Below are 136973 nucleotides of genomic sequence, written 5' to 3' on the forward strand. Positions count from 1 at the left end.
AGACGAGCCTTCCTGCGAGAAGACTCCTGATGCTCCTGTGATGAGATTTCACTAAGCTGATCTTTGAGGTATGGGGTCCCCTATTCAAGCCTAAGAGACCTTCTGTTAGACTAATAATAATATTAGCTTCTTAGTAAAGGGAAAGTGGTAGTATCCACTGTCATTATAACATGATCACCCCTTTTATATTCTATGGAATTGTAACTATGTTGATGGTTTTGATTTTAATCATTTGTCTGCTTGTATTAGCCAAAGTACTGCATATTAGGACACGTGGTCTATAAAAATAAACTCTTTTTATTTTCACCGTGTCTCTGTTGATTCTTGTTGTGGACTGATGTGAGAATAATATACGAACAGGTATTTCCGATTCCCACCATTCCTGAGTATGTACTGAGTCGCGTGTTCAGGGTTGTCTTTTCATTGGGACCTCCGAGCTAAATCTCGGATAACGAATGGGACACTTATGCTAGCCGGATACTGGGTTCTGGGTTCTGAGGTGAGTTTCTGGTACACCACAACTCACTGAGGTCCTGGGGTTCTACGCATAGTTCTGTGTATAAGCAGAATCCCTGCAACATGGCGCACCTAACGTTTGGTCTATGAGTTGAAACGCCTTAGTAGTGCTCGCGTTTGTCCACAACACCCTCATTCTTGTTTCCGGATAACAAGTCTGACGGATTTAAACCTACCTAGGTCTATTGATATAGGTTCTTTCAAGCTTGATAATTAAAAAGGTTATTGAACCCTTGTGCTACTGATAGTTTCACGTGTGTGTTGTCCTAATGTCGGTGGATATTGCGGCGCATAGCCGTGCAGCTCTGAAACGTCATTTGACGCAGTATGGGGTACCGGACACTGGTATGAACGTCATCTTTGTAGTGGGAGCCGATGCGGCTCATCCCTATGAGTTGTTCTACTCTTGGGTGACGATTCCAGCGGTGGGGGATGATGACACCTTTCATTCTTATACTGCCGCTGCAGTGCCGGCGAACTATACGCCGTATAGGACACAGGAGATACCAATATCTGCTTGGCAGCACCATATTTGGTTTAATGGCGCCCTTCCCCATGTGGTTATACCGCCGAGAATGGGCCCTTTATCAATTGCAGGGGCCACTTGGCCGGTACTAGCCGGATTTACGCCTCATCCCCGTTACCTCACGGTGACGGTGGCTGAGTTGCGTGTACTACACACTGCCCTCATTACGGTATATAGGGCGTTAGTGTAGTATGTGTCGCGCAATATGCAGGCGGGGGCACCTGCTGTTGCGGGACAGCCTACTGATCATCACGCGGTGGTCATTAGTCCTGTTATGGTTAATTCTGTTATGGGCAAGCGCCCCCAAACTAGGGATGATTTCCCCTTTTGGCTTGCTGAAAAATTTGACCAAATAGAAGCGGTTTACCCGAATACTACTCCTGTGGAGAAACACAGGATCCTCACCATTAGTTTGCCTAAGGACTTGGTCCCCCACATTGATGATTGTGCAAATTGGGGCAAGGTCTTTGCAGCGACGTACGCGCAGTGCTTTGGCACTCCGTCTATGTTGCAGCTGCCCTCCGTTATCAAAAGAGTTCAAGAGAACCATGGTGCGGAGTCTGCGATAGAGTTAGGGATGCGGCTCCTCGGGCAATTTGACCTGGTGGCTACCATGATAATTGGTAACCTGAAGGGTGATGCTTTGCATTTCCAGGTTCGTAATGAACTGAAACGAGTTCCTGAGGAGGACAAACCGCAGGAATTTGCGAAAATAATCGCAGAGGCATATCGGGATTTGGGTCGTAGCTCTTTAGGAGTTAAGCCTGTAATAAAGAATCCCGATCTAAAACAGCAGGGTAAGGCAGAAACGTCTGGTAAGGACGACCCGCCCTTTTTTCCTAAACAAAAATGGCAGGTTAAACAACAGGGAAAGCAGCAGCAACAGAAACAGGGCTCTCGGCCTGCCTCTCCCGTACAGTCAAGTAGCGAACTCACTTATGATCTGCGCGATCGTGCTGCTATAAAGTCTCCTGATAGATTTCAGGTTTCTGAACAGCGCTCTCCTCGTTCTTCACAGGAAACATCGGCTACACAGTCCGGTGGCGGAGGCGGTGGCAAAGGTCGGGGTGCTCCACAACAGCGTGACCAGCCCCGACAGACTGAGGGTAAAGGCAAGCAGGACGAATTTGCACGACAAAGACCCCCGTTTCAGAAGAAGAAAGTGGCGGCTCTGACGGCAAGGTATGCCTCAGATAGTGCGGACACAGCTTCGGAACCGGACATGGGCGCTGACGCTCCTGGACAGCGCAGCGGAAATTACCATAGTCCGTCAAGCTCTGCGTCCATTTCTGGCGGTGACAGCAACTGATATATCGGTTACTGTTGAAACAGCTGACACCAGAGTGGCTCCCCCTGACAGACTTTATGAAATAGTCTTATTAATTGAGGGTGACATACAACGTACAATAAAAGGGATTTTTTGGGATACCACCTATGATATCCTCCTAGCGGAGGCAGATTGGCCCCCAGCTTTCATTTTAGAGGCTACTAGAGGGGAGGAAGTAATCCTCCCGTCCTTTGCGCACACAGTGCCTAAGGACCAAGCTGAAGTGTATGCAGAGGAGTGGGCGCTTGCGCTTGCGCCGGCGGTGTATCGTACTCAGGTGGGATGGGACAGATTGTCCCCCTGCCATGAGATTCCATTGCGGTCTATGCCCCAGCCTCAACCTCAATATCCTATGCGTCGTGAAGCGAGACCCCACGTCGCGGCAATCCTTGAACAATTGGAATATCAGGGTGTTATTGAAACATGTGTGTCCCCTATGAATAACCCTTTATTCACTGTAACGAAGCCTGACGGCTCGTACCGTTTAGTTTTGGATTACCGGCACCTAAACTCCCACTGCCGGACCTGCGCGGTACAAAATACACATAGCTCGGCTTTGGTCGACAGTCTCGTGCGTAAGAGATTTAAAACGACACTTGACATTTCCAATGGCTTTTTTAGCCACAACCTGTCCACACTGAGTAGCCAGTGGACTGCGTTTACTTCAGGCGGAAAACAAAAACAGTTTACAAGATTAGCCATGGGTTACAAAAATAGCCCTGGCGTCTTTTCTGCTCGCGTGGTTTCTCTATTAGAAAGAATAGACCCCGAAGCATACTCCTATGTTGACGATATCTATCTTACGGATGATGAGCTGATGCCGCATCTGTCTCGGGTTGACAATATTATAGTGAGTTTTGCTGACTATGGCTACAAATTCAATTTTGCGAAGTCACACATCGCAGAATATACGGTGTTGTTTTTGGGCTACGAGCTCAACAATGAAGGTAAGGGGTTAGCCCCCCACTTTCTGGAAAAGTGTGCACGCTTAAGTGCTCCTACGACACTGAAGAAATTACAATCTCTGCTGGGTTTTCTGAATTTCGGCCGTACGTACATTCCTGATTATGCCCAGCGTATCAAGCCGCTTTACGCCTTGGTACAGCCTTCGTTTTCGAAATCTAGTTGGCAGCTAGAACACTCTGCTATTTTACAGTCTTTACAGGCTGACCTTCTTGCTTCACAATACTTGCTGACACGTGACAACCGCGCTAACCTGGTAATAAGAATAGTACCAGGCGCCGTGGGGTTCACGTATTTGACGTTTAATGAGGGCGACACAGTCCCCATTGCGTACAAATCCCACTTGTACACCTCTGCTGAATTACGTTTTTCCACGGTCGAAAAAGTTCTGACTGCTGTGCAGATGGCGATCCTCAAGGAACGCGCACTGTCGCATGGGAAACAGATTCTGGTTGTAACTCCATATCCTGCTTTAGAGGCAGTGACTAAAGCAAGTGTACCCAATTCTAAAGCTTTGCATCCACGGTGGATACAATGGGCTACAACGCTGACGTCGCCAGACGTCACTTACATCTTTGATGCCTCATTACAGACTCAAGAGTACTTGCAGTATGAATTCGTTCATCCGGCACCTCTGTCTTTGCGCCCGCTCGAAGAATACCATTGTGTCATATACACTGACGGGTCTGCGCAACCCGCAATTGGATCGAAGCACGCTTATTCTGCGGCTTGCGCAATTGTCGTAGGTACATTCGTAAATGGTGAATTCCAATCTGATGCAGTGCATACGCAGTCATTGGGTGATTGTACCGCGCAATTGGCGGAGCTCCGGGCTCTGGTGCTTGCACTGGAGTTTGCTGATCCCCGAGTCACTACTCTTATAGTGAGTGACTCCTTCTACTGTGTCCAGTCCTACAATGACAATTTACACTTCTGGTCTCAGAATGATTACCGCGACACTAAAGGTAGCACAATTAAGCATAAAATGCTTTGGGTTCGAGTGGCGGACTTTAAAGAACGTCTCCCTCTCGTAAGTGTTATTCACACTCTTGGTCACCAGCGGCTTGGTGTCCATGCTGTCGGCAACAGCTTAGCTGACGAGGCAGCGAAAACAGCAGTGGCTACATACTTAGTGGCAGCAGTTACAAGATCCAAAAGTAAGATTGATGATGACATCTTGGCAGCTATTGCTGCTACAGAGAAGGGAGGAGATTACCCGAAGGGTTTTCCCTCTCGGTATATTTATCATTTAAGTCCTGATAACGTCCCATTAGTGAGGATAAACGACGTTGGTGATAGAATAATTCCCAACGCGGACTGCAGACCAGCACTGATCTTGGCTGCGCACGAGGGGTTGGCGTCAGCCCACGCCGGTGTGTCAGCTACAATATCTCTGCTACAACAACGTTACTGGTGGTTTGGTTTATATAAACAAGCGCGCGCTTCTGTTATTGATTGTGACATTTGCCAACAGATTAAACCTTCTACTGTTGCGCGCCCACCACAGACACAGCTGTACATCTCTAATAAGCCATTTGGTTGTGTTTATTTAGACCACTGCGGTCCTTTTTCTTCTGATACTGCGTACAAGTACATCTTGGTTGCAGTGGATTCGTGCACACGTTTTCTATGGGTATGGCCACAAAGGAGTGCTGACTCGCGGACTGTCATCAGGGATTTGCGTGTCTTTGTGGGAACTTTTGCGTGTGGTACCTTCCATTCTGATCAGGGCCCTGCGTTCGCCTCTAAGGCTTACAAGGAGGCTATGAAAAATTTGGGGGTCCTAGTCAAATTTTCGTCTCCCTACCGACCTGAGGGTAATAGTGTGGTGGAGCGAATGAACCGTGACTTAAAGCAATCATTGACAGCACGTGTTTTAGGCACAGGCCGGAACTGGCTAGCCCATTTGTATAACGTCCAACGTGCACTAAATAATCTCCCTAGAAGGTCTCTGGGTGGGCGGACCCCGTACATGATGCTCTTCGGAATCAGAATGTTTGTTCCAGACCTTGATGGTCTAGACATTGCGGCGTCGACCGCACCCTTTGACGTAGATGATCACTGTGCTGTTTTGCAGACTCTACAAGAAGCCAGAGACTCTCTTTCGAAAGAACATTTGCCATCCACGTCTGAAGCTGAGGTTCAGATTCCGGTAGTCGGCTGGCTACCCCGAGTTGGTGATCTGGTCCGTGAGAAGGTGGAGAACAAGAAGGAGTTCGGCCCCTCTTATCGTGCACCAGTTCCAGTGCTTGGAGTGCAGGGTACAAGAACAGTCATTTTACCTCCACTTCCTGGTCGCAAAGAAAACAGGTACATCTCTATTGACAATGTCAAACTTCAGCGAGTGGCCGATACTTCTTAGTATGACTCCGGCAGTTTCATGCCAGACAATGCAAAGAAATTCAATGATGGTTCCTGCTTCTACCACCTTGTCTGATGTTGCAATCGAGATGCATTCAGTTACTGATCTCTTGCTGATACCACCGGCTGGTGGTTTGTCCGATGAGACTGAGTATGCTTATCCTACACGTGGACCTTCGCCTGTTTTACAATCTACAGCACTTGGCCAGTCCCGTTTTTCCTTTGACACTAACTCTTTGCCCTCAACTCCCCCATCAAACATTGCTGTTTTTGTGAGCTGGTTTAAGAAACATTTTTTGATAGCTCCTTGGACATACATCTGGTTGATGCTTTTTGGTATTTTTTTGTTTATGTCCATTGGATTTGTTGTAGTTTTCTTCCGTTTGGTGGATGGCCATTATCTCAAAGAGAGATCTACAATTAGACTTATCAATGGAACTTTGGCCCCCCACTCCTCATCCCACATCATGAAAAGGGACCAGACTTTTGTGAATATTACTGCCTGGCCCGTCATGGATGGAATCGCATGGGATGCAGTTAAATTTCAAATTCATGGGCCTACAGAGGTCATTAATGTGCCTAATGTATTTCGTGTTTCTATGGGTGATGTAGTTAAACAGAACATACGTTCTGATGATTGGGATGTACACGCCATTGAAGCACTGTTTTCAGATTTGCAATATTATGCCGCCTTTGATGCAGAGGATTTGTATGAAAATGCGGCTAATTATGCGGAACAGTATTGTTTTCAACATTATGGCAATCACTTCCTGCATAAATCGAATTCGTTTAGAAATTTTGTAAATTTTACTCAGTGGGAACATTGTCCCACCCCCTCGTTTGGCAGTTCACACACATTAGTTGATAAGTTTACTTATTTTACTGATTTCAGTGTTTCAGCCCCGGCATCCTTTTATTTTAAATTTAAGCCTGAGTCTGCCTCCAAGGTTAGACTGACACACACCAAATTGCTATATTCTAAGTCCTTTATGGATGAGTTGTCAATCAAAGGTTATGATCTATGGAAGGCTACTATTGATCTTAAGTCGGTTTGGGGTTCCAAACCGTGGCAGGTTCAGGGAACTGAAGCTTTACACCGTGCCTGTCTAGTACCAAATCATATGTTGTTTTTAAATGCAACCATCTTCCAAACCACCTGTTTCGGATTGGCCACTTCTAAAAAACTAAATTCGCCTTCTATGCCGGATCTGGGTGCTTACCCAAATTGGTATAATCACACAGATCTGTCCCTTCCTGCTTTGCAGTTATTGGTTTCCAATTCGTCTTTCAATATTTCGAAATTTAATAGTGAGGGATGGTTAATTTGGCAAAGCAGTTCTGATACCTGTCAACGTCGTTTTCTAGGACTGAAACCGGGGTATACTCAAGATCGCGTGGACCCCCGGTTTGAGTCGTCACATACAGTAACTACATACTCTGTGGGGAAATTATGTCAGTCCTGGCTGCGACATTCCACCTTGGCATCTGTCAAAGTTCATTTATCAAAGTTACATGACAAAATAGATTTGAATGATTTTGTTAAAGGTCCTGTGGGTGGCAGATCCAAGAGATGGGCGTATGCTATTTACAACGAAGTATGGAAACTGTCGCAAATTGAGGCAGCTTCAAGATTGAGAACTATTGATCAGGCTAATATGGAAAAAGTATTAGCAGTTATTGATAACAGCATTAACACTCTTTCTTCTCGCATTTATACATTAGATAATATTGTATCTTCAATTGTGGATATTGTGCAGGATGATATGTCTGTGTTGTATCATGGTCAAAACCAGTTGCGTTCTGTTATGCAGTTTGCATGGACATTACAAACATTGAAGGCAGGGAAGGTCCCTTGGGACTATCTGAATACAACATCGTTATTTCTTCCCTTTAACCTTACTGACAAACAGCAGTTCATGTCCATGAAGGATGCTACATATTCCTTGCTCCATATTGAGAAATTGAAGCCGTAACCTTTTTCTGTTGCGGAAGTCGATTCCGCTGTGTGGCTCTTACACGGATTGATAAGTCTACCGTTTGCGCTTTTTAAGTTTACCTCTTGTATGAAACACTATGCTCTGGGTAGATATGAACAGCTGGGCACCGCTTTCATACATGAAGTCTGGTCCCTCCCCTTTACGTATAGATGTACAAGGGACGGTACTGAGGTTTATCTGAAGGGTGAAGAATGTACAACGTCACCTGATCATTCTGTTGTGTGTAGGCACATTCAATTGCACGGTGCTTGTAATGTACACGCTCCGAACTTGGCCTGCGTCCTCAAAGGTATCCCGGTACCAGTGATTACGCCATCTTTCACGCTGCTGGCAAACGGTAGTTATTTAATTTTGAACAATGAAGCTTGCTGCGGGATGTTAGTAGGGATCCCGTATATAGTAACTGTAACACAGAGGGTTGTCTGCTGCAATAACGTCCTGTTTCCACCCCCGCATGGGAGGCTGGATGCTTCTATCTGGCCTTCAATTCCAACCTTGAAAGCAGAGTTCGACAAGATGAGCAGAATAAGAGCGCTATTGTCCCAAAAGGAGGTGCCATTGACTTCCTCCCGGGAAACATTTGTCCTTCACGTAGCAAATACGCGCACCGAGGTACAGGCGCTTTTGAATACTGACCTCCCCCTGCATTTTGGTGCTTTGATCCAAACAATTTTCAATGCCTCGTCCACGACTGGCCTGGCTCATTTTTTTAAACTTGTGGGATCGGGCCTCGTGACCTCTTTCCAAACTATTTTTGGTGTGATTCCGGCATTTTTTCATTCTATTTTCTCCAGCGTCTTTGGAGGTGTCCCGTTAATTCTGGCTCTAGTGGCAGGTGTGCTACTTTTACTTTTCATCTTGCGGAATGGCTGCTCTTTCTGTGCCACACGACAGCCTGTCCCGTCTGCAGCTTCTTCGTGACAGGATGCTTGATTACTATGGTGTCCTGCCGTTGGCGACTTTGAGCCTGGCATATGGATTATCCTTCCGGTATTCCTACTTCACCTGCGTGCAACCTGTCTTCCACTGCCTAGATTGTCCCTTTGAATGGCCTATGGATTTGTGTTTAACCAACATGGTGTCTCCGGACCCGGATTATGATCGACTGATGAGGCCCTTAGTGTCTCACGAGTCTGCCTGTTCTGGTGTTCGGATTATGGCCTGCGGTGCGGCACATGGTATCCTGGGTAATTGGGACATCGTGAGAGCGGCATATGACTTCTTGAATATGAGTTACTTGGAAGTACACGCTGGTTGCCCTCTGATGGTGCTAGAGGCTCCGCTGATAGAAGAACACGTATGTTCCTTTTCTTTACTTAACTGGATGGCTGAAACCTTCAGTGGCCGTGCCAATGATTTTCTGCTGGAGGCTGTGGCCACGTATGCTGCATATACTTTCATGGATTGAGTGAACTTTCGTCCTCTGTGTTTTCCTCACGTGTCTTGAACTGTCCCTGTACGTCTGCACTTCCGCCCGGTGAGGCGTTTTTTCCTTTTTTCACCCCCCACGACACGTTTGAGGTTTTTTGTTTTTTCTCCTTTTTTTTGGTTTTTTCTGTTCGAACTTTGCCTGAACTGACCAGTTTTTTTTTAAATTGGATACGCCTTGTTCTGCTCTGTCGCGCTTGAACTCTGCGTTCTCTCTTTTCTTGCATACTAAGTAGTGCTTCGATCAAGGGGGCATGTAGTAAGGACTCCCTTAATACGTACATACATTGTTAAGTTAGCATAACCACGTCAGAAGTTAGAAAGCCATCTTGCTGCTTTTGCACACGACACTGCGTTCACATGTTATTGCTTAAACTAACTGCTGACTCGAGTTTTGCCTCACACGAGAGCAATCTGTTGTTACCATCCCGAGCTCTGCGAAGCGACCTTGGTCTGCACACGATGTGACAAACAGTCTGAGTTGTTAGACAATGCATGTTTTCCACTCTAGGTTGATCGACCCACTATTTAGTCATAACACACGAGCAGCTGCACATACCTGAAAGTTGGTGCTTTTAATATCACGGACATCATGTTTATTATTCAGACCGAAGACGAGCCTTCCTGCGAGAAGACTCCTGATGCTCCTGTGATGTGATTTCACTAAGCTGATCTTTGAGGTATGGGGTCCCCTATTCAAGCCTAAGAGACCTTCTGTTAGACTAATAATAATATTAGCTTCTTAGTAAAGGGAAAGTGGTAGTATCCACTGTCATTATAACATGATCACCCCTTTTATATTCTATGGAATTGTAACTATGTTGATGGTTTTGATTTTAATCATTTGTCTGCTTGTATTAGCCAAAGTACTGCATATTAGGACACGTGGTCTATAAAAATAAACTCTTTTTATTTTCACCGTGTCTCTGTTGATTCTTGTTGTGGACTGATGTGAGAATAATATACGAACAGGTATTTCCGATTCCCACCATTCCTGAGTATGTACTGAGTCGCGTGTTCTGGGTTGTCTTTTCATTGGGACCTCCGAGCTAAATCTCGGATAACGAATGGGACACTTATGCTAGCCGGATACTGGGTTCTGGGTTCTGAGGTGAGTTTCTGGTACACCACAACTCACTGAGGTCCTGGGGTTCTACGCATAGTTCTGTGTATAAGCAGAATCCCTGCAACAGGGGGTAGTGTTTTAGGGTTTAGGGCAGTGCAGTAGTCTTTGGGTAGTGTCGGGGATTGTGCTGGGGTAGTGTTCTAGGGTTTATAGTAGTGCATTGGTGTTTGGGTAGTGTAGGGGGTCATGCAGGGGGTAGTGTTTTAGGGTTTAGGGCAGTGCAGTAGTGTTCAGGCAGTCTAGGTGGTTGTGCAGGGGGTGGTGTTTTAGGGTTCAGAGCAGTGCAGTGTTGTTCGGGCAGTGTAGTGTGTCGTGCAGCGGTGTGGTGTATTATGGTTTGGGGCAGTGCAGTGGTGTTTGTGTAGTGTAGGGGGTCATGCTGGTGGTATTGTTTTAGGGTTTAGGATAGTGCAGTGGTGTTTGTGTAGTGTAGGGGGTCAGGCTTGGGATAGATTTAGGGTTTAGGGTAGTGCAGTGGAGTTTGTGTAATATAGAGGGTCGTGCTGGGGGTAGTGTTTTAGGGTTTAGGGCAGTGCAGTGGCATTTAGGAAGTGTAGGGAGTCATGCTGGGGGTAGTGTTTTAGGGTTTAGGGTATTGCAGTGGTGTTTGGATAGTGTAGGGGGTCATGCTGGGGTAGTGTTTTAGGGTTTATGTTAGTGCCGTGGTATTTGGGTAGTGTAGGGGGTAGTGTTTTAGGGTTTAGGGTAGTGCAGTGGTCTTTGGGTAGTGTAGGGGGTTGTGCAGGGGGGGTGTTTTAGGGTTTAGGGCAGTGCAGTGGTGTTCGGGCAGTGTAGTGGGTCATGCAGGGTATGGTGTTTTAGGGATTGAGGCAGTGCAGTGGTGTTTGTTTAGTGTAGGGGGTCATGCTGGTGGTAGTGTTTTAGGGTTTAGGGTAGTGCAGTGGTGTTTGTGTAGTGTAGGAGGTCGTGTGTGGGGTAGATTTGGGGTTTAGGGTAGTGCAGTGGAGTTTGTGTAGTATAGAGGGTCGTGCCGGGGGGAGTGTTTTGGAGTTTAGGGCAGTGCAGTGGTGTTTGGGTAGTGTAGGGGGTCGTGCTGGGGATAGTGTTTTAGGGCTTAGGGTATTGCAGTGGTGTTTGGGTAGTGTAGGGGGTCATGCTGGGGTAGTGTTTTAGGGTTTAGGTTAGTGCCGTGGTATTTGGGTAGTATAGGAAGTTGTGCTGTGGGTAGTGTTTTAGGGTTTAGGGTAGTAAAGTGGTGTTTGGGTAGTGTAGGGGGTTGTGCAGGGGGTAGTGTTTTAGGGTTTAGGGTAGTGCAGTGGTGTTTGTGTAGTGTAGGGGGTAGTGTTTTAGGGTTTAGGGTAGTGCGGTGGTGTTTGTGTAGTGTAGGATGTTGTGCTGGGGGTAGTGTTTTAGGGTAGTGCAGCAGTGTTTGTGTAGTGTAGGGGGTCGTGGTTTAGGGTTTAGGGTAGTGCAGTGGTCTTTGGGTAGTGTAGGGGGTCATGTGGGGGTAGTATTTTAGGGTTTAGGGTAGTGCAGTGGTCTTTGGGTAGTGTAGGGGTTCGTGCTTGGGTAGTATTTTAGGGTTTATGGTAGTGCAGTGGTGTTTGGATAGTATAGGGGTCGTGCTCGGGGTAGTGTTTTAGGGTTTAGGGTAGTGCAGTGGTGTTTGGGTAGTGTAGGGGGTCGTGCGGGTGGTAGTGTTTTAGGGTTTAGGGTAGTGCAGTGGTGTTTGTGTAGTGTGGGGGTCATGCTGGGGTAGTGTTTTAGGGTTTAGGGTAGTGCAGTGGTGTTTGGGTAGTGTAGGGGTTCATGCTGGGGTAGTGTTTTAGGCTTTAGGGCAATGCAGTGGTGTTCGGGTATCGTATGGGGTCCTGCAGGTGGTGGTGTTTTAGGGTTTAGGGCAGTGCAGTGGTATTTGGTTAGTGTGGCGGGTGCTGCTTTAGGGTTTATGGCAGAGCAGTGGTGTTTGGGCAGTGTAGGGGGTCTTGGTGGGGTGGTGTTTTAGGGTTTAGGGCAGAGCAGTGGTGTTCGGGCAATGTGGGGGATCGTGCTGGGTGTGGTGTTTTAGGGTTTAGGGCAGAGCAGTGGTGTTTGGGCAGTGTTGGGGGTCATGCAGGGGGTGGTGTTTTAGGGTTTTGGGTAGTGCAGTGGTGTTCGGGCAGTGTAGTGGGTTGTGCAGGGGGGTGTTTTAGGGTTTAGGGCAGTGCAGTGGTGTTCCGGCAGTGTAGGGAGTCGTGCAGGGGGTGGTGTTTTAGGGTTTAGTGCAGTGCAGCGGTGCTCGGGCAGTGTAGGGGGTCGTGCAGGGGGTGGTGTTTTAGGGTTTAGGGCACTGCAGTGGTGTTCGGGCAGTATAGGGGGTCGTGCAGGGAGTGGTGTTTTAGGGTTTAGGGCAGTGCAGTGGTGTTCGGACAGTGTAGGGGATCGTGCAGGGGTGGTGTATTAGGGTTTAGGGCAGGGCAGTGGTGTTCGGGCAGTGTAAGGGGTAGTGCAGGGTGGGGGTGTTTTAGGGTTTAGGGCACTGCAGTGGTGTTCGGGCAGTGTAGGTGGTCGTGCAGGGGGTGGTGTTTTATTGTTTAGGGCACTGTAGTGGTGTTCGGGCAGTGTGGGGGGTCGTGCAGGGGGTGGTAGTTTAGAGCAGTGCAGTGGTTTTTGGGTAGTGTAGGGGGTCGTGCAGGGGGTGGTGTTTTAGGGTTTAGGGCAGTGCAGTGGTGTTCAGGCTGTGTAGGGGGTCGTACAAGGGGTGGTGTTTTAAGGTTTAGGGCAGTGCAGTTGTGTTTGTGTAGTGTAGGGGGTCGTGCTAGTGGTAGTGTCTTAGGGTAGTGCAGTGGTGTTTGTGTAGTGCAGGGGGTCGTGCTTGGGTAGATTTAGGGTTTAGGGTAGTGCAGTGGTGTTTGTGTAGTGTAGGGGTTCATGCTAGGGGTAGTGTTTTAGGGTTTAAGGCAGTGCAGTGGTGTTTCTGTAGTGTAAGGTGTCGTGTTTTTGGGGATTAGGGTAGTGCAGTGGTCTTTGGGTAGTGTAGGGGGTCGTGTAGGGGTAGTGTTTCAGGGTTTAGGGTAGTGCAGTCATCTTTGGGGTGTGTAGGGGGTCGTGGTGGGGGTAGTGTTTTAGGGTTGATGGTAGTGCAGTGGTGTTTGGATAGTGTAGGGTGTTGTGCTGGGGGTAGTTTTTTAGGGTTTAGGGTAGTGCAGTGGTATGTGGGCAGTGTAGGGGGTCGTGCGGGGGGTAGTGTTTTAGGATTTAGGGTAGTGCAGTGGTGTTTGGTGTAGGGGGTCATGTTGCGGGTAGTGTTTTAGGGTTTAGGGTAGAACAGTGGTTTTTAGGTAGTGTAGGTGGTCGTGCTGGCAGTAGATTTAGGGTTTGGGGTAGTCCAGTAGTGTTCGGGTGTTGTAGGTGGTCTTGCTGGGGGTAGTGTTTTAGGGTACTGCAGTGGTGTTCGGGTAGTGTAGTGGGTCGTGCTGGGGGTAGTGTTTTAGGGTTTAGGGTAGTGCAGTGTTGTTTGTGTAGTGTAGGGGGTCGTGCTGGGGGTAGTGTTTTAGTGTTGAGGGCAGTGCAGTGGTGTTTGGGTAGTGTAGGGGGTTGTGCTGGGGGTAGTGTTTTGGGTTTAGGGTAGTTCAGTGGTGTTTGGGTAGTGTAGGGGGTCATGCTGGGGTAGTGTTTTCGGGTTTAGGGTAGTGCAGTGGTGTTTGTGTAGTGTAGGGGGTCATGCAGGGGGTAGTGAATTAGGGTTTAGGTAGTGCAGTAGTGTTTGTGTAGTTTAGGGTGTAGTGTTTTAGGGTTTAGGGTAGTGCAGCAGAGTTTGTGTACTGTAGGGGGTAGTGTTTTAGGGTTTAGGTTAGTGCAGCGGAGTTTGTGTACTGTAGGGGGTTGTGTTTTAGGGTTTAGGATAGTGCAGTGGTCTTTGGGTAGTGTGGGGGTCATGCTGGGGTAGTGTTTTAGTGTTTAGGGTAGTGCAGTGGTGTTTGGGTAGTGTAGGGGGTCGTGCTGGGTGTAGTGTTTTAGGGTTTTGGGTAGTGCAGTGGTGTTTGTGTAGTGTAGGGGGTCGTGCTGGGTATAGTGTTTTAGGGTTTAGGGTAGTGTAGTGGTGTTTGGGTAGTGTAGGGGGTCATGCGGGGGTTGTGTGTTAGGGTTTAGGGTAGTGTAGTGGTGTTTGGGTAGTGTAGGGGTTTTTTGTTCAGGGTAGTGTTTTAGGGTTTAGGGTAGTGCAGAGGTGTTTGGGTAGTATGTGGGTCATGTTGGGGTAGTGTTTTAGGGTTTAGGGTAGTGCAATGGTCTTTGGAGAGTATAGGGGTCATGCTGGGGGTAGTGGTTTAGGGTAGTGCAGTGGTGTATGTGTAGTGTAGGGGGTCGTATCTTAGGATTTTTGGTAGTGCAGTGGTCTTTGGGTAGTGTAGGGGGTCGTGGGGGGGTAGTGTTTTAGAGTTTAGGGTAGTACAGTGGTTTTGGGGTAGTGTAGGGGTCGTGCGGGGTAGTGTTTTAGAGTTTAGGGTAGTACAGTGGTGTTTGGGTAGTGTAGGGGGATGTGTTTTAGGGTTTAGGTTAGTGCAGCGGTGTTTATGTAGTGTAGGGGGTTGTGTTTTAGGGTTTAGGGTAGTGCAGTGGTCTTTAAGTAGTGTAGCGGGTCATGTGGGGGGTAGTGTTTTAGGGTTGAGGGTAGTGCAGTTGTCTTTGGGTATTGTAGGGGATCGTGCTGGGGTAGTGTTTTAGGGTTTAGGGTAGTGCAGTGGTATTTGGGCAGTGTAGGGGGTCGTGCGGGGGGTAGTGTTTTAGGATTTAGGGTAGTGCAGTGGTGTTTGGTGTAGGGGTCATGTTACGGGTAGTGTTTTAGGGTTTAGGGTAGAACAGTGGTGTTTAGGTAGTGTAGGGGGTCGTGCTGGCAGTAGATTTAGGGTTTGGGGTAGTCCAGTAGTGTTCGGGGTGTGTAGGTGGTCGTGCTGGGGGTAGTGTTTTAGGGTTGAGGGTAGTGCAGTTGTCTTTGGGTATTGTAGGGTGTTGGACCCGGCCTCATAACATGGCTTTACTGGTCCCCACACCACCTAACCTGGTGCCGGCAGCCCCAATCCCCCGGCCTCACCAAGCCTTTCCACCAAGAACACACGCACTCGACCCGGACATCCTCGTCCATGGCCTCTCTCCTTTCGGCCACCCCGGGCCCGCGTGCCCACTTCATGCACCAAGATGGCCGCCCGGCCCCAGCGTGACCCGGGCCTAGAGGCGCCACTCCGGCTGGAGGACATCACGCTTCCAGGGGTTGAGAGAGGGAGGAGCAGTTTCTATCGCACCTCTGAACTCCCCTGGGACGATGGGTTTCGATCGGCCCTCCGGCCTCCCTGAAGGCTGGCTCCACGCCTGCTGGGTGTCTGGGACTCCTCCCGACCCAGCTCTGAAAGGATCAAAAGACAATGGCAGGAAACCCCGACAAGCGACCCCCAGGTGACAAGACCCCTGCCCGCACAGACTCCGGACATCAAAGAGGGGTCGACCTATAACAAGGGGTGCTCTGGGACTGTCCGGCAGATTCGACGCTGGAACAACGAGAGCCTGCTGACGCGGTCGCGGCTCCTGGAACTTAGAACTACCTGAGCCCTGCTGAGTGACTCGCGGCTCCCTGAAGATCGTAAGACCTCCGAACTGCACCTGAGCCCTGCTGAGTGACTCGCGGCTCCCTGAAGATCGTAAGACCTCCGAACTGCACCTGAGCCCTGCTGAGTGACTCGCGGCTCCCTGAAGATCGTAAGACCTCCGAACTGTACTTGAGCCTGCTGAGTGACTCGCGGCCCCCTGAAGATCGTAAAACCTCCGAACTGGTACCTGAGCCCGCTGAGTGACTCGCGGCTTCCACAGACTCCACTGGTCCCGCCGGACCCCACGACAACTAGCCTACCCCCCAGCTCGAGGATTGTGAGCTGTGCGCCGGGTACATCCTTACCTTGAGCCTTTGTGCCAAAGACTGTCCCGCTACCCCCTATCCCTTCCGAGACTCATTGAGCCCGCGCTCTCCTTGTACATATTTGCAGTGCTAACCTGTTTGATAAAGATTGATTCCTAAGGACGCACGGTGTGGTGTTTCTGTGTCGTGTGGTGCCAGAAGTACGATCCTCGATCCGAGATTTCTCCTCCTGAGGAGTCTCCCGCCAGTGCCCGGCTACGATACTTTGAGGGTGGGTCTCAGGGTAGTCAGGACCCCCTTTCCGGGCTCCTCTGAGGTCGCCGTCTAACATTGGTGGCAAGCGACGGGATTCGGGCCCATCACCGAGAGATCGTACTGTGAACGACGGACGCACTACCAACAAAGATGGCAGAAGGAAACACCATGATCCCCGCAGAAATCAACGCCAACAGGGTGTTCCAGGTGGAACAACTAGAAGAATACACACACAAAGAACTAAAGCAATTCTGCAAAGAACTTAGAATCGCTACCACCGGTCTCAACACCAAGGAAGATTTGCAGAAAGCACTGAAAGCCTGGGTGGATACCGGGGCCTCCCGCCCGGAAGACACGGGGGAGCGCCCCGACGAGGCCGAACCCCCCCAAGGCGAAAGCAGCAGCAATCAGGTGCGAAGCATCGTACCAGACGGGGGCCTGTCCCCGGAGGAACTCGCGGACAGAGAGAGAAGCCGCAATCACGAACTCGAGCTAGCTAAACTCAAAATCGAAGGCGAATTAAAGTTAGCAGAGAAAAAGCTAGCAGTAGAGCAAATGCGCGTGCAAGGCGAGCTAGAAGAGAAGAAGCTCCAACGGGAACACGAAGGAAGGAAGCTCCAACTGGAGCACGAACGCAGCTTGAAGGAAATCGAACTCAAGGCCAGAAGTGAGGAAGGGAGGCCCCCGGGAAACCGGGAGGCGACCTCCCCAGCGGAACAGAAGGTCCACATCCCCAAGGATGTGGTCAAGGAATATTATAAAAACGATGACATTCAGCAATGGTTCAGGGCCTACGAGGTCGCCATGACCTCCCATCGGGTCCCGCAGAAGGACTGGGGGGCAGGGTTGTGGGGACGGTTTCTGAGCGAAGGAAGAGACACCCTGCTCGACCTACCCCTCTCTCTGCAGACCTCCTACAGCCACATGAAAGAGGCTCTACTCACAAGGTACGGTCTCACCCCCGAGATGTGCCGTCAGCGATTCCGGGACTGCAGGAAAATCCCGGGCACCACCTGGGTGGAATATGTAAACTTTTTTAGTCGGGCCTTCGATGGGTGGGTCAAGGGCAGCAAAGTCACCACCCTTGAGGAACTCACCGACCTCCTATTGTGGGAACACCTGGCTGCGAACTGCTTTGTGGAACTACGCCAGCATCTGCTTGACAGCAAACTCACCGATCCCAGGAAGCTGGCGGTGGAAGCAGACCGCTGGACCAACACCAGGGTCACCCGGGGCATGGTAGGAGAATACCCCCGAGCCAGTCAGGGGCCACCCCGCCAGAGAGGAGGGGGGAACCAGGGAGGCCAGAGAGAGTCCCAGCCTAGTCCCCCGAAGACCCAATCTCCACCATTCCCAGCGCCCCCCCCACCAGTAACCGGACCCCCCGGGAGACGGGGACACAGGGTAACCGTCACTTGTTTCCGTTGCCAGAAGCCCGGGCACTACGCCAATGACCCAGAGTGCCCCATGGCCACCCAAAACACCCCTGCAAGACAGATAGCCAACGTAGCTCTGGGGGAGGAGGTTGAGGAAACCGGGGAGTGGGAACCCGCAGCCATGGCCCTAGTATCCCTGGGAGATAGGGAGATGGTCCCTGGTAGCCTCCTGCCCTCCAACACGAAGAAATACGGGCAGCTCGTTAAGATTAATGGCCACCAAATAGAGGCCCTGCGGGACACCGGGGCCAGCATCACCGGTGTCCTCAGGCACTTAGTCCCCGAGGAGCAGATCCTCCCCAACGTCTTTTGCCCAGTCATTTCCGCCGATAATAGAGAGAGCATGTGTCAGGTAGCTCTGGTGCCGTTTGAGTGGGGTGGAGTGATAGGTAAACTGAGGGTTGCCGTAAGAACCTCCCAGCCGGTCGACTGCCTCCTAGGGAACGACCTGGAGAGTTCTCCCTGGAAGCACGTCGAACGCAAGGCCCACCTAGAGATGATGGGGCTCCCCGAGTGGGTGTGCGCCACCACCCGATCTATGTCAGCCCGACTCACCCCCCTGGGAGAAGTCGAAGACGCCCCGACCGAAGAAGTCAGAGCAGTAACCCCCGAGGGTCCTCCCGTCCCCCCATCGGAGGGGCCCGTCGCCAGCGACGAGCCCTCCCTGTCCGACACCGCCCCGGTCCCTGAGTTAGGCGATCTACCCGAGTTGGCCCAATGGCGCCACGAGGTTGGGCCCACCCGGGAGGAGTTTTGCCGGGAGCAAGCCACCTGTCCTTCCCTGGTCGGACTGCGGCGCCAGGCCGAGGGCCAAGCCGCAGGCGACCAAACTGGTACGCACCGAATTTATTGGGAGAATAGCATTTTGTATAGTGAGCAGAAGTCGGTGGAGCTGGGATCCGGACGGGTGCTGGTGGTACCCCTCCGCTTCCGAGACTTCCTCCTGGGCTTAGCCCACGACGTCCCCCTTGCCGGCCACCTGGGTCAAGACAAGACCTACAGCCGTCTCGTGACCCATTTTTACTGGCCTAAGATGAGAGCAGCCGTAGAAGCCCACTGCAAGTCCTGTCCCACGTGCCAAGCTAGCGGGAAGAGTGGGGGGAAGCGCAAGGCTCCCCTCCAACCCTTCCCGGTCGTCAGTACCCCCTTTGAACGAGTCGGGATCGACATCGTGGGGCCCCTGGACCCCCCCACCTCCCAAGGTCACCGTTTTATCCTGGTCCTGGTGGATCACGCCACCCGATACCCTGAGGCGATCCCCCTACGCACCGTCACGGCCCCCGTAGTGGGCCGGGCCCTGATGGGGATCTTTTCCCGGGTAGGGTTCCCCCGCGAGGTCGTGAGCGATCGCTGCACTAATTTTATCTCGAGGTACATGACGTCCCTGTGGCAACAATGTGGAGTGTCCTACAAATTCACTACCCCGTACCATCCCCAAGGGAACGGCCTAGTAGAGAGATTTAACCGGACTCTGAAAGGGATGATCACCGGCCTAGAAGAGCCCCTCCGGCGTAAGTGGGACGTCCTGCTCCCCTGCCTCTTGTTCGCTTACCGAGAGGTCCCCCAGAAGTCCCTAGGGTTCAGCCCGTTTGAGTTGCTCTATGGACACCCCGTCCGAGGTCCCCTCAGCTTGGTTAAGGAAGGGTGGGAGGCGACACCCCAGACCACCCCACGAGATGTGTTCCACTATGTTCTGACCCTCCGGAACCAGACCAGGAAGTTCCGAGCACTGGCCGAGGCCAACCTAGAGACAAGCCAAGAAGAGATGAAGCGCTGGTACGACCAGAATGCCACTCTGGTCGAGTTCCAGCCGGGCCAACAAGTATGGGTCATGGCTCCCGTGAAGCCAGGCGCCCTCCAGGACAGGTGGACCGGGCCCTACAAAGTGATTGAGCGGAAGAGTCCAGTCACATACTTGGTGGACGTCCAGTCGCCTCGGGATCCCCTCCGGGTCCTTCACGTGAACCGCCTCAAGCCTCACTTCGTGCGGACAGAACTAAGCCTCCTGCTGGCCACCGATGACGGGGCCGAAGATGAGTCCGATCCCCTCCCGGACCTCCTGTGTGTCAAGGAGCAGGATGGCTCCGTGGAGGGAGTGAGTCTCTCCCCAGCCCTCACTGCCCAGCAACAAGAGGACTGTCGCCAGCTACTAGGACAATTTGCCGACCTCTTCTCCCTGATCCCCCGAGTCACCGACTGGTGTGTCCATGACGTGGACACCGGGGACAGCCCGCCGGTGAGACACCGAGCCTACCGGGTCCCCGACCGGGTCCGGTCCTGCATTCAAGCTGAAGTCTCAAAGATGTTGACCATGGGAGTGATCGAGCCATCTGACAGTCCCTGGGCCAGCCCCGTGGTCCTGGTCCCGAAGGCAGCGGCCTCCGGTGTCGCCCCCGAGCTCCGGTTCTGTGTGGACTACCGGGGGCTCAATGACGTCACCCGAGCCGATGCCCACCCCATTCCACGAGCCGACGAGCTCATTGACCGACTCAGGGCAGCCCGGTTCCTCAGCACCTTCGACCTCACCTGCGGATACTGGCAGATTGCGCTCACCGAGGGGGCCAAGGAGCGGTCTGCCTTCTCCACCCCAGATGGGCATTACCGCTTCCGCGTAATGCCCTTCGGAATGATAAATGCCCGGCCACCTTCCAGCGACTGGTGAATAGAGTCCTGGCCGGGCTAGAACAGTTCAGCGCGGCCTATCTGGACGACATCGCCGTTTTCAGTTCCGGATGGAGTGAGCACCTCCAGCACCTCCGGAGGGTGCTAACCGCCCTGCGCCAGGCAGGCCTGACAGTAAAAGCCAGCAAGTGCCAAATTGGGCAAGGATCAGTAGTCTACCTGGGGCACCAGGTCGGGAGTGGCCAGGTCGCCCCTCTACAACCAAAGATCGACGCCATCGTGGCCTGGGAACCCCCCACCACCCAAACGGAGGTCCGAGCCTTTCTGGGCCTCACTGGCTACTACCGCAGATTCATCAAGGGGTATGGCAGCCTTGTCGGCCCCCTCACAGAACTCACATCCAAAAAACAGCCAAAAAAGGTTCAGTGGACAACCGCCTGCCAGGAGGCGTTCGATGCCCTAAAGAAGGCCATGTGCACAGCCCCCGTCCTCCAGGCTCCCGACTACTCCAAGGAGTTTGTAGTCCAGACTGATGCCTCCGAGCATGGCATTGGGGCCGTCCTGTCCCAGATGAATGACCAAGGCCTGGACCAGCCCGTCGCCTTCCTCAGTCGGCGGCTGTTGCCCAGAGAACAGCGATGGAGTACCATTGAGCGCGAAGCCTTTGCCGTGGTCTGGGCACTCAAGAAACTACGCCCTTACCTGTTCGGCACACATTTCAAAGTCCAAACCGATCATCGGCCCTTGCGATGGCTCATGCAGATGCGGGGAGAAAACCCCAAGCTACTGCGGTGGTCAATCTCCCTTCAGGGCATGGATTTCACCGTGGAACACCGCCCTGGGACGGACCACGCCAACGCCGATGGCCTCTCCCGGTTCTTCCGCCTCAGCGAAGGGAACCCCCCAAGATGATGGGCAGTTCTCTCCGGCTTTCAGCTGGGGGGGACGCGTGTTGGACCCGGCCTCATAACATGGCTTTACTGGTCCCCACACCACCTAACCTGGTGCCGGCAGCCCCAATCCCCCGGCCTCACCAAGCCTTTCCACCAAGAACACACGCACTCGACCCGGACATCCTCGTCCATGGCCTCTCTCCTTTCGGCCACCCCGGGCCCGCGTGCCCACTTCATGCACCAAGATGGCCGCCCGGCCCCAGCGTGACCCGGGCCTAGAGGCGCCACTCCGGCTGGAGGACATCACGCTTCCAGGGGTTGAGAGAGGGAGGAGCAGTTTCTATCGCACCTCTGAACTCCCCTGGGACGATGGGTTTCGATCGGCCCTCCGGCCTCCCTGAAGGCTGGCTCCACGCCTGCTGGGTGTCTGGGACTCCTCCCGACCCAGCTCTGAAAGGATCAAAAGACAATGGCAGGAAACCCTGACAAGCGACCCCCAGGTGACAAGACCCCTGCCCGCACAGACTCCGGACATCAAAGAGGGGTCGACCTATAACAAGGGGTGCTCTGGGACTGTCCGGCAGATTCGACGCTGGAACAACGAGAGCCTGCTGACGCGGTCGCGGCTCCTGGAACTTAGAACTACCTGAGCCCTGCTGAGTGACTCGCGGCTCCCTGAAGATCGTAAGACCTCCGAACTGCACCTGAGCCCTGCTGAGTGACTCGCGGCTCCCTGAAGATCGTAAGACCTCCGAACTGCACCTGAGCCCTGCTGAGTGACTCGCGGCTCCCTGAAGATCGTAAGACTTCCGAACTGTACTTGAGCCTGCTGAGTGACTCGCGGCCCCCTGAAGATCGTAAAACCTCCGAACTGGTACCTGAGCCCGCTGAGTGACTCGCGGCTTCCACAGACTCCACTGGTCCCTTCGGACCCCACGACAACTAGCCTACCCCCCAGCTCGAGGATTGTGAGCTGTGCGCCGGGTACATCCTTACCTTGAGCCTTTGTGCCAAAGACTGTCCCGCTACCCCCTATCCCTTCCGAGACTCATTGAGCCCGCGCTCTCCTTGTACATATTTGCAGTGCTAACCTGTTTGATAAAGATTGATTCCTAAGGACGCACGGTGTGGTGTTTCTGTGTCGTGTGGTGCCAGAAGTACGATCCTCGATCCGAGATTTCTCCTCCTGAGGAGTCTCCCGCCAGTGCCCGGCTACGATACTTTGAGGGTGGGTCTCAGGGTAGTCAGGACCCCCTTTCCGGGCTCCTCTGAGGTCGCCGTCTAACATAGGGGATCGTGCTGGGGTAGTGTTTTAGGGTTTATGGTAGTGCAGTTGTCTTTGGGTATTGTAGGGGATCGTGCTGGGGTAGTGTTTTATTGTTTAGGGTAGTGCAGTGGTGTTTGGGTAGTGTAGGGGGTCGTGCAGGGGGTGGTGTTTTAGGGATTAGGGCAGTGCAGTGGTGTTCGGGCAGTCTAGGTGTTTGTGCAGGGGGTGGTGTTTTAGGGTTCAGGGCAGTGGTGTTCGCGCAGTGTAGTGGGTCGTGCAGGGTGTGGTATTTTAGGGTTTGGGGCAGTGCAGTGGTGTTTGTGTAGTGTAGGGGGTTATGCTGGTGGTAGTGTTTCAGGGTTTAGGGTAGTTCAGTGGTGTTTGTGTAGTGTAGGGGTCGTGCTTGGGGTAGATTTAGGATTTAGGGTAGTGCAGTGGAGTTTGTGTAGTATAGAGGGTCATGGAGGGGGTAGTGTTTTAGGGTTTAGGGCAGTGCAATGGCATTTGGGTAGTGTAGGGGGTCGCGCTAGGGGTAGTGTTTTAGGGTTTAGGGTATTGCAGTGGTGTTTGGGTAGTGTAGGGGGACATGCTGGGGTAGTGTTTTAGGGTTTAGGTTAGTGATGTGGTATTTTGGTAGTGTAGGGGGTCGTGCTGGGGGTAGTGTTTTAGGGTTTAGGGTGGTACAGTGGTGTTTGGGTAGTGTAGGGGGTCGTGCAGGGGGTAGTGTTTTAGGGTTTAGGGTAGTGCAGTGGTGTGTGTGTAGTGTAGGGGGTAGTGTTTTACGGTTTAGTGTAGTGCAGTGGTGTTGGTGTAGTGTAGGGGGTTGTGCTGGGGCAGTGTTTTAGGGTAGTGCAGCGGTGTTTGTGTAGTGTAGAGGGTCGTGTTTTAGGGTTTAGGTTAGTGCAGTGGACTTTGGGTAGTGTAGGGGGTCATGTGGGGGTAGTGTTTTAGGGTTTAGGGTAGTGCAGTCATCTTTGGGGTGTGTAGGGGGTCGTGGTGGGGGTAGTGTTTTAGGGTGATGGTAGTGCAGTGGTGTTTGGGTAGTGTAGGGTGTTGTGCTGGGGGTAGTGTTTTTGGGTTTAGGGTAGTGCTGTTGTATTTGGGCAGTGTAGGGGGTTGTGCAGGGGTAGTGTTTTAGGATTTAGGGTAGTGCAGTGGTGTTTGGTGTAGGGGGTCATGTTGCGGGTAGTGTTTTAGGGTTTAGGGTAGAACAGTGGTGTTTAGGTAGTATAGGGGGTCGTGCTGGCAGTAGATTTAGGGTTTGGGGTAGTCCAGTAGTGTTCGGGTGGTGTAGGTGGTCGTGCTGGGGGTAGTGTTTTAGGGTCCTGCAGTGGTGTTCGGGTAGTGTAGTGGGTCGTGCTGGGGGTAGTGTTTTAGGGTTTAGGGTAGTGCAGTGGTGTTTGTGTAGTGTAGGGGGTCGTGCTGGGGTAGTGTTTTAGTGTTTAGGGCAGTGCAGTGGTGTTTGGGTAGTGTAGGGGGTCATGCTGGGGGTAGTGTTTTGGGTTTAGGGTAGTCCAGTGGTGTTTGGGTAGTGTAGGGGGTCGTGCTGGGGTAGTGTTTTCGGGTTTAGGGTAGTGCAGTGGTGTTTGTGTAGTGTAGGGGGTCGTGCAGGGGGTTGTGAATTAGGGTTTAGGTAGTGCAGTAGTGTTTGTGTAGTTTAGGGTGTAGTGTTTTAGGCTTTAGGGTAGTGCAGCAGAGTTTGTGTACTGTAGGGGGTAGTGTTTTAGGGTTTAGGGTAGTGCAGCGGAGTTTGGGTAGTGTGGGGGTCATGCTGGGGTAGTGTTTTAGTGTTTAGGGTAGTGCAGTGGTGTTTGGGTAGTGCAGTGGTGTTTGGGTAGTGTAGGGGGTCGTGCTGGGTGTAGTGTTTTAGGGTTTAGCGTAGTGCAGTGGTGTTTGTGTAGTGTAGGGGGTCGTGCTGGGTGTAGTGTTTTAGGGTTTAGGGTAGTGCAGTGGTGTTTGGGTAGTGTAGGGCGTCATGCGGGGGTTGTGTTTTAGGGTTTAGGGTAGTGCAGTAGTGTTTGGGTAGTGTAGGGGGTCATGCTGGGGGTACTGTTTTAGGGTTTAGGGTGGTACAGTGGTGTTTGGGTAGTGTAGGGGGTCGTGCAGGGGGTAGTGTTTTAGGGTTTAGGGTAGTGCAGTGGTGTTTGTGTAGTGTAGGGGGTAGTGTTTTACGGTTTAGTGTAGTGCAGTGGTGTTGGTGTAGTGTAGGGGGTTGTGCTGGGGTAGTGTTTTAGGGTAGTGCAGCGGTGTTTGTGTAGTGTAGAGGATCGTGTTTTAGGGTTTAGATTAGTGCAGTGGACTTTGGGTAGTGTAGGGGGTCATGTGGGGGTAGTGTTTTAGGGTTTAGGGTAGTGCAGTCATCTTTGGGGTGTGTAGGGGGTCGTGGTGGGGGTAGTGTTTTAGGGTGATGGTAGTGCAGTGGTGTTTGGGTAGTGTAGGGTGTTGTGCTGGGGGTAGTGTTTTTGGGTTTAGGGTAGTGCAGTGGTGTTTGGTGTAGGGGGTCATGTTGCGGGTTGTGTTTTAGGGTTTAGGGTAGAACAGTGGTGTTTAGGTAGTATAGGGGGTCGTGCTGGCAGTAGATTTAGGGTTTGGGGTAGTCCAGTAGTGTTCGGGTGGTGTAGGTGGTCGTGCTGGGGGTAGTGTTTTAGGGTACTGCAGTGGTGTTCGGGTAGTGTAGTGGGTCGTGCTGGGGGTAGTGTTTTAGGGTTTAGGGTAGTGCAGTGGTGTTTGTGTAGTGTAGGGGGTCGTGCTGGGGTAGTGTTTTAGTGTTTAGGGCAGTGCAGTGGTGTTTGGGTAGTGTAGGGGGTCATGCTGGGGGTAGTGTTTTGGGTTTAGGGTAGTCCAGTGGTGTTTGGGTAGTGTAGGGGGTCGTGCTGGGGTAGTGTTTTCGGGTTTAGGGTAGTGCAGTGGTGTTTGTGTAGTGTAGGGGGTCGTGCAGGGGGTTGTGAATTAGGGTTTAGGTAGTGCAGTAGTGTTTGTGTAGTTTAGGGTGTAGTGTTTTAGGCTTTAGGGTAGTGCAGCAGAGTTTGTGTACTGTAGGGGGTAGTGTTTTAGGGTTTAGGGTAGTGCAGCGGAGTTTGTGTACTGTAGGGGGTCGTGTTTTAGGGTTTAGGATAGTGCAGTGGTCTTTGGGTAGTGTGGGGGTCATGCTGGGGTAGTGTTTTAGTGTTTAGGGTAGTGCAGTGGTGTTTGGGTAGTGTAGGGGGTCTTGCTGGGTGTAGTGTTTTAGGGTTTAGCGTAGTGCAGTGGTGTTTGTGTAGTGTAGGGGGTCGTGCTGGGTGTAGTGTTTTAGGGTTTAGGGTAGTGCAGTGGTGTTTGGGTAGTGTAGGGCGTCATGCGGGGGTTGTGTTTTAGGGTTTAGGGTAGTGCAGTGGTGTTTGGGTAGTGTGTGGGTCATGCTGGGGGTAGTGGTTTAGGGTAGTGCCGTGGTGTTTGTGTAGTGTAGGGGGAAGTGTTTTAGGGTACTGCAGTGGTGTTTGTTTAGTGTAGGGGTCATGCTGGGAGCAGATTTCTAGGGTTTAGGGAAGTGCAGTGGTGTATGTGTAGTGTAGGGGGTCGTATCTTAGGGTTTTTGGTAGAGCAGTTGTCTTTGGGTAATGTAGGGGATCGTGCTGGGGTAGTGTTTTAGGGTTTAGGGTAGTGCAGTGGTGTTTGGGTAGTGTAGGGGTTTTTTGTTCGGGGTAGTGTTTTAGGGTTTAGGGTAGTGCAGAGGTGTTTGGGTAGTGTGTGGGTCATGTTGGGGTAGTGTTTTAGGGTTTAGGGTAGTGCAATGGTCTTTGGAGAGTATAGGGGGTCATGCTGGGGGTAGTGGTTTAGGGTAGTGCAGTGGTGTATGTGTAGTGTAGGGGGTCGTATCTTAGGATTTTTGGTAGTGCAGTGGTCTTTGGGTAGTGTAGGGGGTCGTGGGGGGTTAGTGTTTTAGAGTTTAGGGTAGTACAGTGGTTTTTGGGTAGTGTAGGGGTCGTGCGGGGTAGTGTTTTAGAGTTTAGGGTAGTGCAGTGGTCTTTGGGTAGTGTAGGGGGTCATGTGGGGGGTAGTGTTTTAGGGATTAGGGTAGTGCAGTGGTCTTTGGGTAGTGTAGGTGTTCGTGCTGGGGGTAGTGTTTTAGGGTTTATGGTAGTGCAGTGGTGTTTGGGTAGTGTAGGGAGTTATGCTGGGGGTAATGTTTTAGGGTTTAGGGTAGTGCAGTGGTGTTTGGGTAGTGTAGGGGTTCGTGCGGGTGGTAGTGGTTTAGGGTTTAGGGTAGTGCAGTGGTGTTTGTGTAGTGTGGGGATCATACTGGGGTAGTGTTTTAGGGTTTAGGGTAGTGCAGTGGTCTTTGGGTAGAGTAGGTGTTCGTGCTGAGGGTAGTGTTTTAGGGTTTATGGTAGTGCAGTGGTGTTTGGGTAGTGTAGAGGTCGTGCTGGGTGTAGTGTTTTAGGGTTTTGGGTAGTGCAGTGGTGTTTGTGTAGTGTAGGGGGTCATGCTGGGTATAGTGTTTTAGGGTTTAGGGTAGTGCAGTGGTGTTTGGGTAGTGTAGGGGGTCATGCGGGGGTTGTGTGTTAGGGTTTAGGGTAGTGCAGTGGTGTTTGGGTAGTGTAGGGGTTTTTTGTTCGGGGTAGTGTTTTAGGGTTTAGGGTAGTGCAGAGGTGTTTGGGTAGTGTGTGGGTCATGTTGGGGTAGTGTTTTAGGGTTTAGGGTAGTGCAATGGTCTTTGGAGAGTATAGGGGGTCATGCTGGGGGTAGTGGTTTAGGGTAGTGCAGTGGTGTATGTGTAGTGTAGGGGGTCGTATCTTAGGATTTTTGGTAGTGCAGTGGTCTTTGGGTAGTGTAGGGGGTCGTGGGGGGTAGTGTTTTAGAGTTTAGGGTAGTACAGGGTTTTTGGGTAGTGTAGGGGTCGTGCGGGGTAGTGTTTTAGAGTTTAGGGTAGTACAGTGGTGTTTGGGTAGTGTAGGGGGTCGTGTTTTAGGGTTTAGGTTAGTGCAGCGGTGTTTATGTAGTGTAGGGGGTTGTGTTTTAGGGTTTAGGGTAGTGCAGTGGTCTTTAACTAGTGTAGCGGGTCATGTGGGGGGTAGTGTATTAGGGTTGAGGGTAGTGCAGTTGTCTTTGGGTATTGTAGGGGATCGTGCTGGGGTAGTGTTTTAGGGTTTAGGGTAGTGCAGTGGTATTTGGGCAGTGTAGGGGGTCGTGCGGGGGTAGTGTTTTAGGATTTAGGGTAGTGCAGTGGTGTTTGGTGTAGGGGGTCATGTTACGGGTAGTGTTTTAGGGTTTAGGGTAGAACAGTGGTGTTTAGGTAGTGTAGGGGGTCGTGCTGGCAGTAGATTTAGGGTTTGGGGTAGTCCAGTAGTGTTCGGGTGGTGTAGGTGGTCGTGCTGGGGGTAGTGTTTTAGGGTTGAGGGTAGTGCAGTTGTCTTTGGGTATTGTAGGGGATCGTGCTGGGGTAGTGTTTTAGGGTTTATGGTAGTGCAGTTGTCTTTGGGTATTGTAGGGGATCGTGCTGGGGTAGTGTTTTATTGTTTAGGGTAGTGCAGTGGTGTTTGGGTAGTGTAGGGGGTCGTGCAGGGGGTGGTGTTTTAGGGATTAGGGCAGTGCAGTGGTGTTCGGGCAGTCTAGGTGTTTGTGCAGGGGGTGGTGTTTTAGGGTTCAGGGCAGTGGTGTTCGCGCAGTGTAGTGGGTCGTGCAGGGTGTGGTATTTTAGGGTTTGGGGCAGTGCAGTGGTGTTTGTGTAGTGTAGGGGGTTATGCTGGTGGAAGTGTTTCAGGGTTTAGGGTAGTTCAGTGGTGTTTGTGTAGTGTAGGGGTCGTGCTTGGGGTAGATTTAGGATTTAGGGTAGTGCAGTGGAGTTTGTGTAGTATAGAGGGTCATGGAGGGGGTAGTGTTTTAGGGTTTAGGGCAGTGCAATGGCATTTTGGTAGTGTAGGGGGTCGCGCTAGGGGTAGTGTTTTAGGGTTTAGGGTATTGCAGTGGTGTTTTGGTAGTGTAGGGGGACATGCTGGGGTAGTGTTTTAGGGTTTAGGTTAGTGATGTGGTATTTTGGTAGTGTAGGGGGTTGTGCTGGGGGTAGTGTTTTAGGGTTTAGGGTGGTACAGTGGTGTTTGGGTAGTGTAGGGGGTCGTGCAGGGGGTAGTGTTTTAGGGTTTAGGGTAGTGCAGTGGTGTTTGTGTAGTGTAGGGGGTAGTGTTTTACGGTTTAGTGTAGTGCAGTGGTGTTGGTGTAGTGTAGGGGGTTGTGCTGGGGTAGTGTTTTAGGGTAGTGCAGCGGTGTTTGTGTAGTGTAGAGGATCGTGTTTTAGGGTTTAGATTAGTGCAGTGGACTTTGGGTAGTGTAGGGGGTCATGTGGGGGTAGTGTTTTAGGGTTTAGGGTAGTGCAGTCATCTTTGGGGTGTGTAGGGGGTCGTGGTGGGGGTAGTGTTTTAGGGTGATGGTAGTGCAGTGGTGTTTGGGTAGTGTAGGGTGTTGTGCTGGGGGTAGTGTTTTTGGGTTTAGGGTAGTGCTGTTGTATTTGGGCAGTGTAGGGGGTCGTGCAGGGGTAGTGTTTTAGGATTTAGGGTAGTGCAGTGGTGTTTGGTGTAGGGGGTCATGTTGCGGGTAGTGTTTTAGGGTTTAGGGTAGAACAGTGGTGTTTAGGTAGTATAGGGGGTCGTGCTGGCAGTAGATTTAGGGTTTGGGGTAGGCCAGTAGTGTTCTGGTGGTGTAGGTGGTCGTGCTGGGGGTAGTGTTTTAGGGTACTGCAGTGGTGTTCGGGTAGTGTAGTGGGTCGTGCTGGGGGTAGTGTTTTAGGGTTTAGGGTAGTGCAGTGGTGTTTGTGTAGTGTAGGGGGTCGTGCTGGGGTAGTGTTTTAGTGTTTAGGGCAGTGCAGTGGTGTTTGGGTAGTGTAGGGGGTCATGCTGGGGGTAGTGTTTTGGGTTTAGGGTAGTCCAGTGGTGTTTGGGTAGTGTAGGGGGTCGTGCTGGGGTAGTGTTTTCGGGTTTAGGGTAGTGCAGTGGTGTTTGTGTAGTGTAGGGGGTCGTGCAGGGGGTTGTGAATTAGGGTTTAGGTAGTGCAGTAGTGTTTGTGTAGTTTAGGGTGTAGTGTTTTAGGCTTTAGGGTAGTGCAGCAGAGTTTGTGTACTGTAGGGGGTAGTGTTTTAGGGTTTAGGGTAGTGCAGCGGAGTTTGTGTACTGTAGGGGGTCGTGTTTTAGGGTTTAGGATAGTGCAGTGGTCTTTGGGTAGTGTGGGGGTCATGCTGGGGTAGTGTTTTAGTGTTTAGGGTAGTGCAGTGGTGTTTGGGTAGTGTAGGGGGTCGTGCTGGGTGTAGTGTTTTAGGATTTAGGGTAGTGCAGTGGTGTTTGTGTAGTGTAGGGGGTCGTGCTGGGTGTAGTGTTTTAGGGTTTAGGGTAGTGCAGTGGTGTTTGGGTAGTGTAGGACGTCATGCTGGGGTTGTGTTTTAGGGTTTAGGGTATTGCAGTGGTGTTTGGGTAGTGTAGGGGGTTGTTGTTCGGGGTAGTGTTTTAGGGTTTAGGGTAGTGCAGTGGTGTTTGGGTAGTGTGTGGGTCATGCTGGGGGTAGTGGTTTAGGGTAGTGCCGTGGTGTTTGTGTAGTATAGGGGGAAGTGTTTTAGGGTACTGCAGTGGTGTTTGTTTAGTGTAGGGGTCATGCTGGGAGCAGATTTCTAGGGTTTAGGGAAGTGCAGTGGTGTATGTGTAGTGTAGGGGGTCGTATCTTAGGGTTTTTGGTAGAGCAGTTGTCTTTGGGTAATGTAGGGGATCGTGCTGGGGTAGTGTTTTAGGGTTTATGGTAGTGAAGTTGTCTTTGGGTATTGTAGGGGATCGTGCTGGGGTAGTGTTTTAGGGTTTATGGTAGTGCAGTGGTGTTTGGGTAGTGTAGCGGGTCGTGCAGTGGGTGGTGTTTTAGGGATTAGGGCAGTGCAGTGGTGTTCGGGCAGTCTAGGTATTTGTGCAGGGGGTGGTGTTTTAGGGTTCAGGGCAGTCGTGTTCGTGCAGTGTAGTGGGTCGTGCAGGGTGTGGTATTTTAGGGTTTGGGCAGTGCAGTGGTGTTTGTGTAGTGTAGTGGGTCATGCTGGTGGTAGTGTTTTAGGGTTTAGGGTAGTTCAGTGGTGTTTGTGTAGTGTAGGGGTCGTGATTGGGGTAGATTTAGGATTTAGGGTAGTGCAGTGGAGTTTGTGTAGTATAGAGGGTCATGGAGGGGGTAGTGTTTTAGGGTTTAGGGCAGTGCAGTGGCATTTGGGTAGTGTAGGGGGTCGTGCTAGGGGTAGTGTTTTAGGGTTTAGGGTATTGCAGTGGTGTTTGGGTAGTGTAGGGGGACATGCAGGGGTAGTGTTTTAGGGTTTAGGTTAGTGCCGTGGTATTTGGGTAGTGTAGGGGGTCGTGCTGGGGGTAGTGTTTTAGGGTTTAGGGTGGTACAGTGGTGTTTGGGTAGTGTGGGGGGTCGTGCAGGGGGTAGTGTTTTAGGGTATAGGGTAGTGCAGTGGTGTTGGTGTAGTGTAGGGGGTTGTGCTGGGTAGTGTTTTAGGGTAGTGCAGCGGTGTTTGTGTAGTGTAGAGGGTCGTGTTTTTAGGGTTTAGGTTAGTGCCTTGGACTTTGGGTAGTGTAGGGGGTCATGTGGGGGGTTGTGTTTTAGGGTTTAGGGTATCGCAGTGGTGTTTGGGTAGTGTAGGGGGACATGCTGTGGTAGTGTTTTAGGGTTTAGGTTAGTGCCGTGGTATTTGGGTAGTGTAGGGGGTCGTGCTGGGGGTAGTGTTTTAGGGTTTAGGGTAGTACAGTGGTGTTTGGGTAGTGTAGGGGGTCGTGTTTTACGGTTTAGTGTAGTGCAGTGGTGTTGGTGTAGTGTAGGGGGTTGTGCTGGGGTAGTGTTTTAGGGTAGTGCAGCGGTGTTTGTGTAGTGTAGAGGGTCGTGGTTTAGGGTAGTGCAGTGGTCTTTGGGTAGTGTAGGGGTTCGTGCTGGGGGTAGTGTTTTAGGGTTTATGGTAGTGCAGTGGTGTTTGGGTAGTGTAGGGAGTTATGCTGGGGGTAATGTTTTAGGGTTTAGGGTAGTGCAGTGGTGTTTGGGTAGTGTAAGGGTTCGTGCGGGTGGTAGTGTTTTAGGGTTTAGGGTAGTGCAGTGGTGTTTGTGTAGTGTGGGGATCATACTGGGGTAGTGTTTTAGGGTTTAGGGTAGTGCAGTGGTCTTTGGATAGAGTAGGTGTTCGTGCTGAGGGTAGTGTTTTAGGGTTTATGGTAGTGCAGTGGTGTTTGGGTAGTGTAGGGGTCGTGCTGGGGTAGTGTTTTAGGGTTTAGGGCAGTGCAGTGGTGTTCGGTTAGTGTGGGGGTGGTGCTTTAGGGTTTAGGGCAGAGCAGTGGTGTTCGGGCAGTGTATGGCATTGTGCAGGGGGGGTGTTTTAGGGTTTAGGGCAGTGCAGTGGTGTTCGGGAAGTGTAGGGTGTTGTGCAGGGGGTGGTGTTTTAGGGTTTAGGGTAGTGCAGTGGTCTTTAAGTAGTGTAGGGGGTCGTGTGGGGGGTAGTGATATAGGGTTTAGGGTAGTTCAGTTGTCTTTGGGTATTGTAGGGGATCGTGCTGGGGTAGTGTTTTAGGGTTTATGGTAGTGCAGTGGTGTTTGTGTAGTGTAGGGGGGCGTGCAGGGGGCAGTGCTTTAGGGTTTAGGGCAGTGCAGTGGTGTTCGGGCAGTCTAGGTGGTTGTGCAGGGGGTGGTGTTTTAGGGTTCAGGGCAGTGCAGTGGTGTTCGGGCAGTGTAGTGGGTCGTGCAGGGTGTGGTGTTTTAGGTTTTGGGGCAGTGCAGTGGTGTTTGTGTAGTGTAGTGGGTCATGCGGGTGTTAGTCTTTTAGGGTTTAGGGTAGTGTAGTGGAGTTTGTGTAGTGTAGGGGGTCATGCTGTGGGTAGTGTTTTAGGGTTTAGGGTATTGCAGTGGTGTTTGGGTAGTGTAGGGGGTGATGCTGGGGTAGTGTTTTAGGGTTAGGTTAGTGGTGTTTGGGCAGTGTAGGGGGTCGTGCAGGGGGTGGTGGTTTAGAGCAGTGCAGTGGTTTTTGGGTAGTGTGGGGGTCATGCTGGGGTAGTGTTTTAGGGTTTATGTTAGTGCCGTGGTATTTGGGTAGTGTAGGGGGTAGTGTTTTAGGGTTTAGGGTAGTGCAGTGGTGTTTGTGTAGTGTAGGGGGTTGTGCTGGGGGTAGTGTTTTAGGGTAGTGCAGCAGCGTTTGTGTAGTGTAGGGGGTCATGTTTTAGGGATTAGGGTAGTGCAGTGGTCTTTGGGAAGTGTAGGTGTTCATGTGGGGGGTAGTGTTTTAGGGTTTAGGGTAGTGCAGTGGTCTTAGGGTAGTGTAGGGGTTTGTGCTGGGGGTAGTTATTTAGGGTTTAGGGCAGTGCAGTGGTGTTCAGCTAGTGTGGGGGGTGGTGCTTAAGGGTTTAGGGCAGAGCAGTGGTGTTTGGGCAGTGTAGGGGGTTGTGTTGGGGTTTTAAGGTTTAGGGCAGAGCAGTGGTGTTCGGGCAGTGTAGGGCGTCATGCAGGGGGTGGTGGTTTAGAGCAGTGCAGTGGTTTTTGGGTAGTGTAGGGGGTCGTGCAGGGGGTGGTGTTTTAGGGTTTATGGCAGTGCAGTGGTGTTCAGGCTGTGTAGGGGTCGTACAAGGGGTGGTATTATAAGGTTTAGGGCAGTGCAGTTGTGTTTGTGTAGTATAGGGGGTCGTGCTAGTGGTAGTGTCTTAGGGTAGTGCAGTGGTGTTTGTGTAGTGCAGGGGGTCGTGCTTGGGTAGATTTAGGGTTTAGGGTAGTGCAGTGGTGTTTGTGTAGTGTAGGGGGTCGTGCTGGGGGTAGTGTTTTAGGGTTTATGGAAGTGCAGTCGTCTTTGGGGTGTGTAGGGGGTCGTGGTGGGGGTAGTGTTTTAGGGTTTAGGGTAGTGCAGTGGTATTTGGGCAGTGTAGGGGGTCGTGCGAGGGTTAGTGTTTTAGGATTTAGGGTAGTGCAGTGGTTTTTGGTGTAGGGGGTCATGTTGCGGGTAGTGTTTTAGGGTTTAGGGTAGAACAGTGGTGTTTAGGTAGTGTAGGGGGTCGTGCTGGCAGTAGATTTAGGGTTTGGGGTAGTCCAGTAGTGTTCGGGTGGTGTAGGTGGTCGTGCTGGGGGTAGTGTTTTAGGGTACTGCAGTGGTGTGCGGGTAGGGTAGTGGGTCGTGCTGGGGGTAGTGTTTTAGTGTTTAGGGCAGTGCAGTGGTGTTTGGGTAGTGTAGGGGGTCGTGCTGGGGGTAGTGTTTTGGGTTTAGGGTAGTCCAGTGGTGTTTGGGTAGTGTAGGGGGTCGTGCTGGGGTACTGTTTTCGGGTTTAGGGTAGTGCAGTGGTGTTTGTGTAGTGTAGGGGGTCATGCAGGGGGTAATGAATTAGGGTTTAGGTAGTGCAGTAGTGTTTGTGTAGTTTAGGGTGTAGTGTTTTAGGGTAGTGCAGCGGAGTTTGTGTACTGTAGGGGGTCGTGTTTTAGGGTTTAGGAGAGTGCAGTGGTCTTTGGGTAGTGTGGGGGTCATGCTGGGGTAGTGTTTTAGTGTTTAGGGTAGTGCAGTGGTGTTTGGGTAGTGTAGGGGGTCATGCTGGGTGTAGTGTTTTAGGGTTTAGGGTAGTGCAGTAGTGTTTGTGTAGTGTAGGGGGTCGTGCTGGGGGTAGTGTTTTAGGGTTTATGGAAGTGCAGTGGTGTTTCTGTAGTGTAAGGGGTCGTGTTTTTGGGGATTAGGGTAGTGCAGTGGTCTTTGGGTAGTGTAGGGGGTCATGTGGGGGTAGTGTTTCAGGGTTTAGGGTAGTGCAGTCGTCTTTGGGGTGTGTAGGGGGTCGTGGTGGGGGTAGTGTTTTAGGGTTGATGGTAGTGCAGTGGTGTTTGGGTAGTGTAGGGTGTTGTGTTGGGGGTAGTGTTTTAGGGTTTAGGGTAGTGCAGTGGTATTTGGGCAGTGTAGGGGGTCGTGCGAGGGTTAGTGTTTTAGGATTTAGGGTAGTGCAGTGGTTTTTGGTGTAGGGGGTCATGTTGCGGGTAGTGTTTTAGGGTTTATGGTAGAACAGTGGTGTTTAGGTAGTGTAGGGCGTCGTGCTGGCAGTAGATTTAGGGTTTGGGGTAGTCCAGTAGTGTTCGGGTGGTGTAGTTGGTCGTGCTGGGGGTAGTGTTTTAGGGTACTGCAGTGGTGTGCGGGTAGGGTAGTGGGTCGTGCTGGGGGTAGTGTTTTAGGGTTTAGGGTAGTGCAGTGGTGTTTGTGTAGTGTTTGGGGTCGTGCTGAGGGTAGTGTTTTAGTGTTTAGGGCAGTGCAGTGGTGTTTGGGTAGTGTAGGGGGTCGTGCTGGGGTTAGTGTTTTGGGTTTAGGGTAGTCCAGTGGTGTTTGGGTAGTGTAGGGGGTCGTGCTGGGGTACTGTTTTCGGGTTTAGGGTAGTGCAGTGGTGTTTGTGTAGTGTAGGGGGTCATGCAGGGAGTAGTGAATTAGGGTTTAGGTAGTGCAGTAGTGTTTGTGTAGTTTAGGGTGTAGTGTTTTAGGGTAGTGCAGCGGAGTTTGTGTACTGTAGGGGGTCGTGTTTTAGGGTTTAAGAGAGTGCAGTGGTCTTTGGGTAGTGTGGGGGTCATGCTGGGGTAGTGTTTTAGTGTTTAGGGTAGTGCAGTGGTGTTTGGGTAGTGTAGGGGGTCATGCTGGGTGTAGTGTTTTAGGGTTTAGGGTAGTGCAGTAGTGTTTGTGTAGTGTAGGGGTCATGCTGGGGGTAGTGTTTTAGGGTTTAGGGTAGTGCAGTGGTGTTTGGGTAGTGTAGGGGGTCATGCGGGGTTGTGTTTGAGGGTTTAGGGTAGTGCAGTGGTGTTTGGGTAGTGTAGGGGGTTTTTGTTCGGGGTAGTGTTTTAGGGTTTCGGGTAGGGCAGTGGTGTTTGGGTAGTGTGTGGGTCATGTTGGGGTAGTGTTTTAGGGTTTAGTGTAGTGCAATGGTATTTGGAGATTATAGGGGTCATGCTGGGGGTAGTGGTTTAGGGTAGTGCATTGGTGTTTGTATAGTGTAGGGGGAAGTGTTTTAGGGTACTGCAGTGGTGTTTGTTTAGTGTAGGGGTCATGCTGGGAGCAGATTTCTAGGGTTTAGGGAAGTGCAGTGGTGTTTGTGTAGTGTAGGGGGTCGTATCTTAGGGTTTTTGGTAGTGCAGTGGTCTTTGGGTAGTGTAGGGGGTCGTGTGGGGGTAGTGTTTTAGAGTTTAGGGTAGTACAGTGGTTTTTGGGTAGTGTAGGGGTCGTGTGGGGCAGTGTTTTAGAGTTTAGGGTAGTACAGTGGTGTTTGGGTAGTGTAGGGGGTCGTGTTTTAGGGTTTAGGGTAGTGCAGTGGTCTTTAAGTAGTGTAGGCGGTCGTGTGGGGGGTAGTGATTTAGGGTTTAGGGTAGTTCAGTTGTCTTTGGGTATTGTAGGGGATCGTGCCGGGGTAGTGTTTTAGGGTTTATGGTAGTGCAGTGGTGTTTGGGTAGTTTAGGGGGTCGTGCAAGGGGTGGTGCTTTAGGGTTTAGGGCAGTGCAGTGGTGTTCGGGCAGTATAGGTGGTTGTGCAGGGGGTGGTGTTTTGGGGTTCAGGGCAGTGCAGTGGTGTTCAGGCAGTGTAGTGGGTTGTGCAGGGTGTGGTGTTTTAGGTTTTGGGGCAGTGCAGTGGTGTTTGTGTAGTCCAGTGGGTCATGCTGGTGGTAGTCTTTTAGGGTTTAGGGTAGTGCAGTGGAGTTTGGGTAGTGTAGGGGGTCATGCTGGGGGTAGTGTTTTAGGGTTTAGGGTATTGCAGTGGTGTTTGGGTAGTGTAGGGGGTGATGCTGGGGTAGTGTTTTATGGTTTAGGTTAGTGCCGTGGTATTTGGGTAGTGTAGGGGGTCGTGCTGGGGGTAGTGGTTTAGGGTAGTACAGTGGTGTTTGGGTAGTGTAGGGGGTCGTGCAGAGGGTAGTGTTTTAGGTAGTGCAGTGCTGTTTGTGTAGTGTAGGGGGTAGTGTTTTAGGGTTTAGGGTAGTGCAGTGGTGTTGGTGTAGTGTAGGGGGTTGTGTTGGGGGTAGTGTTTTAGGGTAGTGCAGCGGTGTTTGTGCAGTGTAGAGGGTCATGTTTTAGGGTTTAGGGTAGTGCAGTGTTTGTGTAGTGTAGGGGGTCATGCAGGGGGTAGTGAATTAGGGTTTAGGTAGTGCAGTAGTGTTTGTGTAGTTTAGGGTGTAGTGTTTTAGGGTAGTGCAGCAGAGTTTGTGTACTGTAGGGGGTCATGTTTTAGGGTTTAGGAGAGTGCAGTGGTCTTTGGGTAGTGTGGGGGTCATGCTGGGGTAGTGTTTTAGTGTTTAGGGTAGTGCAGTGGTGTTTGGGTAGTGTAGGGGGCATGCTGGGTGTAGTGTTTTAGGGTTTAGGGTAGTGCAGTAGTGTTTGTGTAGTGTAGGGGGTCGTGCTGGGGGTAGTGTTTTAGGGTTTATGGAAGTGCAGTGGTGTTTCTGTAGTGTAAGGGGTCGTGTTTTTGGGGATTAGGGTAGTGCAGTGGTCTTTGGGTAGTGTAGGGGGTCGTGTGGGGGTAGTGTTTCAGGGTTTAGGGTAGTGCAGTCGTCTTTGGGATGTGTAGGGGGTCGTGGTGGGGGTAGTGTTTTAGGGTTAATGGTAGTGCAGTGGTGTTTGGGTAGTGTAGGGTGTTGTTCTGGGGGTAGTGTTTTAGGGTTTAGGGTAGTGCAGTGGTATTTGGGCAGTGTAGGGGGTCGTGTGAGGGTTAGTGTTTTAGGATTTAGGGTAGTGCAGTGGTTTTTGGTGTAGGGGGTCATGTTGCGGGTAGTGTTTTAGGGTTTAGGGTAGTGCAGTAGTGTTTGTGTAGTGTAGGGGTCATGCTGGGGGTAGTGTTTTAGGGTTTAGGCTAGTGCAGTGGTGTTTGGGTAGTGTAGGGGGTCATGCGGGGGTTGTGTTTGAGGGTTTAGGGTAGTGCAGTGGTGTTTGGGTAGTGTAGGGGGTTTTTGTTCGGGGTAGTGTTTTAGGGTTTAGGGTAGTGCAGTGGTGTTTGGGTAGTGTGTGGGTCATGTTGGGGTAGTGTTTTAGGGTTTAGTGTAGTGCAATGGTATTTAGAGATTATAGGGGTCATGCTGGGGGTAGTGGTTTAGGGTAGTGCATTGGTGTTTGTGTAGTGTAGGGGGAAGTGTTTTAGGGTACTGCAGTGGTGTTTGTTTAGTGTAGGGGTCATGCTGGGAGCAGATTTCTAGGGTTTAGGGAAGTGCAGTGGTGTATGTGTAGTGTAGGGGGTCGTATCTTAGGGTTTTTGGTAGTGCAGTGTTCTTTGGATAGTGTAGGGGGTCATGTGGGGGGTAGTGTTTTAGGGTTTGGGGTAGTGCAGTGGTCTTTGGGTAGTGTAGGTGTTCGTGCTGGGGGTAGTGTTTTAGGGTTTATGGTAGTGCAGTGGTGTTTGGGTAGTGTAGGGGGTTGTGCTGGGGTAGTGTTTTAGGGTTTAGGGTAGTGCAGTGGTGTTTGGGTAGTGTAGGCGGTCGTGTGGGCAGTAGTGTTTTAGGGTTTAGGGCAGTGCAGTGGTGTTTGTGTAGTGTGAGGGTCATGCTGGGGTAGTGTTTTAGGGTTGAGGGTAGTGCAGTGGTCTTTGGGTATTGCAGGTGTTTGTGCTGGGGGTAGTGTTTTAGGGTTTATGGTAGTGCAGTGGTGTTTGGGTAGTGTATGGGGTCGTGCTGGTCATAATGTTTTAGGGTTTGGGCAGTGCAGTGGTGCTCGGTTAGTGTGGGGGGTGGTGCTTTAGGGTTTAGGGCAGAGCCGTGGTGTTCGGGCAATGTAGGGGATCGTGCTGGGGGTGGTGTTTTAGGGTTTAGGGCAGAGAAGTGGTTTTCGGGCAGTGTAGGGGGTCTTGCAGGGGGGGTTTTAGGGTTTAGGGCAGTGCAGCGGTGTTTGTGTACTGTAGGGGTTGTGTTTTAGGGTTTAGGGTAGTGCAGTGGTCTTTGGGTAGTGTGGGGGTCATGCTGGGGTAGTGTTTTAGTGTTTAGGGTAGTGCAGTGGTGTTTGGGTAGTGTACGGGTTCGTGCTGGGGATAGTGTTTTAGGGTTTAGGGTTTGTGCAGTGGTGTTTGGGTAGTGTAGGGCGTCGTGCTGGGGTTAGTGTTTTAGGGTTTAGGGCAGTGCAGTGGTCTTTGGGTAGTGTAGGGGGTCGTGCTGTGGGTAGTGTTTTAGGGTTTAGGGTAGTGCAGTGGTGTTTTGGTAGTGTAGGGGGTCATGCTGTGGGTAGTGTTTTAGGGTTTAGGGTAGTGCAGTGGTGTTAGGGTAGTGTAGGGGGTCATGCTGGGGAAAGTGTTGTAGGGTTTAGGGTAGTGCAGTGGTGTTTTTGTAGTGTAGGGGGTCGTGCTTTGGGTAGATTTAGGGTTTAGGGCAGTGCAGTGATGTTTGTGTAGTGTAGGGGGTCGTGCAGGGGTTAGTGATTTAGGGTTTATGGTAGTGCAGTGGTGTTGGGTAGTGTAAGGGGTCATGCGGGGGTAGTGTTTTAGGGTTTAGGGTAGTGCAGTGGTGTTTGGGTAGTGTGTGGGTCATGCTGGGGTAGTGTTTTAGGGTTTAGGGTAGTGCAGTGGTCTTTGGATAGTATAGGGGTCATGCAGCGGGTACTGTTTTAGGGTTTAGGGTAGTGCAGTGGTGTTTGTGTAGTGTAGTGGGAAGTGTTTTAGGGAACTGCAGTGGTGTTTGTGTAGTGTAGTGGTTGTGCTGGGAGCAGATTTCTAGGGTTTAGGGTAGTGCAGTGGTCTTTGGGTAGTGTAGGGGGTTGTGTGAGGGGTAGTGTTTTAGAGTTTAGGGTAGTGCAGTGGTTTTTGGGTAGTGTAGGGGGTCGTGTGGGGTAGTGTTTCAGAGTTTAGGGTAGTACAGTGGTGTTTGGGTAGTGTAGGGGTCGTGTTTTAGGGTTTAGGTTAGTGCAGCAGTGTTTATGTAGTGTAGGGGGTTGTGTTTTAGGGTTTAGGGTAGTGCAGTGGTCTTTAAGTAGTGTAGGGGGTCATGTGGGGGGTAGTGTTTTAGGGTTGAGGGTGGTGCAGTTGTCTTTGGGTATTGTAGGGGCTCGTGCTGGGCTATTGTTTTAGGGTTTATGGTAGTGCAGTGGTGTTTGGGTAGTGTAGGGGGCGTGCAGGGGGTGGTGCTTTAGGGTTTAGGGCAGTGCAGTGGTGTTCTGGCAGTGTATGGGGTTGTGCAGGGGCGTGTTTTAGGGTGTAGGGCAGTGCATTGGTGTTTGGGTAGTGTAGGGGGTCGTGCAGGGTGTGGTATATAGGGTTTAGGGCAGTGCAGTGGCATTTGGGTAGTGTAGGGGGTTGTGCTAGGGGTAGTGTTTTAGGGTCTAGGGTATTGCAGTGGTGTTTGGGTAGTGTAGGGGGACATGCTGGGGTAGTGTTTTAGGGTTTAGGTTAGTGCCGTGGTATTTGGGTAGTGTAGGGGGTCGTGCTGGGGGTAGTGTTTTAGGGTTTAGGGTAGTACAGCGGTGTTTGGGTAGTGTAGGTGGTCGTGCAGGGGGTAGTGTTTTAGGGTTTAGGGTAGTGCAGTGGTATTTGTGTAGTGTAGGGGGTAGTGTTTTACGGGTTAGTGTAGTTCAGTGGTGCTGGTGTAGTGTAGGGGGTTGTGCTGGGGTTATGTTTTAGGGTAGTGCAGCGGTGTTTGTGTAGTGTAGAGGGTCGTGTTTTTTTGGTTTAGGGTAGTGCAGTGGCCTTTGGGTAGTGTAGGGGGTCATGTGGGGGGTAGTGTTTTAGGGTTTAGGGTAGTGCAGAGGTCTTTGGGTAGTGTAGGTGTTTGTGCTGGGGGTAGTGTTTTAGGTTTATGGTAGTGCATTGGTGTTTGGGTAGTGTAGGGAGTTGTGCTGGGGGTAATGTTTTAGGGTTTAGGGTAGTGCAGTGGTGTTTGGGTAGTGTGGGGATCATACTGGGGTAGTGTTTTAGGGTTTAGGGTAGTGCAGTGGTCTTTGGGTAGAGTAGGTGTTCGTGCTGGGGGTAGTGTTTTAGGGTTTATGGTAGTGCAGTGGTGTTTGGGTAGTGTAGGGGGTCGTGCTGGGGTAGTGTTTTAGGGTTTAGGGCAGTGCAGTGGGGATCGGTTAGTGTGGGGGTGGTGCTTTAGTGTTTAGGGCAGTAGAGTGGTGTTCGGGAAGTATAGGGGGTTGTGCAGGGGGTGGTGTTTTAGGGTTTAGGGCAGTGCAGTGGTGCTCGGGCAGTGTAGGGGGTCGTGTAGGGGGGTGGTGTTTTAGGGTTTAGGGCAGTGCAGTGATGTTCGGGCAGTGCAGGGGGTCCTGCAGGGGGTGGTGTATAAGGGTTTAGGGCAGGGCAGTGGTGTTCAGGCAGTATAGGGGGTAGTGCAGGGTGGTGGTGTTTTAGGGTTTAGGGCACTGCAGTGGTGTTCGTGCAGTGTAGGGGGTCGTGCAGGGGTGGTGTTTTAGGGTTTAGTGCAGTGTACTTGTGTTTGTGTAGTGTAGGGGGTCGTGCTAATGGTAGTGTCTAAGGGTAGTGTAGTGGTGTTTGTGTAGTGCAGGGGGTTGTGCTTGGGGTAGATTTAGGGTTTAGGGTAGTGCAGTGGTGTTTGTGTAGTGTAGGGGTCATGCTGGGGGTAGTGTTTTAGGGTTTAGGGCAGTGCAGTGGTGTTTGGGTAGTATAGGGGGTTATGCTGGGGTAGTGTTTTAGGGTTTAGGGTAGTGCAGTGGTGTTTGGGTATTGTAGGGGTCATGCTGGGGTAGTGTTTTAGGGTTTAGGGTAGTGCATTGGTGTTTGGGTAGTGTAGGGGGTCGTGCAGGGTGTGGTATATAGGGTTTAGGGCAGTGCAGTGGCATTTGGGTAGTGTAGGGGGTTGTGCTAGGGGTAGTGTTTTAGGGTCTAGGGTATTGCAGTGGTGTTTGGGTAGTGTAGGGGGACATGCTGGGGTAGTGTTTTAGGGTTTAGGTTAGTGCCGTGGTATTTGGGTAGTGTAGGGGGTCGTGCTGGGGGTAGTGTTTTAGGGTTTAGGGTAGTACAGCGGTGTTTGGGTAGTGTAGGGGGTCGTGCAGGGGGTAGTGTTTTAGGGTTTAGGGTAGTGCAGTGGTATTTGTGTAGTGTAGGGGGTAGTGTTTTACGGGTTAGTGTAGTTCAGTGGTGCTGGTGTAGTGTAGGGGGTTGTGCTGGGGTTATGTTTTAGGGTAGTGCAGCGGTGTTTGTGTAGTGTAGAGGGTCGTGTTTTTTTGGTTTAGGGTAGTGCAGTGGCCTTTGGGTAGTGTAGGGGGTCATGTGGGGGGTAGTGTTTTAGGGTTTAGGGTAGTGCAGAGGTCTTTGGGTAGTGTAGGTGTTCGTGCTGGGGGTAGTGTTTTAGGTTTATGGTAGTGCAGTGGTGTTTGGGTAGTGTAGGGAGTTGTGCTGGGGGTAATGTTTTAGGGTTTAGGGTAGTGCAGTGGTGTTTGGGTAGTGTGGGGATCATACTGGGGTAGTGTTTTAGGGTTTAGGGTAGTGCAGTGGTCTTTGGGTAGAGTAGGTGTTCGTGCTGGGGGTAGTGTTTTAGGGTTTATGGTAGTGCAGTGGTGTTTGGGTAGTGTAGGGGGTCGTGCTGGGGTAGTGTTTTAGGGTTTAGGGCAGTGCAGTGGGGATCGGTTAGTGTGGGGGTGGTGCTTTAGTGTTTAGGGCAGTAGAGTGGTGTTCGGGAAGTATAGGGGGTTGTGCAGGGGGTGGTGTTTTAGGGTTTAGGGCAGTGCAGTGGTGCTCGGGCAGTGTAGGGGGTCGTGTAGGGGGGTGGTGTTTTAGGGTTTAGGGCAGTGCAGTGGTGTTCGGGCAGTGCAGGGGGTCCTGCAGGGGGTGGTGTATAAGGGTTTAGGGCAGGGCAGTGGTGTTCAGGCAGTATAGGGGGTAGTGCAGGGTGGTGGTGTTTTAGGGTTTAGGGCACTGCAGTGGTGTTCGTGCAGTGTAGGGGGTCGTGCAGGGGTGGTGTTTTAGGGTTTAGTGCAGTGTACTTGTGTTTGTGTAGTGTAGGGGGTCGTGCTAATGGTAGTGTCTAAGGGTAGTGTAGTGGTGTTTGTGTAGTGCAGGGGGTTGTGCTTGGGGTAGATTTAGGGTTTAGGGTAGTGCAGTGGTGTTTGTGTAGTGTAGGGGTCATGCTGGGGGTAGTGTTTTAGGGTTTAGGGCAGTGCAGTGGTGTTTGGGTAGTATAGGGGGTTATGCTGGGGTAGTGTTTTAGGGTTTAGGGTAGTGCAGTGGTGTTTGGGTATTGTAGGGGTCATGCTGGTGTAGTGTTTTAGGGTTTAGGGTAGTGCAGTGGTCTTTGTGTAGTGTAAGGGGTTGTGTTTTAGGGATTAGGGTAGTGCAGTGGTCTTTGGGTAGTGAAGGGGGCTGTGTGGGTTTAGTGTTTTAGGGTTTAGGGCAGTGCAGTGGTGTTTGGGTAGTGTAGGGGGCATGCTGGGGTAGTGTTTTAGTGTTTAGGGTAGTGCAGTGGTCTTTGGGTAGTGTAGATGTTCATGCTGGGGGTAGTGTTTTAGGGTTTATGGTAGTGCTGTGGTGTTTGGGTAGTATAGGGGGTCGTGCTGGGGTAGTGTTTTAGGGTTTAGGGCAGTGGAGTGGTGTTTGGTTAGTGTGGGGGTGGTGCTTAAGGGTTTAGGGCAGAGCAGTGGTGTTTGGGCAGTGCAGGGTGTCATGCGGGGGGTGGCGTTTTAGGGTTTAGGGCAGAGCAGTGGTGTTCGGGCAGTGTAGGGGGTCATGCAGGGGGTGGTGTTTTAGTGTTTTGGGCAGAGCAGTGGTTTTCCGGCAGTGTATGGGGTTGTGCAGGGGGGTGTTTTAGGGTTTAGGGCAGTGCAGTGGTGTTTGGGTAGTGTAGGGGGTCGTGCTGGGCGTGGTGTTTTAGGGTTTAGGGCAGTGCAGTGGTGTTCAGTTAGTGTGGGGGGTGGTGCTTTAGGGTTTAGGGTAGAGCAGTAGTGTTTGGGCAGTGTGGGGGTTCGTGTTGGGGTGGTGTTTTAGGGTTTAGGGCAGAGCCATGGTGTTCGGGCAGTGTAGGGGGTCGTGCTGGGGTGGTGTTTTAGGGTTTAGGGCAGAGCAGTGGTGTTCGGGCTGTGTAGGGGGTCGTGCAGGCGGTGGTGTTTTAGTGTTTTGGGCAGAGCAATTGTGTTCGGGCAGTGTATGGGGTTGTGCAGAGGGTGGTGTTTTAGGGTTTAGGGCAGGGCAGTGGTGCTTGGGCAGAGTAGCGGGTCGTGCAGGGGGGTGGTGTTTTAGGGTTCAGGGCAGTGCAGTGGTGTTCGGGCAGTTTAGGGGTGGTGCAGGGGGTGGTGTTTTAGGGTTTAGGGCAGAGCAGTAGTGTTTGGGCAGTGTAGGGGGTCGTGTTGGGTTGGTGTTTTAGGGTTTAGGGCAGTGCAGTGGTGTTCGGGCAGTGTAGGGGGTCGTGCGGGAGGTGTTTTAGGGTCTAGGGCAGTGCAGTGGTGTTCGGGCAGTATAGGGGTCGTGCAGGGGGTGGTGTTTTATGGTTTAGGGCAGTGTAGTTGAGTTCGGGCAGTGTAGGGGTCGTGCAGGGGGTGTTTTAGGGTTTAGCGCAGTGCAGTGGTGTTCAGGCAGTATAGGGGTCGTGCAGGGGGTGGTGTTTTAGGGTTTAGTGCAGTGGTGTTCGGGCAGTGTTGGGGTCATGCAAGGGGTGGTGTTTTAGGGTTTAGGGCAGTGCAGTAGTGTTCGGGCAGTGTAGGGGGTCGTGCAGGAGGTGGTGTTTTAGGGTTTAGGGGAGTGCAGTGGTGTTCAGTCAGTGTAGCGGGTCGTGCAGGGGGTGGTGTTTTTGGGTTTAGGGCAGTGCAGTGGTGTTCTGGCAGTGTAGGGGGTTGTGCTAGGGTTGGTGCATTAGGGTTTAGGGCAGTGCAGTGGTGTTCGGGTGGTGTAGGGGGTAGTGCAGGGTGGTGGTGTTTTAGGGATTAGGGCACTGCAGTGGTGTTCGGGCAGTGTAGGGGGTCATGCAGGGGGGTATTGCTTTAGGGTTTAGGGTAGTGCACTGGTTTTTGGGTAGTGTAGGGGGTCGTGTTGCGGGTAGTGTTTTAGGGTTTAGGGTAGTGCAGTGGTCTTTGGGTAGTGGAGGGTGTTGTACGGGTGTATTGTTTTAGGGTTTAGGGCAGTGCAGTGGTGTTTGGGTAGTGTAGGGGGCATGCTGGGGTAGTGTTTTAGTGTTTAGGGTAGTGCAGTGGTCTTTGGGTAGTGTAGGTGTTCGTGCTGGGGATAGTGTTTTAGGGTTTATGGTAGTGCTGTGGTGTTTGGGTAGTGTAGGTGTTCATGCTGGGGGTAGTGTTTTAGAGTTTATGGTAGTGCTGTGGTGTTTGGGTAGTGTAGGGGGTCGTGCTGGGGTAGTGTTTTAGGGTTTAGGGCAGTGCAGTGGTGTTTGGTTAGTGTGGGGGTGGTGCTTAAGGGTTTAGGGCAGAGCAGTGGTGTTTGGGCAGTGCAGGGTGTTATGCGGGGGTGATGTTTTAGGGTTTAGGGCAGAGCAGTGGTGTTCGGGCAGTGTAGGGGGTCATGCAGGGGGTGGTATTTTAGGGTTTAGGGCAGAGCAGTAGTGTTTGGGCAGCGTAGGGGGTCGTATTGGGTTGGTGTTTTAGGGTTTAGGGCAGAGCCGTGGTGTTCGGGCAGTGTAGGGGGTCGTGCTGGGGGTGGTGTTTTAGGGTTTAGGGCAGAGCAGTGGTTTTCAGGCAGTGTATGGGGTTGTGCAGGGGGGTGTTTTAGGGTTTAGGGCAGTGCAGTGGTGTTTGGGTAGTGTAGGTGGTCGTGCTGGGCATGGTGTTTTAGGGTTTAGGGCAGTGCAGTGGTGTTCAGTTAGTGTGGGGGGTGGTGCTTTAGGGTTTAGGGCAGAGCAGTAGTGTTTGGGCAGTGTGGGGGTTCGTGTTGGGGTGGTGTTTTAGGGTTCAGGGCAGAGCCATGGTGTTCGGGCAGTGTAGGGGGTCATGCTGGGGTGGTGTTTTAGGGTTTAGGGCAGAGCAGTGTTGTTCGGGCTGTGTAGGGGGTCGTGGAGGGGGTGGTGTTTTAGTGTTTTGGGCAGAGCAATTGTGTTCGGGCAGTGTATGGGGTTGTGCAGGGGGGCTGTTTTAGGGTTTAGGGCTGTGCAGTGGTGTTCGGGAAGTGTAGGGATTTGTGCAGGGGGTGGTGTTTCAGGGTTTAGGGCAGTGCAGTGGTGCTTGGGCAGTGTAGGGGGTCGTGCAGGGGGGTGGTGTTTTAGGGTTTAGGGCAGTGCAGTGGTGTTCGGGCAGTTTAGGGGTGGTGCAGGGGGTGGTGTTTTAGGGTTTAGGGCAGAGCAGTAGTGTTTGGGCAGTGTAGGGGGTCGTGTTGGGTTGGTGTTTTAGGGTTTAGGGCAGAGCCGTGGTGTTCGGGCAGTGAAGGGGGTCCGTGTTGGGGTAGTATTTTGGGGTTTAGGGCAGAGCAGTGGTGTTCAGGCAGTGCAGAGGGTCGTGCTGGTGGTGGTGTTTTAGGGTTTTGGGCAGAGCAGTGGTGTTCGGGCAGTGTAGGGGGTCGTGCATGGGGTGGTGTTTTAGGGTTTAGGGCAGTGCAGTGGTGTTCGGGCAGTGTAGGGGGTCGTGCGGGAGGTGTTTTAGGGTTTAGGGCAGTGCAGTGGTGTTCGGGCAGTGTAGGGGGTCATGCAGGGGATGGTGTTTTATGGTTTAGGGCAGTGCAGTGGAGTTCGGGCTGTGTAGGGGGTCGTGCAGGGGGTGTTTAGGGTTTAGCGCAGTGCAGTGGTGTTCGGGCAGTATAGGGGTCGTGCAGGGGGTGGTGTTTTAGGGTTTAGTGCAGTGGTGTTCGGGCAGTGTTGGGGTCATGCAAGGGGTGGTGTTTTAGGGTTTAGGGCAGTGCAGTGGTGTTCGGGCAGTGTAGGGGTTCGTGCAGGAGGTGGTGTTTTAGGGTTTAGGGGAGTGCAGTGGTGTTCAGTCAGTGTTCGGGTCGTGCAGGGGGTGGTGTTTTTGGGGTTAGGGCAGTGCAGTGGTGTTCTGGCAGTGTAGGGGGTTGTGCTGGGGTTGGTGCATTAGGGTTTAGGGCAGTGCAGTGGTGTTCGGGTGGTGTAGGGGGTAGTGCAGGGTGGTGGTGTTTTAGGGTTTAGGGCACTGCAGTGGTGTTCGGGCAGTGTAGGGGGTCATGCAGGGGGGTATTGTTTTACGGTTTAGGGTAGTGCACTGGGGTTTGGGTAGTGTAGGGGGTCGTGTTGCGGGTAGTGTTTTAGGGTTTAGGGTAGTGCACTGGTGTTTGGGTAGTGTAGGGTGTTGTACGGATGTATTGTTTTAGGGTTTAGGGTATTGCAGTAATGTTTGGGTAGTGTAGGGGGTCATGTTGCGGGTAGTGTTTTAGGGTTTAGGGTAGTGCAGTGGTGTTTGGGTAGTGTGGGGGTCATGCTGGGGTAGAGTTTTAGGGTTTAGGGTAGTGTAGTCGTGTTTGGGTAGTGTAGGGGGTCATGCTTTAGGGTTTAGGGTAGCGCAGAGGTCTTTTTGCACTGTAGGGGTCGTGCTGGGGGTCGTGTTTTAGGGTTTAGGGTAGTGCAGTGGTCCTTGGGTAGTGCAGCGGGTAATGCTGGGGGTCGTGTTTTAGGGTTTAGGGTAGTGCAGTGGTGTGTGGGTAGTGTAGGGGATCGTGCAGGGGGTGGTATTTTAGGTTTTAGGGCATTTCAGTGGTGTTCGGTCAGTGTATGGGGTCGTGCAGGGGGTGGTGTTTTAGGGTTTAGGGCAGTGCAGTGGTGTTCGGGCAGTGTAGGGGTCGTGCTGGGTGTGGTGTATTAGGGTTTAGGGCAGTGTAGTGTTGTTCGGGCGGTGTAGGGGGTAGTGCAGGGTGGTGGTGTTTTAGGGTTTAGGGTAGTGCAGTGGTGTTTGGGTAGTGTAGGGGGTCGTGCGGGGGGTAGTGTTTTAGGGTTTAGGGCAGTGCAGTGGTGTTCGGGCAGTGTAGGGGGTCATGCAGGGGATGGTGTTTAATGGTTTAGGGCAGTGCAGTGGAGTTCGGGCAGTGTAGGGGGTCGTGCAGGGGGTGTTTAGGGTTTAGCGCAGTGCAGTGGTGTTCGGGCAGTATAGGGGTCGTGCAGGGGGTGGTGTTTTAGGGTTTAGTGCAGTGGTGTTCGGGCAGTGTTGGGGTCATGCAAGGGGTGGTGTTTTAGGGTTTAGGGCAGTGCAGTGGTGTTCGGGCAGTGTAGGGGTTCGTGCAGGAGGTGGTGTTTTAGGGTTTAGGGGAGTGCAGTGGTGTTCAGTCAGTGTAGCGGGTCGTGCAGGGGGTGGTGTTTTTGGGGTTAGGGCAGTGCAGTGGTGTTCTGGCAGTGTAGGGGGTTGTGCTGGGGTTGGTGCATTAGGGTTTAGGGCAGTGCAGTGGTGTTCGGGTGGTGTAGGGGGTAGTGCAGGGTGGTGGTGTTTTAGGGTTTAGGGCACTACAGTGGTGTTCGGGCAGTGTAGGGGGTCATGCAGGGGGGTATTGTTTTACGGTTTAGGGTAGTGCACTGGTGTTTTGGTAGTGTAGGGGGTCGTGTTGCGGGTAGTGTTTTAGGGTTTAGGGTAGTGCACTGGTGTTTGGGTAGTGTATGGTGTTGTACGGATGTATTGTTTTAGGGTTTAGGGTAGTGCAGTGGTGTTTGGGTAGTGTGGGGGTCATGCTGGGGTAGATTTTTAGGGTTTAGGGTAGTGTCGTCGTGTTTGGGTAGTGTAGGGGGTCATGCTTTAGGGTTTAGGGTAGCGCAGAGGTCTTTGGGCACTGTAGGGGTCGTGCTGGGGGTCGTGTTTTAGGGTTTAGGATAGTGCAGTGGTCTTTGGGTAGTGCAGCGGGTAATGCTGGGGGTGGTGTTTGTAGGGTTTAGGGTAGTGCAGTGGTGTTTGGGTAGTGTAGGGGGTCGTGCAGGGGGTGGTGTTTTAGGTTTTAGGGCATTTCAGTGGTGTTCGGTCAGTGTATGGGGTCATGCAGGGGGTGGTGTTTTAGGGTTTAGGGCAGTGCAGTGGTGTTCGGGCAGTGTTGGGGTAGTGCTGGGTGTGGTGTATTAGGGTTTAGGGCAGTGCAGTGTTGTTCGGGCGGTGTAGGGGGTAGTGCAGGGTGGTGGTGTTTTAGGGTTTAGGGTAGTGCAGTGGTGTTTGGGTAGTGTAGGGGGTCGTGCGGGGGGTAGTGTTTTAGGGTTTAGCGTAGTACAGTGGTGTTTGTGCACTGTAGGGGTCGTGCTGGGGGTCGTGTTTTAGGGTTTAGGGTAGTGCAGTGGTCTTTGGGTAGTGCAGCGGGTAATGCTGGGGGTCGTGTTTTAGGGTTTAGGGTAGTGCAGTGGTGTTTGGGTAGTGTAGGGGGTCGTGCAGGGGGTGGTGTTTTAGGTTTTAGGGCATTTCAGTGGTGTTCGGTCAGTGTATGGGGTCGTGCAGGGGGTGGTGTTTTAGGGTTTAGGGCAGTGCAGTGGTGTTCGGGCAGTGTAGGGGTCATGCTGGGTGTGGTGTATTAGCCTTTAGGGCAGTGCAGTGTTGTTTGGGCAGTGTAGGGGGTAGTGCAGGGTGGTGGTGTTTTAGGGTTTAGGGTAGTGCAGTGGTGTTTTGGTAGTGTAGGGGGTCGTGCGGGGGTAGTGTTTTAGGGTTTAGGGCAGTGCAGTGGTGTTCGGGCAGTGTAGGGGGTCATGCAGGGGATGGTGTTTTATGGTTTAGGGCAGTGCAGTGGAGTTCGGGCAGTGTAGGGGGTCGTGCAGGGGGTGTTTAGGGTTTAGCGCAGTGCAGTGGTGTTCGGGCAGTATAGGGGTCGTGCAGGGGGTGGTGTTTTAGGGTTTAGTGCAGTGGTGTTCAGTCAGTGTAGCGGGTCGTGCAGGGGGTGGTGTTTTTGGGGTTAGGGCAGTGCAGTGGTGTTCTGGCAGTGTAGGGTTTGTGCTGGGGTTGTTGCATTAGGGTTTAGGGCAGTGCAGTGGTGTTCGGGTGGTGTAGGGGGTCATGCAGGGGGGTATTGTTTTACGGTTTAGGGTAGTGCACTGGTGTTTGGGTAGTGTAGGGGGTCGTGTTGCGGGTAGTGTTTTAGGGTTTAGGGTAGTGCACTGGTGTTTTGGTAGTGTAGGGGGTCGTGCAGGGGGTGGTGTTTTAGGTTTTAGGGCATTTCAGTGGTGTTCGGTCAGTGTATGGGGTCGTGCAGGGGGTGGTGTTTTAGGGTTTAGGGCAGTGCAGTGGTGTTCGGGCAGTGTAGGGGTCGTGCTGGGTGTGGAGTATTAGGGTTTAGGGCAGTGCAGTGTTGTTCGGGCGGTGTAGGGGGTAGTGCAGGGTAGTGGTGTTTTAGGGTTTAGGGTAGTGCAGTGGTGTTTGGGTAGTGTAGGGGGTCGTGCGGGGGATAGTGTTTTAGGGTTTAGCGTAGTACAGTGGTGTTTGGGTAGTGCAGTGGGTCGTGTTGCGGGTAGTATTTTAGGGTTTACTGTAGTGCAGTGGTGTTTGGGTAGTGTGGGGGTCAAGCTGGGGTAGTGTTTTAGGATTTAGGGTAGTGCAGTGGTGTTTGGGTAGTGTAGGGGGTCGTGCTGTGGGTAGTGTTTTAGGGTTTAGGGTAGTGCAGTGGTGTTTGCGTAGTGTAGGGGGTCGTGCAGGGGGTGGTGTTTTAGGGATTAGGGCAGTGCAGTGGTGTTCGGGCAGTCTAGGTGTTTGTGCAGGGGGTGGTGTTTTAGGGTTCAGGGCAGTGCAGTGGTGTTTGTGTAGTGTAGGGGGTAGTGCAGGGTGGTGGTGTTTTAGGGTTTAGGGCACTGCAGTGGTGTTCGGGCAGTGTAGGGGGTCATGCAGGGCGGTATTGTTTTACGGTTTAGGGTAGTGCACTGGTGTTTGGGTAGTGTAGGGGGTCCTGTTGCGGGTAGTGTTTTAGGGTTTAGAGTAGTGCACTGGTGTTTGGGTAGTGTAGGGTGTTGTACGGATGTATTGTTTTAGGGTTTAGGGTATTGCAGTGATGTTTGGGTAGTGTAGGGGGTCATGTTGCGGGTAGTGTTTTAGGGTTTAGGGTAGTGCAGTGGTGTTTGGGTAGTGTGGGGGTCATGCTGGGGTAGATTTTTAGGGTTTAGGGTAGTGTAGTCGTGTTTGGGTAGTGTAGGGGGTCATGCTTTAGGGTTTAGGGTAGCGCAGAGGTCTTTGTGCACTGTAGGGGTCGTGCTGGGGGTCGTGTTTTAGGGTTTAGGGTAGTGCAGTGGTCTTTGGGTAGTGCAGCGGGTAATGCTGCAGTCGTGTTTTAGGGTTTAGGGTAGTGCAGTGGTGTTTGGGTAGTGTAGGGGGTCGTGCAGGGGGTGGTGTTTTAGGGCATTTCAGTGGTGTTCGGTCAGTGTATGGGGTCGTGCAGGGGGTGGTGTTTTAGGGTTTAGGGCAGTGCAGTGGTGTTCGGGCAGTGTAGGGGTCGTGCTGGGTGTGGTGTATTAGGGTTTAGGGCAGTGCAGTGTTGTTCGGGCGGTGTAGGGGATAGTGCAGGGTGGTGCTGTTTTAGGGTTTAGGGTAGTGCAGTGGTGTTTGGGTAGTGTAGGGGGTCGTGCGGGGGGTAGTGTTTTAGGGTTTAGGGCAGTGCAGTGGTATTAGGGCAGTGTAGGGGGTCATGCAGGGGATGGTGTTTTATGGTTTAGGGCAGTGCAGTGGAGTTCGGGCAGTGTAGGGGGTCGTGCAGGGGGTGTTTAGGGTTTAGCGCAGTGCAGTGGTGTTCGGGCAGTATAGGGGTCGTGCAGGGGGTGGTGTTTTAGGGTTTAGTGCAGTGGTGTTCGGGCAGTGTTGGGGTCATGCAAGGGGTGGTGTTTTAGGGTTTAGGGCAGTGCAGTGGTGTTCGGGCAGTGTAGCGGGTCATGCAGGGGGGGGTGTTTTTGGGGTTAGTGCAGTGGTGTTCTAGCAGTGTAGGGGGTTGTGCTGGGGTTGGTGAATTAGGGTTTAGGGCAGTGCAGTGGTGTTCGGGTGGTGTAGGGGGTAGTGCAGGGTGGTGGTGTTTTAGGGTTTAGGGCACTACAGTGGTGTTCGGGCAGTGTAGGGGGTCATGCAGGGGGGTATTGTTTTACGGTTTAGGGTAGTGCACTGGTGTTTGGGTAGTGTAGGGGGTCGTGTTGCGGGTAGTGTTTTAGGGTTTAGGGTAGTGCACTGGTGTTTGGGTAGTGTATGGTGTTGTACGGATGTATTGTTTTAGGGTTTAGGGTATTGCAGTGATGTTTGGGTAGTGTAGGGGGTCATGTTGCGGGTAGTGTTTTAGGGTTTAGGGTAGTGCAGTGGTGTTTGGGTAGTGTGGGGGTCATGCTGGGGTAGATTTTTAGGGTTTAGGGTAGTGTAGTCGTGTTTGGGTAGTGTAGGGGTCATGCTTTAGGGTTTAGGGTAGCGCAGAGGTCTTTGGGCACTGTAGGGGTCGTGCTGGGGGTCGTGTTTTAGGGTTTAGGGTAGTGCAGTGGTCTTTGGGTAGTGCAGCGGGTAATGCTGGGGGTCGTGTTTTAGGGTTTAGGGTAGTGCAGTGGTGTTTGGGTAGTGTAGGGGGTCGTGCAGGGGGTGGTGTTTTAGGTTTTAGGGCATTTCAGTGGTGTTCGGTCAGTGTATGGGGTCGTGCAGGGGGTGCTGTTTTAGGGTTTAGGGCAGTGCAGTGGTGTTCGGGCAGTGTAGGGGTCGTGCTGGGTGTGGTGTATTAGGGTTTAGGGCAGTGCAGTGTTGTTCGGGCGGTGTAGGGGGTAGTGCAGGGTGGTGGTGTTTTAGGGTTTAGGGTAGTGCAGTGGTGTTTGGGTAGTGTAGGGGGTCGTGCGGGGGGTAGTGTTTTAGGGTTTAGCGTAGTACAGTGGTGTTTGGGTAGTGCAGTGGGTCGTGTTGCGGGTAGTATTTTAGGGTTTACTGTAGTGCAGTGGTGTTTGGATAATGTGGGGGTCAAGCTGGGGTAGTGTTTTAGGATTTAGGGTAGTGCAGTGGTGTTTGGGTAGTGTAGGGGGTCGTGCTGTGGGTAGTGTTTTAGGGTTTAGGGTAGTGCAGTGGTGTTTGCGTAGTGTAGGGGGTCGTGCAGGGGGTGGTGTTTTAGGGATTAGGGCAGTGCAGTGGTGTTCGGGCAGTCTAGGTGTTTGTGCAGGGGGTGGTGTTTTAGGGTTCAGGGCAGTGGTGTTCGCGCAGTGTAGTGGGTCGTGCAGGATGTGGTATTTTAGGGTTTGGGGCAGTGCAGTGGTGTTTGTGTAGTGTAGGGGGTCATGCTGGTGGTAGTGTTTTAGGATTTAGAGTAGTGCAGTGGTGTTTGTGTAGTGTAGGGGTCGTGCTTGGGGTAGATATAGCATTTAGGGTAGTGCAGTGGAGTTTGTGTAGTATAGAGGGTCGTGGAGGGGGTAATGTTTTAGGGTTTAGGGCAGTGCAGTGGCATGTGGGTAGTGTAGGGGGTCGTGCTAGGGGTAGTGTTTTAGGGTTTAGGGCGGTGGTTCCTAAACTGTGCGCCGCGGCACCCTGGTGCGCCATTAGGACTAGTGAGGGGTGCCGCGCACGTCTTTGAAATGTAGGGAAAATATCTGGTGTTGTAATGTGAACAATTAAAAATTCACAAGTCTTTTTTACAGGGGGAATTAAAAGCTCTACCGGTAGCGGCAGGTAGTTTGATTTGGCCCAGTCGCAGCGCATAAATACCGGGGACGTAAAAATTGTATCTGTCAGCCGGCATCGGTAATCGTGGTTTGGCCCAGCTGCAGTGCAACACATGGGGGAGTTGAAAGTGCCACCTGTAAAATCAGGAATCATGGTTTGGCCCAAAGCGTACAATTTCCATACCCACGTACGTGCTTCACGTAGTTTAGGCAGGCCAGGCATAAGACGCGCATTCAGAGATGCCGAGCGTTATTGCTTCTTGGGTTCTTCCGCAACTCTAGAGACCCTCTCCTTTACATACAAGTAGGTTCACCCATGCGCTTCATCGGCGGTAGAAATGAAAAATATAATAATAAATGAATGACGTGTAAAATAAAATGCGGGGTGCAACACTTGACTTTTCTGGCTTTGGCACTTGCTGGCCTTGTTGCATAACCGTGTTAGGGCAAGCAGTGGGCCGGGCCTGTGCAGCAAGACCAGTAAGTGCCAAAGCCAGGAAAGTCAAGTGTTGCAGCCCGCATTTTAATTTACATGTGTTAGAGGAAGACTGCGGTAGGTAGTGATTAGGGCCGGCTGCTCGGTTCTGACAGATGACAGCTCTAAGAAGAGGGTTAGACCCTAACCCTCTTCGTAAAGCTGTCATCTGTCAGAGCTGAGCAGCCGACCCTAATCACTGCCGCTTCGTCAATGGCATGTAAATTCAAATGCAGGGTGCAGCACTTGGCTTGCCTTTCTTTGGCACTTACTGGCATCGCTGCACAGGCCCGACCCCGCTGCTCGCCCTCAGACTTTAAGAATTGTTTGCTGTTTGTGCTGGAAACTTCAATTCTTTGCACTGGTCTAACATTTACACACCAACTTTTAAAAAGAAATTGGTTACGTTACTTTATTTTGCTGGAACCAATGATGTCAATATAATAAATACAATCATTGTGCTAGTTTTGTAAAGATTTGTAGGCCCCATGTCTAATTGAGGTAGTAAAGCAACTTTTTTTTTTTTTTAAAGGACCAACTATTAATTACAGGTTTTGGACAGATTTATAATAACATTGCATTTAGCAATACTGGAGAAAGTGATATTCAATATTAGCTTTTCTTGCAGTGGTAAATGTAAGCAGTCTCTGCCTTGCAAGTGGCACCGAAAAAAAGGGGAAAGTTATCTTGACTTATGATGTCCATTTGACCCATGCAGTGACCCTCAGACTCTGTAAACTAGTATGACATGAACAGTGATGATCAGTCACTAATTTGCTTGGCACTGGCTCTCCTCTTTCAACGTGGGGCACTTCAGTTTCTAAACTAAAAAACGAATTTGCAGGGGTTCTGCCATATTAGTTCAACCTTTGAGACACTGAGGTTATGTCATCCCCAGAAGAGAATGAAAGAGAAATGACATCAAATGTTCATGCCCACACACACACACACACAAATGCATATGTGTGCGCCCGCACACACAGACACGCACACATACATACTCAACCAATTAAAGTTATTTATTAAATGACTTCTATTTTTATTTTGTTATAAATATGATTATAATACCTTCATCAGCTTCATCACAATTAATGTCAGGGAGAAAACTGGAAGTACTCCCAAGGTAGGGCTTACATCCCTGCACCTGTAAAAAACAAAAGTGATATAATGGGGAGCCACGGCCAATGGGCAATTAGGTCAAGGGAGCCGCAGGTCGAAAAAGTTTGGGAACCACTGGTTTAGGGTATTGCAGTGGTGTTTGGGTAGTGTAGGGGGACATGCTGGGGTACTGTTTTAGGATTTAGGGTAGTACAGTGGTGTTTGGGTAGTGTAGGTGGTCGTGCAGGGGGTAGTGTTTTAGGGTTTAGGGTAGTGCAGTGGTGTTTGTGTAGTATAGGGGGTAGTGTTTTACGGTTTAGTGTAGTGCAGTGGTGTTGGTGTAGTGTAGGGGGTTGTGCTGGGGTAGTGTTTTAGGGTAGTGCAGCGGTGTTTGTGTAGTGTAGAGGGTCGTGTTTTAGGGTTTAGGGTAGTGCAGTGGTCTTTGGGTAGTGTAGGGGGTCATGTGGGGGGGAGTGTTTTAGGGTTTAGGGTAGTGCAGTGGTCTTTGGGTAGTGTAGGTGTTCGTGCTGGGGGTAGTGTTTTAGGGTTTATGGTAGTGCAGTGGTGTTTGGGTAGTGTAGGTGTTCGTGCTGGGGTAGTGTTTTAGGGTTTATGGTACTGCAGTGGTGTTTGGGTAGTGTAGGGGGTCGTGCTGGGGTAGTGTTTTAGGGTTTAGGGCAGTGCAGTGGTGTTCGGTTAGTGTGGGGGTGGTGCTTTAGGCTTTAGGGCAGAGCAGTGGTGTTAGGGCAGTGAATGGCATTGTGCAGGGGGGGTTTAGGGCAGTGCAGTGGTGTTTGGGAAGTGTAGGGGGTTGTGCAGGGGGTGGTGTTTAGGGTTTAGGGCAGTGCAGTGGTGCTCAGGCAGTGTAGGGGGTCATGCAGGGGGGTGGTGTTTTAGTGTTTAGGGCAGTGCAGTGGTGTTCGGGCAGTTTAGGGGGTGGTGCAGGGGGTGGTGTTTTAGGGTTTTGTCCAGTGCAGTGGTGTTCAGGCAGTGTAGGGGGTCATGCAGGGGGTGGTGTATAAGGGTTTAGGGCAGGGCAGTGGTGTTCAGGCAGTATAGGGGGTAGTGCAGGGTGGTGGTGTTTTAGGGTTTAGGGCACTGCAGTGGTGTTCGGGCAGTGTAGGGTGTCGTGCAGGGGGGTGGTGTTTTAGGGTTTAGGGCAGTGCAGTGGTGTTCGGGCAGTTCAGGGCATGGTGCAGGGGGTGGTGTTTTAGGGTTTAGGGCAATGCTGTGGTATTCGGGCAGTGTAGGGGGTCATGCAGGGGGTGGTGTATTAGGGTTTAGGGCAGGGCAGTGGTGTTCAGGCAGTATAGGGGCTAGTGCAGGGTGGTGGTGTTTTAGGGTTTAGGGCACTGCAGTGGTGTTCGGGCAGTGTAGGGGGTCGTACAGGGGGTAGTGTTTTAGGGTTTAGGGCAGTGCACTTCTGTTTGTGTAGTGTAGGGGGTCGTGCTAGTGGTAGTGTCTTAGGGTAGTGCAGTGGTGTTTGTGTAGTGCAGGGGGTTGTGCTTGGGGTAGATTTAGGGTTTAGGGTAGTGCAGTGGTGTTTGGGTAGTGTAGGGGTCATGCTGGGGTAGTGTTGTAGGGTTTAGGGTAGTGCAGTGGTGTTTGTGTAGTGTAAGGGGTCGTGTTTTAGGGATTAGGGTAGTGCAGTGGTCTTTGGGTAGTGGAGGGGGCTGTGTGGGTGTAGTGTTTTAGGGTTTAGGGTAGTGCAGTGGTGTTTGGGTAGTGTAGGGGGCATGCTGGGGTAGTGTTTTAGTGTTTAGGGTAGTGCAGTGGTCTTTGGGTAGTGTATGTGTTCGTGCTGGGGGTAGTGTTTTAGGGTTTATGGTAGTGCTGTGGTGTTTGGGTAGTGCAGGGGGTCGTGCTGGGGTAGTGTTTTAGGGTTTAGGGCAGTGCAGTGGTGTTTGGTTAGTGTGGGGGTGGTGCTTTAGGGTTTAGGGCAGAGCAGTGGTGTTTGGGCAGTGCAGGGGGACATGCGGGGGTGGTGTTTTAGGGTTTAGGGCAGAGCAATGGTGTTCGGGCAGTATAGGGGGTCGTGCAGGGGGTAGTGTTTTAGGGTTTAGGGCAGTGCAGTGGTGTTCAGTTAATGTGGGGGGTGGTGCTTTAGGGTTTGGGGCAGAGAAGTAGTGTTTGGGCAGTGTAGGGGGTCGTGTTGAGTTGGTGTTTTAGGGTTTAGGGCAGAGCCGTGGTGTTTGGGCAGTGTAGGGGGTCGTGCTGGGGGTGGTGTTTTAGGCTTTAGGGCAGAGCAGTGGTGTTCGGGCAGTGTATGGGGTTGTGCAGGGGGGTGTTTTAGGGTTTAGGGCAGTGCAGTGGTGTTTGGGTAGTGTAGGGGGTCGTGCTGGGCGTGGTGTTTTAGGGTTTTGGGCAGAGCAATTGTGTTCGGGCAGTGTATGGGATTGTGCAGGGGGGGTGTTTTAGGGTTTAGGGCAGTGCAGTGGTGTTCGGGAAGTGTAGGGATGTGTGCAGGGGTGGTGTTTTAGGGTTTAGGGCAGTGCAGTGGTGCTTGGGCAGTGTAGGGGGTCGTGCAGGGGGGTGGTGTTTTAGGGTTTAGGGCAGTGCAGTGGTGTTCGGGCAGTTTAGGGTGTGTTGCAGGGGGTGGTGTTTTAGGGTTTAGGGTAGTGCAGTGGTGTTCAGGCAGTGTAGGGGTCATGCAGGGGCTTGTGTATTAGGGTTTAGGGCAGGGCAGTGGTGTTCAGGCAGTGTAGGGGTAGTGCAGGGTGGTGGTGTTTTAGGGTTTAGGGCACTGCAGTGGTGTTGGGGCAGTGTAGGGGGTCACGCGGGGGTGGTGGTTTAGAGCAGTGCAGCAGTTTTTGGGAAGTGTAGGGGGTCATGCAGGGGGTGGTGTTTTAGGGTTTAGGGCAGTGCAGTTGTGTTTGTGTAGTGTAGGGGTCATGCTAGGGTAGTGCAGTGGTGTTTGTGTAGTGCAGGGGGTTGTGCTTGGGGTAGATTTAGGGTTTAGGGTAGTGCAGTGGTGTTTGTGTAGTGTAGGGGGTTGTGCTGGGGGTATTGTTGTAGGGTTTAGGGCAGTGCAATGGTGTTTGGGTAGTGTAGGGGGTCATGCTGGGGGTAGTCTTTTAGGGTTTAGGGTAGTGCAGTGGTGTTTGGGTAGTGTAGGGGTCATGCTGGGGTAGTGTTTTAGGGTTTAGGGTAGTGCAGTGGTGTTTGTGTAGTGTAAGGGGTCATGTTTTAGGGATTGGGGTAGTGCAGTGGTCTTTGGGTAGTGGAGGGGGTTGTGTGGGGGTAGTGTTTTAGGGTTCAGGGTAGTGCAGTCGTCTTTTGGTAGTGTAGGGGATCGTGCTGGGGTAGTGGTTTAGGGTTTATGGTAGTGCAGTGGTGTTTGGGTAGTGTAGGGGGTCATGCTGGGGGTAGTGTTTTAGGGCTTAGGGTAGTGCAGGGGTATTTGGGTAGTGAAGGGGTCATGCGGGGGGTAGTGTTTTAGGATTTAGGGAACTGCAGTGGTGTTTGGTGTAGGGGGTCATGTTGCGGGTAGTGTTTTAGTGTTTAGGGTAGAGCAGTGGTGTTAAGGTAGTGTAGGGTGTCGTGCTGGGGGTAGATTTAGGGTTAAGGGTAGTCCAGTAGTGTTCGGGTAGTGTAGGTGGTCGAGCTGGGTGTAGTGTTTTAGGATACTGCAGTGGTGTTCGGGTAGTGTCGTGGGTCGTGCTGGGGGTAGTTTTTTTAGAGTTTAGGGCAGTGCAGTGGTGTTTGAGTAGTGTAGGGGGTCATGCTGGGGATTTTGTTTTAGGGTTTAGGGCAGTGCAGTGGTTTTTGGGTAGTATAGGGGGTCATGCTGGGGGTAGTGTTTTTGGGTTTAGGGTAGTCCAGTGGTTTTTGGGTAGTGTAGGGGGTCGTGCTGGGGTAGTGGTTTAGGGTAGTGCAGTGGTGTTTGGGTAGTGTAGGGTGTCGTGCTGGGTGTAGTGTTTTAGGGTTTAGGGTTGTGCAGTGGTGTTTGGGTAGTGTAGGGGGTCATGCTGGGGGTAGTGTTTTAGGGTTTAGGGTAGTGCAGTGGTGTTGGGGTAGTGTAGGGGGTCGTGCAGGGGGTGGTGTTTTAGGTTTTAGGGCATTTCAGTGGTGTTCGGTCAGTGTATGGGGTCGTGCAGGGGGTGGTGTTTTATGGTTTAGGGCAGTGCAGTGGAGTTCGGGCAGTGTAGGGGTCATGCTGGGTGTGGTGTATTAGGGTTTAGGGCAGTGTAGTGTTGTTCGGGCAGTGTAGGGGGTAGTGCAGGCTGGTGTTGTTTTAGGGTTTAAGGTAGTGCAGTGGTGTTTGGGTAGTGTAGGGGGTCGTGCGGGGTGTAGTGTTTTAGGGTTTAGGGCAGTGCAGTGGTGTTCGGGCAGTGTAGGGGGTCATGCAGGGGATGGTGTTTTATGGTTTAGGGCAGTGCAGTGGAGTTCGGGCAGTGTAGGGGTTCGTGCAGGGGGTGTTTAGGGTTTAGCGCAGTACAGTGGTGTTCGGGCAGTATAGGGGTCGTGCAGGGGGTGGTGTTTTAGGGTTTAGTGCAGTGGTGTTCGGGCAGTGTTGGGGTCATGCAAGGGGTGGTGTTTTAGGGTTTAGGGCAGTGCAGTGGTGCTCAGGCAGTGTAGGGGGTCATGCAGGGGGGTGGTGTTTTAGGGTTTAGGGCAGTGCAGTGGTGTTCGGGCAGTTTAGGGGGTGGTGCAGGGGGTGGTGTTTTAGGGTTTTGTCCAGTGCAGTGGTGTTCAGGTGTTGCAGGGATTCTGCTTATACACAGAACTATGCGTAGAACCCCAGGACCTCAGTGAGTTGTGGTGTACCAGAAACTCACCTCAGAACCCAGAACCCAGTATCCGGCTAGCATAAGTGTCCCATTCGTTATCCGAGATTTAGCTCGGCGGTCCCAATGAAAAGACAACCCAGAACAAGCGACTCAGTACATACTCAGGAATGGTGGGAATCGGAAATACCTGTTCGTATATTATTCTCACATCAGTCCACAACAAGAATCAACAGAGACACGGTGAAAATAAAAAGAGTTTATTTTTATAGACCACGTGTCCTAATATGCAGTACTTTGGCTAATACAAGCAGACAAATGATTAAAATCAAAACCATCAACATAGTTACAATTCCATAGAATATAAAAGGGGTGATCATGTTATAATGACAGTGGATACTACCACTTTCCCTTTACTAAGAAGCTAATATTATTATTAGACTAACAGAAGGTCTCTTAGGCTTGAATAGGGGACCCCATACCTCAAAGATCAGCTTAGTGAAATCACATCACAGGAGCATCAGGAGTCTTCTCGCAGGAAGGCTCGTCTTCGGTCTGAATAATAAACATGATGTCTGTGATATTAAAAGCACCAACTTTCAGGTATGTGCAGCTGCTCGTGTGTTATGACTAAATAGTGGGTCGATCAACCTAGAGTGGAAAACATGCATTGTCTAACAACTCAGACTGTTTGTCACATCGTGTGCAGACCAAGGTCGCTGCGCAGAGCTCAGGATGGTAACAACAGATTGCTCTCGTGTGAGGCAAAACTCGAGTCAGCAGTTTGTTTAAGCAATAACATGTGAACGCAGTGTTGTGTGCAAAAGCAGCAAGATGGCTTTCTAACTTCTAACGTGGTTATGCTAACTTAACAATGCATGTACGTATTAAGGAAGTCCTTACTACATGCCCCCTTGATCGAAGCACTACTTAGTATGCAAGAAAAGAGAGAACGCAGAGTTCAAGCGCGACAGAGCAGAACAAGGCGTATCCAATTTAAAAAACACTGGTCAGTTCAGGCAAAGTCCGAATAGGAAAAAACCAAAAATGGAAGGAAAAAACAAAAAAACCTCAAACGTGCCATGGGGGGTGAAAAAATGAAATAACGCCTCACCGGGCAGAAGTGCAGACGTACAGGGACAGTTCAAGACACGTGAGGAAAACACAATGGACGATAGTTCACTCAATCCATGAAAGTATATGCAGCATATGTGGCCACTGCTTCCAGCAGAAAATCATTGGCACGGCCACTGAAGGTTTCAGCCATCCAGTTAAGCAAAGAAAAGGAACATACGTGTTCTTCTATTAGCGGAGCCTCTAGCACCATCAGAGGGCAACCAGCGTGGACTTCCAAATAACTCATATCCAAGAAGTCATATGCCGCTCTCACGATGTCCCAATTACCCAGGATACCATGCGCCGCACCGCAGGCCATAATCCGAACACCAGAACAGGCAGACTCGTGAGACACTAAGGGCCTCATCAGTCGATCATAATCCGGGTCCGGAGACACCATGTTGGATAAGCACAAATCCATAGGCCATTCAAAGGGACAATCTAGGCAGTGGAAGACAGGTTGCACGCAGGTGAAGTAGGAATACCGGAAGGATAATCCATATGCCAGGCTCAAAGTCGCCAACGGCAGGACACCATAGTAATCAAGCATCCTGTCACGAAGAAGCTGCAGGCGGGACAGGCTGTCGTGTGGCACAGAAAGAGCAGCCATTCCGCAAGATGAAAAGTAAAAGTAGCACACCTGCCACTAGCGCCAGAATTAACGGGACACCTCCAAAGACGCTCGAGAAAATAGAATGAAAAAATGCCGGAATCACACCAAAAATAGTTTGGAAAGAGGTCACGAGGCCCGAGCCCACAAGTTTAAAAAAATGAGCCAGGCCAGTCGTGGACGAGGCATTGAAAATTGTTTGGATCAAAGCTCCAAAATGCAGGGGGAGGTCAGTATTCAAAAGCGCCTGTACCTCAGTGCGCGTATTTGCTACGTGAAGGACAAATGTTTCCTGGGAGGAAGTCAATGGCACCTCCTTTTGGGACAATAGCGCCCTTATTCTGCTCATCTTGTTGAACTCTGCTTTCAAGGTTGGAATTGAAGGCCAGATGGAAGCATCCAGCCTCCCATGCGGGGGTGGAAACAGGACGTTATTGCAGCAGACAACCCTCTGTGATACAGTTACTATATACGGGATCCCTACTAACATCCCGCAGCAAGCTTCATTGTTTAGAATTAAATAACTACCGTTCGCAAGCAGCGTGAAAGATGGCGTAATCACTGGTACCGGGATACCTTTGAGGACGCAGGCCAAATTCGGAGTGTGTACATTACAAGCTCCGTGCAACTGAATGTGCCTACATACAACAGAATGATCAGGTGACGTTGTACATTCTTCACCCTTCAGATAAACCTCAGTACCGTCCCTTGTACATCTATACGTAAAGGGGAGGGACCAGACTTCATGTATTAAAGCGGTACCCAGCTGTTCATATCTACCCAGAGCATAGTGTTTCATACAAGAGGTAAACTTAAAAAGTGCGAACGGTAGAGTTATCAATCCGTGTAAGAGCCACACAGCGGAGTCGACTTCCGCTACAGAGAAAGGTAACGGCTCCAATTTTTCAATATGTAGCAAGGAATATGTAGCATCCTTCATGGACATGAACTGCTGTTTGTCAGTAAGGTTAAAGGGAAGAAATAATGATGTTGTATTCAGATAGTCCCAAGGGACCTTCCCTGCCTTCAATGTTTGTAATGTCCATGCAAACTGCATAACAGAACGCAACTAGTTTTGACCATGATACAACACAGACATATCATCCTGCACAATATCCACAATTGAAGAAACAATATTATCTAATGTATAAATGCGAGAAGAAAGAGTGTTAATGCTGTTATCAATAACTGCTAATACTTTTTCCATATTAGCCTGATCAATAGCTCTCAATCTTGAAGCTGCCTCAATTTGCGACAGTTTCCATACTTCGTTGTAAATAGCATACGCCCATCTCTTGGATCTGCCACCCACAGGACCTTTAACAAAATTATTCAAATCTATTTTGTCATGTAACTTTGATAAATGAACTTTGACAGATGCCAAGGTGGAATGTCGCAGCCAGGACTGACATAATTTCCCTACAGAGTATGTAGTTACTGTATGTGACGACTCAAACCGGGGGTCCACACGATCTTGAGTATACCCCGGTTTCAGTCCTAGAAAACGACGTTGACAGGTATCAGAACTGCTTTGCCAAATTAACCATCCCTCACTATTAAATTTCGAAATATTGAAAGATGAATTAGAAACTAATAACTGCAAAGCAGGAAGGGACAGATCTGTGTGATTATTCCAATTTGGGTAAGCACCCAGATCTGGCACAGAAGGCGAATTTAGTTTTTTAGAAGTGGCCAATCCGAAACAGGTGGTTTGGAAGATGGTTGCATTTAAAAACAACATATGATTTGGTACTAGACAGGCACGGTGTAAAGCTTCAGTTCCCTGAACCTGCCACGGTTTGGAACCCCAAACCGACTTAAGATCAATAGTAGCCTTCCATAGATCATAACCTTTGATTGACAACTCATCCATAAAGGACTTAGAATATAGCAATTTGGTGTGTGTCAGTCTAACCTTAGAGGCAGACTCAGGCTTAACTTTAAAATAAAAGGATGCCGGGGCTGAAACACTGAAATCAGTAAAATAAGTAAACTTATCAACTAATGTAAGTGAACTGCCAAACGAGGGGGTGGGACAGTGTTCCCACTGGGTAAAATTTACAAAATTTCTAAACGTATTTGCTTTATGCAGGAAGTGATTGCCATAATGTTGAAAACAATACTGTTCTGCATAATTAGCCGCATTGTCATACAAATCTTCAGCATCAAAAGCGGCATAATATTTCAAGTCTGAAAACAGTGCTTCAATGGCGTGTACATCCCAATCACCAGAACGTATGTTCTGTTTAACTACATCACCCATAGAAACACGAAATACATTAGGCACATTAATGACCTCTGTAGGCCCATGAATTTGAAATTTAACTGCATCCCATGCGATTCCATCCATGACGGGCCAGGCAGTAATATTCACAAAAGTCTGGTCCCTTTTCATGATGTGGGATGAGGAGTGGGGGGCCAAAGTTCCATTGATAAGTCTAATTGTCGATCGCTCTTTGAGATAATGGCCATCCACCAAATGGAAGAAAACTACAACAAATCCAATGGACATGAACAAAAAAATACTGAAAAGCATCAACCAGATGTATGTCCAAGGGGCAATCAAAAAATGTCTCTTAAACCAACTTACAAAAACAGCAATGTTCGATGGGGGAGTTGAGGGCAAAGAGTTAGTGTCAAAGGAAAAACGGGACTGGCCAAGCGCTGTAGATTGTAAAACAGGCGAGGGACCACGTGTAGGATAAGCATACTCAGTCTCTTCGGGCAAACCACCAGCCGGTGGTATCAGCAAGGGATCAGTAACTGAATGCATCTCGATGGCAACATCAGACAAGGTGGTAGAAGCAGGAACCAACATCGAATGTCTTTGCATTGTCTGGCATGAAACTGCCGGAGTCATACTAAGAAGTATCGGCCACTCGCTGAAGTTTGACATTGTCAATAGAGATGTACCTGTTTTCTTTGCGACCAGGAAGTGGAGGTAAAATGACTGTTCTTGTACCCTGCACTCCAAGCACTGGAACTGGTGCACGATAAGAGGGGCCAAACTCCTTCTTGTTCTCCACCTTCTCACGGACCAGATCTCCAACTCGGGGTAGCCAGCCGACTACCGGAATCTGAACCTCAGCTTCAGATGTGGAGGGCAAATGTTCTTTCGAAAGAGAGTCTCTGGCTTCTTGTAGAGTCTGCAAAACAGCACAGTGATCATCTACGTCAAAGGGTGCGGTCGACGCCGCAATGTCTAGACCATCAAGGTCTGGAACAAACATTCTGATTCCGAAGAGCATCATGTACGGGGTCCGCCCACCCAGAGACCTTCTAGGGAGATTATTAAGTGCACGTTGGACGTTATACAAATGGGCCAGCCAGTTCCGGCCTGTGCCTAAAACACGTGCTGTCAATGATTGCTTTAAGTCACGGTTCATTCGCTCCACCACACTATTACCCTCAGGTCGTTAGGGAGACGAAAATTTGACAAGGACCCCCAAATTTTTCATAGCCTCCTTGTAAGCCTTAGAGGCGAACGCAGGGCCCTGATCAGAATGGAAGGTACCACACGCAAAAGTTCCCACAAAGACACGCAAATCCCTGATGACAGTCCGCGAGTAAGCACTCCTTTGTGGCCATACCCATAGAAAACGTGTGCACGAATCCACTGCAACCAAGATGTACTTGTACGCAGTATCAGAGGAAAAAGGACCGCAGTGATCTAAATAAACACAACCAAATGGCTTATTAGAGATGTACAGCTGTGTCTGTGGTGGGCGCGCAACAGTAGAAGGTTTAATCTGTTGGCAAATGTCACAATCAAGAACATAAGCGCGCGCTTGTTTATATAAACCAAACCACCAGTAACGTTGTTGTAGCAGAGATATTGTAGCTGACACACCGGCGTGGGCTGACGCCAACCCCTCGTGCGCAGCTAGGATCAGTGCTGGTCTGCAGTCCGCGTTGGGAATAATTCTGTCACCAACGTCGTTAATCCTCACTAATGGGACGTTATCAGGACTTAAATGATAAACATAACGAGAGGGAAAACCCTTCGGGTAATCACCTCCCTTCTCTGTAGCAGCAATAGCTGCCAAGATGTCATCATCAATCTTACTTTTGGATCTTGTAACTGCTGCCACTAAGTATGTAGCCACTGCTGTTTTCGCTGCCTCGTCAGCTAAGCTGTTGCCGACAGCATGGACACCAAGCCGCTGGTGACCAAGAGTGTGAATAACACTCACAAGAGGGAGACGTTCTTTAAAGTCTGCCACTCGAACCCAAAGCGTTTTATGCTTAATTGTGCTACCTTTAGTGTCTCGATAATCATTCTGAGACCAGAAGTGTAAATTGTCATTGTAGGACTGGACACAGTAGAAGGAGTCACTCACTATAAGAGTAGTGACTCGGGGATCAGCAAACTCCAGTGCAAGCACCAGAGCCCGGAGCTCCGCTAATTGCGCGGTACAATCACCCAATGACTGCGTATGCACTGCATCAGATTGGAATTCACCATTTACGAATGTACCTACGACAATTGCGCAAGCCGCTGAATAAGCGTGCTTCGATCCAATTGCGGGTTGCGCAGACCCGTCAGTGTATATGACACAATGGTATTCCTCGAGCGGGCGCAAAGACAGAGGTGCCGGATGAACGAATTCATACTGCAAGTACTCTTGAGTCTGTAATGAGGCATCAAAGATGTAAGTGACATCTGGCGACGTCAGTGTTGTGGCCCATTGTATCCACCATGGATGCAAAGCTTTAGAATTTGGTACACTTGCTTTAGTCACTGCCTCTAAAGCAGGATATGGTGTTACAACCAGAATCTGTTTCCCATGCGACAGTGCGCGTTCCTTGAGGATCGCCATCTGCACAGCAGTCAGAACTTTTTCGACCGTGGAAAAACGTAATTCAGCAGAGGTGTACAAGTGGGATTTGTACGCAATGGGGACTGTGTCGCCCTCATTAAACGTCAAATACGTGAACCCCACGGCGCCTGGTACTATTCTTATTACCAGGTTAGCGCGGTTGTCACGTGTCAGCAAGTATTGTGAAGCAAGAAGGTCAGCCTGTAAAGACTGTAAAATTGCAGAGTGTTCTAGCTGCCAGCTAGACTTCGAAAACGAAGGTTGTACCAAGGCGTAAAGCGGCTTGATACGCTGGGCATAATCAGGAATGTACGTACGGCCGAAATTCAGAAAACCCAGCAGAGATTGTAATTTCTTCAGTGTCGTAGGAGCACTTAAGCGTGCACACTTTTCCAGAAAGTGGGGGGCTAACCCCTTACCTTCATTGTTGAGCTCGTAGCCCAAAAACAACACCGTATATTCTGCGATGTGTGACTTCGCAAAATTGAATTTGTAGCCATAGTCAGCAAAACTCACGATAATATTGTCGACTCTAAGAGAGAAACCACGCGAGCAGAAAAGACGCCAGGGCTATTTTTGTAACCCATGGCTAATCTTGTAAACTGTTTTTGTTTGCCGCCCGAAGTAAACGCTGTCCACTGGCTACTCAGTGTGGACAGGTTGTGGCTAAAAAAGCCATTGGAAATGTCAAGTGTCGTTTTAAATCTTTTACGCACGAGACTGTCGACCAAAGCCGAGCTATGTGTATTTTGTACCGCGCAGGTCCGGCAATGGGAGTTTAGGTGCCGGTAATCCAAAACTAAACGGTACGAGCCGTCAGGCTTCGTTACAGTGAATAAAGGGTTATTCATAGGGGACACACATGTTTCAATAACACCCTGATATTCCAATTGTTCAAGGATTGCCGCGACGTGGGGTCTCGCTTCACGACGCATAGGATATTGAGGTTGAGGCTGGGGCATAGACCGCAATGGAATCTCATGGCAGGGGGACAATCTGTCCCATCCCACCTGAGTACGATACACCGCCGGCGCAAGCGCAAGCGCCCACTCCCCAGCATACACTTCAGCTTGGTCCTTAGGCACCGTGTGCGCAAAGGATGGGAGGATTACTTCCTCCCCTCTAGGAGCCTCTAAAATGAAAGCTGGGGGCCAATCTGCCTCCGCTAGGAGGATATCATAGGTGGTGGTCAGATTATCCCAAAAAATCCCTTTTATTGTACGTTGTATGTCACCCTCAATTAATAAGACTATTTCATAAAGTCTGTCAGGGGGAGCCACTCTGGTGTCAGCTGTTTCAACAGTAACCGATATATCAGTTGCTGTCACCGCCAGAAATGGACGCAGAGCTTGACGGACTATGGTAATTTCCGCTGCGCTGTCCAGGAGCGTCAGCGCCCATGTCCGGTTCCGAAGCTGTGTCCGCACTATCTGAGGCATACCTTGCCGTCAGAGCCGCCACTTTCTTCTTCTGAAACGGGGGTCTTTGTCGTGCAAATTCGTCCTGCTTGCCTTTACCCTCAGTCTGTCGGGGTTGGTCACGCTGTTGTGGAGCACCCCGACCTTTGCCACCGCCTCCGCCACCGGACTGTGTAGCCGATGTTTCCTGTGAAGAACGAGGAGAGCGCTGTTCAGAAACCTGAAATCTATCAGGAGACTTTATAGCAGCACGATCGCGCAGATCATAAGTGCGTTCACTACTTGACTGTACGGGAGAGGCAGGCCGAGAGCCCTGTTTCTGTTGCTGCTGCTTTCCCTGTTGTTTAAACTGCCATTTTTGTTTTGGAAAAATGGGTCGTTCGTCCTTACCAGACGTTTCTGCCTTACCCTGCTGTTTTAGATCGGGATTCTTTATGACAGGCTTAACTCCTAAAGAGCTACGACCCAAATCCCGATATGCCTCTGCGATTATTTTCGCAAATTCCTGCGGTTTGTCCTCCTCAGCAACTCGCTTCAGTTCTTTACGAACATGGAAATGCAAAACATCACCCTTTAGGTTTCCAATTATCATGGTAGCCACCAGGTCAAATTGACCGAGGAGCCGCATCCCTAACTCTATCGCAGACTCCGCACCATGGTTCTCTTGAACTCTTTTGATAACGGAGGGCAGCTGCAACATAGACGGAGTGCCAAAGCACTGCGCGTACGTCGCTGCAAAGACCTTGCCCCAATTTACACAATCATCTATGTGGGGGACCAAGTCTTTAGGCAAACTAATGGTGAGGATCCTGTGTTTCTCCACAGGAGTAGTATTCGGGTATACCGCTTCTATTTGGTCAAATTTTTCAGCAAGCCAAAAGGGGAAATCATCCCTATTTTGGGGGCGCTTGCCCATAACAGAATTAACCATAACAGGACTAATGACCACCGCGTGATGATCAGTAGGCTGCCCCGCAACAGCAGGTGCCCCCGCCTGCATATTGCGCGACACGTACTGCACCAACGCCCTATATACCGTAATTAGGGCAGTGTGTAGTACACGCAACTCAGCTACCGTCACCGTGAGGTAACGGGGATGAGGCGTAAATCCGGCTAATACCGGCCAAGTGGCCCCTGCAATTGATAAAGGGCCCATTCTCGGCGGTATAACCACATGGGGAAGGGCGCCATTAAACCAAATAAGATGCTGCCAAGCAGATATTGGTATTTCCTGTGTCCTATACGGCGTATAGTTCGCTGGCACGGCAGCGGCAGTGTAAGAATGAAAGGTGTCATCATCCCCCACCGCCGGAATCGTCACCCAAGAGTAGAACAACTCATAGGGATGAGCCGCATCGGCTCCCACCACAAAGATGACGGTCATACCAGTGTCCGGCACCCCATACTGCGTCAAATGACGTTTCAGAGCTGCACGGCTATGCACCGCAATATCCACCGACATTAGGACAACACACACTTGAAACTATCAGTAGCACAAAGGTTCAATAACCTTTTTAATTATCAAGCTTGAAAGAACCTATATCAATAGACCTAGGTAGGTTTAAATCCGTCAGACTTGTTATCCGGAAACAAGAATGAGGGTGTTGTGGACAAACGCGAGCACTACTAAGGCGTTTCAACTCATAGACCAAACGTTAGGTGCGCCATGTTGCAGGGATTCTGCTTATACACAGAACTATGCGTAGAACCACAGGACCTCAGTGAGTTGTGGTGTACCAGAAACTCACCTCAGAACCCAGAACCCAGTATCCGGCTAGCATAAGTGTCCCATTCGTTATCCGAGATTTAGCTCGGCGGTCCCAATGAAAAGACAACCCAGAACAAGCGACTCAGTACATACTCAGGAATGGTGGGAATCGGAAATACCTGTTCGTATATTATTCTCACATCAGTCCACAACAAGAATCAACAGAGACACGGTGAAAATAAAAAGAGTTTATTTTTATAGACCACGTGTCCTAATATGCAGTACTTTGGCTAATACAAGCAGACAAATGATTAAAATCAAAACCATCAGCATAGTTACAATTCCATAGAATATAAAAGGGGTGATCATGTTATAATGACAGTGGATACTACCACCTTCCCTTTACTAAGAAGCTAATATTATTATTAGACTAACAGAAGGTCTCTTAGGCTTGAATAGGGGACCCCATACCTCAAAGATCAGCTTAGTGAAATCACATCACAGGAGCATCAGGAGTCTTCTCGCAGGAAGGCTCGTCTTCGGTCTGAATAATAAACATGATGTCTGTGATATTAAAAGCACCAACTTTCAGGTATGTGCAGCTGCTCGTGTGTTATGACTAAATAGTGGGTCGATCAACCTAGAGTGGAAAACATGCATTGTCTAACAATTCAGACTGTTTGTCACATCGTGTGCAGACCAAGGTCGCTGCGCAGAGCTCAGGATGGTAACAACAGATTGCTCTCGTGTGAGGCAAAACTCGAGTCAGCAGTTTGTTTAAGCAATAACATGTGAACGCAGTGTCGTGTGCAAAAGCAGCAAGATGGCTTTCTAACTTCTAACGTGGTTATGCTAACTTAACAATGCATGTACGTATTAAGGAAGTCCTTACTACACAGGCAGTGTAGGGGGTCATGCAGGGGGTGGTGTATAAGGGTTTAGGGCAGGGCAGTGGTGTTCAGGCAGTATAGGGGGTAGTGCAGGGTGGTGGAGTTTTAGGGTTTAGGGCACTGCAGTGGTGTTCGGGCAGTGTAGGGGGTCGTGCAGGGGGGTGGTGTTTTAGGGTTTAGGGCAGTGCAGTGGTGTTCGGGCAGTTTAGGGCATGGTGCAGGGGGTGGTGTTTTAGGGTTTAGGGCAATGCAGTGGTATTCGGGCAGTGTAGGGGGTCATGCAGGGGGTGGTGTATTAGGGTTTAGGGCAGGGCAGTGGTGTTCAGGCAGTATAGGGGCTAGTGCAGGGTGGTGGTGTTTTAGGGTTTAGGGCACTGCAGTGGTGTTCGGGCAGTGTAGGGGGTCGTACAGGGGGTAGTGTTTTAGGGTTTAGGGCAGTGCACTTCTGTTTGTGTAGTGTAGGGGGTCGTGCTAGTGGTAGTGTCTTAGGGTAGTGCAGTGGTGTTTGTGTAGTGCAGGGGGTTGTGCTTGGGGTAGATTTAGGGTTTAGGGTAGTGCAGTGGTGTTTGGGTAGTGTAGGGGTCATGCTGGGGTAGTGTTGTAGGGGTTAGGGTAGTGCAGTGGTGTTTGTGTAGTAGAAGGGGTCGTGTTTTAGGGATTAGGGTAGTGCAGTGGTCTTTGGGTAGTGGAGGGGGCTGTGTGGGTGTAGTGTTTTTGGGTTTAGGGTAGTGCAGTGGTGTTTGGGTAGTGTAGGGGGCATGATGGGGTAGTGTTTTAGTGTTTAGGGTAGTGCAGTGGTCTTTGGGTAGTGTATGTGTTCGTGCTGGGGGTAGTGTTTTAGGGTTTATGGTAGTGCTGTGGTGTTTGGGTAGTGCAGGGGGTCATGCTGGGGTAGTGTTTTAGGGTTTAGGGCAGTGCAGTGGTGTTTGGTTAGTGTGGGGTTGGTGCTTTAGGGTTTAGGGCAGAGCAGTGGTGTTTGGGCAGTGCAGGGGGACATGCGGAGTGGTGTTTTAGGGTTTAGGGCAGAGCAGTGGTGTTCGGGCAGTATAGGGGGTCGTGCAGGGGGTAGTGTTTTAGGGTTTAGGGCAGTGCAGTGGTGTTCAGTTAATGTGGGGGGTGGTGCTTTAGGGTTTGGGGCAGAGAAGTAGTGTTTGGGCAGTGTAGGGGGTCGTGTTGAGTTGGTGTTTTAGGGTTTAGGGCAGAGCCGTGGTGTTTGGGCAGTGTAGGGGGTCGTGCTGGGGGTGGTGTTTTAGGGTTTAGGGCAGAGCAGTGGTGTTCGGGCAGTGTATGGGGGTGTGCAGGGGGGTGTTTTAGGGTTTAGGGCAGTGCAGTGGTGTTTGGGTAGTGTAGGGGGTCGTGCTGGGCGTGGTGTTTTAGGGTTTTGGGCAGAGCAATTGTGTTCGGGCAGTGTATGGGATTGTGCAGGGGGGGTGTTTTAGGGTTTAGGGCAGTGCAGTGGTGTTCGGGAAGTGTAGGGATGTGTGCAGGGGTGGTGTTTTAGGGTTTAGGGCAGTGCAGTGGTGCTTGGGCAGTGTAGGGGGTCGTGCAGGGGGGTGGTGTTTTAGGGTTTAGGGCAGTGCAGTGGTGTTCGGGCAGTTTAGGGGGTGTTGCAGGGGTGGTGTTTTAGGGTTTAGGGTAGTGCAGTGGTGTTCAGGCAGTGTAGGGGTCATGCAGGGGCTTGTGTATTAGGGTTTAGGGCAGGGCAGTGGTGTTCAGGCAGTGTAGGGGTAGTGCAGGGTGGTGGTGTTTTAGGGTTTAGAGGACTGCAGTGGTGTTGGGGCAGTGTAGGGGGTCACGCGGGGGGTGGTGGTTTAGAGCAGTGCAGCAGTTTTTGGGAAGTGTAGGGGGTCATGCAGGGGGTGGTGTTTTAGGGTTTAGGGCAGTGCAGTTGTGTTTGTGTAGTGTAGGGGGTCATGCTAGGGTAGTGCAGTGGTGTTTGTGTAGTGCAGGGGGTTGTGCTTGGGGTAGATTTAGGGTTTAGGGTAGTGCAGTGGTGTTTGTGTAGTGTAGGGGGTTGTGCTGGGGGTATTGTTGTAGGGTTTAGGGCAGTGCAATGGTGTTTGGGTAGTGTAGGGGGTCATGCTGGGGGTAGTCTTTCAGGGTTTAGGGTAGTGCAGTGGTGTTTGGGTAGTGTAGGGGTCATGCTGGGGTAGTGTTTTAGGGTTTAGGGTAGTGCAGTGGTGTTTGTGTAGTGTAAGGGGTCATGTTTTAGGGATTGGGGTAGTGCAGTGGTCTTTGGGTAGTGGAGGGGGTTGTGTGGGGGTAGTGTTTTAGGGTTCAGGGTAGTGCAGTCGTCTTTTGGTAGTGTAGGGGATCGTGCTGGGGTAGTGGTTTAGGGTTTATGGTAGTGCAGTGGTGTTTGGGTAGTGTAGGGGGTCATGCTGGGGGTAGTGTTTTATGGTTTAGGGTAGTGCAGGGGTATTTGGGTAGTGAAGGGGGTCATGCGGGGGGTAGTGTTTTAGGATTTAGGGAACTGCAGTGGTGTTTGGTGTAGGGGGTCATGTTGCGGGTAGTGTTTTAGTGTTTAGGGTAGAGCAGTGGTGTTAAGGTAGTGTAGGGTGTCGTGCTGGGGGTAGATTTAGGGTTATGGGTAGTCCAGTAGTGTTCGGGTAGTGTAGGTGGTCGAGCTGGGTGTAGTGTTTTAGGATACTGCAGTGGTGTTCGGGTAGTGTCGTGGGTCGTGCTGGGGGTCGTTTTTTTAGAGTTTAGGGCAGTGCAGTGGTGTTTGAGTAGTGTAGGGGGTCATGCTGGGGATTTTGTTTTAGGGTTTAGGGCAGTGCAGTGGTTTTTGGGTAGTGTAGGGGGTCATGCTGGGGGTAGTGTTTTTGGGTTTAGGGTAGTCCAGTGGTTTTTGGGTAGTGTAGGGGGTCATGCTGGGGTAGTGGTTTAGGGTAGTGCAGTGGTGTTTGGGTAGTGTAGGGTGTCGTGCTGGGCGTAGTGTTTTAGGGTTTAGGGTTGTGCAGTGGTGTTTGGGTAGTGTAGGGGGTCGTGCTGGGGGTAGTGTTTTAGGGTTTAGGGTAGTGCAGTGGTGTTTGGGTAGTGTGGGGGGTCGTGCAGGGGGTGGTGTTTTAGGTTTTAGGGCATTTCAGTGGTGTTCGGTCAGTGTATGGGGTCGTGCAGGGGGTGGTGTTTTAGGGTTTAGGGCAGTGCAGTGGTGTTCGGGCAGTGTAGGGGTCGTGCTGGGTGTGGTGTATTAGGGTTTAGGGCAGTGTAGTGTTGTTCGGGTGGTGTAGGGGGTAGTGCAGGGTGGTGGTGTTTTAGGGTTTAAGGTAGTGCAGTGGTGTTTGGGTAGTGTAGGGGGTCGTGCGGGGGGTAGTGTTTTAGGGTTTAGGGCAGTGCAGTGGTGTTCGGGCAGTGTAGGGGGTCATGCAGGGGATGGTGTTTTATGGTTTAGGGCAGTGCAGTGGAGTTCGGGCAGTGTAGGGGGTCGTGCAGGGGGTGTTTAGGGTTTAGCGCAGTGCAGTGGTATTCGGGCAGTATAGGGGTCGTGCAGGGGGTGGTGTTTTAGGGTTTAGTGCAGTGGTGTTCGGGCAGTGTTGGGGTCATGCAAGGGGTGGTGTTTTAGGGTTTAGGGCAGTGCAGTGGTGTTCGGGCAGTGTAGGGGTTCGTGCAGGAGGTGGTTTTTTAGGGTTTAGGGCAGTGCAGTGGTGTTCTGGCAGTGTAGGGGGTTGTGCTGGGGTTGGTGCATTAGGCTTTAGGGCAGTGCAGTGGTGTTCGGGTGGTGTAGGGGGTAGTGCAGGGTGGTGGTGTTTTAGGGTTTAGGGCACTACAGTGGTGTTCGGGCAGTGTAGGGGGTCATGCAGGGGGGTATTGTTTTACGGTTTAGGGTAGTGTACTGGTGTTTGGGTAGTGTAGGGGGTCGTGTTGCGGGTAGTGTTTTAGGGTTTAGGGTAGTGCACTGGTGTTTGGGTAGTGTATGGTGTTGTACGGATGTATTGTTTTAGGGTTTAGGGTATTGCAGTGATGTTTGGGTAGTGTAGGGGGTCATGTTGCGGGTAGTGTTTTAGGGTTTAGGGTAGTGCAGTGGTGTTTGGGTAGTGTGGGGGTCATGCTGGGGTAGATTTTTAGGGTTTAGGGTAGTGTAGTCATGTTTGGGTAGTGTAGGGGGTCATGCTTTAGGGTTTAGGGTAGCGCAGAGGTCTTTGGGCACTGTAGGGGTCGTGCTGGGGGTCGTGTTTTAGGGTTTAGGGTAGTGCAGTGGTCTTTGGGTAGTGCAGCGGGTAATGCTGGGGGTCGTGTTTTAGGGTTTAGGGCATTTCAGTGGTGTTCGGTCAGTGTATGGGGTCGTGCAGGGGGTGGTGTTTTAGGGTTTAGGGCAGTGCAGTGGTGTTCGGGCAGTGTAGGGGTCGTGCTGGGTGTGGTGTATTAGGGTTTAGGGCAGTGCAGTGTTGTTCGGGCGGTGTAGGGGGTAGTGCAGGATGGTGGTGTTTTAGGGTTTAGGGTAGTGCAGTGGTGTTTGGGTAGTGTAGGGGGTCGTGTGGGGGGTAGTGTTTTAGGGTTTAGCGTAGTACAGTGGTGTTTGTGCACTGTAGGGGTCGTGCTGGGGGTCGTGTTTTAGGGTTTAGGGTAGTGCAGTGGTCTTTGGGTAGTGCAGCGGGTAATGCTGGGGGTCGTGTTTTAGGGTTTAGGGTAGTGCAGTGGTGTTTGGGTAGTGTAGGGGGTCATGCAGGGGGTGGTGTTTTAGGTTTTAGGGCATTTCAGTGGTGTTCGGTCAGTGTATGGGGTCGTGCAGGGGGTGGTGTTTTAGGGTTTAGGGCAGTGCAGTGGTGTTCGGGCAGTGTAGGGGTCGTGCTGGGTGTGGTGTATTAGGGTTTAGGGCAGTGCAGTGTTGTTCGGGCGGTGTAGGGGGTAGTGCAGGGTGGTGGTGTTTTAGGGTTTAGGGTAGTGCAGTGGTGTTTGGGTAGTGTAGGGGGTCGTGCGGGGGGTAGTGTTTTAGGGTTTAGGGCAGTGCAGTGGTGTTCGGGCAGTGTAGGGGGTCATGCAGGGGATGGTGTTTTATGGTTTAGGGCAGTGCAGTGGAGTTCGGGCAGTGTAGGGGGTCGTGCAGGGGGTGTTTAGGTTTAGCGCAGTGCAGTGGTGTTCGGGCAGTATAGGGGTCGTGCAGGGGGTGGTGTTTTAGGGTTTAGTGCAGTGGTGTTCGGGCAGTGTTGGTGTCATGCAAGGGGTGGTGTTTTAGGGTTTAGGGCAGTGCAGTGGTGTTCGGGCAGTGTAGGGGTTTGTGCAGGAGGTGGTGTTTTAGGGTTTAGGGGAGTGCAGTGGTGTTCAGTCAGTGTAGCGGGTCGTGCAGGGGGTGGTGTTTTTGGGGTTAGGGCAGTGCAGTGGTGTTCTGGCAGTGTAGGGGGTTGTGCTGGGGTTGGTGCATTAGGGTTTAGGGCAGTGCAGTGGTGTTCGGGTGGTTTAGGGGGTAGTGCAGGGTGGTGGTGTTTTAGGGTTTAGGGTACTACAGTGGTGTTCGGGCAGTGTAGGGGGTCATGCAGGGGGGTATTGTTTTACGGTTTAGGTTAGTGCACTGGTGTTTGGGTAGTGTAGGGGGTCGTGTTGCGGGTAGTGTTTTAGGGTTTAGGGTAGTGCACTGGTGTTTGGGTAGTGTATGGTGTTGTACGGATGTATTGTTTTAGGGTTTAGGGTATTGCAGTGATGTTTGGGTAGTGTAGGGGGTCATGTTGCGGGTAGTGTTTTAGGGTTTAGGGTAGTGCAGTGGTGTTTGGGTAGTGTGGGGGTCATGCTGGGGTAGATTTATAGGGTTTAGGGTAGTGTAGTCGTGTTTGGGTAGTGTAGGGGGTCATTCTTTAGGGTTTAGGGTAGCGCAGAGGTCTTTGGGCACTCTAGGGGTCGTGCTGGGGGTCGTGTTTTAGGGTTTAGGGTAGTGCAGTGGTCTTTGGGTAGTGCAGCGGGTAATGCTGGGGGTCGTGTTTTAGGGTTTAGGGTAGTGCAGTGGTGTTTGGGTAGTGTAGGGGGTCGTGCAGGGGGTGGTGTTTTAGGTTTTAGGGCATTTCAGTGGTGTTCGGTCAGTGTATGGGGTCATGCAGGGGGTGGTGTTTTAGGGTTTAGGGCAGTGCAGTGGTGTTCGGGCAGTGTAGGGGTCGTGCTGGGTGTGGTGTATTAGAGTTTAGGGCAGTGCAGTGTTGTTGGGGCGGTGTAGGGGGTAGTGCAGGGTGGTGGTGTTTTAGGGTTTAGGGTAGTGCAGTGGTGTTTGGGTAGTGTAGGGGGTCGTGCGGGGGGTAGTGTTTTAGGGTTTAGCGTAGTACAGTGGTGTTTGGGTAGTGCAGTGGGTCGTGTTGCGGGTAGTATTTTAGGGTTTACTGTAGTGCAGTGGTGTTTGGGTAGTGTGGGGGTCAAGCTGGGGTAGTGTTTTAGGATTTAGGGTAGTGCAGTGGTGTTTGGGTAGTGTAGGGGGTCGTGCTGTGGGTAGTGTTTTAGGGTTTAGGGTAGTGCAGTGGTGTTTGCGTAGTGTAGGGGGTCGTGCAGGGGGTGGTGTTTTAGGGATTAGGGCAGTGCAGTGGTGTTCGGGCAGTCTAGGTGTTTGTGCAGGGGGAGGTGTTTTAGGGTTCAAGGCAGTGGTGTTCGCGCAGTGTAGTGGGTCGTGCAGGATGTGGTATTTTAGGATTTGGGGCAGTGCAGTGGTGTTTGTGTAGTGTAGGGGGTAGTGCAGGGTGGTGGTGTTTTAGGGTTTAGGGCACTGCAGTGGTGTTCGGGCAGTGTAGGGGGTCATGCAGGGGGGTATTGTTTTACGGTTTAGGGTAGTGCACTGGTGTTTGGGTAGTGTAGGGTGTCCTGTTGCGGGTAGTGTTTTAGGGTTTAGAGTAGTGCACTGGTGTTTGGGCAGTGTAGGGTGTTGTACGGATGTATTGTTTTAGGGTTTAGGGTATTGCAGTGATGTTTGGGTAGTGTAGGGGGTCATGTTGCGGGTAGTGTTTTAGGGTTTAGGGTAGTGCAGTGGTGTTTGGGTAGTGTGGGGGTCATGCTGGGGTAGATTTTTAGGGTTTAGGGTAGTGTAGTCATGTTTGGGTAGTGTAGGGGGTCATGCTTTAGGGTTTAGGGTAGCGCAGAGGTCTTTGTGCACTGTAGGGGTCGTGCTGGGGGTCGTGTTTTAGGGTTTAGGGTAGTGCAGTGGTCTTTGGGTAGTGCAGCGGGTAATGCTGGGGGTCGTGTTTTAGGGTTTAGGGTTGTGCAGTGGTGTTTGGGTAGTGTAGGGGGTGGTGTTTTAGGGCATTTCAGTGGTGTTCGGTCAGTGTATGGGGTCGTGCAGGGGGTGGTGTTTTAGGGTTTAGGGCAGTGCAGTGGTGTTCGGGCAGTGTAGGGGTCGTGCTGGGTGTGGTGTATTAGGGTTTAGGGCAGTGCAGTGTTGTTCGGGCGGTGTAGGGGGTAGTGCAGGGTGGTGGTGTTTTAGGGTTTAGGGTAGTGCAGTGGTGTTTGGGTAGTGTAGGGGGTCGTGCGGGGGGTAGTGTTTTAGGGTTTAGGGCAGTGCAGTGGTGTTCGGGCAGTGTAGGGGGTCATGCAGGGGATGGTGTTTTATGGTTTAGGGCAGTGCAGAGGAGTTCGGGCAGTGTAGGGGGTCGTGCAGGGGGTGTTTAGGGTTTAGCGCAGTGCAGTGGTGTTCGGGCAGTATAAGGGTCGTGCAGGGGGTGGTGTTTTAGGGTTTAGTGCAGTGGTGTTCGGGCAGTGTTGGGGTCATGCAAGGGGTGGTGTTTTAGGGTTTAGGGCAGTGCAGTGGTGTTCGGGCAGTGTAGGGGTTCGTGCAGGAGGTGGTGTTTTAGGGTTTAGGGGAGTGCAGTGGTGTTCAGTCAGTGTAGCGGGTCGTGCAGGGGGTGGTGTTTTTGGGGTTAGGGCAGTGCAGTGGTGTTCTGGCAGTGTAGGGGGTTGTGCTGGGGTTGGTGCATTAGGGTTTAGGGCAGTGCAGTGGTGTTCGGGTGGTGTAGGGGGTAGTGCAGGGTGGTGGTGTTTTAGGGTTTAGGGCACTACAGTGGTGTTCGGGCAGTGTAGGGGGTCATGCAGGGGGTATTGTTTTACGGTTTAGGGTAGTGCACTGGTGTTTGGGTAGTGTAGGGGGTCATGTTGCGGGTAGTGTTTTAGGGTTTAGGGTAGTGCACTGGTGTTTGGGTAGCGTATGGTGTTGTGCGGATGTATTGTTTTAGGGTTTAGGGTATTGCAGTGATGTTTGGGTAGTGTAGGGGGTCATGTTGCGGGTAGTGTTTTAGGGTTTAGGGTAGTGCAGTGGTGTTTGGGTAGTGTGGGGGTCATGCTGGGGTAGATTTTTAGGGTTTAGGGTAGTGTAGTCGTGTTTGGGTAGTGTAGAGGGTCATGCTTTAGGGTTTAGGGTAGCGCAGAGGTCTTTGGGCACTGTAGGGGTCGTGCTGGGGGTCGTGTTTTAGGGTTTAGGGTAGTGCAGTGGTCTTTGGGTAGTGCAGCGGGTAATGCTGGGGGCCGAGTTTTAGGGTTTAGGGTAGTGCAGTGGTGTTTGGGTAGTGTAGGGGGTCGTGCAGGGGGTAGTGTTTTAGGTTTTAGGGCATTTCAGTGGTGTTCGGTCAGTGTATGGGGTCGTGCAGGGGGTGGTGTTTTAGGGTTTAGGGCAGTGCAGTGGTGTTCGGGCAGTGTAGGGGTCGTGCTGGGTGTGGTGTATTAGGGTTTAGGGCAGTGCAGTGTTGTTCGGGCGGTGTAGGGGTAGTGCAGGGTGGTGGTGTTTTAGGGTTTAGGGTAGTGCAGTGGTGTTTGGGTAGTGTAGGGGGTCGTGCGGGGGGTAGTGTTTTAGGGTTTAGCGTAGTACAGTGGTGTTTGGGTAGTGCAGTGGGTCGTGTTGCGGGTAGTATTTTAGGGTTTACTGTAGTGCAGTGGTGTTTGGGTAATGTGGGGGTCAAGCTGGGGTAGTGTTTTAGGATTTAGGGTAGTGCAGTGGTGTTTGGGTAGTGTAGGGGGTCGTGCTGTGGGTAGTGTTTTAGGGTTTAGGGTAGTGCAGTGGTGTTTGCGTAGTGTAGGGGGTCGTGCAGGGGGTGGTGTTTTAGGGATGAGGGCAGTGCAGTGGTGTTTGGGCAGTCTAGGTGTTTGTGCAGGGGGTGGTGTTTTAGGGTTGAGGGCAGTGGTGTTCGCGCAGTGTAGTGGGTCGTGCAGAATGTGGTATTTTAGGGTTTGGGGCAGTGCAGTGGTGTTTGTGTAGTGTAGGCGGTCATGCTGGTGGTAGTGTTTTAGGATTTAGAGTAGTGCAGTGGTGTTTGTGTAGTGTAGGGGTCGTGCTTGGGGTAGATATAGCATTTAGGGTAGTGCAGTGGAGTTTGTGTAGTATAGAGGGTCGTGGAGGGGGTAATGTTTTAGGGTTTAGGGCAGTGCAGTGGCATTTGGGTAGTGTAGGGGGTCATGCTAGGGGTAGTGTTTTAGGGATTAGGGCGGTGGTTCCTAAACTGTGCGCCGCGGCACCCTTGTGCGCCATTAGGACTAGTGAGGGGTGCCGCGCACGTCTTTGAAATGTAGGGAAAATATCTGGTGTTGTAATGTGAACAATTAAAAATTCACAAGTCTTTTTTACAGGGGGAATTAAAAGCTCTACCGGTAGCGGCAGGTAGTTTGATTTGGCCCAGTCGCAGCGCATAAATACCGGGGACGTAAAAATGGTATCTGTCAGCCGGCATCGGTAATCGTGGTTTGGCCCAGCTGCAGTGCAACACATGGGGGAGTTGAAAGTGCCACCTGTAAAATCAGGAATCATGGTTTGGCCCAAAGCGTACAATTTCCATACCCACGTACGTGCTTCACGTAGTTTAGGCAGGCCAGGCATAAGACGCGCATTCAGAGATGCCGAGCGTTATTGCTTCTTGGGTTCTTCCGCAACTCTAGAGACCCTCTCCTTTACATACAAGTAGGTTCACCCATGCGCTTCATCGGCGGTAGAAATGAAAAATATAATAATAAATGAATGACGTGTAAAATAAAATGCGGGGTGCAACACTTGACTTTTCTGGCTTTGGCACTTGCTGGCCTTGTTGCATAACCGTGTTAGGGCAAGCAGTGGGCCGGGCCTGTGCAGCAAGACCAGTAAGTGCCAAAGCCAGGAAAGTCAAGTGTTGCAGCCCGCATTTTAATTTACATGTGTTTGAGGAAGACTGCGGTAGGTAGTGATTAGGGCCGGCTGCTCGGTTCTGACAGATGACAGCTCTAAGAAGAGGGTTAGACCCTAACCCTCTTCGTAAAGCTGTCATCTGTCAGAGCTGAGCAGCCGGCCCTAATCACTGCCGCTTCGTCAATGGCATGTAAATTCAAATGCAGGGTGCAGCACTTGGCTTGCCTTTCTTTGGCACTTACAGGCATCGCTGCACAGGCCCGACCCCGCTGCTCGCCCTCAGACTTTAAGAATTGTTTGCTGTTTGTGCTGGAAACTTCAGTTCTTTGCACTGGTCTAACGTTTACACACCAACTTTTAAAAAGAAATTGGTTACGTTACTTTATTTTGCTGGAACCAATGATGTCAATATAATAAATACAATCATTGTGCTAGTTTTGTAAAGATTTGTAGGCCCCATGTCTAATTGAGGTAGTAAAGCAACTTTTTTTTTTTTTTAATGGACCAACTATTAATTACAGGTTTTGGACAGATTTATAATAACATTGCATTTAGCAATACTGGAGAAAGTGATATTCAATATTAGCTTTTCTTGCAGTGGTACATGTAAGCAGTCTCTGCCTTGCAAGTGGCACCGAAAAAAAGGGGAAAGTTATCTTGACTTATGATGTCCATTTGACCCATGCAGTGACCCTCAGACTCTGTAAACTAGTATGACATGAACAGTGATGATCAGTCACTAATTTGCTTGGCACTGGCTCTCCTCTTTCAACGTGGGGCACTTCAGTTTCTAAACTAAAAAACGAATTTGCAGGGGTTCTGCCATATTAGTTCAACCTTTGAGACACTGAGGTTATGTCATCCCCAGAAGAGAATGAAAGAGAAATGACATCAAATGTTCATGCACACACACACACACACACACACAAATGCATATGTGTGCGCCCGCACACACAGACACGCACACATACATACTCAACCAATTAAAGTTATTTATTAACTGACTTATATTTTTATTTTGTTATAAATATGATTATAATACCTTCATCAGCTTCATCACAATTAATGTCAGGGAGAAAACTGGAAGTACTCCCAAGGCAGGGCTTACATCCCCGCACCTGTAAAAAACAAAAGTGATATAATGGGGAGCCACGGCCAATGGGCAATTAGGTCAAGGGAGCCGCAGGTCGAAAAAGTTTGGGAACCACTGGTTTAGGGTATTGCAGTGGTGTTTGGGTAGTGTAGGGGGACATGCTGGGGTAGTGTTTTAGGATTTAGGGTAGTACAGTGGTGTTTGGGTAGTGTAGGTGGTCGTGCAGGGGGTAGTGTTTTAGGGTTTAGGGTAGTGCAGTGGTGTTTGTGTAGTATAGGGGGTAGTGTTTTACGGTTTAGTGTAGTGCAGTGGTGTTGGTGTAGTGTAGGGGGTTGTGCTGGGGTAGTGTTTTAGGGTAGTGCAGCGGTGTTTGTGTAGTGTAGAGGGTCGTGTTTTAGGGTTTAGGGTAGTGCAGTGGTCTTTGGGTAGTGTAGGGGGTCATGTGGGGGGGAGTGTTTTAGGGTTTAGGGTAGTGCAGTGGTCTTTGGGTAGTGTAGGTGTTCGTGCTGGGGGTAGTGTTTTAGGGTTTATGGTAGTGCAGTGGTGTTTGGGTAGTGTAGGTGTTCGTGCTGGGGTAGTGTTTTAGGGTTTATGTTAGTGCAGTGGTGTTTGGGTAGTGTAGGGGGTTGTGCTGGGGTAGTGTTTTAGGGTTTAGGGCAGTGCAGTGGTGTTCGGTTAGTGTGGGGGTGGTGCTTTAGGCTTTAGGGCAGAGCAGTGGTGTTAGGGCAGTGAATGGCATTGTGCAGGGGGGGTTTAGGGCAGTGCAGTGGTGTTCGGGAAGTGTAGGGGGTTGTGCAGGGGGTGGTGTTTAGGGTTTAGGGCAGTGAAGTGGTGCTCAGGCAGTGTAGGGGGTCATGCAGGGGGGTGGTGTTTTAGGGTTTAGGGCAGTGCAGTGGTGTTCGGGCAGTTTAGGGGGTGGTGCAGGGGGTGGTGTTTTAGGGTTTTGTCCAGTGCAGTGGTGTTCAGGCAGTGTAGAGGGTCATGCAGGGGGTGGTGTATAAGGGTTTAGGGCAGGGCAGTGGTGTTCAGGCAGTATAGGGGGTAGTGCAGGGTGGTGGTGTTTTAGGGTTTAGGGCACTGCAGTGGTGTTCGGGCAGTGTAGGTGGTCGTGCAGGGGGGTGGTGTTTTAGGGTTTAGGGCAGTGCAGTGGTGTTCGGGCAGTTTAGGGCATGGTGCAGGGGGTGGTGTTTTAGGGTTTAGGGCAATGCAGTGGTATTCGGGCAGTGTAAGGGGTCATGCAGGGGGTGGTGTATTAGGGTTTAGGGCAGGGCAGTGGTGTTCAGGCAGTATAGGGGGTAGTGCAGGGTGGTGGTGTTTTAGGGTTTAGGGCACTGCAGTGGTGTTCGGGCAGTGTAGGGGGTCGTACAGGGGGTAGTGTTTTAGGGTTTAGGGCAGTGCACTTCTGTTTGTGTAGTGTAGGGGGTCGTGCTAGTGGTAGTGTCTTAGGGTAGTGCAGTGGTGTTTGTGTAGTGCAGGGGGTTGTGCTTGGGCTAGATTTAGGGTTTAGGGTAGTGCAGTGGTGTTTGGGTAGTGTAGGGGTCATGCTGGGGTAGTGTTGTAGGGTTTAGGGTAGTGCAGTGGTATTTGTGTAGTGTAAGGGGTCGTGTTTTAGGGATTAGGGTAGTGCAGTGGTCTTTGGGTAGTGGAGGGGGCTGTGTGGGTGTAGTGTTTTAGGGTTTAGGGTAGTGCAGTGGTGTTTTGGTAGTGTAGGGGGCATGCTGGGGTAGTGTTTTAGTGTTTAGGGTAGTGCAGTGGTCTTTGGGTAGTGTATGTGTTCGTGCTGGGGGTAGTGTTTTAGGGTTTATGGTAGTGCTGTGGTGTTTGGGTAGTGCAGGGGGTCGTGCTGGGGTAGTGTTTTAGGGTTTAGGGCAGTGCAGTGGTGTTTGGTTAGTGTGGGGGTGGTGCTTTAGGGTTTAGGGCAGAGCAGTGGTGTTTGGGCAGTGCAGGGGGACATGCGGGGGTGGTGTTTTAGGGTTTAGGGCAGAGCAGTGGTGTTCGGGCAGTATAGGGGGTCGTGCAGGGGGTAGTGTTTTAGGGTTTAGGGCAGTACAGTGGTGTTCAGTTAATGTGGGGGGTGGTGCTTTAGGGTTTGGGGCAGAGAAGTAGTGTTTGGGCAGTGTAGGGGGTCGTATTGAGTTGGTGTTTTAGGGTTTAGGGCAGAGCCGTGGTGTTTGGGCAGTGTAGGGGGTCGTGCTGGGGGTGGTGTTTTAGGGTTTAGGGCAGAGCAGTGGTGTTCGGGCAGTGTATGGGGTTGTGCAGGGGGGTGTTTTAGGGTTTAGGGCAGTGCAGTGGTGTTTGGGTAGTGTAGGGGGTCGTGCTGGGCGTGGTGTTTTAGGGTTTTGGGCAGAGCAATTGTGTTCGGGCAGTGTATGGGATTGTGCAGGGGGAGTGTTTTAGGGTTTAGGGCAGTGCAGTGGTGTTCGGGAAGTGTAGGGATGTGTGCAGGGGTGGTGTTTTAGGGTTTAGGGCAGTGCAGTGGTGCTTGGGCAGTGTAGGGGGTCGTGCAGGGGGGTGGTGTTTTAGGGTTTAGGGCAGTGCAGTGGTGTTCGGGCAGTTTAGGGGGTGTTGCAGGGGGTGGTGTTTTAGGGTTTAGGGTAGTGCAGTGGTGTTCAGGCAGTGTAGGGGTCATGCAGGGGGTTGTGTATTAGGGTTTAGGGCAGGGCAGTGGTGTTCAGGCAGTGTAGGGGTAGTGCAGGGTGGTGGTGTTTTAGGGTTTAGGGCACTGCAGTGGTGTTGGGGCAGTGTAGGGGGTCACGCGGGGGGTGGTGGTTTAGAGCAGTGCAGCAGTTTTTGGGAAGTGTAGGGGGTCATGCAGGGGGTGGTGTTTTAGGGTTTAGGGCAGTGCAGTTGTGTTTGTGTAGTGTAGGGGGTCGTGCTAGGGTAGTGCAGTGGTGTTTGTGTAGTGCAGGGGGTTGTGCTTGGGGTAGATTTAGGGTTTAGGGTAGTGCAGTGGTGTTTGTGTAGTGTAGGGGGTTGTGCTGGGGGTATTGTTGTAGGGTTTAGGGCAGTGCAATGGTGTTTGGGTAGTGTAGGGGGTCATGCTGGGGGTAGTGTTTTAGGGTTTAGGGTAGTGCAGTGGTGTTTGGGTAGTGTAGGGGTCATGCTGGGGTAGTGTTTTAGGGTTTAGGGTAGTGCAGTGGTGTTTGTGTAGTGTAAGGGGTCATGTTTTAGGGATTGGGGTAGTGCAGTGGTTTTTGGGTAGTGGAGGGGGTTGTGTGGGGGTAGTGTTTTAGGGTTCAGGGTAGTGCAGTCGTCTTTTGGTAGTGTAGGGGATCGTGCTGGGGTAGTGGTTTAGGGTTTATGGTAGTGCAGTGGTGTTTGGGTAGTGTAGGGTGTCGTGCTGGGCGTAGTGTTTTAGGGTTTATGGTAGTGCAGTGGTGTTTGGGTAGTGTAGGTGTTCGTGCTGGGGTAGTGTTTTAGGGTTTATCGTAGTGCAGTGGTGTTTGGGTAGTGTAGGGGGTCGTGCTGGGGTAGTGTTTTAGGGTTTAGGGCAGTGCAGTGGTGTTCGGTTAGTGTGGGGGTGGTGCTTTAGGCTTTAGGGCAGAGCAGTGGTGTTAGGGCAGTGAATGGCATTGTGCAGGGGGGGGTTAGGGCAGTGCAGTGGTGTTCGGGAAGTGTAGGGGGTTGTGCAGGGGGTGGTGTTTAGGGTTTAGGGCAGTGAAGTGGTGCTCAGGCAGTGTAGGGGGTCATGCAGGGGGGTGGTGTTTTAGGGTTTAGGGCAGTGCAGTGGTGTTCGGGCAGTTTAGGGGGTGGTGCAGGGGGTGGTGTTTTAGGGTTTTGTCCAGTGCAGTGGTGTTTAGGCAGTGTAGGGGGTCATGCAGGGGGTGGTGTATAAGGGTTTAGGGCAGGGCAGTGGTGTTCAGGCAGTATAGGGGGTAGTGCAGGGTGGTGGTGTTTTAGGGTTTAGGGCACTGCAGTGGTGTTCGGGCAGTGTAGGGGGTCGTGCAGGGGGGTGGTGTTTTAGGGTTTAGGGCAGTGCAGTGGTGTTCGGGCAGTTTAGGGCATGGTGCAGGGGGTGGTGTTTTAGGGTTTAGGGCAATGCAGTGGTATTCGGGCAGTGTAGGGGGTCATGCAGGGGGTGGTGTATTAGGGTTTAGGGCAGGGCAGTGGTGTTCAGGCAGTATAGGGGGTAGTGCAGGGTGGTGGTGTTTTAGGGTTTAGGGCACTGCAGTGGTGTTCGGGCAGTGTAGGGGGTCGTACAGGGGGTAGTGTTTTAGGGTTTAGGGCAGTGCACTTCTGTTTGTGTAGTGTAGGGGGTCGTGCTAGTGGTAGTGTCTTAGGGTAGTGCAGTGGTGTTTGTGTAGTGCAGGGGGTTGTGCTTGGGCTAGATTTAGGGTTTAGGGTAGTGCAGTGGTGTTTGGGTAGTGTAGGGGTCATGCTGGGGTAGTGTTGTAGGGTTTAGGGTAGTGCAGTGGTGTTTGTGTAGTGTAAGGGGTCGTGTTTTAGGGATTAGGGTAGTGCAGTGGTCTTTGGGTAGTGGAGGGGGCTGTGTGGGTGTAGTGTTTTAGGGTTTAGGGTAGTGCAGTGGTGTTTTGGTAGTGTAGGGGGCATGCTGGGGTAGTGTTTTAGTGTTTAGGGTAGTGCAGTGGTCTTTGAGTAGTGTATGTGTTCGTGCTGGGGGTAGTGTTTTAGGGTTTATGGTAGTGCTGTGGTGTTTGGGTAGTGCAGGGGGTCGTGCTGGGGTAGTGTTTTAGGGTTTAGGGCAGTGCAGTGGTGTTTGGTTACTGTGGGGGTGGTGCTTTAGGGTTTAGGGCAGAGCAGTGGTGTTTGGGCAGTGCAGGGGGACATGCGGGGGTGGTGTTTTAGGGTTTAGGGCAGAGCAGTGGTGTTCGGGCAGTATAGGGGGACGTGCAGGGGGTAGTGTTTTAGGGTTTAGGGCAGTACAGTGGTGTTCAGTTAATGTGGGGGGTGGTGCTTTAGGGTTTGGGGCAGAGAAGTAGTGTTTGGGCAGTGTAGGGGGTCGTGTTGAGTTGGTGTTTTAGGGTTTAGGGCAGAGCCGTGGTGTTTGGGCAGTGTAGGGGGTCGTGCTGGGGGTGGTGTTTTAGGGTTTAGGGCAGAGCAGTGGTGTTCGGGCAGTGTATGGGGTTGTGCAGGGGGGTGTTTTAGGGTTTAGGGCAGTGCAGTGGTGTTTGGGTAGTGTAGGGGGTCGTGCTGGGCGTGGTGTTTTAGGGTTTGGGGCAGAGCAATTGTGTTCGGGCAGTGTATGGGATTGTGCAGGGGGGGTGTTTTAGGGTTTAGGGCAGTGCAGTGGTGTTCGGGAAGTGTAGGGATGTGTGCAGGGGTGGTGTTTTAGGGTTTAGGGCAGTGCAGTGGTGCTTGGGCAGTGTAGGGGGTCGTGCAGGGGGGTGGTGTTTTAGGGTTTAGGGAAGTGCAGTGGTGTTCGGGCAGTTTAGGGGGTGTTGCAGGGGGTGGTGTTTTAGGGTTTAGGGTAGTGCAGTGGTGTTCAGGCAGTGTAGGGGTCATGCAGGGGGTTGTGTATTAGGGTTTAGGGCAGGGCAGTGGTGTTCAGGCAGTGTAGGGGTAGTGCAGGGTGGTGGTGTTTTAGGGTTTAGGGCACTGCAGTGGTGTTGGGGCAGTGTAGGGGGTCACGCGGGGGGTGGTGGTTTAGAGCAGTGCAGCAGTTTTTGGGAAGTGTAGGAGGTCATGCAGGGGGTGGTGTTTTAGGGTTTAGGGCAGTGCAGTTGTGTTTGTGTAGTGTAGGGGGTCGTGCTAGGGTAGTGCAGTGGTGTTTGTGTAGTGCAGGGGGTTGTGCTTGGGGTAGATTTAGGGTTTAGGGTAGTGCAGTGGTGTTTGTGTAGTGTAGGGGGTTGTGCTGGGGGTATTGTTGTAGGGTTTAGGGCAGTGCAATGGTGTTTGGGTAGTGTAGGGGGTCATGCTGGGGGTAGTGGTTTAGGGTAGTGCAGTGGTGTATGGGTAGTGTAGGGGTCATGCTGGGGTAGTGTTTTAGGGTTTAGGGTAGTGCAGTGGTGTTTGTGTAGTGTAAGGGGTCATGTTTTAGGGATTGGGGTAGTGCAGTGGTTTTTGGGTAGTGGAGGGGGTTGTGTGGGGGTAGTGTTTTAGGGTTCAGGGTAGTGCAGTCGTCTTTTGGTAGTGTAGGGGATCGTGCTGGGGTAGTGGTTTAGGGTTTATGGTAGTGCAGTGGTGTTTGGGTAGTGTAGGGGGTCATGCTGGGGGTAGTGTTTTAGGGTTGAGGGTAGTGCAGGGGTATTTGGGTAGTGAAGGGGGTCATGCGGGGGTAGTGTTTTAGGATCTAGGGAACTGCAGTGGTGTTTGGTGTAGGGGGTCATGTTGCGGGTAGTGTTTTAGTGTTTAGGGTAGAGCAGTGGTGTTAAGGTAGTGTAGGGTGTCGTGCTGGGGGTAGATTTAGGGTTAAGGGTAGTCCAGTAGTGTTCGGGTAGTGTAGGTGGTCGAGCTGGGTGTAGTGTTTTAGGATACTGCAGTGGTGTTCGGGTAGTGTCGTGGGTCGTGCTGGGGGTAGTTTTTTTTTGAGTTTAGGGCAGTGCAGTGGTGTTTGAGTAGTGTAGGGGGTCATGCTGGGGATTTTGTTTTAGGGTTTAGGGCAGTGCAGTGGTTTTTGGGTAGTGTAGGGGGTCATGCTGGGGGTAGTGTTTTTGGGTTTAGGGTAGTCCAGTGGTTTTTGGGTAGTGTAGGGGGTCGTGCTGGGGTAGTGGTTTAGGGTAGTGCAGTGGTGTTTGGGTAGTGTAGGGTGTCGTGCTGGGCGTAGTGTTTTAGGGTTTAGGGTTGTGCAGTGGTGTTTGGGTAGTGTAGGGGGTCGTGCTGGGGGTAGTGTTTACGGGTATAGGGTAGTGCAGTGGTGTTTATGTAGTGTAGCGGGTCGTGCTGGGGGTAGTGGTTTAGGGTAGTGCAGTGGTGTTTGGATAGTGTAGGGGTTTGTGCTGGGGGTAGTGTTTTAGGGTTAATGGTAGTGCAGGGTTGTTTGGGTGGTGTAGGGGGTCGTGCTGGGGTAGTGTTTTAGGGTTTAGGGTAGTGCAGTGGTGTATGGTGTAGGGGGACATGTTGCGGGTAGTGTTTTAGGGTTCAGGGATGAGCAGTGGTGTTTAGGTAGTGTACGGGGTCGTGCTGGGGGTAGATTTAGGGTTTAGGGTAGTCCAGTAGTGTTCGGTTCGTGTAGGTGGTCGTGCTGGGGGTGGTGTTTTAGGGCACTACAGTGGTGTTCGGGTAGTGTAGTGGGTCGTGCTGGGGTAGTGTTTTAGGGTTTAGGGCAGTGCAGTGGTGTTTGTGTAGTGTAGAGGATCGTGCTGGGGTAGTGTTTTAGGGTTTAGGGCAGTGCAGTGGTGTTTGGGTAGTGTAGGGGGTCATGCTGTGGGTAGTGTTTTCGGGTTTAGGGTAGTCCAATGGTGTTTGGGTAGTGTGGGGGGCCGTGCTGGGGTAGTGTTTTCGGGTTAGGGTAGTGCAGTGGTGTTTGGGTACTGTAGGGGTTTGTGCTGGAGGTAGTGATTTAGGGTTTAGGGTAGAGCATTGGTGTTTGGGTAGTGTAGGGAGTCATGCTGGGGGTAGTGTTTTAGGGTTTTGGATAGTGCAGTGGTGTTTTGGTAGCGTAGGGAGTCGAGCTGTGGATGGTGTTTTAGTTTAGGGTAGTACAGTGGTGTTACGGTAATGTAGGGGATCATGCTGGGGGTGGTGTATTACGGTTTAGGGCAGTGCAGTGGTATTCAGGCAGTGTAGGGGGTATTGTAGGGTGGTGTTTCAGTGTTTAGGGCACTGCAGTGGTGTTCGGGCAGTGTAGGGGGTCGTGCAGGGGATGGTGTTTTAGGGTTTAGGGCAGTGCAGTGGTGTTTGGGCAGTGTAGGGGGTCATGCAGGGGGTGGTGTTTTAGGGTTTAGGGCAGTGCAGTGGTGTTCGGGCACTGTAGGGGGTCGTGCAGTGTAGTGAAGATCGTTATCTATATATGTACAATGCTAAGTTAGGATAACCGCGTTAGATGTTAGAAAGCCATCTTGCCGCTTTTGCTGCTTTTGCACACGACTCTGTAGTCACATGTTATTAAATTGAGAAATGCTTGCTCGACTTTGCTTCACATGAGAACTGTCTGTTGTTCACATCCCAAACAGTGAGCAGCGACCTTGGTCTGTACACAGTGTAAAGAAACAGTCTGGGTCGCTAGACGGTGCATGTTGTTTGGTTCAGGTTGATCGGCCCACTATTTAGCCATAACACGCACACAGCTGCAAATACCTGAAAGTCGGGTGCTTTTAATATTGCAGTGTTACATGTTTTCGTTATATTCGAAAGAAGAGCTTTCCCAGGAGCAGAGCCTAGCTGATCCTGTGATGTGATCTCACTGAGCTGATCTTTACGGTATGGGGTTCCCCATTCAAGCCTAGAGACCTTTTACTAGTCTAATAATAATAATATTAGTTTGCTAGCGAAAGGAAGGTGGCTTAGATCCACTGTCATTTTAGTATGATTACTCCTTTCATTTTCTATGGTATTGTAACTATGCTGATGGTTTTGATTTTAATCGTTTGTCTGCTTATGTTAGCCAAACTACTGCATCTTAGGACACGAGGTTTATAAAATAAACTCTTTAAACTTTACTGTGTCTCTGTTTATTCTGTTGCGGACTGATATGAGAATAATTACGAACAGGTATTTCTGATTCCCACCATTCCTGAGAAATACACTAATTCGCTTGTTCTGGGTTGTCTATACATTGGGACCGCCGAACTAAACCTCGGTTAACGAATGGGACACTAATGCTGGTCGGATAAGGGGTTCTGAGGTGAGTTTTTGGTACACCACAATTCACTGAGGTCCTGGTTTCCTGTGCATAGTTCTGTGCATAAGCAGAATCCCTGCAACATGGTGCACCTAACGTTTGGTCTATTAATTTGAAACGCCTTAGTAGTGCTTATATTAGTCCACGACACCCTCACTCTAGTTTCCGGTTGACGGGAGTGACGGTTTAACCTACCTGTGTTTCGACTAGTAGGTTCCTTCAAGCTTGATCATTAAAAAGGTTATTTTTTCTGAACCCCAGTGCTACTGTTGATATCGTTGATACTCTTTACTGTGTCCTTATGGCGGTTGTCATAGCCGTACATAGTCGTGCACCTCTACGCCGTCATTTGATGACGTATGGGGTGCCAGATGATGGGATGGCTGTTATTTTTGTGGTGAGCGCAAATGCGTCATACCCGTATGAGTTGTTTTACTCATGGGTGACTTTTCCGGCGGTGGATGACGATGATACGTTTCATACCTATACAGCCACACAGCTGCCTGCGGTCTATACCCCATACAGGACACAAGAAATTCCAATCTCTGCCTGGCAGCATACTATTTGGTTTAATGGCGCCCTTCCCTATGCGGTTGCACAGGCGAGAATGGGCCCGTTGTCTATTGCAGGGGCCACATGGCCGGTGCTGACCGGCTTTACGCCTCATCCCAACTATTTCACGGTGGCGGTGGCTGAGTTGCGGGTACTACACACAGCCCTGATTACAGTACATAGGGCTTTAGTGCAGTACGTGTCACGCAACGTACAGGTGGGGGCACCTGCTGTTGCGGGACAACCAACGGACCACCACGCGGTGGTTATTAGTCCTGTTATGGTTAATTCGGTGGTCGGCAAGCGCCCCCAAAATAAGGATGAATTTCCTTATTGGCTTGCTGAGAAATTTGACCAACTGGAGGCGGTTTTTCTGCATACCACGCCTGTGGAGAAACACAGGATCATCACAATTACTTTGCCAAAAGACCTAGTCCCGGATATGGCCGATTGTGACAACTGGGGTAAGGTCTTTGCCGCGACCTTTTCGAAGTGCTGTGGCACTCCGTCTATGTCTGTGCTACCATTCGTCATCAAAAAGGTTCAAGAGAATCACGGTGCGGGGGCTGCTATTGAATTGGGAATGAGGCTTGTCGACAGCTTCGATGTGGTATGCTCCATGGTAATGGGCAACCTCAATGGAGATGCCATGCAGTTCCAAGTTGCAAATATGATGGACCGCATGGAGGACGCCGACAAGCCCAAGGAGTTCGCTAAAATAATTGCGAAGGCATACAGGACCGTGGGTCGTAGTGCCTTAGGTGTAAAACCGACTGTGATCATTCCTGATATAGTACAACAAACTAAGGTGAGCTCGTCTACAAAAGACGAACGCCCCAATTTTCCTAAACAAAGTTGGAGAGCTAAGAAACGGGAAGCAGCAACAGAAACAGGGGTCACATCCTGCCTCACCCGTTCAGTCGTCTACCGAACGCACATATGATCTGCGCGATCGATCTTGTATTAAGTCACCTGATAGATTTCAGGTTTCTGAACAACGCTCTCCTCGTTCTTCACAGGAAACATCGGCTTCACAATCCGGTGGCGGAGACCGTGGGAAAGGAAGGGGTGCCCAAGGTCTTGAGCAACCCCGCCAGTCTGTCGGCAAAGGCAAGCAGGATGAGTCTGCGCGTCAACGACCCCCGTTTCAGAAGAAGAAAGTTGCTGCGCTGACAGCGAGGTATGCCTCAGATGGTACAGACGCAGCTTCAGAACCTGACATGGGCACTAACGCTGCTCGACAGCGCGGCGGAAGTTACAGTAGTGCGACGAGCACTGCGTCAATATCTGGTGGCGAAAGCAACTGATACATTCGTGAATATTGAAACTGCTGATACTCGAGTGGCTCCCCCTGATAGACTGTATAATATAGTCCTTCTAATTGAAGGTGACATACAACGTACAATTCAAGGTTTTTTTTGGAATAATCTGACCACTTCCTATGATATTCTGTTGGCGGAGGCAGATTGGCCCCCGGCTTTCGTTTTAGATGCTCCTAGAGGGGAGGAGGTAATCCTCCCGTCCTTGGCGCACACACTGCCGAAGGTCCAAGCTAAAAAGTACGCCGAGGAATGGGCTCAGGTGCTCGCACCTGCGTTATATCGAAATCAGGTTGGCTGGGATAAATTGTCTCCCAGCCATGAGATTCCATTGCGGACTACGCCCCAACCACAACCCCAATACCCCATGCGTCGCGAAGCCAGACCTCACGTCGCGGCAATCCTTGAACAATTAGAATATCAAGGAGTAATCGAAACATGTGTCTCACCTATGAATAATCCTTTGTTCACTGTGACGAAGCCTGACGGGTCGTACTGCCTAGTTTTGGATTACTGACATCTAAACTCTCATTGCTGGACATGTGCAGTACAAAATACCCACAGTTCGGCTCTCGTCGAAAGTCTCGTGAGAAAAAGGTTTAAAACCACACTTGACATTTCCAATGGCTTTTACAGCCATAACCTGTCCTCTCTTAGTAGTGAGTGGACGGCATTCACCTCGGGTGGCAAACAAAAACAATTCAAAAGATTACCGGTGGGCTATAAGAACAGCCCTGGTGTCTTTGCCGCTCGCGTGGTCTCTCTGTTAGAGAGCATAGACCCTGATGCGTATTCTTATGTGGATGATATTTATCTCACAGATGACGAGTTGGAACCGCATCTCCGTCGCGTTGTTCGCATTATTGTTTTGTTTGCAGACTTCGGTTACAAATTCAACTTTGTGAAGTCTCACATTGCGGAATATACAGTGTTGTTCTTGGGTTATGAACTTAACAACGAAGGTCGAGGATCGGCTCCGCACTTCCTAGAGAAGTGCGCATGCCTAGGTGCTCCCACGACACTGAAGAAACTACAATCTCTGCTGGGCTTTCTGAATTTCGGTCGAACTTACATTCCGGATTAGGCCCAGCGTATCAAGCCGCTTTTCCAAATCTTGTTGGCTGCCAGAGCATTCAGCTATATTGCAGTCATTGCAAGCTGATCTTCTTGCTTCAAAATACTTACTGACGCGTGATAACCACACTAACCTGGTCATAAGAATTGTGCCAGGCGCAGTTGGTTTCACATACTTAACGTTCAATGAGGGCGACACCGTCCCCATTGCCTACAAATCTCACTTGTACACTTCGGCTGAACTGCGATTTTCCGCTGTCGAGAAAGTTCTGACGGCAGTGCAGATGGCGATTCTGAAAGAACGAGCGCTATCGCAAGGTAAACGCATGTTGGTGGTAACACCATATCCTGCCCTTGAGGCGGTGACGAAGGCTAGTGTACCAAATTCTAAGGCTTTGCATCCAAGGTGGATACAATGGGCCACTTCCTTGACATCGCCTGACGTCACATATATCTTTGACGCGGCACTGCAGACTCAGGAGTTTTTGCAGTATGAATTCGTTCATCCGGCTCCTCTGTCTTTGCGCCCGCTCGAGGATTACCATTGTGTCATTTACACTGACGGTTCTGCGCAACCGGCAACTGGATCAAAGCACGCCTATTCAGCGGCTTGCGCAATTGTGGTCGGTACTTTCGTAAATGGTGAATTCCAGTCCGATGTCGTGCATGCGCAGTCATTGGGTGATTGTACCGCGCAGTTGGCAGAGCTTCGTGCTCTGGTGCTAGCGCTGGAGTTTGCTGATCCCCGAGTCACTACCCTTATAGTGAGGGACTCGTTTTATTGTGTCCAATCTTACAACGACAATCTACATTTTTGGTCTCAGAATGACTACCATGATTCCAAAGGTAGCACGATTAAGCATAAAATGCTTTGGGTTCGAGTGGCAGATTTTAAAGAACGTCTGCCTCTCGTGAATGTTATTCACACTCTTGGTCACCAACGAGTTGGTGTCCATGCTGTCGGCAACAGCCTGGCTGACGAGGCAGCAAAAACAGCAGTGGCAACATACTTAGTAGCAGCAGTTACAAGATCCAAAAGTAGGATCGATGATGACATCTTGGCAGCTATTGCTGCTACAGAGCAGGGAACGAAATTTCCAAGAGGTTTCCCTTCTCGTTACCATTATCGCTTACGTCCTGATAACGTCACATTAGTGAGGATTAATGACGTTGGTGACAGATTGATTCCCAACGCGGACTGCAGACCATCTTTGATATTAGCGGCTCACGAGGGCATGGCGTCCGCGCATGCCGGCGTAGCAGCTACTGTATCTCTGCTACAACTACGTTACTGGTGGTGCAGTTTGTATAAACAAGCCGGAGCTTATGTTCTTAATTGTGACATTTGCCAGCAGATTAAACCTTCAACTGCGGCCCGCCCACCCCAAACTCAGTTGTACATATCTAATAAACCAATGGGTTGTGTTTATTTAGATCATTGCGGTCCATTTACCTCTGATACTGCGTACAAATACATCTTGGTTGCAGTAGATTCGTGCACACGTTTTCTGTGGGTGTGGCCACAAAGGAGTGCTGATTCCCGTACTGTCATAAAGGATTTGCGTGTCTTTGATGGACGTTTTGCATGTGGTACCTTTCATTCTGATCAGGGCCCTGCGTTCGCCTCTAAGGCGTATAAAGAAGCCTTGAGAAATTTGGGGGTCCAAGTCAAATTTTTTTCTCCATACCGTCCTGAGGGTAATAGTGTAGTGGAGCGAATGAACCGTGACTTAAAGCAATCTTTGACAGCCAGGGTTTTAGGTACTGGCCGGAACTGGCTAACCCACTTGTATGACGTGCAACGTGCACTTAATAATCTCCCTAGAAGGTCTCTGGGTGGGCGGACCCCATACATGATGCTCTTTGGCATACGAATGTTTGTCCCAGACCTTGATGGTCTAGACATGGCGGCGTCAGCCGCGCCCTTTGACGTAGATGATCACTGTGCTGTATTGCAGAATCTTCAAGAAGCAAGAGACAGTCTAGCGAAGGAACACGTACCCTCCTCATCTGATGCTGCGCTTCAGGTTCCGGTAGTCGGCTGGCTACCTCGAGTTGGTGATCTGGTCCGTGAGAAGGTGGAGAACAAGGAGGAGTTCGGCCCCTCTTATCGTGCACCATTTCCAGTGCTTGGAGTACAGGGTACACGAACAGCCATTTTACCTCCACTTCCTGGTCGAAAGGATAACAGGTACATCTCTATTGACAATGTCAAGCTACAGCAAGTGGCTGATTCTTCTTAGTATGACTCCGGCAGTTTCTTGCCCTTCGATGCTGAGAAATTCTGTTGTGGCCCAAGCTTCTAACACCGTGCCTGATGTTGCCGTCGAGATGCATACAGTTACTGGTCCCTTATTGCCACCTACACCTGGTGGTCTGCCTGAAGATGTTGAGTATGCTTATCCTGCGGATGTTACATTGCCTGTTTTACAATCCACCACAGTTGCCCACTCATGAGACTCTTTTGACTCTAATTCAATGACTTCCATTGCCTCGTCCAAGGTTTCGATTTTTGTGGCCTGGTTCAAAAGACATTTTTTAATTCCCCCTTGGACTTACATTTGGCTGGTGCTCATATATGTCCATTGGCTTTGTGGTAGTGTTTTTTAGACTTATCAATGGACACTACCTGAAAAAAAGATCTACAATTCGACTAATTGATGGAACTTTGGCCCCCCACTCCTCATCACATATTATGAAAAGGGACCAGACTTTTGTGAACATTACTGCCAGGCCTGTACGTGATGGGATCGCTTGGGATGCTGTAAAATTTCAAAATCATGGCCCCACTGAAGTAATTAATGTGCCAAATGTATTTCGTGTTTCTATGGGTGATGTCGTTAAGCAGAACATCCGCTCAGATGACTGGGATGTTCAAGCCATAGGCACTGTTTTCTGATTTGAAATATTATGCTGCATTTGATGCTGAGGATTTGTATTTAGATACTGCTAATTATGATGAGCAATTTTGCTATCAACATTATGGCACGCATTTCCTACACAAAGCAAATACGTTTAGAAATTTTGTAAATTATACACAATGGGAACACTGTCCCGCCCCTAGGCTGGGCAGCTCTGCCACGTTAGTGGACAAATTCACCTATTTTACTGATTTTTGTGTGTCAAATCCGGCCTCTTTTTATTTTAAGGTTGCGCCTGAGTCTGCTTCTAAAGTTAGACTGACACACACCAAATTGTTGTATTCCAAGTCCTTTATGGACGAGTTGTCAATTGGAGGGTATGATGTATGGAAAGCTATTATCGATCTTAAATCGGTTTGGGGTTCTAAACCATGGCAGGTACAGGGAACAGAAGCTTTGCATCGTGCCTGTCTTATCCGGAATCACATGTTATTTTTAAATTCGTCAATTTTTCAGACTACCTGTTTTGGATTGGCTACTTCTAAAAAATTACATTCTCCCTCCATTCCGGGTCTGGGTGCTTATCCTAATTGGGGTAATCATACGGATCTGTCCCTTGCTACGTTGCAGATATATGTTTTCAACACATCCTTCAATATTTCTGAATTGAATCCAGAAGGGTGGTTGGTGTGGCAGACAAGTTCGGATTCCTGTCAACATCGGTTTCTAGATTTAGCGCAGGGGTATACACAAGTTCGTGTAGACCCCCGTTTAGAATCTTCTCACACTGTAACTACCTACTCAGTGGGGAAGTTATGCCAATCTTGGCTGCAACATTCCACTTTAGCTTCTGTTAAACTTCATTTATCAAGATTGAACGACAAAATAGATTTGAATGATTTTGTTAAGGGTCCTGCGGTTGGCAGTTCCAAGAGATGGGTGTATGCTATTTACAACGAAGTTTGGAAGTTGTCGCAAATTGAGGCTGCTTCCCGATTACGAGCTATTGACCAAGCCAATATGGAGAAAGTATTGGCTGTAATAGATAATAGCATAAACACCCTGTCTTCCAGAATTTATACCTTAGATAATATTGTATCATCTGTGGTGGACATTGTGCAGGATGATTTGTCTGTATTGTATCATAGTCAAAATCAATTACGTTCTATTATGCAGTTTGCATGGACGTTGCAAACGTTAAAGGCAGGGAAGGTCCCTTGGGATTACATGAACACTTCATCTTTGTTCCTTCCTTTTAATTTAACTGCAAAACAACAGTTCATGTCCATGAAAGATGCTACATACTCATTACTGCACATTGAGAAATTAGAACCTTTGCCTTTCTCTGTTGCTGAATTGAATTCCGCTGTATGGCTTATACATGGGTTGATCACATTACTGTTCCCCCTGTTTAAGTTCAGTTCGTGCATGAAACATTATGCCCTGGGCAGATATGAACAACTTGGTACTGCCTTCCTGCACGAAGTTTGGTCACTCCCATTCACGTACAGATGTGTGAGGGACGGAAAAGAGGTTTACTTAAAAGGTGAAGAGTGCACTTCCACTCCGGATCACTCTGTAGTGTGCAGGCACATTCAATTGCATTGTGCATGTAATGTGCACGCTCCTAATTTAGCTTGCATCCTGAAAGGGATCCCTGTGCCAGTTATAACAGTGTCATTTACGCTGCTTGCTAACGGTAGTTATTTGCTTTTGAATAATGAAGCTTGCTGTGGGATGTTAGTGGGAATTCCCTACATAGTGACTGTATCACAGAGAGTAGTTTGCTGTAATAACGCCCTTTTCCCACCCCCGCATGGACGACTCGATGTATTCATCTGGCCTTCCATTCCAACCTTGAAAGCAGAGTTCAATAAGATGAGCAGAATAAGGGCTCTACTGTCTCAAAAAGAAGTCGCGTTGACTTCATCCCGGGAAACATTTGTCCTTCACGTAGCAAACACTAAGCCTGGGCAAAGCACTACGCTACGCTCGCGTAGTTTGCGAAGTTCGCGCTACTTCACACTACGCGAATTGCACCTAGCACAGTGCGAACACGCGTAGCATAGTGTTGCGTAGTGCTGCAGTCATTTTTTGCTTGCTCGCGGTCCTCAACGTCAAGTTGGCGACCGCGAGCAAGCAAAATGACATCCCGGCGAGACTTTTTCCTTGTTCGCGATCAGCAACATCAAGTTGGTGATCGCGAGCATGGAAAATAAACCTCCCGGCGAGATTCCCAACGCGAGGAGGTCAGGTTTCTCATTGCGAGTGGTCGCGTATGCTCGCGACCGCTCACGTTCAGAAACTACCAGTTCACGTTGAGAAAGCCGCCGCTCGAGTAAAAATCTACTCGAGCAGCAGAAAACTACAGCTCGCACTGTGCAAGATGCCATTTTCAATGATTGCACAGTGCCGGTTGCTTGTCCGCACTGTGCAATCATTGAAAACGACATCTGGCGCAGTGCGAACAAGGTACTACGCAGTTCGCGAAGTGCTACGCGTAGCTCGCGTAGTGCGAAGTGCACTTCGCGTAGCTTCGCGAAGTGCTACTTCGCGAACTACGCCCAGGTTTAGCAAACACGTGCACTGAGGTGCAAGCGCTTTTGAATACTGATCTCCCACTTCATTTTGAGACCCTGATTCAGACTATCTTTAATGCCTCGTCAACAAGTGGCCTGGCTCATTTTTTTAAAATTGTGGGCTCCGGCCTCGTGACCTCCTTTCAAACTATTTTTGGTGTGATCCCGGCATTTTTTCATTCTATTTTTTCCAGCGTCTTCGGAGGTCTCCCTTTACTTTTCGCCCTCATAGCTGGAATATGTTTGTTGATCTGCGCACTGCGCTATGGATGCACAACTTGCGTCACACGACAGCATGTCCCGGCTGCTCCATCTTCGTAACCGGATGCTTGAATACTATGGCACTTTACCACTGGCAACTCTAAGCATAGCCTATGGATTGTCCTTCCGGTTTCCCTACTTTACTTGTGTGCAGCCCGTCTTTCATTTCCTAGATTGTCCGTTCCAATGGGCTCTGGATTTGTGTCTGTCGAACTCGGTGTCTCCTGCCCCGGATTATGATCGGCTGATGAGCCCCTTAGTGGCTCATGAGTTGGACTGTTCTGGCGTCGGGATTATGGCCTGGGGAGCAGCACATGGAGTCCTTGGGAATTGGGACATCGGAACGGCTGCGATTGACTTCTTAGCGAGAAGTTATCTTGAAGAGCACGCCAGTTGTCCTCGACTGGTGCTGGAGGCTCCGGTGGTTGAGGAGCATGTATGTTCCTTCCCCGTGCTGAACTGGATGGCAGATAATTTTGCGGAACGTTCCAATGATTTCCTCTTGGAAGCTGTTGCAATTTATTGTGCTTATACATTGATGGATTGACTTTTTTGCACTTTCATTTCGTCCTACGTCCTTCAATGATGTTTTTTTATCCTTTACATGGTTTTTTTTCACTCCTTTTTAATTTTTTCTTTATTATTTTCTTCAAACTTTTTCACTTACCTTATATGGACTTACAGTTCATGCCCTTGGTTCCGTTCTATCAAACTTGAACTCTGCGTTCTTGCAAGTGCGCCCCTACTGGTTAGTGGTCCGATCAAGGGGGGTGTAGTGAAGATCGTTATCTATATATGTACAATGCTAAGTTAGCATAACAGCGTTGGATGTTAGAATGCCATCTTGCCGCTTTTGCTGCTTTTGCACACGACACTGTAGTCACATGTTATTAAATTGAGAAATGCTTGCTCGACTTTGCTTCACATGAGAACTGTCTGTTGTTCACATCCCAAACAGTGAGCAGCGACCTTGGTCTGTACACAGTGTAAAGAAACAGTCTGGGTCGCTAGACGGTGCATGTTGTTGGGTTCAGGTTGATCGGCCCACTATTTAGCCATAACACGCACGCAGCTGCAAATACCTGAAAGTCGGGTGACTTTAATATTGCAGTGTTACATGTTTTCGTTACATTCGGAAGAAGAGCTTTCCCTGGAGCAGAGCCTAGCTGATCCTGTGATGTGATCTCACTGAGCTGATCTTTACGGTATGGGGTTCCCCATTCAAGCCTAGAGACCTTTTACTAGTCTAATAATAATAATATTAGTTTGCTAGCGAAAGGAAGGTGGCTTAGATCCACTGTCATTTTAGTATGATTACTCCTTTCATTTTCTATGGTATTGTAACTATGCTGATGGCTTTGATTTTAATCGTTTGTCTGCTTATGTTAGCCAAACTACTGCATCTTGAGACACAAGGATTATAAAATAAACTCTTTAAACTTTACCGTGTCTCTGTTTATTTTGTTGTGGACTGATATGAGAATAATTACGAACAGGTATTTCTGATTCCCACCATTCCTGAGAAATACACTAAGTCGCTTGTTCTGGGTTGTCTATACATTGGGACCGCCGAGCTAAACCTCGGATAACGAATGGGACACTGATGCTGGTCGGATAAGGGGTTCTGGGTTCTGAGGTGAGTTTTTGGTACACCACAATTCACTGAGGTCCTGGTTTCCTGTGCATAGTTCTGTGCATAAGCAGAATCCCTGCAACAGCAGGGGGTGGTGTTTTAATGTTTAGGGCAGTGCAGTGGTGTTTGTGTAGTGTACCGGGTCGTGCTAGTGGTAGTGTTTTAGGGCTTAGGATAGTGCAGTGGTGTTTGTCTAGTGTGGGGTGTCGTGCTTGGGGTAGATTTAGGGTTTAGGGTAGTGCAGTGGTGTTTGTGTAGTGTAGGGGGTCGTGCAAGGGGTAGTGATTTAGGGTTTAGGGTAGTGCAGTAGTGTTTGTGTTGTTTAGGGGGTAGTGTTTTAGTTTTTAGGGTAGTGCAGTGGTGTTTGGGTAGTGTAAGGGGTCGTGCTGGGGGTAGTGTTTTAGGGTTTAGGGTAGTGCAGTGGTGTTTGGGTAGTGTACGGGGTTGTGCTGGGGGTAGTGTTTTAGGGTTTAGGGCGGTGCAGTGGCCTCTGGGTAGTGTAGGGGGTCATTATGGTGGTAGTCTTTTAGGGTTTAGGGTAGTGCAGTGGTGTTTGGGTAGTGTAGGGGGTCATGCTGGGGGTAGTATTTTAGGGTTTAGGGTAATGCAGTGGTGTTTGGGTAGTGTAGGGCGTGATGCTGGGGGTAGTTTTTTAGGGTTTAGGGCAGTGCAGTGGTCTTTGGGTAGTGTAGGGGGTCGTGCTGGGTGTAGTCTTTTAGGGTTTAGGGTAGAGCAGTGGTGTTTGGGTAATGTAGGGGGTCATGCTGGGGGTAGTGCTTTAGGGTTTGGTGTAGTGCAGTGGTGTTTTGGTATTGTAGGGGGTCGTGCTGTGGGTAGTGTGTTAGGGTTTAGGGTAGTGCAGTGGTGTTTGTGTAGTGTAGGGGGTCGTGCTTGGGATAGATTTAGGGTATAGGGTAGTGCAGTGGTGTTTGTGTAGTGTAGGGGGTCGTGCAGGGGGTAGTGATTGAGAGTTTAGGGTAGTGCAGTAGTGTTTGTGTAGTGTAGGGGGTAGTGTTTTAGGTTTTAGAGTAGTGCCTTGGTCTGTGGGTAGTGTGGGGGTAATGCTGGGGTAGTGTTTTAGTGTTTAGGGTAGTGCAGTGGTGTTTGGGTAGTGTAGGGGGTCGTGCTGGGTGTCTGTTTTAGGATTTAGGGTAGTGCAGTGGTGTTTGTGTAGTATAGGGCGTCGTGCTGGGGGCAGTGTTTTAGGGATTAGGGAAGTGAAGTGGTCTTTGGGTAGTGTAGGGGGTCGTGCTTGGGGTAGTCTTTTAGGGTTTAGCTGAGAGCAGTGGTGTTTGGGTAATATAGGGGGTCATGCTGGGGTTAGTGTTTTAGGTTTTAGGGTAGTGCAGTAGTGTTTGGGTAGTGCAGGGGTTCGTGCTGGGGTAGTGTTTTAGGGTTTAGGGTAGTGCAGAGGTGTTTGGGTAGTGTAGCAGGTTGTGCTGGGGGTAGTGTTTTAGGGTTTAGGGCAGTGCAGTGGTCTTTGATTAGTGTGGGGGTCGTGCTGGGGGTAGTCTTTTAGGGTTTAGGGTAGTGCAGTGGTGTTTGGGTAGTGTAGCGGGTTTTGCTGGGGGTAGTGTTTTAGGGTTTAGGGCAGTGCAGTGGTCTTTGATTAGTGTAGGGGGTCGTGCTGGGTGTAGTCTTTTAGGGTTTAGGGTAGTGCAGTGGTGTTTGGGTAGTGCAGTGGGTCATGTTGGGGGTAGTATTTTAGGGTTTAGGGTATTGCAGTGGTCTTTGGGTAGTGTAGAGGGTCGTGCTGGGGGTAGTCTTTTAGGGTTTTGGGTAGAGCAGTGCTGTTTGGGTAATGTAGGGGGTCATGCTGGGGGTAGTGTTTTAGGGTTTAGGGTAGTGCAGTAGTGTTTGGGTAGTGCAGGGGTTCGTGCTGGGGGTAGTGTTTTAGGGTTTAGGGTAGTGCAGAGGTGTTTGGGTAGTGTAGCAGGTTGTGCTGGGGGTAGTGTTTTAGGGTTTAGGGCAGTGCAGTGGTCTTTGATTAGTGTAGGGGGTCGTGCTGGGGGTAGTCTTTTAGGGTTTAGGGTAGTGCAGTGGTGTTTGGGTAGTGTAGCGGGTTTTGCTGGGGGTAGTGTTTTAGGGTTTAGGGCAGTGCAGTGGTCTTTGATTAGTGTAGGGGGTCGTGCTGGGTGTAGTCTTTTAGGGTTTAGGGTAGTGCAGTGGTGTTTGGGTAGTGCAGTGGGTCATGTTGGGGGTAGTGTTTTAGGGTTTAGGGTATTGCAGTGGTCTTTGGGTAGTGTAGAGGGTCGTGCTGGGGGTAGTCTTTTAGGGTTTTGGGTAGAGCAGTGCTGTTTGGGTAATGTAGGGGGTCATGCTGGGGGTAGTGTTTTAGGGTTTAGGGCAGTGCAGTGGCCTTTGGGTAGTGTAGTGGGTCGTTCTGGTGGTAGTCTTTTAGGGTTTAGGGCAGTGCAGTGGTCTTTGGGTAGTGTAGGGGGTCGTGCTGGGGGTAGACTTTTAGGGTTTAGGGTAGAGCAGTGGTGTTTGGGTAATGTAGGGGGTCATGCTGGGGGTAGTGTTTTAGGGTTTGGTGTAGTGCAGTGGTGTTTTGGTATTGTAGGGGGTCGTACTGTGGGTAGTGTTTTAGAATTTAGGGTAGTGCAGTGGTGTTAGGGTAGTGTAGGGGGTCGTGCTGGGGGTAGTGTGTTAGGGTTTAGGGTAGTGCAGTGGTGTTTGTGTAGTGTAGGGGGTCGTGCTTGGGATAGATTTAGGGTTTAGGGTAGTGCAGTGGTGTTTGTGTAGTGTAGGGGGTCGTGCAGGGAGTAGTGATTGAGAGTTTAGGGTAGTGCAGTAGTGTTTGTGTAGTGTAGGGGGTAGTGTTTTAGGGTTTAGGGTAGTGCAGTGGTGTTTGTGTAGTGTAGGGGGTCGTGCTGGGGGTAGTGTTTTAGGGTTTAGGGTAGTGCAGCGGTGTTTGTGTACTGTAGCGGGTCATGTTTTATGGTTTAGAGTAGTGCAGTGGTCTGTGGGTAGTGTGGGGGTCATGCTGGGGTAGTGTTTTAGTGTTTAGGGTAGTGCAGTGGTCTTTGGGTAGTGTAGGGGGTCGTGCTTGGGGTAGTTTTTTAGGGTTTAGCTGAGAGCAGTGGTGTTTGGGTAATGTAGGGGGTCATGCTGGGGTTAGTGTTTTAGGTTTTAGGGTAGTGCAGTAGTGTTTGGGTAGTGCAGGGGTTCGTGCTGGGGGTAGTGTTTTAGGGTTTAGGGTAGTGCAGAGGTGTTTGGGTAGTGTAGCAGGTTGTGCTGGGGGTAGTGTTTTAGGGTTTAGGGCAGTGCAGTGGTCTTTGATTAGTGTAGGGGGTCGTGCTGGGTGTAGTCTTTTAGGGTTTAGGGTAGTGCAGTGGTGTTTGGGTAGTGCAGTGGGTCATGTTGAGGGTAGTGTTTTAGGGTTTAGGGTATTACAGTGGTCTTAGGGTAGTGTAGAGGGTCGTGCTGGGGGTATTCTTTTAGGGTTTAGGGTAGAGCAGTGGTGTTTGGGTAATGTAGTGGGTCATGCTGGGGGTAGATTTAGGGTTTAGGGTAGTGCAGTGGTGTTTGTGTAGTGTAGGGGGTCGTGCAGGGGGATAGTGATTAAGGGTTTAGGGTAGTGCAGTAGGGTTTGTGTAGTGTAGGGGGTAATGTTTTAAGGTTTAGGGTAGTGCAGTGGTCTTTGGGTAGTGTAGGGGGTTGTGTGGGATAGTGTTTTAAGGTTTAGGGTAGTGCTGTCGTCTTTGGGTAGTATAGGGGATCGTGCTGGGTTAGTGTTTTAGGCTTTATGGTAGTGCAGTGGTGTTGGGTAGTGTAGGGGTAGTGCTGGGGGTAGTGTTTTAGGGTTTAGGGTAGTGAATTGGGGTTTGGGTAGTGTAGGGCTCATGCGGGGGGTAGTGTTTTAGGGTTTAGGGTAGGGTAGTGGTGTTTGGGTAGTGTAGGGGGTTGTTGTTCGGGGTAGTGTTTTAGGGTTTAGGATAGTGCAGTGGTGTTTGGGTAGTGTAGGGGGTCATGCTGGGGGTAGTGTTTTAGGGTTTAGGGTAGTGCAGTGGTGTTTGGGTAGTGTAGGGGGTTGTGCTGGGGTAGTGTTTTAGGGTTTATGGCAGTGCAGTGGTCTTTGGGTAGTGTAGGGGTTCGTGCTGGGGGTAGTCTTTTAGGGTTTAGGGTAGAGCAGTGGTGTTTGGGTAGTGTAGGGGTCGTGCTGGGGGTAGTGTTTTAGGGTAGTGCAGTGGTGTTTTGGTAGTGTAGGGGGTCATGCTGTGGGTAGTGTTTTAGGGTTTAGGGTAGTGCAGTGGTATTTGTGTACTGTAGGGGGTCGTGTTTTAGGGTTTAGGGTAGTGATGTGGTCTTTGCGTAGTGTAGGGGGTCGTGTGGGGTAGTGGTTTAGAGTAGTGCCCTCATCTTTGGGTAGTGTAGGGGATCGTGCTGGGGTAGTGTTTTAGGCTATATGGTAGTGCAGTGGTGTTGGGTAGTTTAGGGTTTAGTGATGGGGTAGTGTTTTAGGGTTTAGGGTAGTGAAGTGGTGTTTGGGTAGTGTAGGGGGTCATGCGGGGGTAGTGTTTTAGGGTTTAGGGTAGTGCAGTGGTGTTTGGGTAGCGTAGGGGGTTGTTGTTTGGGGTAGTGTTTTAGGGTTTAGGGTAGTACCGTGGTGTTTGGGTAGTGTGTGGGTCATGCTGGGGTAGTGTTTTAGTGTTTAGGGTAGTGCAGTGGTGTTTGGGTAGTGTAGGGGGTCATGCTGGGGGTAGTGTTTTAGGGTTTAGGGTAGTGCAGTAGTGTTTGGGTAGTGCAGGGGTTCGTGCTGGGGGTAGTGTTTTAGGGTTTAGGGTAGTGCAGAGGTGTTTGGGTAGTGTAGCAGGTTGTGCTGGGGGTAGTGTTTTAGGGTTTAGGGCAGTGCAGTGGTCTTTGATTAGTGTAGGGGGTCGTGCTGGGGGTAGTCTTTTAGGGTTTAGGGTAGTGCAGTGGTGTTTGGGTAGTGCAGTGGGTCATGTTGGGGGTAGTGTTTTAGGGTTTAGGGTATTGCAGTGGTCTTTGGGTAGTGTAGAGGGTCGTGCTGGGGGTAGTCTTTTAGGGTTTTGGGTAGAGCAGTGCTGTTTGGGTAATGTAGGGGGTCATGCTGGGGGTAGTGTTTTAGGGTTAAGGGCAGTGGAGTGGCCTTTGGGTAGTGTAGTGGGTCGTTCTGGTGGTAGTCTTTTAGGGTTTAGGGCAGTGCAGTGGTCTTTGGGTAGTGTAGGGGGTCGTGCTGGGGGTAGACTTTTAGGGTTTAGGGTAGAGCAGTGGTGTTTGGGTAATGTAGGGGGTCATGCTGGGGGTAGTGTTTTAGGGTTTGGTGTAGTGCAGTGGTGTTTTGGTATTGTAGGGGGTCGTGCTGTGGGTAGTGTTTTAGAATTTAGGGTAGTGCAGTGGTGTTAGGGTAGTGTAGGGGGTCGTGCTGGGGGTAGTGTGTTAGGGTTTAGGGTAGTGCAGTGGTGTTTGTGTAGTGTAGGGGGTCGTGCTTGGGATAGATTTAGGGTTTAGGGTAGTGCAGTGGTGTTTGTGTAGTGTAGGGGGTCGTGCAGGGAGTAGTGATTGAGAGTTTAGGGTAGTGCAGTAGTGTTTGTGTAGTGTAGGGGGAGTGTTTTAGGGTTTAGGGTAGTGCAGTGGTGTTTGTGTAGTGTAGGGGGTCGTGCTGGGGGTAGTGTGATAGGGTTTAGGGTAGTGCAGCGGTGTTTGTGTACTGTAGCGGGTCATGTTTTATGGTTTAGAGTAGTGCAGTGGTCTGTGGGTAGTGTGGGGGTCATGCTGGGGTAGTGTTTTAGTGTTTAGGGTAGTGCAGTGGTCTTTGGGTAGTGTAGGGGGTCGTGCTTGGGGTAGTCTTTTAGGGTTTAGCTGAGAGCAGTGGTGTTTGGGTAATGTAGGGGGTCATGCTGGGGTTAGTGTTTTAGGTTTTAGGGTAGTGCAGTAGTGTTTGGGTAGTGCAGGGGTTCGTCCTGGGGGTAGTGTTTTAGGGTTTAGGGTAGTGCAGAGGTGTTTGGGTAGTGTAGCAGGTTGTGCTGGGGGTAGTGTTTTAGGGTTTAGGGCAGTGCAGTGGTCTTTGAGTAGTGTAGGGGGTCGTGCTGGGGATAGTCTTTTAGGGTTTAGGGTAGTGCAGTGGTGTTTGGGTAGTGTAGCGGGTTTTGCTGGGGGTAGTGTTTTAGGGTTTAGGGCAGTGCAGTGGTCTTTGATTAGTGTAGGGGGTCGTGCTGGTTGTAGTCTTTTAGGGTTTAGGGTAGTGCAGTGGTGTTTGGGTAGTGCAGTGGGTCATGTTGGGGGTAGTGTTTTAGGGTTTAGGGTTTAGGGTATTACAGTGGTCTTAGGGTAGTGTAGAGGGTCGTGCTGGGGGTATTCTTTTAGGGTTTAGGGTAGAGCAGTGGTGTTTAGGTAATGTAGTGGGTCATGCTGGGGGTAGATTTAGGGTTTAGGGTAGTGCAGTGGTGTTTGTGTAGTGTAGGGGGTCGTGCAGGGGGATAGTGATTAAGGGTTTAGGGTAGTGCAGTAGGGTTTGTGTAGTGTAGGGGGTAATGTTTTAAGGTTTAGGGTAGTGCAGTGGTCTTTGGGTAGTGTAGGGGGTTGTGTGGGATAGTGTTTTAGGGTTTAGAGTAGTGCTGTCGTATTTGGGTAGTATAGGGGATCGTGCTGGGTTAGTGTTTTAGGCTTTATGGTAGTGCAGTGGTGTTGGGTAGTGTAGGGGTAGTGCTGGGGGTAGTGTTTTAGGGTTTAGGGTAGTGAATTGGTGTTTGGGTAGTGTAGGGCTCATGCGGGGGGTAGTGTTTTAGGGTTTAGGGTAGGGTAGTGGTGTTTGGGTAGTGTAGGGGGTTGTTGTTCGGGGTAGTGTTTTAGGGTTTAGGATAGTGCAGTGGTGTTTGGGTAGTGTAGGGGGTCATGCTGGGGGTAGTGTTTTAGGGTTTAGGGTAGTGCAGTGGTGTTTGGGTAGTGTAGGGGGTTGTGCTGGGGTAGTGTTTTAGGGTTTATGGCAGTGCAGTGGTCTTTGGGTAGTGTAGGGGTTCGTGCTGGGGGTAGTCTTTTAGGGTTTAGGGTAGAGCAGTGGTGTTTGGGTAGTGTAGGGGTCGTGCTGGGGGTAGTGTTTTAGGGTAGTGCAGTGGTGTTTTGGTAGTGTAGGGGGTCATGCTGTGGGTAGTGTTTTAGGGTTTAGGGTAGTGCAGTGGTGTTTGTGTACTGTAGGGGGTCGTGTTTTAGGGTTTAGGGTAGTGATGTGGTCTTTGCGTAGTGTAGGGGGTCGTGTGGGGTAGTGGTTTAGAGTAGTGCCCTCATCTTTGGGTAGTGTAGGGGATCGTGCTGGGGTAGTGTTTTAGGCTATATGGTAGTGCAGTGGTGTTGGGTAGTTTAGGGTTTAGTGATGGGGTAGTGTTTTAGGGTTTAGGGTAGTGAAGTGGTGTTTGGGTAGTGTAGGGGGTCATGCGGGGGTAGTGTTTTAGGGTTTAGGGTAGTGCAGTGGTGTTTGGGTAGCGTAGGGGTTGTTGTTTGGGGTAGTGTTTTAGGGTTTAGGGTAGTACAGTGGTGTTTGGGTAGTGTGTGGGTCATGCTGGGGTAGTGTTTTAGTGTTTAGGGTAGTGCAGTGGTGTTTGGGTAGTGTAGGGAGTCGTGCTGGGGGTAGTGTTTTAGGGTTTCAGGTAGTGCAGTGGTGTTTGGGTAGTGTAGGGGTCGTGCTGGGGTAGTGTTTTAGGGTTTAGGGCAGTGCAGTGGTCTTTGGGTAGTGTAGGGGGTCGTGCTGGGGGTAGTCATTTAGGGTTTAGGGTAGAGCAGTGGTGTTTGGGTAGTATAGGGTGTCGTGCTTTGGGTAGTGTTTTAGGATTTAGGGTAGTGCAGTGGTGTTAGGGTAGTGTAGGGGGTCATGCTGGGGTAGTGTTTTAGGGTTTAGAGTAGTGCAGTGGTGTTCGTGTAGTGTAGGGGGTCATGCTGGGGGTAGTGTTTTAGGGTTTAGGGTAGAGCAGTGGTGTTTAGGTAGTGTTGGGGGTCGTGCTGGGGGTAGATATAGGGTTGAGGGTATTCCAGTAGTGTTCGGGTAGTATAGTGGGTCGTGCTGGGGGTAGTGTTTTAGGGTTTAGGGCAGTGCAGTGGTGTTTGTTTAGTGTAGGGGGTCGTGCTGGGGTAGTGTTTTAGGGTTTAGGGTAGTGCAGTGGTGTTTGGGTAGTGCAGGGGGTCGTCCTGGGGGTAGTGTTTTCGGGTTTAGGGTAGAGCTGTGGTGATTGGGTAGTGTAGGTGGTCGTGCAGGGGTAGTGATTTAGGGTTTAGGGTAGTGCAGTGGTGTTTGGGTAGTGTAGGGGGTCGTGCTGGGGTAGTGTTTTAGGGTTTAGGGTAGTGCAGTGGGGTTAGTGTAGTGTAGCGGGTCGTGCTGGGGGTAGTGGTTTAGGGTAGTGAAGTGGTGTTTGGGTACTGTAGGGGTTCATGTTGGGGGTAGTGTTTTGGGGTATAGGGCAGTGCAGTGGTCTTTGGGTAGTGTAGGGGGTTGTGCGGGGGTAGTGTTTTAGTGTTTAGGGTAGAGTAGTGGTGTTTGGGTAGTGTAGGGGGTCATGCTGGGGGTAGTGTTTTAGCGTTTAGGGTAGTGCAGCGGTGTTTTGGTAGTGTAGGGGGTCATGCTGTGGGTGGTGTGTTAGGGTTTAGGGCAGTGCAGTGTTGTTAGGGTAGTGTAGGGGGTCGTGCTGGGGGTAGTGTGTTAGGGTTTAGGGTAGTGCAGTGGTGTTTGTGTAGTGTAGGGGGTCGTGCTTGGGATAGATTTAGGGTTTAGGGTAGTGCAGTGGTGTTTGTGTAGTGTAGGGGGTCGTGCAGGGAGTAGTGATTGAGAGTTTAGGGTAGTGCAGTAGTGTTTGTGTAGTGTAGGGGGAGTGTTTTAGGGTTTAGGGTAGTGCAGTGGTGTTTGTGTAGTGTAGGGGGTCGTGCTGGGGGTAGTGTGATAGGGTTTAGGGTAGTGCAGCGGTGTTTGTGTACTGTAGCGGGTCATGTTTTATGGTTTAGAGTAGTGCAGTGGTCTGTGGGTAGTGTGGGGGTCATGCTGGGGTAGTGTTTTAGTGTTTAGGGTAGTGCAGTGGTCTTTGGGTAGTGTAGGGGGTCGTGCTTGGGGTAGTCTTTTAGGGTTTAGCTGAGAGCAGTGGTGTTTGGGTAATGTAGGGGGTCATGCTGGGGTTAGTGTTTTAGGTTTTAGGGTAGTGCAGTAGTGTTTGGGTAGTGCAGGGGTTCGTGCTGGGGGTAGTGTTTTAGGGTTTAGGGTAGTGCAGAGGTGTTTGGGTAGTGTAGCAGGTTGTGCTGGGGGTAGTGTTTTAGGGTTTAGGGTAGAGCAGTGGTGTTTAGGTAGTGTTGGGGGTCGTGCTGGGGGTAGATATAGGGTTGAGGGTATTCCAGTAGTGTTCGGGTAGTATAGTGGGTCGTGCTGGGGGTAGTGTTTTAGGGTTTAGGGCAGTGCAGTGGTGTTTGTTTAGTGTAGGGGGTCGTGCTGGGGTAGTGTTTTAGGGTTTAGGGTAGTGCAGTGGTGTTTGGGTAGTGCAGGGGGTCGTCCTGGGGGTAGTGTTTTCGGGTTTAGGGTAGAGCTGTGGTGATTGGGTAGTGTAGGTGGTCGTGCAGGGGTAGTGATTTAGGGTTTAGGGTAGTGCAGTGGTGTTTGGGTAGTATAGGGGGTCGTGCTGGGGTAGTGTTTTAGGGTTTAGGGTAGTGCAGTGGGGTTAGTGTAGTGTAGCGGGTCGTGCTGGGGGTAGTGGTTTAGGGTAGTGAAGTGGTGTTTGGGTACTGTAGGGGTTCATGTTGGGGGTAGTGTTTTGGGGTATAGGGCAGTGCAGTGGTCTTTGGGTAGTGTAGGGGGTTGTGCGGGGGTAGTGTTTTAGTGTTTAGGGTAGAGAAGTGGTGTTTGGGTAGTGTAGGGGGTCATGCTGGGGGTAGTGTTTTAGCGTTTAGGGTAGTGCAGCGGTGTTTTGGTAGTGTAGGGGGTCATGCTGTGGGTGGTGTGTTAGGGTTTAGGGCAGTGCAGTGTTGTTCGGGCAGTGTAGGGGGTCATGCAGGGGATGGTGTTTTAGGGTTTAGGGCAGTGCACTTGTGTTCGGGCAGTGTAGGGGGTCGTGCAGGGGGTGCTGTTTTAGGGTTTAGGGCAGTGCAGTGGTGTTTGTTAATGTAGGGGGTCATGCTTGGGTAGTGTTTTAGGGTTTAGGGTAGTGCAGTGGTGTTTGGGTAGTGCAGGGGGTCGTCCTGGGGGTAGTGTTTTCGAGTTTAGGGTAGAGCTGTGGTGATTGGGTAGTGTAGGTGGTCGTGCAGGGGTAGTGATTTAGGGTTTAGGGTAGTGCAGTGGTGTTTGGGTAGTGTAGGGGGTCGTGCTGGGAGTAGTGTTTTAGGGTTTAGGGTAGTGCAGTGGGGTTAGTGTAGTGTAGCGGGTCGTGCTGGGGATAGTGGTTTAGGGTAGTGCAGTGGTGTTTGGGTACTGTAGGGGTTCATGCTGGGGGTAGTGTTTTAGGGTTTAGGGTAGTGAATTGGTGTTTGGGTAGTGTAGGGCTCATGCGGGGGGTAGTGTTTTAGGGTTTAGGGTAGGGTAGTGGTGTTTGGGTAGTGTAGGGGGTTGTTGTTCGGGGTAGTGTTTTAGGGTTTAGGATAGTGCAGTGGTGTTTGGGTAGTGTAGGGGGTCATGCTGGGGGTAGTGTTTTAGGGTTTAGGGTAGTGCAGTGGTGTTTGGGTAGTGTAGGGGGTTGTGCTGGGGTAGTGTTTTAGGGTTTATGGCAGTGCAGTGGTCTTTGGGTAGTGTAGGGGTTCGTGCTGGGGGTAGTCTTTTAGGGTTTAGGGTAGAGCAGTGGTGTTTGGGTAGTGTAGGGGTCGTGCTGGGGGTAGTGTTTTAGGGTAGTGCAGTGGTGTTTTGGTAGTGTAGGGGGTCATGCTGTGGGTAGTGTTTTAGGGTTTAGGGTAGTGCAGTGGTGTTTGTGTACTGTAGGGGGTCGTGTTTTAGGGTTTAGGGTAGTGATGTGGTCTTTGCGTAGTGTAGGGGGTCGTGTGGGGTAGTGGTTTAGAGTAGTGCCCTCATCTTTGGGTAGTGTAGGGGATCGTGCTGGGGTAGTGTTTTAGGCTATATGGTAGTGCAGTGGTGTTGGGTAGTTTAGGGTTTAGTGATGGGGTAGTGTTTTAGGGTTTAGGGTAGTGAAGTGGTGTTTGGGTAGTGTAGGGGGTCATGCGGGGGTAGTGTTTTAGGGTTTAGGGTAGTGCAGTGGTGTTTGGGTAGCGTAGGGGTTGTTGTTTGGGGTAGTGTTTTAGGGTTTAGGGTAGTACAGTGGTGTTTGGGTAGTGTGTGGGTCATGCTGGGGTAGTGTTTTAGTGTTTAGGGTAGTGCAGTGGTGTTTGGGTAGTGTAGGGAGTCGTGCTGGGGGTAGTGTTTTAGGGTTTCAGGTAGTGCAGTGGTGTTTGGGTAGTGTAGGGGTCGTGCTGGGGTAGTGTTTTAGGGTTTAGGGCAGTGCAGTGGTCTTTGGGTAGTGTAGGGGGTCGTGCTGGGGGTAGTCATTTAGGGTTTAGGGTAGAGCAGTGGTGTTTGGGTAGTATAGGGTGTTGTGCTTTGGGTAGTGTTTTAGGATTTAGGGTAGTGCAGTGGTGTTAGGGTAGTGTAGGGGGTCATGCTGGGGTAGTGTTTTAGGGTTTAGAGTAGTGCAGTGGTGTTCGTGTAGTGTAGGGGGTCATGCTGGGGGTAGTGTTTTAGGGTTTAGGGTAGAGCAGTGGTGTTTAGGTAGTGTTGGGGGTCGTGCTGGGGGTAGATATAGGGTTGAGGGTATTCCAGTAGTGTTCGGGTAGTATAGTGGGTCGTGCTGGGGGTAGTGTTTTAGGGTTTAGGGCAGTGCAGTGGTGTTTGTTTAGTGTAGGGGGTCGTGCTGGGGTAGTGTTTTAGGGTTTAGGGTAGTGCAGTGGTGTTTGGGTAGTGCAGGGGGTCGTCCTGGGGGTAGTGTTTTCGGGTTTAGGGTAGAGCTGTGGTGATTGGGTAGTGTAGGTGGTCGTGCAGGGGTAGTGATTTAGGGTTTAGGGTAGTGCAGTGGTGTTTGGGTAGTGTAGGGGGTCGTGCTGGGGTAGTGTTTTAGGGTTTAGGGTAGTGCAGTGGGGTTAGTGTAGTGTAGCGGGTCGTGCTGGGGTAGTGGTTTAGGGTAGTGAAGTGGTGTTTGGGTACTGTAGGGGTTCATGTTGGGGGTAGTGTTTTGGGGTATAGGGCAGTGCAGTGGTCTTTGGGTAGTGTAGGGGGTTGTGCGGGGGTAGTGTTTTAGTGTTTAGGGTAGAGTAGTGGTGTTTGGGTAGTGTAGGGGGTCATTCCGGGGCTTAGTGTTTTAGCGTTTAGGGTAGTGCAGCGGTGTTTTGGTAGTGTAGGGGGTCATGCTGTGGGTGGTGTGTTAGGGTTTAGGGCAGTGCAGTGTTGTTAGGGTAGTGTAGGGGGTCGTGCTGGGGGTAGTGTGTTAGGGTTTAGGGTAGTGCAGTGGTGTTTGTGTAGTGTAGGGGGTCGTGCTTGGGATAGATTTAGGGTTTAGGGTAGTGCAGTGGTGTTTGTGTAGTGTAGGGGGTCGTGCAGGGAGTAGTGATTGAGAGTTTAGGGTAGTGCAGTAGTGTTTGTGTAGTGTAGGGGGAGTGTTTTAGGGTTTAGGGTAGTGCAGTGGTGTTTGTGTAGTGTAGGGGGTCGTGCTGGGGGTAGTGTGATAGGGTTTAGGGTAGTGCAGCGGTGTTTGTGTACTGTAGCGGGTCATGTTTTATGGTTTAGAGTAGTGCAGTGGTCTGTGGGTAGTGTGGGGGTCATGCTGGGGTAGTGTTTTAGTGTTTAGGGTAGTGCAGTGGTCTTTGGGTAGTGTAGGGGGTCGTGCTTGGGGTAGTCTTTTAGGGTTTAGCTGAGAGCAGTGGTGTTTGGGTAATGTAGGGGGTCATGCTGGGGTTAGTGTTTTAGGTTTTAGGGTAGTGCAGTAGTGTTTGGGTAGTGCAGGGGTTCGTGCTGGGGGTAGTGTTTTAGGGTTTAGGGTAGTGCAGAGGTGTTTGGGTAGTGTAGCAGGTTGTGCTGGGGGTAGTGTTTTAGGGTTTAGGGTAGAGCAGTGGTGTTTAGGTAGTGTTGGGGGTCGTGCTGGGGGTAGATATAGGGTTGAGGGTATTCCAGTAGTGTTCGGGTAGTATAGTGGGTCGTGCTGGGGGTAGTGTTTTAGGGTTTAGGGCAGTGCAGTGGTGTTTGTTTAGTGTAGGGGGTCGTGCTGGGGTAGTGTTTTAGGGTTTAGGGTAGTGCAGTGGTGTTTGGGTAGTGCAGGGGGTCGTCCTGGGGGTAGTGTTTTCGGGTTTAGGGTAGAGCTGTGGTGATTGGGTAGTGTAGGTGGTCGTGCAGGGGTAGTGATTTAGGGTTTAGGGTAGTGCAGTGGTGTTTGGGTAGTATAGGGGGTCGTGCTGGGGTAGTGTTTTAGGGTTTAGGGTAGTGCAGTGGGGTTAGTGTAGTGTAGCGGGTCGTGCTGGGGGTAGTGGTTTAGGGTAGTGAAGTGGTGTTTGGGTACTGTAGGGGTTCATGTTGGGGGTAGTGTTTTGGGGTATAGGGCAGTGCAGTGGTCTTTGGGTAGTGTAGGGGGTTGTGCGGGGGTAGTGTTTTAGTGTTTAGGGTAGAGAAGTGGTGTTTGGGTAGTGTAGGGGGTCATGCTGGGGGTAGTGTTTTAGCGTTTAGGGTAGTGCAGCGGTGTTTTGGTAGTGTAGGGGGTCATGCTGTGGGTGGTGTGTTAGGGTTTAGGGCAGTGCAGTGTTGTTCGGGCAGTGTAGGGGGTCATGCAGGGGATGGTGTTTTAGGGTTTAGGGCAGTGCACTTGTGTTCGGGCAGTGTAGGGGGTCGTGCAGGGGGTGCTGTTTTAGGGTTTAGGGCAGTGCAGTGGTGTTTGTTAATGTAGGGGGTCATGCTTGGGTAGTGTTTTAGGGTTTAGGGTAGTGCAGTGGTGTTTGGGTAGTGCAGGGGGTCGTCCTGGGGGTAGTGTTTTCGAGTTTAGGGTAGAGCTGTGGTGATTGGGTAGTGTAGGTGGTCGTGCAGGGGTAGTGATTTAGGGTTTAGGGTAGTGCAGTGGTGTTTGGGTAGTGTAGGGGGTCGTGCTGGGAGTAGTGTTTTAGGGTTTAGGGTAGTGCAGTGGGGTTAGTGTAGTGTAGCGGGTCGTGCTGGGGATAGTGGTTTAGGGTAGTGCAGTGGTGTTTGGGTACTGTAGGGGTTCATGCTGGGGGTAGTGTTTTGGGGTATAGGGCAGTGCAGTGGTCTTTGGGTAGTGTAGAGGGTCGTGCTGGGGGTAGTGTTTTAGGGTTTAGGGTAGAGCAGTGGTGTTTGGGTAATGTAGGGGGTCATGCTGGGGGTAGTGTTTTAGGGTTTAGGGCGGTGCAGTGGCCTTTGGGTAGTGTAGGGGGTCGTTCTGGTGGTAGTCTTTTAGGGTTTAGGGCAGTGCAGTGGTCTTTGGGTAGTGTAGGGGTCGTGCTGGGGGTAGTGTTTTAGGGTTTTATTGTAGTGCAGTGGTGTTTTGGTATTGTAGGGGGTCGTGCTGTGGGTAGTGTTTTAGGATTTAGGGTAGTGCAGTGGTGTTAGGGTAGTGCAGGGGGTCGTGCTGGGGGTAGTGTGTTATGGTTTAGGGTAGTGCAGTGGTGTTTGTGTAGTGTAGGGGGTCGTGCTTGGGATAGATTTAGGGTTTAGGGTAGTGCAGTGGTGTTTGTGTAGTGTAGGGGGTCGTGCAGGGGTAGTGATTGAGAGTTTAGGGTAGTGCAGTGGTGTTAGGGTAATGTAGGGGGTCATGCTGGGGGTAGTGTTTTAGGGTTTAGGGTAGTGCAGTGGTGTTTGTGTAGTGTAGGGGGTCGTGCTGGGGGTAGTGTTTTAGGGTTTAGGGTAGTGCAGCGGTGTTTGTGTACTGTAGCGGGTCGTGTTTTATGGTTTAGAGTAGTGCAGTGGTCTGTGGGTAGTGTGGGGGTCATGCTGGGGTAGTGTTTTAATGTTTAGGGTAGTGCAGTGGTGTTTGGGTAGTGTAGGGGGTCGTGCTTGGGGTAGTCTTTTAGGGTTTAGCTGAGAGCAGTGGTGTTTGGGTAATGTAGGGGGTCATGCTGGGGTTAGTGTTTTAGGTTTTAGGGTAGTGCAGTAGTGTTTGGGTAATGCAGGGGTTCGTGCTGGGGGTAGTGTTTTAGGGTTTAGGGTAGTGCAGAGGTGTTTGGGTAGTGTAGCAGGTTGTGCTGGGGGTAGTGTTTTAGGGTTTAGGGCAGTGCAGTGGTCTTTGAGTAGTGGAGGGGGTCGTGCTGGGTGTAGTCTTTTAGGGTTTAGGGTAGTGCAGTGGTGTTTGGGTAGTGCAGTGGGTCATGTTGGGGGTAGTGTGTTAGGGTTTAGGGTATTACAGTGGTCTTAGGGTAGTGTAGAGGGTCGTGCTGGGGGTATTCTTTTAGGGTTTAGGGTAGAGCAGTTGTGTTTGGGTAATGTAGGGGGTCATGCTGGGGTAGTGTTTTAGGGTTTAGGATAGTGCAGTGGTGTTTGTGTAGTGTAGGGGAACGCGCTTGGGGTAGATTTAGGGTTTAGGGTAATGCAGTGGTGTTTGTGTAGTGTAGGGGGTCGTGCAGGGGGATAGTGATTAAGGGTTTAGGGTAGTGCAGTAGGGTTTGTGTAGTGTAGGGGGTAATGTTTTAGGGTTTAGGGTAGTGCAGTGGTCTTTGGGTAGTGTAGGGGGTTGTGTGGGGTAGTGTTTTAGGGTTTAGGGTAGTACCGTCGTCTTTCGGTAGTATAGGGGATCGTGCTGGGTTAGTGTTTTAGGCTTTATGGTAGTGCAGTGGTGTTGGGTAGAGTAGGGGTAATGCTGGGGGTAGTGTTTTAGGGTTTAGGGTAGTGAAGTGGTGTTTGGGTAGTGTAGGGCTCTTGCGGGGGTAGTGTTTTAGGGTTTAGGGTAGGGTAGTGGTGTTTGGGTAGTGTAGGGGGTTGTTGTTCGGGGTAGTGTTTTAGGGTTTAGGATAGTGCAGTGGTGTTTGGGTAGTGTAGGGGGTCATGCTGGGGGTAGTGTTTTAGGGTTTAGGGTAGTGCAGTGGCGTTTGGGTAGTGTAGGGGGTTGTGCTGGGGTAGTGTTTTAGGGTTTATGGCAGTGCAGTGGCCTTTGGGTAGTGTAGGGGTTCGTGCTGGGGGTAGTCTTTTAGGGTTTAGGGTAGAGCAGTGGTGTTTGGGTAGTGTAGGGGTCGTGCTGGAGTAGTGTTTTAGGGTAGTGCAGTGGTGTTTTGGTAGTGTAGGGGGTCATGCTGTGGGTAGTGTTTTAGGGTTTACGGTAGTGCAGTGGCGTTTGTGTACTGTAGGGGGTCGTGTTTTAGGGTTTAGGGTAGTGATGTGGTCTTTGTGTAGTGTAGGGGGTCGTGTGGGGTAGTGGTTTAGAGTAGTGCCCTCATCTTTGGGTAGTGTAGGGGATCGTGCTGGGGTAGTGTTTTAGGCTATATGGTAGAGCAGTGGTGTTGGGTAGTGTAGGGGGTAGTGATGGGGGTAGTGTTTTAGGGTTTAGGGTAGTAAAGTGGTGTTTGGGTAGTGTAGGGGGTCATGCGGGGGTAGTGTTTTAGGGTTTAGGGTTGTGCAGAGGTGTTTGGGTAGTGTAGCAGGTTGTGCTGGGGGTAGTGTTTTAGGGTTCAGGGCAGTGCATTGGTCTTTGAGTAGTGTAGGGGGTCATGCTGGGGGTAGTCTTTTAGGGTTTAGGGTAGTGGAGTGGTGTTTGGGTAGTGTAGCGGGTTTTCCTGGGGGTAGTGTTTTAGGGTTTAGGGCAGTGCAGTGGTCTTTGATTAGTGTAGGAGGTCGTACTGGGTGTAGTCTTTTAGGGTTTAGGGTAGTGCAGTGGTGTTTGGGTAGTGTAGCGGGTTTTGCTGGGGGTAGTGTTTTAGGGTTTAGGGCAGTGCAGTGGTCTTTGAGTAGTGTAGGGGGTCGTGCTGGGGGTAGTCTTTTAGGGTTTAGGGTAGTGCAGTGGTGTTTGGGTAGTGTAGCGGGTTTTGCTGGGAGTAGTGTTTTAGGGTTTAGGGCAGTGCAGTGGTCTTTGATTAGTGTAGGAGGTCGTACTGGGTGTAGTCTTTTAGGGTTTAGGGTAGTGCAGTGGTGTTTGGGTAGTGCAGTGGGTCATGTTGGGGGTAGTGTTTTAGGGTTTAGGGTATTACAGTGGTCTTAGGGTAGTGTAGAGGGTCGTGCTGGGGGTATTCTTTTAGGGTTTAGGGTAGAAAAGTGGTGTTTGGGTAATGTAGGGGGTCATGCTGGGGGTAGTGTTTTAGGGTTTAGGATAGTGCAGTGGTGTTTGTGTAGTGTAGGGGGGCGCGCTTGGGGTAGATTTAGGGTTTAGGGTAGTGCAGTGGTGTTTGTGTAGTATAGGGGGTCATGCAGGGGGATAGTGATTAAGGGTTTAGGGTAGTGCAGTAGGGTTTGTGTAGTGTAGGGTGTAATGTTTTAGGGTTTAGGGTAGTGCAGTGGTCTTTGGGTAGTGTACGTGGTTGTGTGGGGTAGTGATTTGGGGTTTAGGGTAGTGCCGTCGTCTTTGGGTAGTATAGGGGATCGTGCTGGGTTAGTGTTTTAGGCTTTATGGTAGTGCAGTGGTGTTGGGTAGTGTAGGGGTAGTGCTGGGGGTAGTGTTTTAGGGTTTAGGGTAGTGAAGTGGTGTTTGGGTAGTGTAGGGCTCATGCGGGGGGTAGTGTTTTAGGGTTTAGGGTAGGGTAGTGGTGTTTGGGTAGTGTAGGGGGTTGTTGTTCGGGGTAGTGTTTTAGGGTTTAGGATAGTGCAGTGGTGTTTGGGTAGTGTAGGGGGTCATGCTGGGGGTAGTGTTTTAGGGTTTAGGGTAGTGCAGAGGTGTTTGGGTAGTGTAGGGGGTTGTGCTGGGGTAGTGTTTTAGGGTTTATGGCAGTGCAGTGGTCTTTGGGTAGTGTAGGGGTTCGTGCTGGGGGTAGTCTTTTAGGGTTTAGGGTAAAGCAGTGGTGTTTGGGTAGTGTAGGGGTCGTGCTGGGGGTAGTGTTTTAGGGTAGTGCAGTGGTGTTTTGGTAGTGTAGGGGGTCATGCTGTGGGTAGTGTTTTAGGGTTTAGGGTAGTGATGTGGTCTTTGCGTAGTGTAGGGGGTCGTGTGGGGTAGTGGTTTAGAGTAGTGCCCTCATCTTTGGGTAGTGTAGGGGATCGTGCTGGGGTAGTGTTTTAGGCTATATGGTAGTGCAGTGGTGTTGGGTAGTGTAGGGGGTAGTGATGGGGGTAGTGTTTTAGGGTTTAGGGTAGTGAAGTGGTGTTTGGGTAGTGTAGGGGGTCATGCGGGGGTAGTGTTTTAGGGTTTAGGGTAGTGAAGTGGTGTTTGGGTAGCGTAGGGGTTGTTGTTTGGGGTAGTGTTTTAGGGTTTAGGGTAGTACAGTGGTGTTTGGGTAGTGTGTGGGTCATGCTGGGGTAGTGTTTTAGTGTTTAGGGTAGTGCAGTGGTGTTTGGGTAGTGTAGGAAGTCGTGCTGGGGGTAGTGTTTTAGGGTTTCAGGTAGTGCAGTGGTGTTTGGGTAGTGTAGGGGTCATGCTGGGGTAGTGTTTTAGGGTTTAGGGCAGTGCAGTGGTCTTTGTGTAGTGTAGGGGGTCATGCTGGGGGTAGTCGTTTAGGCTTTAGGGTAGAGCAGTGGTGTTTGGGTAGTATAGGGTGTCGTGCTTTGGGTAGTGTTTTAGGGTTTAGGGTAGTGCAGTGGTGTTAGGGTAGTGTAGGGGGTCATGCTGGGGTAGTGTTTTAGGGTTTAGGGTAGAGCAGTGGTGTTTAGGTAGTGTAGGGGGTCGTGCTGGGGGTAGATTTAGGGTTGAGGGTATTCCAGTAGTGTTCGGGTAGTATAGTGGGTCGTGCTGGGGGTAGTGTTTTAGGGTTTAGGGCAGTGCAGTGGTGTTTTTTTAGTGTAGGGGTCGTGCTGGGGTAGTGTTTTAGGGTTTAGTGTAGTGCAGTGGTGTTTGGGTAGTGCAGGGGGTCGTCCTGGGGGTAGTGTTTTCGGGTCTAGGGTAGAGCTGTGGTGATTGGGTAGTGTAGGTGGTCGTGCAGGGGTAGTGATTTAGGGTTTAGGGTAGTGCAGTGGTGTTTAGGTAGTGTAGGGGGTCGTGCTGGGGGTAGTGTTTTAGGGTTTAGGGTAGTGCAGTGGGGTTAGTGTAGTGTAGCGGGTCGTGCTGGGGGTAGTGGTTTAGGGTAGTGCAGTGGTGTTTGGGTACTGTAGGGGTTCATGCTGGGGGTAGTGTTTTGGGGTATAGGGCAGTGCAGTGGTCTTTGGGTAGTGTAGGGAGTCGTACGGGGGTAGTGTTTTAGGGTTTAGGGTAGAGAAGTGGTGTTTGGGTAGTGTAGGGGGTCATGCTGGGGGTAGTGTTTTAGCGTTTAGGGTAGTGCAGCGGTGTTTTGGTAGTGTAGGGGGTCATGCTGTGGGTGGTGTATTAGGGTTTAGGGCAGTGCAGTGTTGTTCGGGCAATGTAGGGGTAGTGCAGGGTGGTGGTGTTTTAGTGTTTAGGGCGCTGCAGTGGTGTTCGGGCAGTGTAGGGGTTCGTGCAGGGGGTGGTGTTTTAGGGCTTAGGGCAGTGCAGGGCTGTTTGTGTGGTGTAGGGGGTCGTGCTAGTGGTAGTGTTTTAGGGTTTAGGGTAGTGCAGTGGTGTTTGTGTAGTGTAGGGGGTCGTGCTAGTGGTAGTGTGTTAGGGTTCAGGGTAGAGCAGTGGTGTTTGTGTAGTGTAGGGGGTCATGCTGGGGGTAGTGTTTTAGGGTTTAGGGTATAGCAGTGGTGTTTAGGTAGTGTAGGGGGTCGTGCTGGGGGTAGATTTAGGGTTTAGGGTAGTCCAGCAGTGTTCGGGTAGTGTAGGTGGTCGTGCTGGGGGTAGTGTTTTAGGGTACTGCAGTTGTGTTCGGGTAATGTAGTGGGTCGTGCGGGGGGTAGTGTTTTAGGGTTTAGGGCAGTGCAGTGGTGTTTGTGTAGGGTAGGGGGTCGTGCTGGGGGTATTGTTTTAGGGTTTAGGGCAGTGCAGTGGTGTTTGGGTAGTGTAGGGGGTCATGCTGGGGGTAGTGTTTTTGGGTATAGGGTAGTGCAGTGGTGTTTGGGTAGTATAGGGGTCATGCTGGGGTAGTGTTTTCGGGTTTAGGGTCATGCAGTGGTGTTTGGGTAGTGTGGGGGGTCGTGCTGGGGGTAGTGTTTTTGGGTTTAGGGCAGTGCAGTGGTCTTTGAGTAGTGTAGGGGGTCGTGCTGGGGTAGTCTTTTAGGGTTTAGGGTAGTGCAGTGGTGTTTGGGTACTGTAGTGGGTCATGTTGGGGGTAGTGTTTTAGGGTTTAGGGTATTGCAGTGGTGTTTGGGTAGTGTAGGGCGTCGTGCTGGAGGTAGTGTTTTAGGGTTTAGGGCAGTGCAGTGGTCTTTGGGTAGTGTAGAGGGTCATGCTGGGAGTAGTCTTTTAGGGTTTAGGGTAGAGCAGAAGTGTTTGGGTAATGTAGGGGGTCATGCTGGGGGTAGTGTTTTAGGTTTTAGGATAGTGCAGTGGTGTTTGTGTAGTGTAGGGGGTCGTGCTTGGGGTAGATTTAGGGTTTAGGGTAGGGCAGTGGTGTTTGTGTAGTGTAGGGGGTCGTGCAGGGGATAGTGATTAAGGGTTTAGGGTAGTGCAGTAGGGTTTGTGTAGTGTAGGGGGTAATGTTTTAGGGTTTAGGGTAGTGCAGTGGTCTTTGAGTAGTGTAGGGGGTCGTGTGGGGTAGTGTTTTAGGGTTTAGGATAGTGCCGTCGTCTTTGGGTAGTATAGGGGATCGTGCTGGGTTAGTGTTTTAGGCTTTATGGTAGTGCAGTGGTGTTGGGTAGTGTAGGGGGTAGTGCTGGGGGTAGTGTTTTAGGGTAGTGAATCGGTGTTTGGGTAGGGGTCATGCGGGGGTAGTGTTGGACTTGACCCTTTTCCCGGAATTTTTCGCTTTTCTGGGAAACCACATGTGTAAATGCAAAGATTGAATGTGTGCAGACTGAGTTTCCCCATTTTAAAAATGTAACTTAAAATGGATGCCATAGCTGTGTGGTTGCGCCGTTTGACTGAGCTGGGTTAACAGTCTAGTCGTTATTTCCCAGCAGCCCCAGCTTTTGGAGGGAAGCCTGGCACCCAGGGTGCTCTACCCCTCCCTTAGGCCAGTTAGAGTCAGTTTCCCCAGACGCTTCTAGAAGCTTCTGGCACTGTCTGGAAGGTGGGGTGAGGGGCGTATAAAGGGCGGAGCTGGGCTGCCATGTGCTCAGTCAGTCAGAGGGTGGACCTGAGAGAGAGGGGACCTGCTGCCAGGGGTTACCGCCACATGGGCCTGTGTGCTGGGCCCTGAGCCTACCAACCCCCCTCTACTGTCCCCAGGGCGAGGGAAAGCGATAGTGGGGGCAACGCAGACCTGGAGAAGCCTTCGCAGGAGTTTTAGGCGGTAGGGTTTAGTCAGGGACCTATGCCTCTGGAAGTGACATGGCTTAGGTGCTGCCTTTCAAGTGAGTGAGGGATCCTGAACTGCCCACTGATCTGGCCCGGCAAGAGGAGAACCCAGGGACCACAGGCAGAGACTAATTAGTCCGTGTTAGAATGGGGAACCTCTGGTTGGCACAGGTAGGTACTTGTGACAAGCAGCGGTCCCTTCTTCTATTCAGGGCGAGGGAATTACCCCTTCAGAACAACCCCTGCTCACCCTATAGGTAGTGTGGCGCGAGCAGTCAGGGCTAAACTTCAGGGCGCTAGTCAGTTAAGCATTTATGATCACACACAGTAAACCACAATGATCCCCCACAAACGGACACCAGGCGTAAGTTGTATCAAAAATACGGATGCTTTATATAAAAGATTCTTTGTTACGCAGGCATGTACAAGACCATCAATAACGGTTACGAAATGGAAGCCACAAGATGATAATTAGGCACTGTTCTTGTCTTTGGTAACTTATTCGATCACGAGCGCTTCACAGGGCTCGGTTGAGTCGGTCCAGTCACGATGATGCGCAGGGCACCCAGGGTACAGTGATACGGGGAAATCAGAACGTTGCGGACCCCGAGTCCGATAGAGAGTTCACTGTACCTGGGAACGTGCGATGTGCTTGGACGAGTCTTCAGGAGAGATGCAGGTTCTGCACCTCGTGGGTCTTCCGGATCAAGAATTCAGCGGGCGGCTTTCGGTAGACAGGTGCGGCCCAGGGCCTCCGACACGGACTGTGCGGGAGGTCACTGCGGAGGGCGGCACGGTCAGACTCAGGCTGGGAGGTGAAGCGGGGCGGCCGGATACGTTACGACGTACGGGCGGCCGTCCGAGGCTGGATTTCACTTCCCCACTAGAAATCCGGCGGGAGGGCGAAAGGGCACCAAGCGCGCTCCAGTAGCAGGCAGGTGACAGGGAAGCGGGACGGCCAGACTCGTGGGTCCAGAGCGACTCAGGTAGAGCGGGGCTCTCGGCGAGTGGAGGCGGCCAGGCTTCTGGGTGTCACGGCCCTAGGAGGGATGCGAAGGTGCGCAGGGCACTCCGGCGGGAGAAAGCACACGGCTCGAATTCTCAGACGAGCGGAGACACGGTGAACCCACTGGTCCTGGGGTTCAGTTCAGGGGGCAAGCTCTTCTTCCAAGCCCTTGGAGATAGTTGAAGAACAAAGTGCAAAAGTCTCTTTCAGTCTTTTTCCTCTCCTTCCTTAGCAAGGCACCTACTGCAGGCCAGTCCCTCAGGTCAGGGAAAGTTACTCCTCCTTCAGCTTCTTCCAGGTCCTTCTAGTCGGGCAGAGTTCCTTCGTGGTTCAATCTGGATCTGATTTCTTAGGAGCCAGGCTCCTACTTTTATACAGGGATTCTTTTGTTCTTTAGCGCCAGGGGGCCTGGGCCTGGCTCAGTCCAGTTTTGGAGCACTCTGTTGTGGTGACTTGGCTTGTTCCTTTCAGCAGCAGGGCAGAGACATCAGCCGCTCCACAGGGGGCGGCGCCGGCTTTGTGGTGGCAGAGCACAGGTCTATTCAAGAGTCAGGGTGCACTCCTCCCACCCATCCTGGGGTAATCTCCCTACCCACCACCTGGCAGCCAACCTGTCTCCTGGAATCCCCCAGCCCTGCTCCTGTACCGTTGCTAGGCAGAACACACACACACAGCAGAGGCAGACTGAGATGGTTAGGCACGCAAAGGCTAACTTTCTAAAAGTAGCATTTGCAAACCCAGGATATTAAAATAACCTTTACTAAAAGACGTATTTTATTATCCTGAGTTCAGGCATACTAAACATGACTTTCTACCATGCTCTCTGAGTCCACTGGGGTCACAGCGTGTAGCGATCCCAGCAGCCCATTCTGGCCTATGGAGAGCAGGTAGCCTTCAATAGTGAAAAACGACAATGGCTGTAATTCACTATTAAGACATGCCACACCATCAGGGCATGTCCTACCTTATACCTACAATGCACCCTGCGCTCAGGCCTACCAGAGGGGTGACTAACATGTAGTTAAGGGAAGGTTTAGGGACTGGTAAGTGGGGACACTTGCTCAGTCAGCGCGACGGTACCAGACCGCGCGCAGGGTCTGCAGTGGCAGACCCTAGACACATTTTACCCCGCTGCTTCGGTGGGTGGCACAACCAGTGCTGCAAGCCCACTAGCAGCATTTGGATATACAAGCCCTTGGCACCCCTGGTGCACTCTACTAGGGACTGATAGTAAACCAAATAAACCAAACGTGGAAGTCAATTCACATAATACATTTTACCATAGAGAGCACTTGCACTGTGGCACTGGATGGCAGTGGCACAGTGCCCTGAGCAGCTAACATCAACACAAAAACACATTGAGGCACAGACAAAAATGGAAGGGTGACCCACGCCAATGGTGCCAGGTCTAACACGTGTCCCCTCCAGCTGAAAAGTGGGGAGAACTACCCTACCCCAGGGAGTTCTGCATCACTAAGGCGGAAAAACCTGGACAGACCGTCAGCATTGGCGTGATCTGTGCCAGGGCGATGCTCCACCGTAAAGTCCATACCCTGTAGGGAGATGGACCACCTCAACAGTTTTGGGTTCTCACCCCTCATTTGCATCAACCATCTGAGGGGCCTGTGGTCGGTCTGAACCCGGAAGTGAGACCCAAACAAGTAGGGTCTTAGCTTCTTCAGCGCCCAGACCACAGCAAATGCTTCTCGTTCTATCGCACTCCACCTTTGTTCCCGGGGAAGTAGCCTCCTGCTAATAAAGGCTACGGGTTGGTCAAAGCCCTCCTCCGTGATCTGTGAGAGAACAGCCCCTACACCATGCTCTGATGCATCCGTCTGCACCAGGAACTCTTTGGAGAAGTCAGGAGCCAAGAGCACGGGCGCCGTGCACATGGCAGTTTTCAGGGTGTCGAAGGCTTTCTGACAGGTGTCAGTCCATATCACTTTTCTGGGCTGCTTCTTCGAAGTCAGCTCTGTCAAGGGGGCAACGATGCTGCCATACCCCTTGACAAACCTCCTGTAGTACCCGGTGAGTCCTAAAAAGGCCCTCACCTCCGTCTGGGTCTTTGGGGGCTCCCAAGCCAGGATGGTTTCAACTTTGGGTTGGAGGGGCGCCACCTGGCCGCTCCCCACTTGGTGTCCCAAGTACACCACTGACCCCTGCCCGATCTGACACTTGCTTGCCTTGATCGTGAGGCCTGCTTTGCGCAGCGCCATCAACACTTCCCAGAGATGTTGCAGGTGTTCTTCCCATGTGCCGCTGAACACTGCGATGTCGTCCAGGTAGGCGGCGCTGAACTCGGTCAGCCCAGCCAACACCTGGTTGACCAACCTCTGGAAGGTGGCAGGGGCATTCTTCATCCCAAAGGGCATCACCCGGAACTGGTAATGCCCATCTGGCGTAGAGAATGCGGACCTCTCTTTGGCCCCATCAGTCAAGGCGATCTGCCAGTACCCAGACGTTAAGTCAAACGTGCTGAGGTACCGTGCAGCCCCTAACCGATCGATGAGCTCATCAGCTCTGGGGATGGGGTGCGCGTCAGTCCTCGTGACTGAGTTGAGTCCTCGGTAGTCCACACAGAACCGGAGTTCGGGCGTGGCACCCGGCGCTGCAGCCTTTGGGACCAAGACCACTGGGCTGGCCCAAGGACTGCTGGAGGACTCAACCACCCCTAGGGCAAGCATCTTCGAGACCTCCTCTTTGATGCAGGCCCTGACCCTGTCAGTTACCCGGTAGGCCTTGTGCTTCACAGGTAAGCTGTCTCCCGTATCCACGTCATGGACGCACCAATTTGTGATACCGGGAACCAGGGAGAACAGGTCGGGAAACTGCCCCAGCAGCTGGCGGCAGTCACCCTGTTGCTCAGGGGTCAGGGTGGGTGAGAGGTTAACTCCATCCACTGACCCGTCTCGCTCTGAGGCTACCAAGAGGTCAGGAAGAGGCTCGGACTCCTCTTCCATCCCATCATCGGTGGCCAAGAGCATGCCCACTTCGGACCTCTCCAAGTGGGGCTTCAGTCGATTGACATGTAGGACCCTTAAGGGGTTCCTCGGAGACCGCAAGTCCACCAAGTAGGTGACAGAACTCTTGCGCTCCACAATCTCAAAGGGTCCTGTCCACTTGTCCTGGAGTGCACAAGGCTCCACAGGGGCCAGGACCCACACTTTTTGGCCAGGTTGAAGCTCAACCAGAGTGGCATTCTGGTCGTACCACCGCTTCATTTCCTCCTGGCTGGCTTCCAGGTTTGCCTCAGCAAGTTGCCTGAAACGCCTAGTCTGGTTCCGGAAAGCCAGCATGTAGCTGTATACATTCTGGGGAGGTTTCCTGGGAGATTGCTCCCAGCCTTCCTTGACCAGACTAAGAGGTCCTCGTACTGGGTGGCCATACAAAAGCTCAAAGGGACTGAACCCTAGAGACTTTTGTGGCACCTCGCGGTACGCAAAGAGAAGGCATGGTAAGAGGACGTCCCACTTACGCCTCATGGGTTCCTCGAGACCCATAATCATGCCCTTCAGGGTTCGGTTGAAGCGCTCAACCAACCCGTTTCCTTGGGGATGGTAAGGTGTGGTGAACTTGTAGGTTACACCACACTCTTGCCAAAGGGACTTCATATATTTCGATATGAAGTTGGTCCCCCTGTCAGACACCACCTCTAGAGGGAATCCTACTCGTGAGAAAATTGCCATCAGTGCCCGTCCCACCACGGGGGCCGTCACTGTCCTCAGAGGGATGGCTTCAGGGTACCGGGTGGCATGGTCCACCAAGACCAGGATAAACCTGTTGCCCATGGCTGTCTTGGGGTCCAGTGGCCCCACAATGTCAATCCCCACCCGCTGGAATGGGGTACTGACCACAGGGAAAGGTTGGAGTGGAGCTCTCAGCTTCCTTCCACTCTTGCCACTTGCCTGGCAAGTCTGGCATGTCCTGCAGTGAGTGTCAGAACTCCTGCGCATTTGGGGCCAATAAAAGTGGGTGACAAGCCTTTCAAAGGTCTTGTCCTGCCCCAAATGTCCTGCTAACGGTACGTCGTGAGCCAGCCCCAGTAGGAAGGCTCTGAACCTCTGGGGTACCACCAGCGCACGGGCTGACCCAGGTTCAGCAACCTTAGGCTCGGAGTATAGGAGGTCGTTCTCCCAGTAGATCAAGTGAGTTCCGGACTGATCACCATTGGCCTGAGCTGCAGCCTGCTGCCGCATACCCTCTAGAGAGGGGCACTCTTTCTGCTCCCTGCAGAATTCCTCCCTGGTGGGGCCTCCTTCTTGCTGCCAATGGGTCAGCTCAGGCAGGTCCCCCAGTTCGGCTATCTGTTCCCCGGTAGGCTCCAGGGCATCCCCCTCAAGGTCTGCTTCCTCCTGGGCCGTGGGAACGTCAGGAGCCGGATTCCCGTGCCTCCCTTGCCCTCTCTCTAAGGCCGGTTCCTGGGCCTCTCCCTCAGGCTCCAGGGTTCCTTCAACACCCCTACCGGCTGCCATCGACCGGGTGGTCACACACGCCCAATCAGGCAAGCCCACCATCCGCAGGTGAGTCGTCTTCTCCACCTTTTCCCAAGGGGAGCTCTCCAAATCGTTACCTAGGAGACAATCAACAGGCATGGCCTCTCTCACAGCCACTTGCAGAGTACCAGAGACCCCCCCCCACTCAAAGGGAACCTGAGCCATTGGACACTGACTCTCTGTGTTGTCAGCGTTGACAACACGGCAGAATGCGTGCGGGACAACCTGCTCTTGAGACACCAGGTGTTGCTTGACAGCAGTCACACTGGCTCCAGTATCTCTAAGAGCCCCCACCCTCTTGCCATTTATGGTCACCCACTGCCCATACTTTTGAGTATTGGGGGGCAGCTGGGCCTCAGCGACCATCTCACGGTCTCCTAATGAGACTAGGGTCATCTGTACGGGATCCCCCGCCCCTTGGACGTCTATCTCCCTCCCCAAGGCTACACTATTCACCTGCTTGGGGGGTGGAGCACCAGAGGGTGCTGGTTTACCATACAGGGGGCACTTGGGATCCACGGAAATGTGCCCCAGGTTGTTACACTTGTAACATCTGAGGGGCCCTCTTTGAACAGGGTTACCTGTCGGGGCCCCGGTCTGCTTCGGGGGTGGGGGTGGCTGAGAACCTTTCCCTTGGTTCCCTTGGGAATTACGTTGGGGCCCTTGGTAGAACTCCCTCTGTTTACCCTTGTCCCCCCCACTCTTCTGCTGGGGACCCTGAACACCCTTGGCGGGGCCTCCCACGGGACCCTTGTGGACCCTGGTGCTGATCCAGCGGTCCGCCTCCTCAGCAAGCTTCCTCGGGTTGGACAGCTTGCTATCGATCAGGTGTTGGCGTAGCTCAGGAAAACAATTATCCGACAAGTGCTCCCATGCGATTAAATCAAACAGCCCTTGGTAATCATCCACCTTGCTACCCTTCACCCAACCATCCAGCGCTCTGCAAAAAAAGGTCACATATTCTACATAAGTGGTACCAGGTTTCTTGGTGCAATCCCTAAATCTCTGTCTGTACAATTCAGGAGTCAACCCATACCTTGTCATAAGAGCCTCCTTCATGTGTGGATAGGATGTGTGGACATCAGAGGGGAGGTCTAGCAGTGTGTCCCGCCCCTCACTCAGGAACCTTCCCCACAACCCCGCTCCCCAATCCTTCTCAGGGACCCGGTGGGAGGACATGGCTACTTCATAGGCCCTAAACCACTGCCCAATATCATCCTGCTTATAATATTCTTTGACTACATCTTTAGGAATGTGCACCCTTGACTCGGTTGAATTGCTGCCACCAGAGGGTGAGTTGTCTAAACTCCTGGCCTTGAGATCCAACTCCCTCATTTTTACCTCATGCTCCATGGCCAGTTTCTGCCTTTCTCTCTCCATTTGCAGTTTTGCCATCTCCACCTCGTGTGCTCGGGCGGCACTCCTGTCGGCCAACTCCTCTGGCGACAGGCCTCTACTAGGCTCAAACACACCTTCGGGGGGTATCACCTCCCGGGCATTCTCTGGGAACTTTGATTCGTGCCAGGCTCTCAGTGCTGTCACGTACTGATCCTTGTTGCTTAGTCCACTTTGCTTGATTCTGTACTTGGAGAGATATCCCTTCAGGACATCATTTGTGCACTTCCTCAGTGCCTCGGGCTCCCAATCGATGTCATCTACTCCAGAGAATACAGAGGGCGCTCCGCCTCCGTTGACTGAGCTAGGCATGGTTTCTTAAGGTGGAGATTTTTCTTTAGCAACCACTGTCACTCAATCTGTGGCTGCGTTATAGGTCTGCTCTACGTGGTGATCAATAATTCACTGTATGTAAATCATAAATGCAAATTCGAGATCCCACCGCTGCCACCAATGTTAGAATGGGGAACCTCTGGTTGGCACAGGTAGGTACTTGTGACAAGCAGCGGTCCCTTCTTCTATTCAGGGCGAGGGAATTACCCCTTCAGAACAACCCCTGCTCACCCTATAGGTAGTGTGGCGCGAGCAGTCAGGGCTAAACTTCAGGGCGCTAGTCAGTTAAGCATTTATGATCACACACAGTAAACCACAATGATCCCCCACAAACGGACACCAGGCGTAAGTTGTATCAAAAATACGGATGCTTTATATAAAAGATTCTTTGTTACGCAGGCATGTACAAGACCATCAATAACGGTTACGAAATGGAAGCCACAAGATGATAATTAGGCACTGTTCTTGTCTTTGGTAACTTATTCGATCACGAGCGCTTCACAGGGCTCGGTTGAGTCGGTCCAGTCACGATGATGCGCAGGGCACCCAGGGTACAGTGATACGGGGAAATCAGAACGTTGCGGACCCCGAGTCCGATAGAGAGTTCACTGTACCTGGGAACGTGCGATGTGCTTGGACGAGTCTTCAGGAGAGATGCAGGTTCTGCACCTCGTGGGTCTTCCGGATCAAGAATTCAGCGGGCGGCTTTCGGTAGACAGGTGCGGCCCAGGGCCTCCGACACGGACTGTGCGGGAGGTCACTGCGGAGGGCGGCACGGTCAGACTCAGGCTGGGAGGTGAAGCGGGGCGGCCGGATACGTTACGACGTATGGGCGGCCGTCCGAGGCTGGATTTCACTTCCCCACTAGAAATCCGGCGGGAGGGCGAAAGGGCACCAAGCGCGCTCCAGTAGCAGGCAGGTGACAGGGAAGCGGGACGGCCAGACTCGTGGGTCCAGAGCGACTCAGGTAGAGCGGGGCTCTCGGCGAGTGGAGGCGGCCAGGCTTCTGGGTGTCACGGCCCTAGGAGGGATGCGAAGGTGCGCAGGGCACTCCGGCGGGAGAAAGCACACGGCTCGAATTCTCAGACGAGCGGAGACACGGTGAACCCACTGGTCCTGGGGTTCAGTTCAGGGGGCAAGCTCTTCTTCCAAGCCCTTGGAGATAGTTGAAGAACAAAGTGCAAAAGTCTCTTTCAGTCTTTTTCCTCTCCTTCCTTAGCAAGGCACCTACTGCAGGCCAGTCCCTCAGGTCAGGGAAAGTTACTCCTCCTTCAGCTTCTTCCAGGTCCTTCTAGTCGGGCAGAGTTCCTTCGTGGTTCAATCTGGATCTGATTTCTTAGGAGCCAGGCTCCTACTTTTATACAGGGATTCTTTTGTTCTTTAGCGCCAGGGGGCCTGGGCCTGGCTCAGTCCAGTTTTGGAGCACTCTGTTGTGGTGACTTGGCTTGTTCCTTTCAGCAGCAGGGCAGAGACATCAGCCGCTCCACAGGGGGCGGCGCCGGCTTTGTGGTGGCAGAGCACAGGTCTATTCAAGAGTCAGGGTGCACTCCTCCCACCCATCCTGGGGTAATCTCCCTACCCACCACCTGGCAGCCAACCTGTCTCCTGGAATCCCCCAGCCCTGCTCCTGTACCGTTGCTAGGCAGAACACACACACACAGCAGAGGCAGACTGAGATGGTTAGGCACGCAAAGGCTAACTTTCTAAAAGTAGCATTTGCAAACCCAGGATATTAAAATAACCTTTACTAAAAGACGTATTTTATTATCCTGAGTTCAGGCATACTAAACATGACTTTCTACCATGCTCTCTGAGTCCACTGGGGTCACAGCGTGTAGCGATCCCAGCAGCCCATTCTGGCCTATGGAGAGCAGGTAGCCTTCAATAGTGAAAAACGACAATGGCTGTAATTCACTATTAAGACATGCCACACCATCAGGGCATGTCCTACCTTATACCTACAATGCACCCTGCGCTCAGGCCTACCAGAGGGGTGACTAACATGTAGTTAAGGGAAGGTTTAGGGACTGGTAAGTGGGGACACTTGCTCAGTCAGCGCGACGGTACCAGACCGCGCGCAGGGTCTGCAGTGGCAGACCCTAGACACATTTTACCCCGCTGCTTCGGTGGGTGGCACAACCAGTGCTGCAAGCCCACTAGCAGCATTTGGATATACAAGCCCTTGGCACCCCTGGTGCACTCTACTAGGGACTGATAGTAAACCAAATAAACCAAACGTGGAAGTCAATTCACATAATACATTTTACCATAGAGAGCACTTGCACTGTGGCACTGGATGACAGTGGCACAGTGCCCTGAGCAGCTAACATCAACACAAAAACACATTGAGGCACAGACAAAAATGGAAGGGTGACCCACGCCAATGGTGCCAGGTCTAACAGTCCGCCTTCAGCCACCAACGCAACTTCCCCCCCTCAAGAATCCCTCAACCAAGGGGCAGGAACCAGAAAGCGCTATCTACAAGCTGCCTGCAGGGAGAGAGCACTGTATTCAAGCTGCCCAAGGAAGAAGAGCGCTATGTCCGGTGAGCGCTACATCTGAAGTGACTGTGTTCTGCTGGGGGGGGCGCTGTCTGCCCACTCCCCTGTGCTGTCGCCATATTACTGGTAAATCGACCCCAGCGGGAGCCCACCCCGCGTGATACCGCCCGTCGGCGCGAGTGCCAACTGCCTCGGCGCTTATTCACAACATCGGGAGCCCACCCCGTGTGTGTGCCGCCACGCGGTGTTTGTATTTATACCAGCGGGAGCCCACCCCGTGGTTATGATGCCAATTACACGTGAGCCTACCCCGTATTGACGCTCGCAGGAAGAAACTGACCAGAACTCACCGCCGCTGGCCGGGACCTCTCCGGTAGCGTGGCCGGGCGGAGAGAGCGCTGCTGTGTCCCAAGATCACCACCGCCGCCCGGGCCCACGGGAAGGAGACGCGCCCTGGTGGGGGAGGTCGCAACAGCTCCGAGGTCCAGGGAGGGCCGCCGCGGCTTTCACAAGGGCGGTGCTAGGCCCTGGGAGTGTCGGCAGAGCGCTGCCAGGCGACCGGGGTGCCGGCCGCGTCATCGGCCGCACCTCGCTGGAAGCTGCGCCCTCATTGGTTCCCGCGAGCCGTGCCTGGAAGTCCCGGGTCCCAGGAGGGGGCCCGGGTGAAGACTGGTGAGGAGAGCCCCGCAGGAAGGTCGCGCCGCGCGGAGGAACCGGAGCGGGAGCCCACCCCACCGGTCCGAGCCCCGAGGACAGGGGTTGGCTCCAGGAAGAGGTGTTGCAGCCTGGGGGACTCTCCGTGAGGAGAGCCCCGGGTGCGGCCGCAGTCCTCGTGAAGCTGGGAGAAACGCCGCTGGGATCGGAGCTCTCCCGAAGAGGAGGAGAGCCCCGTGTGTGGTGCCTGCCACCCGAGGGCCGCCGAAGTCGAGAGGAGCATTGTCGAAGTCCCGGGTGCCCTCCTGGGGCTCGGGTGAAGTCCTGCAAGATCTCCGGTGAGTGGGGCCCGTTAACGGAGGAGGGGGGGGGAGTAGCGGGGCACAGTGTCGGTGTCCGCCCCCGTGGGGCCTCCCCCGAAGACACCGGGAGTGTCTGCCGGCCCAGATTCCTCAGCTGCCCCGACTGGCAGTGGGCAGCTGCAACGAGCCGTCCTCATTGCTCAGGAGCCCCGTGAGGCTCCCCCACGGACAGGGCCAAAGGGCCCCAGAGGCTACTCAGCGACGCCGCAGTGGCGGGTCGCTGCATCGTTCAAGGCATCTTCGAGCGTCGGACCTGGAGGGGGCCTACACCGCCCCAGTGTTGTCTTGAAAGGGGGGCCTCCCCCGTGACTGTACTGTCAGGGACCAACAACTCGCTGGGAGAGTGCCGTTATTCACCGGAATGTGGTGCCTATGATTGATGTCCCTGCCGATGGGGTTATACTGAGGCCTAAGGACCCTATCCCCGTGTTTAGGATGCAAAGGGGTTCTTTTCCCTAGGGCGACAGCATTGGTATTTTGCCTCAGGGACTTATGCTGGTAGTGTTCTGCCGCAGGAACTCTTCCTAATTTTTGTGTCTACAGGTTTAGGCTCGAGGGTAATGACGTCACAGATGTGGAAATGCCCTATCTAAAGCGAGATTGCCTTGCTAGGTGCAGCGCCATGGTAAATGTACTGTTTTGTCGCGCTATTGCATTGCTATGTGCAGCGCTATGTTTATATGCCGTGTTTTAAAGCGCTTTTGCCTTGATATGTGCAGTGCTAGGTCAGATGCCCTGTTTTAAAGCGCTATTGCCGTGCTATGTGCAGTGCTATGTTAAAAGGCTCTATGTGAAGCGCCATTGATTTGCTATGTGCAGCGCTAGTTTTAGATGCCAAGGTTTGATGTGTTGATGCACTACCTACTGGAATTTCTGCCTCAGGCTCAGGGGTCACTCACATTGGTGATGCATAAGGGAATGTCAGGATGTTTTTATTACAGGTGTTCCGGACCTTCGCCTAATGTTATGCCCTGAGGTATTCTATTGCAGGATTGAGGCTGATGGACTTATTTTTATTGTTTTCTAAATCGCAGTGATTCCGGCAGGGGCCTGATTGGCCCTGCCCTGTATATAATTCCCCCCTGTAAATTTGAACCGAGCGCCAGTTGGCGCAGTGTAGAGATTACCTGACATACTGTGTTTGGACAATACAAAAGTTATTTTTACCTAAACTGGTGTAGTGTGCCTTGTGTGTCGCCTGTGTGTACTGCGTGGATGCTTTGCACATTTCCTCCGGAGTTTGGCCCGCCCGCTCTGCACCACGCTACCCGTTTCCAACATTCCAACATTGGTGTTCAGCGGTGGGATAGGACTTGTGTTTGCGCAGTACCACAGCGACCACGGGTTGCACTGCAAACTGAGCGTTTAAAGTAGTCTCAGGTGTTGGGGAATTATTGTTTTCCTGGTTGTGATTTCCTCCTAGAAATGTGTTTTTTAAATTGTGTCCCCTTGTTGCACTGTGGGTGGTGTGTCCCGGGTGTACCTCACCAGAATGGGGTTAACCTACAACGAGGATGACCTTGGGGGGTACACGGTGCAAGAATTGATTTATTTCTGCAGAGAGAGAGGTATACCCCCAGTAGGCAACACGCGCCGGAAGTTATTTCTCTATGAGGCCCTCAAGAGGGGGGAACCCTTAGAGATCGGTGGGGACCTGTCAGATTACCCCTCCGCATATTTAAAGGGTGGATTTAGTGAAGATCCGGAGGAGGACCTCCAGTGTAGGGAGGACTCCGACAGTTCTCCCCTGTAAATTTGAACCGAGCGCCAGTTGGCAAAGTGTAGAGATTACCTGAAATACTGTGTTTGGACAATACAAAAGTTATTTTTACCTAAACTGGTGTAGTGTCTCTTTTTGTAGTGTGCCTTGTGTGTCGCCTGTGTGTACTGCGTGGATGCTTTGCACATTTCCTCCGGAGTTTGGCCCGCCCGCTCTGCACCACGCTACCCGTTTCCAACAGGTAGTGTTTTAGGGTTTAGGGTAGGGTAGTGGTGTTTGGGTAGCGTAGGGGGTTGTTGTTCGGGGTAGTGTTTTAGGGTTTAGGATAGCGCAGTGGTGTTTGGGTAGTGTGTGGGTCATGCTGGAGTAGTGTTTTAGTGTTTAGGGTAGTGCAGTGGTGTTTGGGTAGTGTAGAGGGTCATGCTGGGGGTAGTGTTTTAGGGTTTAGGGTAGTGCAGTGGTGTTTGGGTAGTGTAGGGGATCGTGCTGGGGTAGTGTTTTAGGGTTTAGGGCAGTGCAGTGGTCTTTGGGTAGTGTAGGGGTTCGTGCTGGGGTAGTCTTTTAGGGTTTAGGGTAGAGCAGTGGTGTTTGGGTAGTGTAGGGGTCGTGCTGGGGGTAGTGTTTTAGGGTAGTGCAGTGGTGTTTTGGTAGTGTAGGGGTCATGCTGTGGGTAGTGTTTTAGGGTTTAGGGTAGTGCAGTGGTGTTTGTGTACTGTAGGGGGTCGTGTTTTAGGGTTTAGGGTAGTGCTATGGTCTTTGGGTAGTGTAGGGGGTCGTGTGGGGTAGTGTTTTAGGGTTTAGGGTAGTGCCCTCATCTTTGAGTAGTGTAGGGGATCGTGCTGGGGTAGTGTTTTAGGCTATATGGTAGTGCAGTGGTGTTGGGTAGTGTAGGGGTAGTGATGGGGGTAGTGTTTTAGGGTTTAGGGTAGTGCAGTGGTGTTTGGGTAGCGTAGGGGGTTGTTGTTCGGGGTAGTGTTTTAGGGTAGTACAGTGGTGTTTGGGTAGTGTGTGGGTCATGCTGGGGTAGTGTTTTAGTGTTTAGGGTAGTGCAGTGGTGTTTGGGTAGTGTAGGGGGTCGTGCTGGGGGTAGTGATTTAGGTTTCGGGTAGTGCAGTGATGTTTGGGTAGTGTAAGGGTCGTCCTGGGGTAGTGTTTTAGGGTTTAGGGCAGTGCATGGTCTTTGGGTAGTGTAGGGGGTCGTGCTTGGGGTAGTCGTTTAGGGTTTAAGGAAGAGCAGTGGTGTTTGGGTAGTATAGGGTGTCGTGCTTTGGGTAGTGTTTTAGGGTTTAGGGTAGTGCAGTGGTGTTAGGGTAGTGTAGGGGGTCACGCTGGGGGTAGTGTTTTAGGGTTTAGAGTAGTGCAGTGGTGTTCGTGTAGTGTAGGGGGTCATGCTGGGGGTTGTGTTTTAGGGTTTAGGGTAGAGCAGTGGTGGTTAGGTAGTGTAGGGGGTCGTGCTGGGGGTAGATTTAGGGTTGAGGGTAGTTCAGTAGTGTTTGTTTAGTGTAGGAGATCGTGCTGGGGTAGTGTTTTAGGGTTTAGGGTAGTGCAGTGGTGTTTGGGTAGTGTAGGGGGTCGTCCTGGGGCTAGTGTTTTCGGGTTTAGGGTAGAGCTCTGGTGATTGGGTAGTGTAGGTGGTCGTGCAGGGGTAGAGATTTAGGGTTTAGGGTAGTGCAGTGGTGTTTGGGTAGTGTAGGGGGTCGTGCTGGAGGTAGTGTTTTAGGGTTTAGGGTAGTGCAGTGGGATTAGTGTAGTGTAGCGGGTCGTGCTGGGTGTAGTGGTTTAGGGTAGTGCAGTGGTGTTTGGGTACTGTAGGGGTTCGTGCTGGGGGTAGTGTTTTGGGGTTTCGGGCAGTGCAGTGGTGTTTTGGTAGTGTAGGGGGTCATGCTGTGGGTGGTGTATTAGAGGTTTAGGGCAGTGCAGTGTTGTTCGGGCAGTGTAGGGGTAGTGCAGGGTGGTGGTGTTTTAGTGTTTAGGGCGCTGCAGTGGTGTTCGGGCAGTGTAGGGGGTCATGCAGGGGGTGGTGTTTTAGGGTTTAGGGCGGTGCACTTGTGTTCGGGCAGTGTAGGGGGTCGTGTAGGGGGTGGTGTTTTAGGGTTGAGGGCAGTGCAGGGCTGTTTGTGTGGTGTAGGGGTCGTGCTAGTGGTAGTGTTTTAGGGTTTAGGGTAGTGCAGTGGTGTTTGTGTAGTGTAGGGGGTCGTGCTAGTGGTAGTGTGTTAGGATTCAGGGTAGAGCAGTGGTGTTTGTGTAGTGTAGGGGGTCATGCTGGGGGTAGTGTTTTAGGGTTTAGGGTAGAGCAGTGGTGTTTAGGTAGTGTAGGGGGTCGTGCTGGGGTAGATTTAGGGTTTAGGGTAGTCCAGCAGTGTTCGGGTTGTGTAGGTGGTCGTGCTGGGGGTAGTGTTTTAGGGTTTATGGCAGTGCAGTGGTGTTTGTGTAGGGTAGGGGGTCGTGTTGGGGGTATTGTTTTAGGGTTTAGGGCAGTGCAGTGGTGTTTGGGTAGTGTAGGGGGTCGTGCTGGGGGTAGTGTTTTTGGGTTTAGGGTAGGGCAGTGGTGTTTGGGTAGTATAGGGGTCGTGCTGGGGTAGTGTTTTTCGGGTTTAGAGTAGTGCAGTGGTGTTTGGGTAGTGTAGGGGGTCGTGCTGGGGGTAGTGTTTTAGGGTTTAGGGTAGTGCAGTGGTGTTTGTGTGGTATAGGGGGTCGTGTTTTAGGGTTTAGGGTAGTGCAGTGGTCTTTGGGTAGTGTAGGGGGACGTGTGGGGATAGTGTTTTAGAGTTTAGGGTAGTGCAGTGGTGTTTGGGTAGTGTAGGTGGTCGTGTTTTAGGGTTTAGGGTAGTGCAGCGGTGTTTGTGTAGTGTAGGGGGTCGTGTTTTAGGGTATATGGTTGTGCAGTGGTGTTTGGGAAGTGTAGGGGTTGTGCAGGGGATAGTGGTTTAGGGCAGTGCAGTGGTGTTTGTGCAGTCTAGATGATTGTGCAGGGGATGCTGTTTTAGGGTTCAGGGCAGTGCAGTGGTGTTCGGTCCGTGTAGGGGGTCATGCAGGGTGTGGAGTTCTAGGGTTTAGGGCAGTGCAGTGGTGTTTGGGTTGATTAGGGGGTCATGCTCGGGTAGTGTTTTAGGGTTTAGGTTAGTGCCGTGGTATTTGGGTAGTGTAGGGGGTTGTGCTGGGCATAGTGTTTTAGGGTTTAGGGTAGTACAATGGTGTTTGGGTAGTGTAGGGGGTCGTGCAGGGAGTAGTGGTTTACGG

Source organism: Triturus cristatus, chromosome 1_1, assembly GCF_964204655.1.
Source record: "Triturus cristatus chromosome 1_1, aTriCri1.1, whole genome shotgun sequence".
NCBI lineage: Eukaryota > Metazoa > Chordata > Amphibia > Caudata > Salamandridae > Triturus > Triturus cristatus.